At 35.5% G+C, this 144,179-nt stretch overlaps 2 long non-coding RNA genes across 2 annotated transcripts; both read left to right on the forward strand.

Annotated features, from left to right (window-relative positions):
- The first annotated feature begins 37,219 nt into the window (after positions 1–37,219).
- Positions 37,220–47,124, forward strand: LOC138110809 (uncharacterized). The gene is made up of 4 exons (XR_011151077.1): positions 37,220–37,474; positions 39,125–39,223; positions 40,329–40,487; positions 46,779–47,124. It is a non-coding gene; the product is annotated as an uncharacterized lncRNA (long non-coding RNA).
- Positions 47,125–69,307: 22,183 nt separating this feature from the next.
- LOC138110810 (uncharacterized) lies at positions 69,308–85,619 on the forward strand. Its single transcript, XR_011151078.1, has 3 exons — positions 69,308–69,388; positions 83,051–83,108; positions 84,370–85,619. It is a non-coding gene; the product is annotated as an uncharacterized lncRNA (long non-coding RNA).
- Positions 85,620–144,179: the final 58,560 nt, after the last annotated feature.

Consider the following 144,179-nt stretch of genomic DNA (forward strand, 5'->3'; position numbering starts at 1 on the left):
GCTGCTGATGCATAGCTCTGAGCAGCTTTCTCAGTTACCTGTCTCTGCTGAGAAAGGTTTATTGCCAGCACATCACTGAAATCTGCAGTTGAGAGTGCCCCAAATGGGCACCCTTAAATGGGAATTCGGTGCTCAAGCAAGAGCACAAGATTTATTGAAGGGATTAAAGTAAATTAGGCAAGTGGAACACAAAAAAAGCAGACTTCAGATAATGAAAGTTTTAAGGGTCATGAAAATACTTTGGGTCTAGAAACCCACAAAATCAAACATAAGGATGAAAATTTTTTCTGACATTTTAGGAAACATTAAAAATAATTTGGACCTTATAATAAAAGACATAAGGGTCATTGTAATCAATATTTTTGTTTATGTCATCCAGAGATGTTCACAGATAATAAAAAATATCCACAAGGTTTATGCTGAGAGATATGGAATTGTGTACTTCAAGTCTGGAAAACTATGTTGGTGTGCGTCAGCCAACAATAATGATTTTTGTAAGTATTAAAGGGCTGAGTGAACCTGTCAAAAGAGGATTTTACAAGTAGTGACAAACAAAAATTTAGTGTTGTGCTGCTACATGAAAACTTTTACAGATCAGCAATCAGAATATTTGAGAGTGGGTTGGAAGTGACCTTAAAGATCCAATACCCTGTCATAGCCATGATGCATCCCACTAGATCGTGTTGCTCAGGGCTCCATCCAACCCAGCCTTGAACACTTCCAGGGACAGGAGATCCAGCTTTTCTGGGTAACGGTGTTTCAGTGCTTCACCAACCTCACAGTAAAGAATTTCTTCCCAATATCTAATTTAAACCTATCCTCCTTCAGTTTAAAGCCTTTCCCCCTTGTCATATCATTAAATGTTGTGGAAGTCACTCCTTCTCTTTTTTATAAACTTTAAGTACTGGAAGGCTGTAATGAGGTCTCCCCAGAGCCTTTCTTCTCCATGATGAAATACCCCAGTTCTCTCAGCCTGTCTTCACAGAAGAGGTGTTCCAGCCACCAGATCATCTTAATGGCCCTTTGGACTTGGTTCAACAGGTCCACATTTCTTGTACTAAGGACTCCAGACCTGGACACAGCAAACTGGGTGGTGTATCACAAGGACAGGGTAGAGGAGGAGAACCACATTCCTCAGACTATTTGGCCCGGCTTTTTTTGGTGCAGCCCAGGATGCTGTTGGCCTGTTGGGCCGTGAGTGCGGACTGTTGGCTCATGTCTGGTTTTTTATCTCTGAGAACTTCCAACTCCTGCTCCACAGAGCTGCTCTCAATAGGTTCTTGTCCCAGATTCTACATGTCTGGATTGCCCCAACCCTGGTGCAGGACCTTGCACTTTGACTTGTTGAACTTCATGAGGTTCTTATGGGCTCTCAGCCTGTTTGTGGCTGTTTCTCAGACATATTGTTGCACAAGACAGCTTAACGGGGAAGGAAGTGGAAATTTTTACTGTCTCAACACAACTTTAGTGCCCACAGGGACATATTTTGACCACATATAATTTGCAAAATAGAGACATATTCTTATTTGCGTTTGTGTAGCAAGGTTTGGGTAACCAGAGCTGGTGGTGGGTGAACAGATGTGGTTTCTCTGAGAAACTACCAGAAGCTTTCCTTGTGTCTGACAGAGCTAATGCAGCTGGCTCCAAGATGGATCCACCTCTGGTCAAGGCTGAGTCCATCAGCTGCAGCCCATGGTGAGTTGGGCTGTGCCCCTGCAGCCCATGGAGGTCCATGGGGAAGCAGAGATCCACCTGCAGCCTGTGGAGAACCCCATGTCAGAGCAGGTGGATGTGCCCAGAGGAGGCTGTGACTCCATGGAATGTCTGCACTGGAGCAGGGTTCTGAGAGGACCTGTGGACCTGTGAAGAGAGGAGCCTACGCTGGAGCAGGTTTGCTGGCAGGACTTGTGATACCATGAGGAACCCACACAGGAGCAGTGTCCTTTTTTTGAAGGATTGCAGCCTGTGGAAGAGACCAACTCTGTAGAAGTTAATGAAGAACTGTAGCCCATGGGAAGGATTCGCACTGGAGAAGTTAATGGAGGACTGTCTCCTGTTGGAGGGATCCTGGAAAAGCGTAAAGAGTCCTCTCCCTGAGGAGGAAGCAGAGGCAGAAACAATGTGATGAACTGCCAGTAAACCCCCATTCCTTGTCCCTGCTTCACTGCTTGGGAAAGGAGTTAGAGAGTCAAGAATAAAGTTAAGCCCAGTAAGGACTAGCAGGGGGAAGGCATGTTTAACATTTGGTTCTACTTCTCATTATCCTACTGTGATATGATTTGCAAAAAATTCAGTTAATTTCCCCAAGTGGAGTCTGGTTTGCTTGTGATGGTAATCAGTGACTGATCTCTTCATGTCCTTGTCTCAACCCATGGACCATTCATCATATTGTTTTCTATCCCTCTGTCCAGTTGAGGAGGGGAGTGATAGAGTAGCTCTCATTGGTACCTGGCATCCAGCCAGGTCAAACCACCACAATATTATTTAAAAAATAAAGGAATACTTGTAACTGAAGCCAACCAGGATTTAATCTCTAATTTTATAGAGGTCTTAATAAAAGACAGATGAAGAAATTATATTGGTGGACAGGAAAAAATCAGTGAGATCATTATCTTGTCTCATCAAAAGAGTTGAGAGTTATTCAAAAGAAAATTTCTGAAAAAAACCCACTACACCCTTCTTTTGGGAAGAATTACTTAATGACTCTTGAAAGACGATTATGGGGTGATAAATTTGTGTTTTGTTGAAAATAAGGACACAGACACCATACCCTAAATGAACGGTGTTCTCTGACCTAACTATAGACATAAGCAGTCTCCAGTATCAAACAGAATACATAATCTATGAAGGCAATTGCAGAAACACATTCACAAAGTAAAATGCGTCAAAACCAGCTTGACACAGACACATTTTCCCATCTGTCACAGCAAACTCTTATAAATATTGAATAATTAACACACAAAATTGAAGCAATTTTGTTACAGGAAACCCCAGCTTACAAGCTGTATGTAGCTGCTTCTTACTTTGTGCTCATGAGACCTTGCTCATGTCTTACATTTATAGGGTGAGGGAAATTCTCTACCTCATTATATAAATTAACTACTGAAGATACAGAGCCCAGACATACAACTAAATACCAACGTGGTTGGTGTCAGATGTGATTATGTTAGGGATTCATTCCTCTGTGTTTAAATAATAGCTGAAGGAACCCACAGAAGCCTGGAGCTTTATGGAAAACAAACTACTCTTCTAATCCATGAGAATGACCAAGAATGCAGTAAGAAGCTGTCAGGGAATCTACATCTATGGAGAAAGGCAACAAAGAATACAGGCTAAGTCAAAGCACACTTTTGAGTCAAAATGGGTTTTTAACCCATGTTTTTCTTCATAGCTTGTGATAGCACAAGCCATTTAAATCCTGAGTTTGGCTTCAGAAAACAGTTTTATCAATATGTGGCTCATGTGTATTGAGTATAAAATCTGTTACACACAAGGAAATGAAAAGTATCGACTACCTAGAATTCTGTGTGGATGGACTTAGTATCTCCAATACTAATATACTAATAACCAATACTGACTGGTTTAGTGTTTTTATAGTATAAATTGACTTTATTTAAAGCCAGGAAGACATATTATTACTTTTTTTCCATTGCTTTCTTTTCAAACCTAGAAGAAAACAGTAACAATGCCTGATGAGTGAACAAGAAATAATAAAGAAATAGCATGTTCTAAAACTCCTGAGGTTAATATGTGTTCACTTATGTTCTAAAACTGTTGAGTTTATATAAAAACTGTTTTCCTACTATTTACAGGTGTTTGAAGACCATTGACCTTAATCAGATGGTAAATGTCAATGTTGTCAACACCGATTAAACAATTAAAAATATATTGAACATTTCTGCAGTGTACACCTGAGCAGTTTGATCTGATTTTCCTGCTTCTCCTTTTACTGTCCACACAATTCATCTAATTTCCACTGACTATATAGACAGACAATTTCACCTTCCTTAAATCATTTCTATGCACCTGCTTTTCAGATTTTGTAGCATCAAAATTTTTCCTGAGTAGCTATGAAGTTTAAGTCCTTCCTAAGAAGATAATTCTTTCCTCAAAACAAATGCAGCCCCTTTACATGGTTTCTCTACTTTCAGTCTAGGATGTGTTGTTGCAAAGAGAGAAAGTGGGAGGAGGGAAGACTGGTTAAAAAGATGGCAGATTTATTGTTGCTTTCAATTAATTTTCACTCATTTAAATCCAAATTTCATTCACTGTTGGATTACTTACACTTTTAATGCAGTATCAGACCTCCTAACTTCAGATTTATTGGTTCTGTATGATCTGGAATAGCAATTGCTACATGTTGTCATCACCTACAGTAATTTCTAGAACTGTAGCTCTTGAAGTCAGAAGTGACCTTTATGATCTGCCAGTTTAGCATTCTAGATAATAAGGCCCATATGATGTTAAATAACAAGGCATATCTCTACCTCAATAGCTCTTAGTTCAAAGAAAATAACAATGAATCTATTTTAACATGAATTGAATATCATGGGACTATTGAATATCATAGTTTTCTGGGACTCTCTGTGTGGTTCATTATTGGTTACTTTCTCTTTGATTCACCATTCCTACACAAAAAATTCAACATCACAGAATTTGTTGCTCTAACCTGTAAATTGTTGATGCAGACAATTACTGTCTTTTCTTGCAAAATAAATTGGAGATAAAGGAATAATTAAGCATGGAAAAATGAAGCGCTTTTGTGAGCCTTTGCTTTTGGAAGATAAATTCTGACTCTTAGGCAGGACAACTAAGACTAACACCTCAAAAATAGCATTCTTAGAATCCTGTCAACTCTTTTCTCAAGAACTGAGGAGTAGGTAGAGATTTGAAACCCAAATGTGTGAATGAAGCAATGGTGTATATAGGTATGTTAGGAACTGGGGAATTTGTCTGAAGAAGAAAATTGCACAGGCAGCATAGTCTGAAACTTAATCATAACGTAGTCAGGTAATGAAAATGAAAAGTGTTATAGACTAACATTTAGAACTACAAGGGAGAAACTGTGAGAAAGCTAAGATATGCAAAAGTACACTTGGCTCAGAGTGATACAACTGCTTGTGTCCTACCTCTGGGGACAGGAACAGGAAGGATATAAAAAATGCTACTGCAGTAGCACTTACTGCAAGTAAATCCAGCATGTGAATGTTCAAATTCATGAGAGGTAAATATATAAAGAGGACAGGAAGAATATAAAAATAACAGTCCAAAAAGAATGAAATTTACCAACAGATTGAAGACTAAAGTTTTTTTTAAATCAAAGCCCAAGCAAATTTGTTCCACAATTCAAGAAGAAAACAAAATGGTCCAAACACCCTACCCCTAACAAACAAAACACTGAGACAGTTAAAGAAACTATCACATGAAAAATGCTGACTTTTATGAAATTGAATGTTTGCTTGAATGAAAAGAGGGAAAGATAGAGGGGTTGGGAAAGAATTTGAGGTATGAACAAAGAATGCTCAAATTGATTTTAAAAACCTTTCATATCAACTATCACTTTTGATAACTTCATGTCTGCCTATGACCAGTGAAAAAGCTACAGAAATTCCAGTGGCCTATTAAAATTAAATAGGTGATTTTTGAAGAAAATCTCCAACTTTTCTTCAGAGGTTGGAGAAAAGGGCAGCTGATGCTTTTATGAAAATATGCCACCCAGAGTGAAGCACTGTATTTTCAGTAGTCTTTATCACAGAAGCAGTACCAAATCCAGTCATCAATTCCATTGTGCAATAGTCCACTAGGAACCAGAAGTGGTTTGCACAGGACAGCTGAGACACTGTTATATGTGGCTTTTCTCTTTTCCCACCCAGCTGTGTAAATAGATATTTTTCCTTTGCAGTATTTAAGCAGATCAGTGGAAAAGAAACATGAAATAAATCAACCTAATTCTTAAATTTTTTGAGTCAATTGAAGATAGGCATAAGTGTCTTTATGAACACTGGGTGTTAGTGTTTAGTTCCAAATTAAGATTTTACTAAGAAAAAATCTGCTTCAATTGGTTAGATGTTCCTTCCTTAATTTTAGGTAGGGAAGGAGGAGATCAGCAAAACATTTGGAGACATGGGGAATGCTGTACTGTTAAGAGATGAGAGATCTTCCTCTGTGCTATGGCTTACGTACCTCTTTTCTATCAGGCTTTCTGTACCATACCTGCTATGACTTTGCAATAGAATCTAGCTCTTAGTCTTTTGCTAAGGTAAGGTTGCTTCACTAATCCACAGGATCAGTATCTTTCTTTTTCTACGGGAGATAGGACTAGAAACGATCTTGGCTTATCAAGTCCAGGCCCCTGCTATCATAGGGAACAACATCATTTAATCCCTTCCTTTAACTTATCTAGTTCCATCTCAGCTAGTGTTTTGCAGCACTAATACTGCTAGAAATATATTCCAGAACCAGGTCACTGTGCTTTAAACCTTTGGTTATTTGAAATTAAATGTATTTATTAATTATATAAACTCATACCTGCATGTTTTAGAAGGTGGATAAAACTAGCAAATTGAGCTAACTGTAATACCCTCATGGCTTTCTCCATAGTAAAGAATGACATACATACAATATTCAGCATGGTATCTTAAAAGCCCACAACACAATAATAACTTCAGTGAGGTATTACAATTAAGATCACCTTTACAATCTCATTTTGAAAATCCATTTAATCTAGTCTTCTTACAGGATATATTAGTCAGTGATTTCTTTTGTTTATGTTTCATATACAATAGGCAGTGATGTGTTAACTATTGGAGCTTCTTTTCAGGTATAGAAAGAGTTTCAGTAAGAAGGCTCATTTCAAGGTTCATTAGGAATATATTTTTGTTGTTGCAAATTACTTAACACTCTCTTCTTTTTAAACATTAGGTGAGGCTTTGGTTCAGCCAGTAAAATGTAACTTTTTAAGCTAAAAAGGCAAAAGGAAATCTTTAGTATAATCACTAATGCAGAGAAATGTTACCCCTAGTCCTTTCCCTTCTCCACAGGCTTTAGAGCTATTTATTTTTAGCAATATCTAATGCTGAGTTCAGCTTGAAGGCTGGATGAAAAAGAAAGCAGATACTGAGTACATCATGGTAGGGTGAAAAAGCCTATTTTAGTCAAAGGACTAGACTGTGAAAGTCTGAGTTACTCTGCGACTCACTCTGAGGAATGGACAAGGGCTGTGCTGAAGTACTTCAGCAGTCATTTTTCAGTGCTGTGGCATACAATCAGCTTTTAATTACCCAGGTCGAGATTTCCTGAACAGGAAAAGCTGTAACATTCAGAAATTAGTTCCATAAATGCTAACCAAAGCAGGACTCGGTACTTCTCAGTCAAACTGTAATTTCTACCTATTTCAAAAAACACACTTTGAAATGTGTCCACAAGAGGAGAAGAAGGATAGAAAACCTTCAGAAATGCTTTACTTTTATTTTTTATTTCCCTAAAGCTCAAGGAAGACTTTAAAATCACAAATATTTTTTTAAAAACACTCATATATTTCAGAACACAGGGATACAAAAAATCCTGTTGGTGCAATGGCTAATATAATTTGCTGTGGTCATTCACTGAAGGTGTTAAGACTCCAAAAAGCTCAGATATTTAGAAAATCTCAAAAATTATGAAATTTCTACATAAGATATGTCTAATGTTTCTAATTTTTATATTTTCATTCAGGTTTTTTTTTGAAGCTAAACCAGAGTTCTTCCAGCAATATGAATTTTAGGGATACTCCCCCATGCCCATTTTTTCATAAATACCTTGACTTAGGTGTCAGCTGGATATATCGTAATGGGCTTCCACATATAAAAAGAATGGTAAGTTTTTTAACATCTGATTTGACGAAAAAATACCTTCAAAATTACATACCAGCAATTCTAAAAAAATATTTTATGGACTGATACTTGTGAAAAAATAATATTTAGTGAGGGCAGTGTTGTCAAGGAAACATAGTTTTCACTTTCTAAGACATAGCACTGATTCAAGTAATGAAAAGTTTAAAAGGCAATATTAGTGAACATTTTAAAAGATTACTCTGTAGCTGTGCATTTGCTGAACCTGCTCCTTCACCATTAAATGATATGACTAAAATCTGAACTAGTCACTGAAAAATTCTTAGTTTAGAGTAAGCATATTTAAAATTATATCACTGTTTCAACATATTAAGAGAAACAAGCTCTACTGGTAAATTAGTTTATGCAGCAATCATTAAGAGACTTTCCTCTTCTTTCTTACAAAAACTAACCTCTCTATTATCAGTGTTGCTGCATATGGAATCACTGTACTGCTTGATGGACTTATGTTCAGAAATACTATTTATTTAACTGCACTGGTGTGATCACATTGACATTTTTTCATCTTACTCATGAGTGCTATCTCTTTTCATCTGCATTGTATTGTGTTCCTTTGTTATAGAGTTATGTGTTGCAGAAATTTTTTGCCTCAGCCTGGTACAATGGTGATGAAAATCAGAATATGTAACTATAATTAAGGTAGGCCATGTACAAAGTCTTATGATTTCATATTACATTAATGTTTCAGGCAATTAAATACTGTAGGATTTTGTTTATTTTTATAAACATCAATATCTTAATTTTCTATAATTATATGTATCCCCAGCTCTCACATATGCTTGTCTTGAATCTTCTCACGGATCTGATATTTAAAAATGTTTTTTATGCTAACTTTTAAGACTTCAGATATTCCACTAATACTTGATGTTTATAGACAACACCAATTCAACTGTCTTTGAATAACAGGCCATTTAATTAAAACTAAAAATGACATCTTATTCTGAAATTCTTATCAGGATGAATCTCTTTTAGGCAAAAACCATTAATAATTTCATGTTAGGATAATGCTCGTCACAAGGATAGAAGCTTGAATTAACATGCAGTGGTGCGATAAGTATTCAAAGAGAATCTGTTATCACCTGATAACCTACACAAGAAATTTGATGCATGGTAGAAACAAAAGAAATGGAGTAGAGCAGAGAGAAGTGCAAGCAGACAACAAGTAACATGTGAAGACTAACCCAAACCTACTTTCTCTTCTGAAATGTTAATAAATAATTCTAAAATTAATTTCATTCATGAGTTTTACAAATTGCCATTGTGGTCATTTCATTCACATGTGGTGCTTATTCTACATTGCTTACATGGTAATCAAATAACCCACAATCAGTTGTTAGTCACCCTTATTGCACCACTGTGGCCTATTAGAGCTTTGTCACCAAACATTGGACAGTGTTAGGATGTTATTTAGTCACTAAGAAAAAGTTCGTGCTGCTTATTTAATTGACAGCTTAAAGCATAAATTTTGTATAGCTCGCTGCTACATACATATAAAAGGCCAAACTTATATTTCATTTCACAGTATTGCCTTTGAATTTATTGGTTTCCTTTGTTGTCCTTGGGGAACCACTTTGAATGCAAGAAACTACAGTTATAATAGTTAGAAAGAAATCAGTGGTTACAGGGGAGGTGATCAAACAGTAAATAAAATAATAATTTATAGCTGTTTTAGCAGTTTGCCTTTATGTGTGCTTGGAATTGCATCTCAATAAAGCACAAGCAAAGATTTAAAAACACACAATTTCAAAGGTAACATGCAAAACAACTTGACTCTTTTGCCAGATTCCACCCTGAGGGTAATGACATGCTTCACAATATTGCTTGGCTAGGCTTTTATTTCTGGCAAAAAATATCTTCCACAAAATTGTTCTCTTCTGCAGCATAGCAGCACTAATTTATAATCTATGCTTCAGTAGCAAGAGGCTTTCTGTCTTTTCCTCTCACATTTAACATTTATATTTACTTTATTCCCTCCCCACTTTTATTCTAGTCTCTGTAGCAGCTGCATTTTTAAAAAAGCTATAATAAAGATTGTAGCTTAAACAAAGGACTGGAAAAGTAGCACCTGAAGAAAAGTTTTTCTGTGTGTCTGCTGATGACCTATGGGATATAGTAATACAATGCTGAGCTCCTACACTATATTTTCTACTTGGAAATCTCTTGGCAGCTTGCACAGAGAGCAGAAAGTGACTGATTTGATTTCATAGATGGGAGGGAAGGGTGGAAGCAGAAGTGAAAAAATTACATACAAGGTGTATACAAGATCAGCACAAAAAAAAATAAAAGCAAGTCTCTTCCTTTTCATATGCTCTGGACCAAAGTGTCTTTGCACGTTATCTTTGCAGTTCTCCTTAAAACATATCAGTTACATACAGAATCCCCACAGCTAAGCAGAACAGTGGTAATCCACTAGCAAGGATGAAAGATATGGTAAGGATAACCTGTCCACTAGGAATTGGAATTAGAGACATAATTCAGTACATGTAGACTACTAAACATCTTAATTTGGCAATTATTTTTGGTCTTGTCAGCCTTGCTGAATTAAAAGTAGGAATGAAGCAGCTGGTGACTTCTCCACATACAGACAATGAGTCATTCATTTCTTGAGTGTACCTTTGCTCCCTGGCTGCTGCATTGTCACCCATGTTCACTCTTCATTGTCCCATGCAATACCATCATCTATGATTTTTTTTCTGGGTATTGTCATGAAAAATACAGCTCATCCTCAAGACTAAAGAAGTGATTGTGTGTAAAGTGCACATTACCTAATCTGTAGCAAGGAGGAATCTAGAGTCATGTAGACACTTGCCTCTTCAAGGAAGCAGTAGAAGCAATTTATGCTCCTGAGGAGCATTTTCTTTCTTATCAGCATAGCTCTTGCTCTTCCTCCTTTTTTATCACCCTTGTTACAGTTTATTTTACTGCTATTGTATTGCTTGAAAGAGAACTAGTGCACAATTTACACCAAAAAAATTAAAAAACCATAGTAATTTGAGCAGTTTCAGTAGATTGATTACTTTTTCATAACCGACTTTATCTAATTGCAACTCATCACTTATGGATTTTAAAATATTACAAATCCACTTACTCAGAATTATGACCAGATTCAGGTTTTCTCACAGTTCTGTATCTGTTATTCCTGATCTGATATCCGACAGAGAAAAGCAAGACTCCATTATTGATGTAATTATGTTTTCTTACCTGATTTCATTTGCCACCTTTTTCAAATCTAAGATATACCTTCTCCCTTATGTAATTTTATTAGCATTCTGCATAAAACATACTGTCTGTTACTGCAGATAGCAAAGAGTTATCTTCATGTTACATGAGTTGTGACCTGGGAATTTTAGTATGATCTGGTTTAGAGATTAAGGGAAGCAGCTTGCTCAATTCTCATCTTCCCTTGTTTTTGTCATTGGCAGTACATCTGCAAACTGAAAACTGTTTCTGTCCTTTTGTCTTAGATACTTCTGGGCACTAGAATGCTGAAGGCACTTGTTTACAAGGCAGTGAGGATAGGAGCACAAACCCATTTTGATAGATGATCCGGGTTACTCTTCAGACTTCCCTGTTGTTTTATTGATTCACTATACAGAAAGAGTAATTCAAGTTTATGTTCTGTGTATTTTCTCTGGTCTCACCAGAATTCTTCACCCTCCTCCAAGATTAAACAAGATCATTTTGTCTTTCTATCTACCAGCACAGTGACAGTGAAGTAACCATCAACTAATCAATTTTATTGCAAAACTAATTTTTGTTTTAAACAAACATCACCATATTTTGTTGACACAATTAAATGATTTGAGTGTTATGCCATATATCTAGCATACACCCTTGGGAGCAGGTAGAAGCTACAGCAGAAATCATGACATACGTGCCTCTGCATCAAATTAAATATTTTCCCCTTAATCCTAACACCAGCAGCTGTTAGACACTGTGGCTTACTGCATATAGCCTATATAATGAGACAGATGCAGGCAGTTCAAGTTCCTCTTCTGAATGCTGAATAAAGCCCATCTCTCCAAGGCCCCTAAGCCTTATTGCTGTTGAAATAGTCCTTCCTCCTCAAGCAAATACATTTGGCATTCAGATATCATAAAGATGAAAAACAGCACTGTGTTTTTTATTACTAGGGAGACAAAAAATAAAGAGGTTTGGTAAATGAATGCAGGAAACATGTATAGAATTTGGTGCAAAAACAATTTTTTTCTGTTACACTATCCAAAAAGGAGTCAAATTAATCCTTTGCAATAACTACAAAATTTCTTAGTAAGCCCAAAATTAGAGGTGTCTATTCCCAACCATTTATACAATGTCCTGGAAAAAGTAAATTTACTGATTGTGCAAAAGAACAGAACTGTCTGCAGGTGGATGATATATCTAATTGACCCTTCTTATTAAGAGCAGACATAATCTGTTTCAAGCTCCATTTTATTTATCTCTTGTTCCATTGCTTAGCAGGCGGCAAGGTTAAGGGCAATCCTTTCATGCTACCTGACAATGTGAAGACAGATTTTCCATATTTGAACAATAAAATCCTGTTCAAAGGACTACAGGACCACCAATTAAAATTCTCCAGTGAAAGTAATCTGAAAATATGATCTGTAACTGAGAACAGAAAAAGCTGAAGCAGATCACTACTTGAAGCAATTTGCTGAGTACTTCCTACCACAATGCATGTCCTTGGACTGGACTTCATTACAAGCATGGGAACGGGGTTTTGATTGTGGTTGGGTTTCACATATTAAAACAGATCATCCTAAATTGGAAGAATAGTATTTTTTTTTTTTTTTTTTTGAGTTGGATGAAAATTAGTTGGGTCACTATAACTGAAGTTGCTTGTGCTTGGAGGGCCAAATCCTCTTCTTGCTGTGTAGCCAAGGCAAACAAGTCATTCAACAGTTTGAGGATGAATTGAAAATATTTCTATAGGCCATAGTTTACCTGGAAAACCAGAATATAACTGCTGTGTTATATTTTTGGCATCTTAGCTCTGCAGAAGTAGGATGCTTAGTTCATCCTTAGCTGTTTGAAGAAGCACCAGGTTTCCAACACCATTGTGCAAAACTTATTCTTCCTTTAAGAGTCTATTAGTAGACCCTATTGCAATCAGCTCTTACCTTGTAAATGACTATATTTCTGTAAGTAAACATATTAGGCTGTTTGGCTAGCTGCTGTGTATTAATTTAGCTCCATAAAGCAGACTTAATTTGATCTTTAAAGTGTCTATTAATTCTGGAAAGAGAAAGAAAAGTGACAAACAGGAGCTACTGTATACTATGTATAGTTTATTCTTTGCATTTTCTTGGTAATAATTCAGTCCTGGCCAGTTTGAGACTCAGTAATTATTTCTTAGATTGTTACAATAAGCACAAGAACCCCACCACCCACATACACTTAAAATGAATCACTTAAGTTACATCCTTGTGTTTTAAATATTCAATGAGTATCAATGAACATATGATTTTATTGCAACCTTGCTTTGTCTTCCTTTTTATCCAAATTGTAAAAGTGAAGCAACAGCTAATTCAGATAGATACTACTTAATCTGCCTCTAAGACACCATTACTTGAAGAACAGGAAAAAATATTTGTGAGGTATAATTACTACATTAATCTAGTATTGGGTAAATTATCACATACAGGGAGGGAGCTGGTATTGTAAAATGCTGAAGACAGACAAAATCAAACAAAAATCCCAGAAGCTAAATAACTGGACTGAATCATAAAGAGGGGTAAACACCCATCAAATGTTCTTCAATAACCTGAAAGAGTGGGAAGAATGCTTGTAAGGGTCACGTGGGGAATGACTGCATTAGAAAATGTTGGAATGACATTATGAAATGGAAATTTAGGATTAAAGTAGGAAGAATCACCTTCCAATGCAAAAATTTTTGCTGAGTTGTCAGCTCTCACTTTCTGGCACTGAAGCAGGATGGAGCAGATCTGAATGCAAAGGAATGAGAGAGGAAGAACCATAAAACTATAAATCAGAAGCCTGAGAGTTCTAGGTTCTGTCTTGATTTGCATAACATTGAATTAAAAACTATGGGGACACAAAATGCTTGTGGATTAGAGGAAACAGTGATTTTTATTCAGGAACTAATACTTGTTCTGCAAACACAATAAGCCTGTAGCTTTCTGGAGTTCTAGACTGCTTCTTTCTAGAGGTAAAACTCAGGAAAACTTTACAAGTAAGCATAAAATAACTGAAAAAAACCCAAAACAATTCCTTTAAGAGATTGTTTCTATTTGATGGAAACCTGATGAACTTTGAATTTTTACTCCAACGCAGAGCAATAGAGGAACAAATCTCATTTAAATAATTGATTAACTGTTTACATTTCATATGGACTTACTAGCAAGTTTTTTTCCTGTTTGTTCTACAGTTTGTTTACAGTCCATTCATCTCCTGTTTATATCAAATGCTTAGGAATTTAAATAAAACTTTTAAATCTATCAATCTTGCATGTCTAATTCCTTACATTCCTCAAAAAAAACCAAACCAAAGTCAATTTTGAAGAGGCCTAAACCTTAAAGCACTGGTTCTTTCTGTGATGTTAGAAGGATAAAGAACCAAAATTATCACTTTTTTCCTGTATTTAAATTTTTATATATAAAGAACAAATACATTTTCAACCTATGTAATAAATAAATAATTCCCAAATCTGACAGCTGGTACCAACCTTCATTAAAGTTTCTGGATAATTTCTGTGTTCTTCACAGAAGTTCTCTTAATCTCCAAGCTAAATTCTGTTTTTTTCCCAAATTGTTTCATTTTTTCAACTATTAAAGAGCTGCTATTACTACTTTATTATCTTTCTTCTGCCTCTCTGACAATTTCACTAAACATTAGTCAACCTTGTACATTCAGTGATTTTCCACAGATGTTATGACCTGTGTTTTGTGAAGAAATTCACCTGAGCTACATAAGCTGCCACACAGATACACAGGTATTTGAGATACTCACATTCCAGTCAATTAAATTATCCTATTAGTTTTTCAAAAAATCATCCCTCTGATTTTGTTCCCCATTCTGAAGCTAAAGAACGGAAATAACAAAAACCTTAATATCTTTGCTGAGGATGGTTACTTACTGGCAGCAACACCACCCACGTTTGTTCAGCATTTGCCTTGACAGCACATCTTACCTTGCTGTGCTTGGTTCTAAATCCCATACAGAAGCAGAAGGGCCCATTTGAACTCTTCCTTTTCCCAGGGACACATTATTTAGCATTTTCTAAAATCCTGTCTTCAGTATTGCACCAGTTAATATGTTTAATGTTAATCCTTCTTTCAGCAGGACGTTGAACCTGATGATATCCTGAGGCCCATCCTAATCTGCAGTTGTGAAATCAGGATCAGAAAGGCCTCATATTCTCTATTTACAAATATTTAGACTATCGAGGCATGCTAGACATAGTTCCAGTACTGCTTACATTTTAAGTATTTTTAATACATGCTGTGATACTACTTGAATAATTCATGCTTCCAAAAAATTAGAGAGGCACACATTACTGTCAATATGTCCATGTGCTTCACTGCTGTTCAAAACAAAACCATGTAATTCCTGATTCTATATCCTATCCTGATTTTTCCTTTGATTACAAGGGAAAATATTTCATTTATGTTGCTGAAAAAGACATCAGAATCAAACTCACTATTTGTAGAGTATAGTGACATATGAGAAGAGAAATAGTAATCCCTAGCCTTGATATGACTGAAACTCTATTTTGGATTAAGTGAAAATTTCACAGTAACCATTTTATAACCTGTATTTGTCACAAAATACCCATGAATTTTTACTGAGAGTATGAACCAAGGCTACTTCTGAGGATGTTATGGCCAAATCACCCAAGTACAGTAAAAATGTTAATAACAAGGAAGTGAACATTATTACTATCTTACAAAAGCACATTTTTTTGCAAGAATGGGAAGGCAGAACAGTTCATATTCTTAAAGACTAATAACTGGGTCTGACCAGTGTAAGCTTAAATCCTAATGTTGCTCCACGCAAAAAGAAACAAAAAGCAAAACTGGTGTCAGTACAAAGAGGTCAGTTTAGTGGAGGAGTTCAGAGTGGTTTAATTCTGTCTGTTGGTATGGGAAAGAGATGAACTCTTCACTGCCTCTCTCTAAATACCCATCTCAAGTATTTTGTTCTTGATCACATATACAATATCCTCTATAATAAGGACACCATTTCTTGTCCTTCCTTCAGTACATCAAGTCTACAAAGACAAAATAAATACCCTCTCTCAGCATGAGTTGCCCTTTTCAGGATCTCCCAAGGACTGAGCATATGCATGTCATGGAATGGGAGGATTAACAAAAAATTTCTTATAGCAGTCTGATAAAGAGCTTCAGGTTTCCAAAAATGTTCCAGGGGATGATAATCATCTCAGAGAATTTCCTCTCATTAGACACAACCCCTCAGCAAACTGCTCCTGTAGTGAAGACTATTTTTCAAACCTCAGGGTAGGGACAATTTTTTTCATTCCCTCCCTCAGGGAATTTACTGCTCATGAAAGTGCTGGCTCAACAGTCTTGAGGTTGAAGTTGTTATCCACAACATTAATGAATAATGCAACATAGCCTCTAAAACTGTTTCTGTGAAATGAATGGGGTTATTTGGGTCATACCAGAACTGCTAAGCAAATTATATTTTTTATAGAAAATGTTCTTTCTATAGTGAATGCTACTAGGTAGTAGAGTAGCAAAATAAATTAATTTGAATTTTTTGTTACACATATGTATCTCTAAGAACAACTTTGCCTCACTGTGATTTGGAAAATACATGGTGAGACAGTTGGTGAATTTGTGACTGTTTTTGAAAGTCAGATTGTTATTAACAGCTTTGAGATAAGGAACAGCAGCAGGTTGTTTATTGTTGGCTTTTTGGTATGGATGCTATCTAGAGTGGAACAACACAAATGCTTTCTGCTGTAATGCAAACAGATTATGCAGATATAAACTCAAACAAAAAATTGGCACAGTTGCTATACTATAATGTAGCAGTATATATGTATTTCTAGACTAAAAGTTGTCACTCCTGAAAGGTCTTTTAGGTAAGCAACTCAAGAGAATCCAGTTCAGCATTTTTCCTGGTAAGATTATACAAAAGCATATTTACAGGGCTAAAGAAAAAGGAAGAATGGCAACTTTGGTGATGTAGAAAATATTGCATTTTTCTCTGATGGCAATTATGTTGATTGTAAAAATTCATATTCCTTGCTTTCCAAACATTCTGAAACCAAAATTCAAATCTCACCTTAACTAAAATTTACATATCTTTATTGTGTTTTTTGTCTCCAGCACAATTGAAAGCATGTGGCTTACTTTTTACAGTCACACTCCCACTCATTTTGACCAAATGAGAGTGTTCTAATGAACGTGAAAATGGAATGGTATCATTTTGGTAAAAATGCATGCATGACATAATAACATATTTTATCTACAATTATTTCTCTGATTTTGAATAAAAGGATGTCAAAACTCACTAATATTAGTTTATCTTCTGTAGAGAAATCTACATTTACTGAGTTTAAAATTTCACAGACAACAAAACCCTGACGGGGTTAAAGGGAGTGGGTAGGGAGAGAAACAATTCCCTGATTTCAAAGTAAAAAAAGTACTATTACTCTAAAGATAGGTATCACAAAAAATGTAATTAAGAATCAGTATTATGACAAAATAAAGACTTAAAGAATTTGCTGTATGCAATTAATCAGAAAATCTCTTCAGAAAGGTCCTGTCTCCTGCTCTTTTTTCAAGAAGAAAAGCAAGAGAAACCCACATACTACTCTCCTTGTTGACCTCTATATGACGTTTTCTAACCAACAGTCTTCAAGCATCATAGATAACTTTAAGGATAGGAAAAAGGTACCACTTTAGCTAGTAAGAATCAGATAATCATTTCAAACACAGATTGGGGTGACTATCACCCCTTTTTTATACTTATATTCTTTACACAGTAATTAATCTTTGAAACTCATGGATGATATTCATATCTAGTGGACACATGACAACACCTTAGGGCTCCCAGTATTGATTAATATTTTAAGGTATAAAAGACTCTGTCCAGAAAATTAATCTCATCCAACATCAGATATTACAGTTGTGTGATATAAATGCACTTGGGATTTCCATCTTTGTTCCATAGTTCTGTAAACTATTTCATGCTCCCTGACTTAGCTTCATTTTAGCTGTAATGCAGTTCTGTGCCACTCAGCCTCTTGACACTCAGAGGGCACGTCTTAGCAAGCTGGTGCCTCATCTTTAAAGACAATCTACCTTTTCTCTTCACATCACTGAGAAAACTGAAGACTAACACCTCAAATCAGCCTAAGTATATTTTTCCTCTGTTTTGCTACCAAGCCTCACTTAGTCACTTCAACATTTACACTCCCTTTTAACAACACCTCAAATGAACAGCTGGTCTCCATCCATTCTCTTTTCTGTTGTAGATCAAGGTTTACTTAGTAAACAGTACTGCAGTAGAAGCACAGACTAGCCTTATCAAACTGCGGTGTAAATTAAGGCTTCTCTCTATCTAAGAAAGTATGGCTTGTGTCCAGATATTATATTTATCCCAAGTACTATCTCCATCTGAAACCCAGAAACAAACAAAATAATTTATTTCGATCTTTCCAGAGTAAGAGGACTGTTATAATGTCAGCTGAAAAACATAACACTGATGTTTCCATGGACATGAAAAAATATATGCTGGGACTAGAGGACTGCATATGCTAGGATCAGTAAGCATCAATGGGTATATTGTGCCCATTGAATAGAATTGTATTTTAAGGAGGGCAGATTCCAGGGTAAGTGCCCTACCTCTCCTTGTACAGCAGTCACATCACAGTCCCTATTTCACTTCTCTAGTTCCCATTGACAAGCCTCAAATAGGAGAAAATAGACATTCAGGCTCAACCACAAACATCCTCTGATTACATCTCAGGATAGAGCCTGCTTTTATTTGCCCATAGCAGGAGAATGCTCAAGTCCTTTCTAGCAGCTTGCAATATTATAGCTGTAGAAAACAGTTGAGAGATAGTTGATCACTCTTATTTTAGGGCTGTTTATAGAATTCGAAAAATGTAATCCCTGAGAAACTCTGCAACATTAAAAATAAGCTATAAGAGTATTTGAGCTGTTATTGATAGATTTGCATACACTTTCAGATCTTGCACCTTGAATAAAATAGTTTCTAGTATATGAGCACCCCTTACCAAATGAAACTCATAGATCCAGACTTTTTGCTGAAGTCCCTTCCTAGTAACATAAGGGGGACAGGGACAGAATTCTTATGGTGAGGAAGAAATTCTTGTACTTAGAATTTCAAAATGGAGAAGAAAGTTGTTGGGGTCCAGTGTACATTATACCCCTGGGGTTGACAGCCTGGGCGTAGGGGCAACTTAGAATAAGTGTGAGGTTTTGAAAAGACCTCTTTGAGAAAGCTCTTATAATTGAACCCAGTAAAGGCTCACCACAAACAGGTTCATTAATGATGACTCAGTGTGGACCTCCCTCCCCTATATGCATGCACACTCAAACCTTTCCACCAGGAAACTTGCCTCTGCAAATGAAAAAAGTGTTGATCCAAATGGTCAGTGACTTCAGGGAAGACCGGGATATACAGGCTCTCTTCATTTGGGTTAGCTGTTGAAGAATGCTAGTAAAATAACAAAGTGCAACAAAACATGTTCTGCTAGCCAGCCCTGCAGCAAACTGCTTTGCAGTTGTGCCAGGAGATTGTCCTTTGTCATCTGTTTATGATGTCTATTGCCAAGAAAAATTGTGTAAGCTGCCTGTTCTAAGAGTGGCAACTGCCAGCCTTGACTGTAATTATGGGTTTTCCAGACAGCTGTGATAGAATTTAGATGTTGGCATGATGAAATGAGCTGAAATGGGACACACAGAGAGAATAAGCTGGCATACCAATGTCATGCACATGGGAGCATCTTAACTACATAAAAACTTATATGGCTGCTGAATTTGGTGCTTGATAGATTCTAATTTTGACTGAGGCTTGTAGGATGAATTGGATATCAAAACTATGTCTAAGTTCTTCCTGAACATTGAAACATATCTTGTCAATTCTATTTTAAGTTGAAGACATCCTTAATGATGTGTAGAAACCTGAAACTGGAAGCTCACAAAAGATCTGAGCTAACAAGACCCATGCTAAAGGTCACTAAATTTCCCCCCTGGCAAAAGCGATGGTCATATCTAAAACTCTAGAGTCAAAATTTTAACAAGGCCTCATGTATTAAAATTTATATTTAACACTGTATATATCATACACAACATGGATTGAAGCCAAACATTATTCTGTACTCGTATACTCTTGGCTCCTAAAAGGCAAAGAAATGTGTGGCAAAAATTTTGATTGATTGCAGATGACTGGGATATATCTGTCCTTAAAGAAGTATGGAGATCTAGGGAAAGCTAGCTAAATACCCATAATATACTTACAGTAAACGTATCCTTTTCTATATCCCCTGAAATGAAAACTCAAATGAAACAAAGATGCATCACTGACCTCTCTTGCTTTAAGCAGATGACTTTAAAGGAGTATGGTCTAGATAGGACAGGCCAGCATTGTCTATCCAACAAAGAAAGGCAAGTGAAAATGCTCCACAAGAGTTAATGAACTTGTAACCCAGAGTATGCAAAAGTTTATCACATAGCTGATTCTTGTAACAATGCATAATTTGACATCATTTCAATTTATTATCCATCTGACATATCTATTGTGTCCTTCCTTATTAAATTCTGCTCTACTTGGAAAAATAGCTGCCTCTTTGACCTATAATGACATTTCAAAGGCTGAAGAATAATTATTGAAATAAGAGCCTCATAATGACTACCTAATACCTTCCCACACAGAATCTTTTCTTGTGCACAAAATTCTTCCGCTCTTGGTGGTATCCTTTTAAAATTTTTTTGCTTTGTTTTTTTCCCCCCCTTTAAATGCACGAGCACAAAAATGAAATGCACTGCCACAAGTTCTGTAAGTGTATTGCATTATATGAACACTAGTAGATGAAAGTTGCATGAAACTCAGTTACATTTTTGCAGTCAAATAGGTGAACGTTCAAGTCAAAATCCTCCAAAAAAATGAAGAAAGGGTCGAGGAAAACAAGTATTCTTTAATTGCACACACTTGTGTAGGGTGTAAAAAACAAGTCTATTAAATCTGAATTGAATTACACTTACTGTTGAGAGTTCCAGCTAGTAATAATTAAATATCAAGAAAAAGATTTTACTTCAGTCATTTTCACAAGAAATTATGTGAAAGTTTGGAGAAGCTTGTGGAGAACAACCACTGGATATGAACATCTCCCTTTAAAAAATTATGCTAAATACTTTGTAATGTAAACCAATATAATCTGTATTTGAAATTGATAGTCATTAGTAGTATTATGTTTCTTACTCACTGAAACAATCCCTCACTCTCCTTTAAGTCTTGTGATCATATTTCACATATTTGAGTTGTTGATACCATACCTGCTTTTACTCTGATTTTATAGGTAACTTTCCAGGTCAAAGTTGTCCAAAGTCTTCAGTTTCTAACACATAAATCTCTTTTTGCCTTAAAAAGAAGCAAGCTAAAAAGTATATTTATATATAGCTGTCATAACAGAAAAAATAAGAAAATGTAACTCTTTATACACCTCAAAAGTTTAATTATCCCAAGGAATATATGGGTTTAGAAAAATAATTTTTAACAACTTTATTTCTTTGGACATTTGACAACTGCAATTGGCAAGACTGAAAAACCCTTATGCACATAAGCATATGCTTAAATATTCTTGTTCTTCCTGGTCCCCCTGGATTTGAACACATTATAAGGGAGCTTATTAAGGAATAAACTTTTAATCATTAACCAAATATTAACTCAAAAACTTCTTCTTTCATAAAAACAGCACATGAAGGTTAGTATTTTGATTTATTTCAGATATCCCTGATTTTGACATCTGGATGCAAATCTAACCTCTAAATCTAAACAAGAGGGGAAGAATTTCTATATGTCTAAGTCTCTGCACTAAAACAGTAATAACAGTGTGACAGTGAGGAGATTACAAAAAAAATGCAAAGGGAAATAATCTACTAGATGGATTAGTCTATATTGTTTAAAAGTTATGAAGGAAGTCACATGTTCCCCAAATTCAAGTACTACACAGAGAATGAAGATGCAGCATTATTTTCTTTTTAAGAAAAGTTTCCCCAAAAATTTGTCCTGTTAATTCTGGTGAAGTCAAATTTAAGGGTGAAACTAACCATAACCACCTACTCTCTAAGGGGCTCGCCACTGAGAATATAGTACCAGATCCTTTTCTTTTTCTCAGATGTGCATAGGGAAATAAGGAGAAGCATGGTTCTGGCTGGATCTACATAAAATTATTCAAAAAATAGTGCTTATAGACTGATAGATGTTAGCTAGAGTTGCAACACTACCCCCACATTCAAACTTTTCAAAACTCTGTTGAAAAAGACACATCAAAGTTCTACTCTAAATAAATCAAATATTGACCATTTTTGAGATACAAATTTACTACAGTTTTAAATAGTCTAGTAGTTTTTATTGGTTCCCTTCAATTCCCCACAGTTTTCATGGTGGCTAACTTTTTTTTTATACTATGACCTTCATTAAAATATTTCCCTTTTGACAAGTAGAAGCAATTTATCATCTTCAAGCCCACTCACACGCCTTTTAATTCCATATGCAGCTGGGTATTCTGTGAGCTCCATAGAGCACAGCCTCTCTCACTTGCCCAGGAGCATCATAAAGTAATACAACTTGCCACCCACAAAGACACTTCTAATATTAAATAGACTCAAATGCATGCATTATGGAGTCCAAAAACATACTTAAAAATTAAAGTATGCAGGACATGTCAGGAGAAACCTACATATTTCTGTGTAGATTGAAAAATAAAGGAGTGTGCATAGTTCTGTACTGGCTGTAAAATATGAATTGCATAAATACTTGAGGAAATGGTTCTCAAGTGTTCTCTTAAATTCAGGAATGACAATCATGGTTAAAGAGTGGTATTTTGCAGCTCAATGAAAAATGTTGGGAGAAGAATCAAACTTAGTGTGCTTGCATGTTGAGAAACAGGTAGAGTCCCATCCAACAGCTCTGTTCTACAAATACCTCTTTAAAACACTTATAAGTTCATGTTTCCAGGTGAGGAGATATGATGCTACAACCGAAGAGGTACAGGCAGTAGTAAAAACTATAAACTCTGGAAACAAGTAGCTTAAAGTAATAACCTGAGCATTGACCACCTCAATCTCTATAACATAACTTTACAGAAAATTTTGAATTCATCACTATCCCATTGATAATATAAGTTATGTTCTCCTTTCCAAAAACCTCCTGAATGATCATGAAAGGTCAAACTATTTCCAACTCATGAAACCAGCAATAAATACCCATAAAATGTCGTGTCTCTTCAAACATGATGATATATTTACTTTATAACCAAAAGTATTAGGAGAAATTGGAAAGTGGATTTGGAGAACAGGAAATATGTGCTTTAGGTATTTTAAATACATCTACAAATCCAGAAGGGTGACCTATGTCATAACAGTAACAAATGTAATATCTTTATTGGGAAGAGAAGGGAGGATGATTCAACAGACTATAGACCAATTACCTTATCTCAATAACATACAAAATTAAGAATACATTTTAAGGGGCAATAACTAGACACACACAGCAATTTAGAAAACATTGCATGGGTTTACAAATATGCAGTTAAGTTGAAATCCATTTTCAAAATTCACTTTCAACAAAAATGTAACATGATATAGTCCATTTGTGGAACTCAAAGCCTCAATTTTTAATCATGTTTAATGAAGAAGTAAATAAGAAGAATGCTGGTTAAAAATGAAACACTAAATGTTCAATAATGGGAAATAGTGGCAGGAACATTGGCCTGGAGACAGGGTAATAATAATGCTGTTTGAGATAGTTTTGGAAATATTTTCTTACAAATGTAACTGTAATAAACAAGAATATCAAATTGATAAATGTATGCTTTGCTTGGCCAATAAAAACAAGGTAGTATAGATGATGCCTACAAATGAATTATGTGTTCTACCTAGACAGTGGAGAAAAGTAAGAGATTATTAGTGGACAGAGTAACTGGCAGAACAAGTAGGTATAGGTTGGTTAGGAATTAGAAGCCATATATGCAGAAGTTTATAAATATGTATTCATTATATTGACAGTTCCAACATCCATGAAAAAATCTCTATGATGTTTATTGCCACAGAATGAGGTGTTAAACTCTTCAAGCTACTAAAAAGCAATTACTCAAGGAAGCATTATTTGCAGTAGTCTATTACCCAGATCAAAAATAACAGGAGACCATCGCAGCACGGACCACTGAAATACCTGAGCCATTGCCTTCTTGCCATCAAATCCAATTTAAGCATCCAGTACATTTGTATTACAGGGCCATATATCCTTTTTTTTCAGCTGGGTTTAATTCCAATCTACATCCACCTACTGCACATTAGATGTGGAGAAGTTTATTATTATTATTTGATTAGTAAAAAGAGTAAGTGAAAAAAGGAAGTCTCTTTTAGGTAGAATTATCAGTCCAGAACATCTTTTGAAATTCTCCTCAACACTTTATGGGGTCATCATGATCATAGCTTCTGACCATCAACTCATCAGCAAATTGGAATGAGTTTCTGGCTTTAATGAAATAAAACTTGGAGATTAAGTTCATTTTGCAAATCAGAATTGTTGCTTTTTCTGAAGAGAATGTTAGGGGTCTGGATAACTTTTGCATAATAGGTATTGATGTGGTAGCTGAGCCCTAAAGAAATGTCTACTTATAGAATCATTTGCAAAAAGGCTGGGTGCAATACCAGTGCAAAGAGACTTCTCACAATTAACTTTGTTCTGAAATAAGTTTCATAACTGATGAGTATCATAGAGACAGCTGAAAATCTTAACAAAAACCTTTTTTACTTGAATGGGGAAAAACACCTTTAACCATATCTGTTACATGAATGCAGCAACACTTTGTATTCTTTGGCTGTACTGATACTTTTTCATTCTTCATCTCTTTGACATCAGTACCCAATGTGGCAAGTTTTTGAAGGTTTGCCAGATGGGAAATTGCTCAGAGGGCAATGGAAAAACAGAATCATAGTCCGTATCATGGTCTATTCCAGTGCCTGACCTTAGGAAGGTAAGCTCATGCATTGAAAAAACATATATTAAAACCTGCAACACTGAAGCAACATGCCATATATTTTCAAGTCTAGTTAGATGAGGTGAAGAAGACAACACAAAGAATGAGTTTATTACAAAGAGAAGCAGCAAAATATACACCAGATAAAGAGGTTCTCCTGTTTTAAGTTAGCAGAGTTTTGAAGAGGAGCCAATTTTGAACATAAATTTACAAGCACACATAAACCATTTTTCAATACCCTATGGTAAGGATAATACAAAGTAACCATTTATACACAGTATCACTTCAATATCTTCAGGAAATTGAAAGCACACATATGCACGATCTTGATAGACATACAAATTGAATATTTGCTTTAAGAAGTTAAAGGATCACACATCCATACATCTAAGCACAGCCTTTTTCACTCAAAAATTGAAATATATCTGCCAGTGCAATGCTTTTGTTAACTGTGTGAAGATAGATGTGTAAAGATGAAAAAAGAAAGCCATGTAAAGTTGAAAGGAAGAGTCAACAGTAAATTTATTATCTTAAAGGAATGAGACTAACACAAAAAGTTTGTATCTAGATAGGCAAGATGCAAATCCATACGAAGAATTGAGATGCAAAAATTGGATCAACAAAAAAAATTTACACTACACTAAGGCTTGGAATATTCCAGTATTAATCTAATTTGGAAAGTTGAGCAATTACTTTCCCAATTCTCCATACCTGAAGTATTATTGCACTTTATCTTCACCTTTAGAAATGTTTATTGAAATGTCTTGAAACAGAATAGTTGTCTGCCACCCCTTCCATAAACCTACCTATTTTCCTTTATCATTGGTCAGTGGAAATTCACATTGCTAGGGAGGGTTACATTAGAGAAGAAACATTGTTATTAAGATGTATACTTTTTTTGCTTCTTAAGAACTTGGTACAAACTCTATATATAGGCAAAAAGAGTTGCAAAGGATTTACAATTATCACCTCAGTCTCAGAGTCAGGTAGGTCTGTCACACATGATGCTCAGCAATTTGCAGGAACATAAGAAGTGGGCGAAACACCTATTAAGCTGACATTTACTTCAAACGACCTATTTTCTTTTTCAGCAAACCTGGACTAAAATTCACCGTTTTCCACAGAGGTTAAGGCCAAAGGAGATTTTAGGCATCTGCAAATGAAGATCACATATTTTACAGCTATTGAGATCTAATGACTACACAAGATTACATAAAGATGAAAAGATAAACAAAAAGGCAAACAAATGTCATATTTAGGTGTTCAATAGATTAGTTTATTCTACATTATCTGTTATTATGCAGTACAATATTTTAGACATTAATGTATTAATTTTTTAATGTTCCTTTGTTTAGTACAAAAATGTTAATAGCAACACTACACATATTGAAGTAGAATAAAGTTTACTCTAAAGCCTGTAATTTTCATAAATACCAAAGGGTAATTTCTCTCTTCAGCTAATTTAAATGCAGGTTGAATACCATTTGGCAGATAGGAATCTCTAACAGGTGCTTATTTCTGATAGCGCACAATTAGAGTAAATATAGAGGAAGTGTAACCAAGAACCCAGTCACCAGAATATTTCTTACATTCAACTGGATCCCCACAATATCAGAAGGTGAGAAAATATTCCTAAGCCATGTTAATATACTTCTGACAGGTAGTACAGTATCACCTTCTTGACTAATACTGCTTCAAAACAACGTGCCAGGAAGGCTGTTAGCAACAAGGATTACACTGAGTGCAAAAAAGCTTGTATGTCTTTTCCAAATCCATTTTCTTTAACATCCAGTCATGTCTCTGAACTTTTGTGCTAAAGCTAAGAAAATAACGTAAGGAGGCATTACTTTTCCTATTACACTTTCTACAGCACTATTATGGTCCTTCCAATTGTCTTCCTTTTGCTGTGGAAAAACAATTTTTTGACCCACCTTAAAAAGTTTTTCTTTTCTTTCCTGAAGAGTGCTATGTAAGACCAAGATATTATTAATAATTTTTTGTTTATCTTGGGTTCCTGTCTTTAATTGGCAACGAGTCTCAAAGCCATAGAAGTGTGAATTTCAATGCAGTGTATTACCCCAAACCCATCAGTTTTTATTAATTTATATCTATGCAATACATCTGCAGTTTGGCCAAAGTCACTGCATTTCAATGTTATCCTCTTTTGGAACATGTTTGGGGAAAGATAGGGTGGGGGGGGGTTAAGCTTCTTTTTCTCAAGTGTGGCACTAGCAAACAATACACAATGGGTACTGAAAGACATTTTCCTTTTCATCTGTTGATTTAATCTCTTTCCTCAGCTACAACTAAATTGTAAAATGGTAGAATAAGCCAAAACTGACTTTTTGCTCACTTTGGACTTTGTTTCTATGTCATAAAATGCTAAAAACCTCCTGGTTTGCCCCAGAGTGAAAATACTGGTTTTCAAGAAAGTAGTCATCTGTTCAGGATTTGGTTGGAGCATTTTGTTCTCTGGTGGTTGCTTCCAGATCCATAAGTTTAACCAACAGGATCACTTCGTCTTTGTCTTGGGGTGACTTTATGATGTTGTATCCCATGTCACCTGTCCTATGCCCAGACATGGATCTTGTGCCTTTCTGTGTCTTTAAACTGAGCCCAAGAGGGGGGAGAGAAAAAAACTGAGCGAACTTTTCAAAGCAGTTGTTCAAGGACACAGATACACACTCCTCTGCATTCTGCTGCTGCAGAGAGAAGAGCAGAGGAAACACCCTTCTTGCTTTTCCCTTTTTCTCCTTTCCTCTGGAGGGAGACGGAGGGTTGAACTTTGTTTTCCTGGGACTTCGGTTTTTTCCCTTCTGGACTGTTTCAACACCAGAACACATTGGGAGAATTTTCCACCAAGGCACTGGAGGTGGGCCCACACCAACCCAGCTCCAAGAAGGAGGAGAGAGACCACACCTCAGAAGTACTCTGAATCTTCCCAGGCTTCTCTCCACAGTGAGAGGTTTCCTTATTCAGAATTATTATTCTTTCCCTGTGTGTTTGTTAAATAATTTTTTTTTTAATCTCTTTCACTTTCCTCTGAAGAAAATTTTTTTCCCCCCAAACCTGGTAGGGGGCGGATTGTTGTAAACTGCCTTCTATCAGAGGATATTTTCCTCCAAATTTGTCCAAACTGGCACAGACTCCCATCACCAGGTTGCCTCTTCTGAGAGGTGCTTCTTAGCCCAGAATGATCATCAGTTCATTTATTGTTATTGACAAACACTACTATCATTTAAAGTTACTTTCTTTTGTGCAGCACATTAAACATCCAATCTTCTGTACTGTATACTGACAAGCACTGAAATGAGCTGAATATATTCAAGGAACTTTAGCAGGCTTCCACAGGCACAGACTTAACTGGAGATCAATCATGGCTTAAGCCACCATTTCCCAAAACCCATTAGCCCTACCAGGACCCATATGTACTTCCAGAACATGACATTCCAGGCTGACAAGACCTCTCAGCAAAATCAGTACATTCACCCATACTTTAATACAGCAGTACCATACTGTAATTGATTTCTTCTTCCCTAAAGACTGCCAAAGCCTGCCTCATCTGTTAGAACTATGATATTTTCTGAAAGGTCACTCTCCCTTAAGCAATATGATAAATTATTTTTATTTCATTATTTGCCTTCTGTTCTCCCCCTCCTTGGAAAACTATCCAAACCCATAATTCAGCATGGAGAAATACAGCTATTTCCTCAAACCACTGACTGAGATAGGCATAGAATTGAAGCTCAAACATGGGTGCCCCAGCGTGTTTCATAGAATTATTTTTCTTTACCCTCATAAGTTTTCCATAGGAGAAGTGTGCCAAGATCAATTAAGCCTTTATCAAAGAGAACTGCCAAGAATGTAGTCAAGATTAGTTAGCATAAATGAGATATAGCAAACGTTACCCTTCCAACACCATACAGTGAAAAGCTAATCATCAAGCCTGTGCAGCCAATTCCCCTACCCTGTAGAAAAGGTTTGCAGAGCCTGTTATTAGATGACTCACCTGTCTAAATCCTTGTCATACATACATTTGATACGAAAAACACAATCAATTGTTAAAGACTTCCTTTGGGAGCTAGTGACTGTAACACTGATTTATACATCCATGTATGTAGCTATTACATGTATATGTATATCAAGAAAAATTAGAGAGGGACAGAAAATGAAACTCCACAGGATTTTTAAACTCTTGGCCCTCTTCTAAACAAACACAGAGAGAACAATATCCATCTTTCCTAACATTAAGATGCAGGACTGTTGAGAAATCAAGCCTTCCTTACTACTTTAAAATAAGATAGAAATAGATGGCACAGATCTCCCTGGTTTTCTAAACTTCTCCTTTTTCCATCTTCTTCCTATCTTTCAAAATTAGCTTTTTTTCTGAAAAAAGTTGTGAAGGGAAGAAGCTACATATTAGAAGTAATAAGAAATATTTAATATGATTTTTTTTCCAACCATATATAAAACCAGAAAAACCTACAAGGAAGCAAGTATAATATCTAATTAAAGTTACTCCACATTAAATCATAAGAAGGAAATGAACAAATGTCTCATGTGATAATTTGTGTTTAACACCAGCATATAGAACTCAGTAAAGATACAAACTCTTTTTTTTAATAATAAGACATTATTACATTTTTTTCCCATCACAGCCAACTTTATATGGAACTTGTAAGAGACTATAAACGAAATACTACCAGGGTGGATTTGTTCAGTAAAAAAAGTTAAAAAATAGCATTAAAATTCAAAGCAATTGAGAACACTTTAAAACAGACTGCACGTTTTCACTGGGTTTTTTTTACATACTTGCTTATAAAAAAAAAATCATTCAGAGAAGAAGGGGAAAAGAGGTTAATCAAACTGACATTTCAGCACTCAGTTAGCAATTTGCAACACATAATACCTATAAGTAAAACATAGTTTTGTCAGCAACGATACATATGAGCTAGAGGGTTGTAACAGCAGCCCAGAAGTAGGAGAGAAGTGGGTCAGAGAAACAAGTAAGGGTGACAGAGAAATACGATTCCCGGTGCACATTTCTAACTTTCTGTAGCAGAGAAATAATTGCGTGTCCTCTTGCTAGTGTGAGGGTTTGGAAGAGGAAAATAACTGGTATACAGTAGCTCCTACTTACCAACAGGATCTAGGCACCATACTGCCCTGCATGATCACACTGTCAAAGGCAAAGTGCAACTTAAATTGTAGCACAGGAAACACTCTAAAACTAGTCATTGCTCGTACACTATGATAAACAGCTATCCTTCTTTCTGCCTTATCGTGCTTTCCAAAGAGAGCTTTGTAGGTTACCGAGATTTTAGTATGGGTACCACAGAATTTTACCAACACTTTGTAATGTGTTAACATTAACAAGGCCCATTACAGAACAACAAATGAACAAAGGCAGGCAAGAGCAAATTCAGATTTCTTTTAATACTTATTTTAAGAAAAAGGATCCTTAAGACTGACCAGGAAAGCTCACAAAACAAAACCATGACATTACAAAGCAAAAAAAAAAAAAAAAAAGAGGCCTCCCATGTTATGACTTTGTACCAGCCATTTCCAGTACATGTGAAATGATACCCTAATTGTGTTCTCTCCAGGAACCAGCACTTCTTACTATTTTCACATTAGATGCTAAAGCAAACAGGCTTGAAAGTTAGGTTTTTATCTTGAACAGAATCAAGCATGGCCTCATGATCGCCTGATATCTGACTCTTGATTAGCTACGCATTGGTTTTAATTATCCACCTGCTTTCAATTAAGCACCAGGAAATCCATCCTATTAACAGTACAAACTAATCACCCTGGCACATAAACAGGAGTCCTTTTTCTCTCAGGATGCATCCGAAGAATACAAATAGTTAAAATAATTTTTAAGTTTGTAAATTTCTTGTTAAATATAATAACAAACTACCTGTTTTAAAACCTACAGATAAATTAGTATGATGCACTAAAAAATGTACCACATTTTATTGTGACAGTATCTTGAAAGAGATTTGGGTTAGGAACGAAGATTCCATTTTGAAAACAATATGCAGTTAGTATGTCATCATATCCTAAAAATCAAAATCCTGACCCTGCCCTTCCCCAAGGTATGGATGTCTTTGTTCCACAAGCTGCTTTGAAAACATGTTCTGTATGACCACCAGATCAGCTTCTATAGCCAGCTGTGTGAGTAGCCCTGATGTTTCTGCAAATGGGTAAAATGATGCTGCGCATCTTTATGCAACATTTTAGAATCTAGAAATAAAATACTAGAAAATGGTTTAAACTATTATATAGAAGCATAAAATCCACTTTTCCATGGTTCACAGTTTAGTATTGTCACTAAAATCTGTAACATGGATGGATTTAATTTCATTGTTATTTCATTTAAATATCTTGAATATTATGCAGAAAGTAAAATAATAATAACAATAATAATAAATAAAATCCAGCCTGTTTAAAACAACCAAAAAAAAATTTTAATTGGCATTATATAGATGTATGTATCTTTATACAAATAAAGATATTTAATGTATGTATCTTTATATTAATAAAAATAAACTATATGTAAAGAATAGCTGTGCATTAGAACCATATTCATATAAAATGAATTAAAATTTAAATAATAAATGAATTAAATTTTTAAAAATGCATTATACATTTGTATTTAAATAGTATAGCTTTATGTTTTCAATAAAAATAAAAGTGGAATAAAAAATCCAGCACCAGTAAATGAAGCAACACACAATACAAGGACACTGAACTGTGGAAAAGATGTCAGGGATTTACTGTAATGCTGGTCAAAATGCAAATTGCTATCAGACCGTGTGTAATATAGTCCTAGTCACTGAGACTCCTGTGAAACCATGTTTAGAATTTTATTTCTTCTGGAAAATAACTTCAGAAAAAAAAAAAAAGACATGTTATTCATTTTCTACATCCTAAGAATATTTACAGGACAGAGGAGAGAATGACGTATAGTGGGAAGGTATTATACCTGATGGTTCTTATATACCAGATGTAAGAAAGCCTGCCATAAGATCTAATTATCAAGAATTGCTTTTTCTGCCCCAAAGCAATCATTTTGATGACAGCCTTCTATGTACTGTAAAACAAAATGGGAAGCCTGTGCTATATAAACTGGCTCAGCGCTTCCTTTTACTTCTGATATCAGTCTCCCCACCTCATTTATTTTCCACACATTAATGGTAGCAGTCACCTTGAGCTGTTGATGCAGAGTAATTTTCACGGAAACCTTGATCAGAAACCATAAATCAGCCTGATGTGCTTTTATGGTCTAATAACATTCTGCCTGCTCCTACAGGCCCTTATGTAAAACTGCATTGCGGAGAATTCCTTGGACTGTTTTTTTCACATGCACTCCTGTATCTGAAAGGCATAAAATACCTACAACATAATAAGATTAATACACTTTGCTTAAAGCTGCGGTCATGAAAACATTCAGGTATCAGCCTGTAAACATGAAAACATTCAAATAATAAACCTGAATTTTTCTCTGTAATTTTTTCTGTGTTTGGTTGTTGCTTCCTATATTCGGTTAGAGAAACTAAGTAATCTTCCCCTTCTCTCCCAGATGCAGTGCATCAACAGGCAGAGCACACTGAAGCTGAATGCTTTGTCTAGATTAGAAAACGCTAACCTGTATAGCTGTATCAGCAAATCCACACAGCGTGGGAGACTTCTGAAGGTGAATCTTGTCTGTAAGATTCCATTCTCATTTGTAGATAAGTTAAAGATTTTAAGTGAAGAACTTAGAAAAGAGGGATTGGTTTCAATGTTAAAATCATAATTTTCTCCCCATGAAAAAGACAATTATTACTTACCTTTAACAATGCTTTCCCATTTAACATAAACATATTATGTAAACCTTAGGGGGTTTACCACATACGCCAAAGTTTTTTTTTTCAGGACCTGGTTTGAGAAGATGTAACCTGTTTTAAAGAAATCCTTAGCATTCCTGATATTTCAAACTGGAATTTCAACATTTCTCCCCCTGTCTTTTTCTGATTAATCTCTCTGTACATCTGTTCCTACCTCTAAGAGAGAATAATTCCTCTCCCTGACCTTGCAAAGATGATGTGGGAACATGAACACACACACACAGCTATTGTAATATTAATTATATCTCAGTAACACAGGTTTGCGTAAATAATAAACATAAAAGCTCTGGCATGCACAGTTTAGGCTGCATATGTATAATTTTTTACTAAGTGGATTGTTCACAATTTTTGCTTTTTCATCACAAATGTTTTTAACAGAGTGGAGGTTTTTTTTCTATTACAGATAATAGTGTAGTTTTTTGCTTTTATGACTAACTTTTTGCAGATTTTATGATGTCCCCCTGTCCAGAAGCACATGCAGCTGATAGCAGCAATCAGGGCACCAACAAATAACCATGATTTGCAGCATCTTTCATGTTAGGACTCAGAGATAAATTCCCAGCACTTTGTAGAAAATGCTTGTAAAAGGCAACTTCATCATTTCAGGACCAGGTATCTTAGTATCTGAAGAGAAAACAGGGCATGAGATGAGTAACCGCTCATCTTTCTCTGATACCTCTCAAGGTATGAACATAAGTCAAATTGGTTTTTTGTTTGCAGAAGGTTTTTGCAAACTCTCTGATTTGTGAAAAGGGTATACAGGGTAGCAAGGAAAAAGCAATGGAAGAAAATGGAGTAAAGAAATATTCCTTTCAGGTTTGCTGAATCATAGCTGTGGATAATGCAGTGATAGCACCACAAAAGCGTCATTCAGCTTTAGAATGGCATCACCGAGAATGTTCTTTTCCTATCAAAAATAGCTGCATTTACCTGCCATACCAGTTCTACAAAGTTAAAATTGAGGAGAGGAGTAGGAATGGTTACAATATATGGTTATTTTTTATTATAAGCTTCCATAATTTCAAAAAAAATGTAATACTTTGAAATGTTTGATACTACCCATCTTATCTTAAAGAAACATCCTTCTTACCTTGGTACGTGGTGCAGCAGCATGAAAAACAGGAGTTATCCAAGAAGAGGGGCCTTCCTACTCTGTGTATATACCTTTTTTGTTTTACTGATGATTTTATAAAAAATTATTATGGGGTATTTTCATATTTATATGGTAATTTATGGGGTATTACCATATTTATATGGTAATTTCTATAATTGCATAGGTTAAATCTAGCTTTTCATATAGCCGCCCATTTTTTTGACCATTATGTTGGCTTATGTTGGCTTTATTGCTGAAGTCAAAGGGTATTGGGGTACTCTCTGACAGACAAAAATTGAAATGAGACCAGGAATAATTAGTCTTTCACATTTAAGAAGGCATTTTTTGTTGATTGGATACTAAGGCAATCAAAATCTAGAACCTACTAATTTATTGGATTGAAATCTGCTTAGACTGGCTACTAAGGATTTTTTGATAAAATGTCTGTGACACTGGGCTGTTTTGGCACTAAGGAGTCTATTACTGTGAGGTGTTTGTGACCTTTGTGTTGATACAGAGACACAAATGGTGTAGGTACAATTTGATGGATAGATAAGGTACACCCAAATGTATTATGGGCTATAATTGGATCTGCAAAAGATGTGATTTGAGGTAAAAATATTTTTCAAAACTTTTATCTCAAGGAAATATATATCATTATTATATCCATTGGGCATACCTGTTTTGTGTAAGCCAGGAAAATTGTGACTGTGAATACCACAAGAAATACTTAAGAGTTTGGGGTTTCTTTAATTTTAGTAATTTTTTTGATAACTCTTGAATTCAGCTGAAAGAAACATATATCTATTTTATATAACTACCACAAGACTGCCCAAACTGGAACTTACCAAAACCAAAAGGATTAATAGGGGTTATATAATTTAAATTTTATCTAATGTTTGGCTGTGATTTTCTTTTATTTTTCTTTTCAACATCATTACAACAGAAGGAATTTTATGCCCTCAACTGTGTGTGTACATGCATTTTATATACATTCTAGAAATACTTTTCTATTGCATATATCATTGAAGAAACAATTGAAAATGCCAAATATTTTGTTTTATTTTGTGTTATAATCCACATGGAGTGTCTGGTAGTCTGCTTCCTCCACAAAATGTAATCTTCCTTGTGATTGCTCTATCAGTCATCACAGCTGTTGCTTTTGGTTTTACGTTTAAGTTCCTATAATTTGCAATGCTCAGTGTTCTGAAGCTGAGAAAATTCTTTCCTTGGTGATGGTCAGTGCTTCATAGGAACTTAACTTGTCAGGATTCCACACATAGAAAGAAGTGAGTTCTGAACAGCAATACTTGCCAAAGTTCTGTCTATTAAATTTTTTGGACTAAACATTGTCTTTTTTTCTTTGCTTAGTACACACCAAAGATTGCCTTTACAGAGGATGGTGGTTTACCATACTGATATTTCCTGTTGTTCATGACTGAAAACAACTATTCAGATCATCACGTATGTATTCCAAGAAACTGAGCAGTTATTTCTAACACCACATGTATTCTAATGACTACATATTCAGCAACCACTGCTGAAAATGAAGGCTGTGTCATGCTTCTCATTGCAGAGACATACATCAAGCTGCCCCTGTACCTGACCTACTGAAAATATGTTTTTACTAGCTTTACTGAAGTGTTCCCCTTTTTTTTATGTTAATTAAAAATGCTGCTGTTCTCCTTGACAAATTTCTTGTCAAGAGTTCAGTCCATTTTTTCCTTATAGCTCAAGGACTGGTTGGCAATTAGTTCTCAAGAATACCTTCGCCGTCTCTTCACAGAGATGGTCCCATGTAAATTCCCTCTTTTGTTTTTCTATTAGTAAAACAAGAATCACTCATTTTAGTGAGATACAGTAATATACAACACTGAGATCTTAAACATATGTGGGTGGCTAAAACAGATTTTTGAACTCCTGTGGATGGCACCAGAAGCACATGTGTTGAAAAGGTCTATTAAGACTGCAAACAAGTTATATAATGCATACTTTAGAGATTTTTTGAGAGTAATGTGAATAAAAGCCATTTTTAGAAAAAAGTGTCAGTCTATCTAGTAAGCAGAAGCTTGGCTGTCTTGCTGATGACAAGACATTTGAGATTTGTTTTCTGGTTTCCGTTAATTTGTACTGAAGTAGCAGAAAATCTAGGTGTATCTCAAATACAGTTCTTTGGTCCTAATTCCTCCAGGATAAAAATCAGACTGTTTGTTAGGCTTCGCATCTTGGAGGTAGCTTTCCAGGGAGCTTATACTTGTTGTTTTGCTTCCAAGTCTTGCTTTCTGTCTGGGCTTCACTTTCTATCTAAATGTAACTTCCACTTTCTGTACATTTTGAGTTTATTTTATTCCAGTTGTTATCCCTAATCTAGCTAAAATTTTCCTTACTTCCTTAACAGAAGGAAAGGAAAATATTCAAAGGAAATAGTCAGTGATTCATTGTTGCCGACTTCAAAACTCCAAGAAAATTTTTCTCTGTAACTATTTTACCTCCAGTAATCAGTGAACTTCCATTCAGTCACTGATCGGCATATAAGCCTGACAAGGAAAGTAGGGAATTCTAGAAGCAGGCATAAAGAACTGATGTGCTTCATTTTAGGTGAAAAAATTTTCATAATATCCAATCTAAACCTTCCCTGGCCTTATTTGAGGCCATTTCTTTTCATTGTGTCACTTGTTATGTGGGAGAAGAGGCTAACCCCCCCTTCCTACCATCTCCTTTCAGGCAGTTTTAGAGAGCGATAAGGTCCCCTCTGAGCCTCCTTTTCTCCAGGCTGAGAAACCCCAGCTCCCTCAGCTGCTCCTCATCAGACTTGTGCTCCAGACCCTTCACCAGCTCTGTTGCCCTTCCTTGGACATGCTCCAGGACCTCAATGTCCTTCTTGTAGTGAGAGGCCCAGAACACAGAACTCGAGATGTGGCCTCACCAATGCAGAGTACAGGGGACGGTCACTGCCCTGGTCCTCCTGGCCACACTACTGCTGATACAGGCCAGGATGTCTCTGGCTACCTTGGCCACCTGGGCACACACCGGATCATGTTCAGCTGGGTGTCAACTAACACCCCCAGGTCCTTTTCTGCCAGGCAGCTTTCCAGACACTCTACCCCAAGACTGTAGTGCTGCATGGGGCTCTTGTGACCAAAATGCAGGACTTGGCACTTTGCTTTATTTTTGTTTTTTAATTTATTTTTTTTAAATTTAAAATTCCTTCAGGCACAATCCACCTGTGCAGCCTGATTTCACCTGTGGGTCAGAGAGGCCACCCCATGTGTATCTCTCTCTGTTTTGCTGGGATAGGTTCTGTTGACGTATTTATATTCTTTTGGGACTGGGAAATCTTTGACACGATGGAAGGAGTACTTGGATTCATGTCATCCAGGTATGCTCAGAATGTCATATTGCAAGGCATGGGTTTCAGTATATGCTAATTTCGAAAGCACTGTTCAGTCTTGGAAGGAATTTCCAGACTTGTGCTACAGATCATAAGGGTTTTCCTCATTGTTTCATTTCCAAATATTTTAGACTCCAGTAGAAAGTTGTCAGTTCAGAATATCGGCCTCAAAAGCATGAAGGACAAAAGAGGTGCAGTAGCTATTCAATAACAAAGAAAGAAAGTAGTTTTCTACACCACTACATGAATAAATAGGAAGAAAAAAAGAGATATTGGAAGAGCTTTTAAGAGAATTTCTGAGACAGCGAGAAGGAAACCAGAGGAAAATTAGACTGCAAGTTCAAAAGGCTGCAATGCCACCTGCATGGATATTTCTTACTGAAGAACCAAAATTAATCTGAACTCTGAACCTTTTGAAGTTCTCGCACCACTCATGCAAATACCACTCTATTATAGGTGGATAGCAGTTTGGTTTCAGCTAATGCATTCAAAAGTGTTCAACAAAACTGAGACATATTCAAGCATTCTATGTATCTATAATAGCTTGAACTAAATTCGAATGCCTTGGGGCCCCCCCTGTGTATGGTGAAGCTCACAGAATTCTATATCAAATAACCTCTTTTATTTCTTTGAAGTGTCATAATTTATTGGCAAAATTTTATCTCTTCCCTATTGTGCAGGTCATGCTGTAATTAATCCAAGCACTTTAAAGGTAGGGAACAGACACATTTCAGAAACCTTATTTAGTAGTTTGTCTGGGAAAATAATATTGTTTTTAATAATAAGAACAGCAAATGAATTATAAGAATAGTACTGCTGCCTTAAATGCCTTTCTTCTTTCATACAAAACAGAATTTTAGTCATAAAAAGAATAAGTATGCTTCTTCTCTTTTTGAACTGCAACAAAGCATGTCATCTGAGGTTTTTTTTAATTTGGTTTTATTTATTTATTTATTTTTATTTTTAAATCTGGACTCTCTTTGTTATGTCTTTATGAAACTGTAGAAGGAAGGTTTAAAAAAGACTTTGAAATTTTCCACATCTTTCACATCACACTGTTTGAATCAATGGATTAAGGCACATAAAGTCCCAAAACCTTAAGTGATATGTAGATCATATTTCACTCCTGTTGCTAGCAAAAGGGCTTTCATTTTGCTTATTCAGACTTCCTTCTTCTTTGAAGCAAAATCTACATCCTTTCTAAATGGGCTAAAACAGGAAAAAATATAGGAAGGGCTTTTGTTTAAGAAGCAACTCTTAGATGCTATATTTGAAGATCTTTCTATATTTAAAAAACAGTTTTCAAAGAGATTTTATGTGATTTTCAGGTGCATTTAAGGGCCTAGATAATTTCACACTTAAAATTCCTGCCTTAATAATCATCTTATTTAATAACTGAAAAGGGTAGGAAGAATATCTTTTCAGCTAATAGAAATGAGGAAAACTTGGTCAGTGCAGAGGAAAAGAAATGTCGTGCTCCTCAAATAGATATACACAGAAAATAATATCCATTATGATTCTTATGTTCCTGCAGAGATATACTGCAAGTAGAAATCCATCTACTTAGCATTCAAAATTTTGATACGTTACTCCTCTTCTGCAAAGATTATTTTAGCACCCTCTTCTTTCCATGGGCAGGATGAAGTATTGCTATTTGAGGTGAGGACCAACACAAGGCGCTGTGGAAGAGTGGACCAATGGGAATAAGGCATATTCCTTGTACATCTGGAATTCCAGGTGTGCTCTTAAATAAATTTCCAGAGGCTGGAATTCCCTCAGACCTTATAACTGGATCATGCTGTAATGTTTCTTGAAGTAACCAGGCCAGGAAAATCTTTGATAGAGGTATTATTAATGGAGCAAATGACTGACAAGTCAGTAAAGGATACAGTACTTATGCTTGTCTATGTAGCAATTTTCTTCTAAAGTTCTCACGTTTCCTTACTGTACTCCTTAGGTGAATATGCAATCACTAGTTATAGAATGTCTCTAGTTAAAGAACAACTTTTACAATAACAAAATTAGATATAACGATTTAATAGTACTACTTGTGAAAGAAGGATTAATAGTACTTCTGCTAAATATGACTTTCTCTATAATTTGATTCTGCCACTGTGCAGGATTTTGTTAAAATACTGCTAAATTAATGTAATTTAAATTAAGAAAGAAGCATAAAGACTTGGAATTAAGTTCAGAGGTATAACTAAAGTAACTTGACAAAAAATAATGTGAACCATATTTGGATGTATCTTGAATCTTATTCATGGGCTGTCCAAACATGTATGCTACCAGATATTAGTGTATGTGGTCTTCAGACTTTATGCAGTGCATTTTTTCCTACTTGCCAGTACATAGTATGATTAATTGCCTCTATACATTATCACTTATTTAAGGTGTAAAATTAATTATTTTGTATATTATTAAAGAAATAAAAATTAGTGTGTAAATTCTAAGAATCTAGATTTGTAAAACACCATTAACTGGAAATTGGATTGTAGTTACCATAAAAATTTAAATTCTGGTAATTAATTTTTGCTTCAGAAAAAAGAATTTTCAAGTTGACTACCTTACTTGTCACTTCACTGTTGAATTCATATAGACACCAAATAAAAAAAATGACTCATTCTTTCTTCCAACTTTTTAACTGACTGTAGAATTGCTGCACTGTATAAAACACCAAGACTTGTATAAAACTTGCACTCTTTGCCTAAGGGGCATCTGTTTGCTACTGCAGTAAAAAATACAGTATTACTAATAAAATATCAGTAAATAAATAATTAGTATATTATATAGTTATATATTTGTTTATATGATTAATAGTCTTAATTCTGTTTCTGATCAGAAATTGAGCAGCTGATCAAGTCCTGATTCATATAGGCTCTTACTCTGGGAGTTAGACATTGGATGTTTTGGATGTCTACTGATTGGTGTGCCATTATGAAGGCAAATGTGAAGATGAGGTAATGTCAGTTTCCCACTGAATTCTGCTTGGGTTTTTGAGGTAAATATTACATCAGTTCCTAATTTCACTCCTTTCTAACTATTTAACTTTCACAATAATTATAATAGGATCATAGGATCATAGGATCATAGAATGGTTTAGGTTGGAAGGGACATTAAGGATCATCTAGTTTCAACTCCCTCTCACTATGAGCACAGACACTTTTCACTAGACCAGGTTTCTCAAAGTCCATCCAGCCTGGTCTTAAACAGTTTCAGGGATGAGGCATCCACAGCTTCCCTGGGCAACCTGTTCCAGTGTCTCACCATCATCACAGGAAATAATTTCTTCCTAATATTGAATATAAGATACTCTTTTGCCATTTAAGGCTATTCCCCCTTGTCCTATCACTAAATGCTCTTGTAAAAAGTCCCTCTCCATCTTTCCTTTAGCCCCCTTTAGGTAGTGAAAGCCTGCAGTAAGGCCTTTCTGGAGCCTTCTCTTCTCCAGGCTGAACAAACCCAAATCTTATTCCGATATAGGCTTTGATTTGCATGCATGTTATTCCAACAGACGATAAAAAAAAACCCCAAAATGTCTATATTCAAGTATGAGTATGTTTGTCTTGATTTATTGTTTCTTGAAAGTCTGTAAACAGAGTTGATCTAGCACAAAGTATCCACATGCTCACCATAATACATTGTGTTATCCCAGTTTTACTGCTATGAAATACTCTCTTGAGTGTCATCCCTCACACCTCTATCATTTCCAAATATAATGTCATGACTTACATAAGACCTGTATAAGAAACTTTGACTGTTGAATTCTGCTGCTTGTTTCAGTATATTTATCATTCTCACAGTCAATATTTGTGGTAGCTGGTGTGGGGTCTGCAGCTCAGACACAGGAAACCGTAACCAGTTGTCGCGGGTTGGGTTTGTAACCGGGCAGAAACACCAATTTAGTGTAGTGGTTTGGTCTAAAATACTCATTGCTGTTTATCTTCTGTGAGATAAGAATTAGGAGAAATGCAAAGCAGGCACCAACTTGAATGAATATAAAGAAGTTTATTAACAGACCTAAAAGAAGAAAAAAAAATTATACCACCTTTAGAACTCTCCTCCTCCCCCCACCTTCCTCCCGTCTCCCACTGACAATGTAAAGACAACCCTTAAGATGTTCAGTCTGTTTACCACTTCCATAATAACCTTGTTCAGTCCATTTAGAAAGAGAAGTCTCTTTTTGCTCATGCTATGAAAACAGTATCACACCGAGACAGCCACCCACTTCCAAATATTGTTCAGTCCATTCAGGAAGAGGAGTCTCTTTGCTTGCGATGTGAGTCCCTTCCCCCGACTTGCAGCTTTTCCCGCAACTGCTTTCGAGGGTCCACTCTTGAAAGTTTTCTGGGGTACAATTTTAAGGTTGAGCTGTTCAGAAAAAAAACAGAGGCCCTTCTCCTTCCCTGGGAGCAAAGGGTCATCTTCATCTTTAAAACTATCTCTGGAAGCATCTCTAGGAATTGAGGTTTTTCTCCTTTCCTCTTTGGAGCAAAAAGTCCTCATCTGGTTCATCTGGTTCATCTCTCTCTGTCCAAACTTCTCATGAAATTACAGCTGCGTCAGCATCTGCCTATCTCAGTGCAGGTGCTTCTGCTTATGAGTTGAACACTCCACCCCCCATATCTTCATGAAATTACAACAAGATACTCTGATATATCATAGCTTCACAACAGACTTTCAGCTTTAAGCATCTCCTCTCTCTCTTCCCTCAGGTTTTCAGCTCTTCACAGCAATAAAAGGGTTAATCTCACCTCGGCCTTGCAGCTGGAATGTGGCTTATCGCAGTTGGTCACTGACCTCTGCCGGACAGAGGTGCCGCTTTGCTGAATCTCGGCCGCAGTGGAGGGGGGGGTTCCGAGCCGCTCCGGCTGCCCACGGCAAGGCAGTGGGGGGGGTTCCATGGCTGGAACAGGCCCATGGCTCCAGGCTGGCTGTGGCCCGGCCCGGCCTGGCCCATGCAGGGCCTGGCCGGGCCTGCTGGCCCCTGCACGGGACCTGCAGCCACCTGTCCCAGCGCCGGAAATGAGAGAGAGCTGAGGTGGGAGTTTGTCTATTCTAAAGTGTGGATCACAGAGGCGGTCACAACTTTAAGTGGCTTAAAGAATTGTCCATATTCAAACTGGCCAGCTGATAGGTTCTATCAGGTCCCAGAGGAAGCTGTAAGCACCCCTTAGCAAGGATATCCCTTCCGGGACTATGCTTGCTAACCTATGACACCAGTCCGGAGAGATGGTCCTGTGACGAGCCGTCTTCCCAGGGTCCATGTAGTTTTTCCTCAGCCACCAGAGTGCCTGTGCAGAGAGGCTAACAGCTCTTTAATGATTCTCAGCTAGTGATTTCAGCTCTTGCTCTGCAAGGCAATCTCCAGGCCAGACCAGGAGGAGAGAGACGGGAGGCTCGTACAGCAGTTCCGCATGGGGCAGCTTTATTAGCCCGCACTGAAGGGAGACTAGGCATGAGCAGAGAGCTAGATCTTATAGGGTTACAGGGGTCGGTGTGAGAGGGTAAAAGCCAAAGGGTTACAAAGGATCTGCATAGGATCTCCAAGCGGATCATGGGTCTCTGTCCTTTCTCACCGTAACTGAAAGGTGGCTGCCTTTTCCAGGGGGATTCTGCTGGGAGGTTGTGCAATCTCCCTATCTCAGCAGGCCTCGCTCCAGGGCAGAGGCTGGGCATACCCCACAAATATTCGATATGTTTTAGGCAGAAATTCAGTAGGAACTGGAGGATTCGATGGTGTATAATCAGTAAGGGGAAAATGACCACTCATCAATAAATCAGAAAAGTGACCAAAAATTAAAAAAAACCCAAACCACAAACAAGCATATTTTGGAAGAATCACCAAGCCACTGAACCACGTGTAATGAAGTTCACATCTGCCACCCACACACAGTTTTGGGTGTACACAGCTAGCACTCACACAAAGTCTGGTCCCTTCCAGAATGGGAAAGACTTCTTCAACATCCCTGAGGTAGGGGTGTTGTTCAAAAGTAGCAAACCACTCTTTTCTGACAGGAATACTTCTGATACAGATGAAAAAGTCAGAAATCATAGTAAGGAAAGCAAGTGCTTGCTTGCTTAGAGGTCTTCCTAAGATGAATGTCAGGGAATTTTGATCAGGGTGGTAAGGTTTCTGCCTGTTGCTATGACAACACAAAAAGAATCTAACCGATAGAAACAGGATTGTGTGAGAGAAAGTAAGAGTCTGTAGGCCATAATTTCCACTGAAATACATGTCAGGCATATTTCAGCACAGCTCTTTGCTTTGCAGACAAGTCCACTGAGGATACAAAAGTGTTTCACACACATTGGGCTGTTTGAACATTTTGTCTGTTTTTTTCTGGCAGACTTTCCATATGAAACAGGTTTATTTGGGCACAGCTATTAAATAGTTACCCTTTGTACTCACATCAGGAAGCATGGACTCATTTGATGTCCTGCATTGGCTATGGTTCCTAGCTGCAAACAAAAAAGCTTATATTCCTGAAAATACAGATAGATATTCTTATGCCATAACTCTCTGTTATCATGTGGTAAGAACAGGATCTACAGCTTTGTAAAAAGCCATGATAATTATGCTAAATATACTGTTATGAGCTTCTCTGGCATAGAATGAAAAAAACTTGTGTTACCAGCTCCCCTTTGCAAAGTCTTCACCATGGTGGATGCTCGTATGTCCAAAAGTACATGCAATCACTTCTATCTCCTCCCCTTGCCGCTGCCTTCCTCTGCAATCCCATACTCTGCAAGTAGATTCAGATTCCTCTGCATCAGCTCCAGAGCTTTCTGTAGTGGTGTTGATGAGATAACTAGGCTCTTGGGACTGAGATAATTGTGGCAGGCCTTTCCTATTGCCAGTAGTTCACTTATCATCTGTCCACTGAAGGAACAGCCACACAAACTTCCTCTCTTGCTAAAGGGTGAGCATGCATTCAAAATGCCAGAGGATCAGATGAGTAATTTTCAACTAGAACAAGGACAGTGCACGTGAAGCTGCGAAAAACAGTAGCAGTAATTTTCATGCCATGTGGCAAAAGAAATATATCTGAAATTTCAATGAAATGGTGGGGTCTTGTAACTTCATCAATATGGCCCAATATATGCAGGGAAGTCTGGTTAATGGGACACTGTGTGATTGCTTTTGAAAGTAACAAAGTCAGGGAGGTTTAATTGTTACTGTTGGTATTTACAGGTAGCAGTAGGCAGCATTTTGCAGTTATCCATGTCAGCATTTTTGATCAGTCTATTGTGCTCACATTGTGACTTTTCAACACATAAAAGAAAACACTTTAGCCATTGGCAGAAACATTTGTGATCTGTGACTATAAGCAGATTATATAGGACATTGGCATACTTGTGTGATGATAAAGATATTGGGGAATTAAATGACAGAGACAAGTTTTTAGACTTCCATTTATAAAATTCAAAACATGATAACATTGTTCTTCTGCATAATTACAAGAGATAAAAATTGATGAACAATGTTGTCATTGATGTGATTGACCAGAGACAACTCAAAACTTAATATTAAATTCTCACTAAACTTGAAAAAACTACAAAGACTCTTATCATGAGAACCATTTTAATTTCTTTGTACATTCTTTAGTGACATTGGGAACAGAAAGGAAGGGTGTTAAAGTTAACCCTTTCCTTAACAGTTTTCTTTTAGTCTTTATGAGTCACTCCTTCATTACTAGTTTGTATACCAAAAATGATGTTTGATTTTGTTTCGACATGAGTGAGTATTGACTTAATTATGCATGGAAGAAGAAATACTTTCTCAGGCAATTTACCTTCTTATGTAAGATTAACTATATGGCTTTAAAAAAATTAATCAAAACTCTGTAGGAGTCTTGATCTGAACTAATGAAGCAGCTCATGAGTTTCTAGCAATAGGACTTCATGGCACTTTGATATTTCTGCTGCTCTGTTAGCTTATTTCACATGTTAATTACAAATGTCTAAAACGATTTCAGAATAAACAGCAATGCATTATGCAGAAATGTTGCCCTTCTCAATATTCTGCAGAAACCCAGATACCACGGCTATTCTTAAATGCTTGTTTATTTGGAAGGGAAGACAAAATATGTGCAATATGACTTTTGTGGATACATGTTTATAGGTATCTCATGCCTTTCAAGCGTTCGTTATTCCCCAGATCACCTCCTCTCTTTGTCTCCACTGTTCATTTTCGTTCAGTACAGACTTGCAGGGCCAGGGACAGTTCCCCAGCTACAGTGATATTTTTTTGTTTGTTGGTTTGGGTTTTGTAATATACCTCTGTGGGTCATTAACCCCAAAAAACCACATGGGGTTAAGCTTTTAGGATGAGAATTTTTTAACATGTTAATAAGACTAAGGTCAGTACCAGAGTTATGCTTTTTGATATTAAGTCCTATATTTAATACCCTTTAGAAAGCTGTGTATAGTTTTTTTTGCTAAACTGCAATCAAGTGCTTCAGGCGTAATCTGTGTGGGAATGAATGTATTGTTCATAAGTTAAAGAGAGTTTTACCAAGCAGAAAATATTGTAGATGCATCTGAGAAAGCCCAGGGACCAGTTCTAATTAATTATTGATAATTTTGAGGTATGTCTGGGTTCAGAGATATCATTGTAACCACTGTCACATAAACAAATTCTTTGCACACCTGAGGGAATACCGTGTCTGGGATAAACAAAACAAAGGTTTTTAATAGCAGGTCGTTTATTCTGTGTAAACAAAACTAAAAAAATCCAGAAAAAAGAGTTACAAACCTCTCATATGTTAGCATTAATATAATTATATATATTAATATATTAATATAATTATATATATTATAATATGTAATTTCTTTCATGACTGTTTATGAATTCTACCTCCTATGCATCGGTAGCTAAACCTTTTCAGGTCATACGCAGTCTTTCGCATGTTTGTGTACTCAGAGCCTGATATAGCCTCACTTCCTACTTTCCTTTTCTTCATTACTCGTCCCCTCTGGACTGTTTTTATCTTTGTTTTCCTTCTGCTGTTATTACTTTACCCACAGACTATCTGTATTATGACATTGTCTCTGATCCTGCCCATGTCATGTGAATAGTATAGCTATATAATATTCCCAGAATTTGTGCAATTTGTTTACCATTTTTTGATATTGAACCAGTGGAAATTTTAGCACTGACTTCAAAACCAAAATCCTTGAGGTTGCTCTTTTAAACACATCAAAACAGAGATATTATAGGCAGATATTAATATGTAGATCCTAGAACCTAGAGCATCAGTCAATTGAGTTGCTGTTTAATCATTTTCAGAATTGAAAAGGAAGATTCAGCTGCTTTGACATCTTGGCAGAGATCTTCGGGGTCAAAACCTATCTTTTTAAATTCAGTCTTGATTTGATTCAGACCTCTGCAATTTTTCATCAGGAGCCAGAATCTATATCTGGCACAGCTGAAATATTCTACAACGCTGGCCTCTGCAGGTGAATTATTCAGTATTATTATTTCTTTCTAAAAAATTTGGAGTTCATACTCTCTTTCTCCATGGCAGTATAGTAGTAGTATGCCAGGAAGTTTCTCGTGAGAGGTTGAAACAGTAGTAATGGCAAGGCAAGTAGAACATTCTTTTCATTAGCAGTAATTTTCTCTGCCTACTATATTCCAAATTTGTTCCAAACATCTTAAACTTTTTTATTTTCTGCATATGTGGGCCAAAATTAAAGTTATATACACTTTTTCTCCAAGGCCTATGAGCTCTACACACTTTAGTAAGACTGCACATTTCCCACATAAAGTCAAACTTTATTTGCCTGCCCACACTTATTCAACTAGATTTTATAGCAACATTTCCAATTTATTATCTGTCCTGTTTGACATTCTTGATTTTTGCTTTCTTTGGTTACTGATTATAAGCAGACCCTGTTTCTACACGTAATTTCTATACTTATTGTGGAACATTCACTTCCTAAAAAGACAAAAATATCCATAATTTGGAATAAAAGGGTCACACAATAGTTTGATTTCAGTTTCCTTGGATTTTGATTAGGGATTTGTGTAAACTGCCTATGCCTTGGTATGTGAAAGCATTCATTGGTATTCATTTGCATAGCCCACTCTTTCCAGACATCTTTTGTCATGTAATAACCAAAAAAATTGTCTTGGGCTAATTTTTTAATGTGGAAATGACAGTTTCAGAAATCATTACAAAAATTTCTTCATATTTTGTATTTTATTAAGTCCTGAATATTTTACATGTAAAAAACCAAGGGGTGATAAAAATTTTGTTAATATTTATTACACTTTGTAATTCACTAGCAAAACTGAATATGAGATGACATTTTCTCTCCTTATGAAGTATAATTTTGTATGTATTATATTTGTCTGTAATACATAAAAGTAATGCAGCAACTAGCAAGCTTAGTCTGAAGGTATTGAAGACAATCTGACTTAGAACATTGTTTCAATCTCTTATGCAACTTACACACGTGCAACCTTTCTATTTCTCATACTCATTTACGAAGCCAGCATTAACTATGTATTCACTGACTGAATCCCTATGTGCAGTTCCCAGTCAGTCACGTTGATGGAGTAAAGGCAGTCTTGCATGCTACCTAGTAGAATACACAGAAAGTACTTTAGAAATTATATCTGCCATGGCTAAAATACCTGTTCGTTTACTTCCTAAGGTGACTGTTCTTCATTCTCTTAGATTTCTCACATTTTAGAAAACAATTGGGTTTTTGAATGTAGATCTTTTTCAGATTTACAAATTGCCAGAAAATTCTTTGTTTAAGGTTATGTTTCTATAATATTATACTCATTTAAGACTTTTTTTGAACTGTAGGAGGTGTAGTTTTTGTTGAGAGGGAAAGACTGAGTTCAATCTATCGTTACTATTGTATTTCTCTGTTTTTCTTAATCCCACAGGCATTCTCAAAATATGCTGCTTTTACTGTAATTTTCATAACTCATTTGGAAGTACTATTAGTAATATCCTAAAAAATAGAAAGGTCACAGTGTCACTTCACAGTAAGTGAACTGATTCTTAGTCCTACTGCCTGTCCTTACTGTACAGAATGGGTATGCATTTGGAGTATTGCACTGGTTTGAACAACCCTCTATTCAGTTTCTCTGTACTAAGAGTTACTAAATAATTTTCTTAGTCTAGTGGGAATAAAGAAATGTATTTGCTGATGGCTGTGAATTCTCCTCAAAATTATTTTGGTTGTATCCCATATTTTCTCAGGTCTGCACTGGTTTCCCATTACTGTTGACTCTTTGAAGTGAACTCAGGGAATTCCTTCATTGTTCTGATGGACTGTTCCTTAGGTTTGCTTCATTACTGGAGTGCCAGTAGCCATCCTTATTGACAATGTTTCCAATCAGCTATGCTTAAGGTGCAACTTTGCTGTAAAGTGCATTTTACCTGAAGGCTGAGGCACATTTGGAAGGGGGATTGAAAACAAGTTTATTCTATAATAGACCTAGAGTATTAACAGAACTGAGGAAAAGAAATTCTGGGAACGAATCTGTCTTCCAAGCAGTCATAAAGCCATTTTTATATGAATGACCCTGTTGAATTCCATTTCTAATGTTGTCACAGACCAGAGTTGCTAGAACCCGTATGAGGAGTCAAGCATCTGTGTAAGTTATAGGAAATTTTATTCCACCTGTCTATGCAGCAGTTAGTTTCACTGCTGAGTTGAATGAAATAAAAAAATTCTGGGCAGACTGGGACCAATGCAGAAACGTGGGATGCAGATATATTAGGGTATAATTTTTTGTGCGAGTAAAGGTTAAAGAGTCAATCTCCTTTTTTAATTGTTTTTATTTCTGAGCCAGGGCTGGCCTTCCTATTGATTATGAGCAGCACTGTCACTTATTCCAAAATAAATCATTGGAATAAAGGCAAGGAAGGAAAGAAAAAATCATGAGTGTGTTAAATTCAGTTAAGCAGGTGTCAAGTGGCAAGGGTTGTGTGCACTTTTGCTATGTTTTTATGTCATGATTTGCCTGTTCACGGAAAGTTTTACAGCTTGTGCTTGAAAGAGAACTCAGCTATCATCTAGTCTCTTGGCTAGTATCGGAGCAGGAACTCCAAGAGCAGAGGCTCTTGTGAAAAATCAAACTAGCTATTTTGGTTCTTGTGAACATTCTCCACTTTGCCACTGTAGTGGTGAAACAAGATGGTAGCAGCAGTTCCTCTGTGTTCAGAATCACAGGTACACAGACTCCACAGCCCAGCTTGAGGGCATAATGGAGCGTGTTCTTTGGGAAGTGTCCTAGTGTACATCTGGGTCTAGACTGCCTGAAACTACATCAGAGGATGTTGACTAGACTTGACATTCTCTCCAGATGAGCACTCCCATGATGTCCAATTATAGTCTCAGACTCTGAGCCAGAGGGGGTGATAAGGGAATTTGGCCTTGAGAATGCCTTTAAGGGTGAATATAAACTACCAGAGTCAATGAGTATGAAACTGGTTTCATTCTTTTTTGGTTTTTAAATTTCTGTCAAGGAAAACATGATGAGTGACATTAAATATTGTAGAATACAGTTTACCTGGAACACCTAAAATCAATCCTTCACCAAATTGCTTTTAAAATACCTGTTTCTGCTCATTAATGGGTAAAAGATTACTTCAGTCAGATGCATTTTTAAATGCATTTTAAATTTGATGTCTCTGAAAGATATGTCTGTGTGCAATTCTGAGGATTAAATGTTTATTTTGTAGTCAACAGTTTTTCAAATTTCTCAAATTATGTTTATTTGAATGTGAAAAGTCATTTCCCATTCAGTTTTACTCTTGAATTTCCTGTCATATAGTATTAGTAAAAGCCATTCATTAGCTTTGAATATTATGTAGAAATGGAAAGATAAAGAAAACAGAGACTGTTCTATTCTGCTGAACTGTTAATCTTTTACTTCAAAACATGTAAACTCTCATAGAACAAAACAAACCCTTGGTCACTCAGACCTTAAATATATTATTCCATTATTGCTGCCTTTATATTGCCCCCTTTTGCTTTTAATGAGAATTCATCTCTTCAAATAAGCTGAACTGGGAATACTCTGGGAATAAAACTGGGTTAAATGTGAGATATTTTGGTATTATGCATGTGCTTTAAGAAACTTCATTAAGAAAAAATGAGGATTTTGTAATTTAATATACATAACCTTCAGTAATTCAGGTTTCTGAATTAATAAGCTTCACTTTACATCCTTGTTGATCAATCATAACGTATTGAAGAGGAGGCCCATATTTATGCTCAGTTTTTAAACACCCCCTTAAAGTACTTCAGTTTAGTTTCTCAGGAGGATATATAACTTATACTTAGTATCTTTATTCTGTTTTGCACACACATCAGTGGAATTTAGTCAAATCTATGTGTGGGTGTTATCGGTAACAAATGCTTTTCTGCTGTAAAGAAACAAAACTGGAGCTTTCACAGATTTAAAATTATGTATTAAAATTAATTGCACTTTAGAGAGTTATGACACCAAGAGGAAGTAAAAATGGTTATCAGACAGGGTTAAATTTAACCGAAAAAAATAACAAAATAGGCAAAATTCAATGTTGCACAATTTAGCAGAATCATACCCCAAGGTGAATTGACAGGACACTATTCTGTGGAGTTTCTCTGTCTAAAAGACCTGAAATGTAACGAGAGTGATGTTAAGAACAGAATTTAAATCTGTGGTTCTATGTTAGCATGAGTTAAGTCACTGACACTATGGAAGATAATTGATTAAAGTGTGATTCCTTTAGAGAAAGGCCTTTATTTTAAATTCTTAATTGGTGAGGTAGGATTAGAGGAAAGTGAGCTTTCTTCTGCCTGTATACTAATCTTCTAGAGAGACAATTGTTTCTATATATTAAATGGGTGTTTTTTAAGATTTAGGTAGAGAAACAAGATAGTTTTGGATGGGGAGAGAGAAAGTGCAGAAATATAGACCACTGAATCTCTTATTAGACCCAGGAAATACTTTAATTACATTGGATGGGTGTAAATGAACACTACAAAGATTTTGAATGCTATGAAACTGTAAATATAATTTGTGGAAGTACAATAAAGATATACAGGGTACAGATGAAATTACAAACTGGAAAAAATATGTCAGATCACTTGATATTTTTACAAAATATCTGCAAATACAATCTGTATAAATGGATGATAAAAGACTGTAACTCAGAATTTTGAAAATACAGAGTTATTTTTTGAAATAATTCTGCACATCAGGATTTCTATAACTGGCTTTTTCTGGAATGAGTAACCAATTTACCTTTATGCAACCATTACACTGTTTTTCTCATTTATTTTGATGCAACAGAACTAAAAGTTTCTTAGTGAAAAGTAGTGTAGCCCATAATTATTCATGGAGGAAGAAAATGCGGAATAGTATGTGTTTTTTAAAAGATCCCACACATTAACTATGATCCCTATTATTGATTCAAAAGCTCAGAACTTTCCAGGTTCTTTCTTTGCAAGAGTAATGTTTTCTGTTTTTATATAGACTTGTCTAAATCTAGTACAAAAACTTAGCATCACACCTAAATTAACACTTTCATCATTGTCACACTTTTTCTAAGTTATAATACTACATTATAATACTACTCTACTACAATATATTTGTAGTACTGTATATTACATAAATTTTCCATATTACTCAACCCAGCTTTTACCTATGGTCTGAATGAACTGCACTGTAAGCCTTGAGTTGTTTTGTTTCATGTTCGTGTCCCAAGGGAAAGGCAACTGTGGGTAGTGTGTAAAATCAAACAAAGTGATACCTACTGTTGTTTCTCTTTCAAGTATTTGCCAGGTATATTGTTGTTTTTGTCACTTTAGAGTGCTTTAAAATTTATTATAATTGCTCAGCTATTGAAAATACTTTGAATTCCTTCATTTTAATCATAATCCAAAATGTGCGAAGATTGATTTTTATACATATACACACAAACACAAAGACATATTTCTCCCTTTACTGAGCAGGAAAATCAAGAAAATACAGAAAAAAAAATAAAGTTCTTAAAAAAAAGGTTAAGAATAATGAGGAATACATATGACTTGTAGTCATTTTCTCTCTCTCTCACTGGCTGTACACTAGGGAATAGTTGCAAAGAGTAAGAGCCTGAATGTTAAAATACTCAGCTAAGCTCCCCAACAAGCACAAAATTGTAAATCCATGCAAAAGCTGTCTGATGACAAAGATATTGAACTTTAAAAGTCCAAGACCACATCCAATACCTATGAAAATTGCCCATTTACAGGAAATGCTTTTAAATTGGCTTTGTCCATGCCGAATACAGGGAAATGATAGCTGAAGGAGCATAATTATGTTAAAATGATTCAAGAAGGGTGACAGTCTGTCATGAAGCCTAATCAGTACCTTGGCTATATCTACGGGCACAGAATGGTCAGGAACAATCTACTGAACTGCTAGTCCTCAATTATCATCATCTTTGACTTGTTGCCTAAGTACCTGTGGTATTCCAGGGTCAGTGCTTATGCAATCTGGGTTCCTGTGTGACTAACCATCCTTGAGAACATTGAAATACAATTTTTATTGTCTTTTCACTTCCTCTCTTACAATTTTAGTAGTCAAGCAATACAAAAAAATCTGCCCCAGGATGATCTGATCCATCCTCCTTCACTACTGTTTTAGGTTGTTAGATTTTTCATTTCACACTTTTATTTCATTTATGATTTGCAGCAGTACATCAAAATAAATACTTCATTTTTTAGCTGTCTTGGAGGCATGTGAGTATGTATTCTTGGGGCAAGCTTAATTTAAAAAAACCTTTATTCTAATAAGTGTTGTAAAAATACAGACCTGACTTGTATTATTAGGCTTTGTAGATGTGTACTATACATTACACAGTATTTATTTAATGGCTCTAATAAATCTTTTTCTACCACTTCAATAGTTTGCTTCTTCCAACATATTTTTAAAATAACTTCTTGTCCAGTTTCCCTGATAACTTGTTTTTATTTCCATAGGATGCAATTTCAATATGGTCATATGATATCTTTTAAAAGAAAAATTGATAATCAAGTGGATATTCTACCTATGTTATCCTTTATTTTCTTAGACTCTTATGTACAGGTAAAATAATAATATTCTGCTACACTTTTTTGGGTTTTTTTGCCCCCAGTATCATGTGTTTTACTTACGTGAACTATTTAAACTGCCAATCTCTCTTATTTTCATATTTCCATTCATAGTATTTGGTTTCACATCCTACACTATGAATTCTCATTTCATCAGCCAAACTGACATTTTAGGGCACAAATATTTATGATGTTTCTTTTAGAACATAATACGTCTTATAATAACAATAGGCACAGTCAGAACCTCCTGATTACTCTTTTGGTCAATATGAGTACTATTTCTGTTCTTAGCATCCTTCCTTCTTATATATTGGTGTGGGATTGACTTTTGTTGTAGTTTTGTTTACCTCCCTCTACGTATTAAAATTGCATAGGATTCATATCAGTCACTTTCTCAGTCTTCTCCTCAGTTCTTTTTCTCTACAGTTCCTCTTAACATCAGCACCAGCCTCAAACCCCAAAGAGATACAACATCAACTGCTCTCAGAGAGTACATCCATTAGTTCTGTGTCTCAACAGATATGCATGTAATTTAAATAACACCTGTCTGGGATTTATCTTTTGATTTCATTATCTTGTTCCCTTTACTCTCTTCCTTGAAGGATCAAGTGAATGCAACTGAAAACCATCTGAGCCATCATTTTGCTGAGGTGTTCTGTTGTGCTTCATCTGCTGCATCTGGGAATCCTAAAGTGTCATTTGTTGTGGTTTGAAGAGATTAATAGATTTGGAGGGGTTTTTTTCTCTTCTCAGAACCTTTTCCCACCTAACTTCTGTAGTTCATATCTTTGCCTGTGGCTTGCAGCACAGACTTGTAGTCTCTAGATCCTCTGTAATAACAGGTGGTTTGTTCTTCTGAGCAAAGAGCACTGAGTCACACAGTATCCTCTTGGTGTTGGTATGCTTCCTGAGTCATCTACCGCTCTTCAGTCTTCAAAACTCTTGTCAAATGTCTAAATAAGCTAATGAGATTGTCAAGAGAAACGTTTTTCAGAAACCTAATATTACCTAATAAGTTGCAATTAACCAACTGTGAGATCTAATTAAGTGTAAAAAAGATCATAAATACTTAATACATTCCACCAGGTAAACCATTAAACTGTTACAAGATTGCAGTAAAGCAAAATATTTTTGCAGTGGAAAAAATGATGGTTCTTTTTTCCCCCCCCCCAGCATTCTTAATTGTGAAAAAACCAAAATTGTATCTCTGGAATGTTGCTTAGGTGACAGCAGGACATGGTCTATCACAACAGCAAGCCTAAATACAGAAGACCTTTATGCTTAATGACTGCATGTCTCACATTTTTAATTCAGGTCCAGGTAGAAAAATTGTAAGGAGGAAGCACTATGGCACTGCTGTCAAGGAGAGTGTACGCTTATTTGAGCACATGCTAAATCTGTTACAGTGAAGAATCATTTCAGAAAGAGCAATTTGTCCTATATTTTTTACAAAGGTACTCCAATCATTGCTTGTCCTTTGCCCATTGAAATGCTATTCATTGTGAAACACATTCCTAAGCAAATTCGGATCTGTATAACAGATGATCATATTTCCCTGTGGAATATGTAGCTATATATTGAAGAGAGAAATTTCTCACAAGTCAGGTCCTGTATCTCTAACAGTAGAAGATTCTTTGGCATGCTAGTCAACTGAATGCTCTGTTATATGACACACATTTAATACTTGTTTTTTTTTCCCTTGTAAGAGGTTACAGTTTGCTGTCTGCGTACAGAAATCTAGTACTTATTAATGTACAAAGTATACCAAATCAATACTGACAGGGGAAGGAAAGCTTCCATGTAAATTAGACCTTCGTGTGACCTGGTTGAACTATGAGTTGAAATTCTCACTCAGCATGTCTTAGGTTTTCTTTTTCTCTCTTTTCTCCCTTTCATGTTCTAGCTACACCTTGGAAATTCTACTCTAGCTACCCCCAGTTGTACAGTGGGACTCAAGATCTACGGCAGACAGGGGTTCATTTCAATACTGCATTCATCTGGGTGATGACATAGGACTTAGATAGAAGGTTATAAATTATGTAAGCAATGGAATGATTTGTTTTAATCTTATTCAGCTTTGTATGTTTTTCTTAAAATATGCTATGAATTAAAAATAGATTTTTTTTTTAAGAGCATCAGGTAGAAAAAGAGATTTCTGCCTTACTGTGCAAAAAACCTGCATTCAGTGTTAGGGAATCCAAAATTCTTTATCTGAAAAGTCAGAGAGAACTCTCATATGTTCTCTGGACAGCAGGGAAGGCAGACTGTGTGAGGGGTATAAGAGCCTTTGTATCTCTGTGTCTGCAGAAGAGTCACTGAAAAACTGTTTATGTACAACGCCCACACAGTGCCTGTGAATATGAGGGTTTGGCCAACAGAGGAATTAAGGTCTGATATTTTTCACAGCAATGTGTGGGATGTCTAGAAAAATGAACTCCAGTAAACTGAAATAACAATTCAATAGAATTTTCCATCTCTTCCCCTTATTTTTTCTCGATGTAAAAATAATTAGTTGCAGTAAGGAAAATAAAAAAAAATTGCTGTTGTTTTGCAATTTGTCCTTATGGATGAGTTTACAAATATAATTAATGCACAGAAATTATTTTTAGGAGGCATACAGTCCATCTTCCTGTAGCTTACCACTGCATCATAGCAATATAGTTTTATATTACATATACATTTTTCATCAGTAGCATAGCAGCTTTTCAAGTTAGTATATTTAATATGTAAAGAGAACACAATTTTTTAAATTTAAAGAGAACACAACAGTTTAAATAATATTTAAGGTAATAAACTATTTAACAAAAAACTTGTAGTTAAAAATCTCAGCTAACTTTTCTTGTATTTAAATTATTTATGTACATAAAAATAATTCTCTTTCACATGCTGCAGCTTGAGGGTCTATCTTTGGGCCAAAGAGGGATATGAAGCCTATAGAGAAAGAAATGGATGACTAAAAAAGACTGTGAAATATAGTTTTTAGACTGTTGAAAGTTTCCAAGATTTGGGGCCACAGGAGATCAAATAAACCAGGTAAAAGAAGTGTGGCAAATAGACTAGGTCCCTTTCTGGCTTTGTTTTGGTTGCTGTGCTTTATTGATTTTTTTGATCTCAAAACTTTCTGAATGTGAGGGTTTCGAGATATTGAATGCACTTGAGACAGGACAATAAGGGCCTGGCTTGAAACTATTCATCATTCTGATCTTTTATTGTGGTACTCTCTCTTCTGTACTCAAAACCTTAGCGTACAAAGTGTGATAGAAATAGTAAGACATGGGAAAATTAATAGGCTGTTCAAATCCATCAGGTTCTATGGGTCTTATGTAGCAGGCGAAGGAAGAGAAATATGGATAATACTTTGTTCTATTCTTGCAAGGAACACCGAGAATCTATCTTTAGGCTGACAGCAAACATCATCATATAACAGGCCAGAGAAAAAGAATTATTTCTAACAGTGTTTACTTATTTATTTTCATAAATAAGAAACAAAACCAATAAAAGTAATTTTTATTTCACCTATAGACATATATTAATAAAGACAGAATATTTGTTGTATCATTATGAAGGAGCTGATTCTTCACACAAGAGATCAGACTGTGTTATTTATGGAATAGCTAGGGGATTACCAAAATACAATTAAATTTTGAAAACTGGTATAAAACCAGTTGCTGATGGACTATGGTGCTATAACATCTCTGCTCTTATGAAGACAATTTCGGTGTAAAGAGAGATGGCTGGAAAACCTTTTAAATGTGTTCAAAATTTTTACACCTCCCACAGTCTATACTGCACAATACAACAATCTCCCTGCAAAGTAACTCTGTAATAGGGCACTACTACAAGGAAATTCTACATGTGTATAAAATATTTTCTCTTTTAAATGTAAATGTTATGAATTTTACTACCAGCACAGGGATTTACTGCAATCTATGTCTGACCTTTCATTGGTACTATAAATGACGTATTAATCATCCTAATGATATACATCTTCTTCAGTTAATGCACATATGAACAGCTGTGCCAAGCAACTCCTAATGGCTATTGAACTGTCAGACTTTATCCAACCTAATGCACGTCTAAGGAAATTGGAATGGAGGCAATGTTTGTAAGCACTTCAGCATATTAGAGCATTAACTTTACCTTAAAACATTACAGCTTTGAAACATCTGATGAGAACATGAGATTGTCAAGATTAGGTATTTCACCTAATTTTTTTCCTATTGAAAATTTAACTTCTTTATTAAAGGTCTTTAAGGCACGTGATGAGCTGCATCCCAGAGTTCCAAGGTAATTGGCTTGACAGAGTTGAGAAGAAACTCTTCACGTGTGAGAGACTGGAGAGAATGATTACTGTCTCAAAACAACCAAAGTGTGTGGTGGCCAGTGAACATACATTACAAGGGACAGAAAGTTCTCAGTAAGACAAGTCCCCAGTACCACAAGAACCACTTTACGTATGTTAGGGTGACCAAAAAGGCTTCTCCCAGGATGCGTGTTCTGTTATGTTAACCTATCCCAGTTTGGATTCCCCGGTTGGCTGTCAGCCTCTACCCCTTGTCACTCCCCCAGAGCTTCCCCATTGGTCCCCGTTCCCTGGTCCTGCCTTTTCCCCACCCCCAGATAAAAACAGTTTGCCTCAGTTTGCTGTTGTTCTCGCCTTTGCCTCTGTAACCTTCAGCAGTGTAGAAGCAATAAATGCTCCTGTTGGAACACACACAAAGACCCTTCCTGCCTCTTTGTCACTGACAATATTACTGAAGCTAGCCTTGAATTAGTGCCTGCACACGTGTGACCCCATAGAGATGGACAGAGATAGTAATAAAAGTGTGGGTGGGGGCAGGGCATGTTCTGTGAAAAGTGGATGTGCCCTGCTCCGCATGCCACCCCCCTGGAACCTCTATTCCGACCCAGAGTGTCTGTCAGTCACTGGCACACCTGAAACTCCACCTGGGTGAGAGGGCCCCAGCATGCTAGAATGCAACTAGTGATTATTATTATAAAGCTTGTTGTTTAACTTCCTGAGAGCATCATGTTTCTCCTGTGAGCCTGCCTCAGAGTATAAAAAAATTCTAAGCTCCTTTAGGAAACTTGTCGAGTGAGTCTGGGGCTTTACACCAAGACATCTGACAAGTCATGGCAATAGGTGAAGTCCCAGGTGACTGGAAAAAGGGAAAACTTGCACCCGTTTTTAAAAAGGATAGAAAGAAGGACCCTTGGAACTACTGACCTGTCAGCCTCACCTCTGTACATGGGAAGGTCATGGAACAGATCCTTCTAGAACCTGTGCTAAGTCACATGGAGGACACGGACATGATTTGAGACAGCCAGCACAGCTTCAGCAAGGGCAAGTTCTGCTTTACCAATGTAGTGGCCTTCTAAGAAAGAGGGGGACAGACATATTAGTAAGGCCTTAAGTGATAGAAAAAGGGATAATGGTTTTAAACTAAAATTCAGACTAGATACAAGGAAGAAGTTTTTTACAATGAGGGTGGTGAAATACTGGAAAAGGTTGCCCAGAGAAGTGGTAGATGTCCCATCCTTTGAAACATTCAAGGTCAGGCTGGATGTGACTCTGAGCGACCTGGTCTAGTTGAACATGACCCGGCTCATTGCAGAAGGGTTGCATGAGACAGGTTTTAAAGGTCACTTCCAACTCTAATTACTGGTGAGTTTTTAATGCCATGATTCCATGATTACTTTCATCACAACTCATATACCCCAGTTGTGGGTTGCAATTAGACCACAGACACACTGGCTCTCTCATGGCATGTCTTAGACCTACCAACCAACTTTTGGCCAGATACTGTCTTCGTCGTTTTTGAATACCTTTTACTCTGTAGATTTTCAATTTCTCACTGATTTAATAAGTTTATCATCATAATTAATACCTTTGTGCATTTTTTCGTATCAATCACGGGGTTAAAAATGAGGCAGCTGGTAGGGCAAACAAAATAGATTTTTACACCTCTATAATAATAACACCATCAGTTATTATTATAGGCTGAAGAGATAAGCACAGACTTCCTCCTTCTGACAGTTTATTACAGTCAGTTTTATGACAACTTCATCCAAAGTGTCAATTTGGTTACGGAGTACTGTTGTAGAATTTTTTAATTAAAAAAAAGGTGAATTTCTCTTTTAAACTAGATGTATTATATAAAAAAGGAGACAATCCCATTCTTTATATAAAGATAATGCATGACAGAAATAGAAATTTGCTTGTCTTCAGAAAAAGCAATTAAACAGAGTCACAGAATCAATCACAGTATAGTGGAGGCTGGAAAGGACCTCTCCAAATCACATGATTCCACCCACTGCTCAAGCAGGTACAGCTAGAACAGGTTGCCCAGAATCACAAGCAGTGAGATTTTTAGTTTATGCAGAGATGTAGACTACACAGCCTCTCTGAGCAACCTATTTCAATGTTTGATGACACTCAGATAGGCTAATAACACTAAGATAACTGCATTTAGTTATGGAGTTGGAAGGACCTTAATGATCGTCTAGTTCCAACTCCCTTGCAATGGACAACATTTCTAAAAGAAAATCATGCCAACCTTAAAATCAAGCTAGTTGATTCAAAAATTCAAATATTGTGGTTTTTGTAAGATACTAAGTGAAAAACCTTCTTAAGATCACAGCACAAAAATATTAATAAAGCATTTTGTATTTGCAAAATACAGAGGAGAAAAGGCAAGCCTCTATTTATATAGCACAGGTTTTTAATTTAGAGGATTTATTGAGCGTGGACTTTGTATCAACTTAGGATGAAATGAGATATTGTACTAAATAAATTTAACTTAGTGCTGAATGTACACTTATATATCATGTTTCTTGCTAAGTATTGGAAGCTATAAGCCCAAAGATAGATGTGTAATGAGCCCATTCAATTTTGACTGTATGAATTTGTAGGCCTGGACTTGTTTTTTTTCTAGCATAAGTAGCTGTGCCTTACCCTCTAAAACTGATGTTGAGATGCTTACAGAAAAAACTCACATGTGGTAAATACAAAAATAATAATGGTGATTTTGTTTGTTTGCATAAGAAATAGGAGATAAAATCAGTGTCTTTACTGAATTAGATCTTGATTTATACAAAATAAAATAGCTAATTAGCCAACAATGAGAGACATCAGTGGTTAATACAGATCAATGCAGGTGTTCTGATTTGCAATTTGAGCTAGAGTCAAAAGGTACAAGCTAATACATTTGGATTTGTCTTAATCAAAAAAATTCAAGTAAGAACAAAGATGTGAAAAAGATATCCTGAGATTTCTAGAGAACTAGGTATAAACAAGACTTTTGATCATATAAACTTCTGATTAATAACATTATTGTTTGGATATTCAAGATATTGTTTTCCTGGGTATGTTCTATCAAACAAACTCCTTTCTTCAATAATTTGATTTAGAATCATAGGATCATAGAAAAATTTGGGTTGAAATGAACATTTAAAACTCATCCAGTCCACCCTACCTGCAATGAGCAGGGTCATCTTCATCTAGATCAGATAGCTCAGAGCCTCATACAATCTGTTTCCGAGGATGTGGAATCTGCAATATCTCTGGGCCACCTGTACCAGTGTTTCAACACCCTCATCATAAAAAATTTCTTCCTTATATTAGTCTGAGTCAACACCTCTTTAGTTTAAAACCACTGCCCTTTGTCCTATCATTATTAACAAGTCTGTCCCCATCTTTCTTATACAACCCTCCGATGCATTGAAGGGCTCCTATAAGATCTCCCCAGAACCTTCTCTTCTCCAGACTGAACAAGCCCAACTCTCTCAGGGTTTTTTCACCGGAGAGATGTTTCAGTCCCCTGGCCTGTTTTGTGTCCCTCCTCTAAACACACTCCAACACGTCTATGTCTTTTTTTTTATTGAGTTCAGAAGCAATATAAAGACTTAGATGTGGAGTTTATTTGTCTCAGAATATTTTTCCAGTAAAAGTTGCTGTATTGTAATTCAAAGCTGAGACAAGATTGACACAGCAGTCTATTGATAAGATTACAAAATAAGAGCTGTAAGTAAGGACAATTAAAGAAAATTGTACATGGGTATTCATGAACAGGAACAGAACACTGAGCTTATTGCAAAATATTGTATTTTGTAGCAGTTGAAAAGTTTCAGTATTGCTTATTAAGAAGTAAGCTTATTTAAGCAAGATGTTTTGTTCATAATTCAGATAAAGTAAGTCTTCATACTGTGATAGCTCATTAACTATTGCTATCAAATGAAGCAGAACACTCAGAAATATACTTGCTGACTACACAGTTTGTATGACAATGCTTAGCATGTTTTCATCCAGGATGTTTGTTCCAAAAAGATCTTGTTGCCTGTTTGCACATCTATTTCCTCTTAAAATATTTATTCTGCAATAATGCAAATTTACTTGACAACTCAGCTGAATTACAATATTCTGATACCTTTTTCAAGTGACAAAAAAATATCTTTTCTAGTCTAGGAACTGGCTGAATGAGCTGCAGGTTTGTATCCCAGTGATTCTTAACAACACAGTTGAGACGAGTCATATATTCAAGGGCTTACATTTTTCTTCCTGACATCTTGCAGTAACACCGACTGAAAAAGAATTGCATTATATGGTTCATCTTGTGAAAGCTAAACATTTTATTTCATAAGAAACATGAATACAAAAAGGTATAACAGAAAACAAAATTCATCATGACTCTTTACAGCTAACTGTAAAAAGTTTTACCCAAGGCCTCTGCCTTTCTTTTGGGAATCTTATCATATTCTTCTTGAATATGGATTATCACAGCTGATAAAATATTCAAAATTACTGTATATATTGGTGTTGTGTTGTTCAGTAAAAAGTAATTAATACATTGTGGAAAAATGTATAAATAATTACGTGATAAAAGAGAGGACATCAGTTTGAAAGATACCATGGCACATTGTCGAGTACTCAACTTATAACATTGCCTTGGTTAGAATGCTTTTACTTCATCCTGTTTTGTAGAATCAGTTTATGTGCTGCACATGCAGAAAGACAGAAAAATGCAGCTGGAACTAAGGGATATGGAATTTTCTTAAAGTCTTCTTGCATTTCACACATGCTTGTAGTTTTTAACTGTGAAAGGAAGCTGGGTATATCTTGAGTACTTAAAGTAGCTAATTTTATGATTGACAAGGCTACTTCTATAATTTGAAACACATAACACTACAGTAGATATGAATGCTGGGTTTCAATTTACTTTGAAATACTTCAAAATATAAAAATGCACAATAATCGAAGTTAGAAAACATAACAGGTGTATATCTAGAGGACAGTTTTATCCATTTGGGAAGACACTCTAAAAATGCTGAGGGATTAAAAAGCTGTGGAAATATTTTATTTCATATAAAGATAAATTATAGTTTATTAATTATTTAATATTAAGTAGGGTAAATATAATTTTGCCTGCTGATTTTATTATTTTTTTCTTAGATTTTTCCCATACTATAGCATCCAGAAACCTGATTAGTTTCATGACACGGTTTGTTTCTTCAATGATTTAGGCATCTAGGTGATCACAATTTTCATTACAGAAGTGGTCTGTTGGGATACATGAAAAAGTCAGTACAATGAATAAGTTGAACATGCCCTCAGTATGTACAAATAAACTGCACATAAAATTTCTGCATTTTTTTACTGAGCTCAGAGCCATCCCATAAGTAAAGCAAAGGTTCAAAGGCATAACAATCATCTACTTGCTACCCTCACATCTAATAAAATCACTCTCTTCCAAAAATCACATCAGACCAAACTATAATCACCTCCTCTCTAACACCAGCTCTTCATAACTCACACAGTATTAATCTCCTAAAGGATAAAACATACTTTACTATGCCTTTTTTTCTGATTAAGATGGTAAGTTTTCAGCTACCTTCAGGGCTTCTATAAAGTCTACATTACAATTTAGAAGAAAAGATTGGAAAGGAGTAGCAAATATATATTCTTTCTCTAAAGAGAGGAAATTAGCCCTCCTTCCAAAAAAATGTACTTAGAAACAGCTAAGTAAAAAGAGGAAATCTGCATTTGATACTTAAATGTGCATCTCTTGGTGACAGCCCAACTTTCTTGCAGTTTTCAAGTGCAGCTAGCATCAATGTTAATATGAACATTTTCTACTACTTGCTTTCTTTTGACAATATGGGACTACTTGAAGATTCTTTTCTTTTTTTAATAGCTAAATATTTCTTTCTATGATTTCTGTTATTTCTCTTGTGAGTGTTAAAATCTTCTGCTGTCTCAATAGACTTTGCATGCCTATCATCAATCACTAAAGGTAAAAGAAAAACAAAACAACATAAGAATGGTTTCTAAATCCCATAGTCCTGCCATCTTTTCACTATTTCCACCATAATCAATTCCATACATACTACTGCTTTGAAGTAGTTGTGTCTTACTAAATGTGAGATAACGTTCATCATATGAGTAAAGGAACTACATGATTATCTGGGTATTTTATAGGGGAAGATTTTTTTTGATGGGAAAAAGGACTTATGAACTTAAAGTAACAATATCTGGCTCACTGATTCTTTCAAAGTAAAGATACCTTGGCAGTCTGAATGCCAGTGATATTTCTACCATTAGAGTAAAAAACCAAAACTAAAAGCAACTTTTGGTAGAATCTGGATGATTCATGTTCCCATAGATAACAGAATTTATGTGAATACATGGTTGTGTCTTTTGAAAACAAAATACTCTAAACTCATCTGCTTTTCTAAAAATTTTGAGTAAAATATGTTAGGAAATAAATGGTTCTATGTTTGCATCACAAAATCACTTTGTTGCTTATATAGTTTTAAAAATCTTTCACAAAATTTAACATTCTTTCATCGCTTAAAAAAAATTGGGTTTTATCCTAATATATTTATTTTGTCAAAATAACATTTTGAAAACTTGTCCAAATTCATTCTTGCTTGAATATTAGTTTCAAACCTTTAAAAATCATCCAGATAGTACTTACAATGGCTTCTTTGAGTGGTCACACGGCTTCTTCTACCATGAGCATGTATTTATCTTCATAATGTAGATGTCAGAGAAGAAATCCAAACATTTCATTTAAGTAATGGAAGACTGGCACACAGAGAAGCTATTTAAAGAGAACTGAACCTTTCTATCATACAGCAGTGTCATAACCCAGGAAACATTCTTCACATTCTAATTAAAAACTACCATATAACAGCTTGCTGTGCAATGACTGGATAATTGATACTGGTATTGTGGTTTAGTAACCTCATTTTTGATCAGAAGTGATTTTACTCTAAACTGCACATATATAGCTGTATACTAAAGTCTTCAATGTTGACCTTCAAGGATGGTCCTTTATTGTCATCACATACACATGTGTGCAGTATATAAGAATATTGGGGGGTTGTATGCAGGTATTTTTCCAGGTAATGCAGTTCATGGTTTTTTTTTCTGTTGTCAATCAATATACATGTAGATATTTTAATACAACTTTCATTGTGTATGCAGGTGGACTGTGCTTTCATCTTAAATGAAAAGTTTGTTTATATACGTCATGCTGCAATATATTTTATTGGGTGTAAATGGCAAGGCTGTGGTAGTGAGAGGATTCATTCTGTGGGAGTAAGTCAGGAACTGCTCTGTGCCAGATACAGTTCAGCCTAAGAGTCGAGTGTATAGTGCCTGTGAAAACATTTGTGAGAGGTCAAAGGAGTAGGAAGGATGGAATGAGGGAATGAAGGAACACCAAAGTCATAAGTGTATGAGATGCTCCATGGAGGACAAGGTATATCCCCAAGGGGACTGTAGCCTATGGATAAGTCCTTGTCAGAGGAGGTAAACCCCTGAAGACACATGGGACAGCCTGTGAAGGATGTATGCCAGAGCATAAAAAATGAGCAAGAAGCAAAGTGAGGAAGAGAGAAACTGTTCCATCCCGAGCCTGACCACCCGCACCAGCCATTGTGTCCTTGAGGGGACTGAATGTAACCTGTGGTGATAACAAGTCAGTGACTGAGCTAAAGCTGAGCCCAGCAACCAGGGAGAAGAGGTGTCTGGCCCTAAGTGATTAAATGTTTGTCTTGTTTCCCAGTAACCTGAATCAGTAAGCAAAATTTTGTTGCAAATAATTCAACTTAAATTCCTCAAGTCAAGTCTGGTTTTGCTGCAACAGTATCTGGTGAGGGGTTTCCCTGAGTTTATTTCAAACAACAAGTTTTCTTACCCTTCTTCCTCCTATTTTTTTCCCCATCCGTCCTGCTGGGAGGGGGTGACAAGGAGTAAGCAAGGAACTGTGTAGATGTTCAGCTGCTAGATGGGGTCAACCATCACATATGTAGAATCAAAGAAAAATCATAGGCAACCACAAATAATGACCTTTTCTCTCTTTTTTTTTTTTTTTTTTCCTCCAGAAATGGCTAAAGAAGGCAGTCCTTGATTGATACTTTTTCTGTGTGAGTGGAGCATGCTTATAAGTGTACTTTTCAGAAACAAAGAAAGCAGTTTAATTTTCTGCATGTTACTGCATAGCATAAGACACTTGCAGTGGCCTTAATAGAATATTAAACTTAAAAATGTAATGAAACATATAATGTTTGCTAAATGTAAAAATATTTTAAGGTAAGATCATCCAGAATTATTCACTCCACTCACCATGGTTTTCAACATCTCCTTCTTCATGTCTAATATGCTGCATCACACCTGAAATCAATTTGCCATTCAGCACATCTTTTATTCTTTTCCATAAACTTCCTACTTGTTGAGGATGGACAGCAGAGTAAATATATAACAGGTGAGTGAAGATAATAAAATCATTCTTTCTTCCAATGGTCTGTACATCATCATTTTTGCTGATAACTTGCAATGTCTGACCTTTTAAACTGACAGGATGTTCACCAATGAAGCTTTATAAAGATGGCTATCTCATCTCAGAAAAATGGAAGCCAGGCATTCAAGACTGACTTGTATTTGTCTCTGAATCAAACTGTCATTTTTGCTCTGTTAGCATTTGTTACCGAGTCAGGACAAGCAGTTATTCTGTAGGCTGGTTCATGTAACCTTGAATTTTTCAGAAAGTCCTTGAGAGTTAATTCAGTGGGCTTAGGCAACTGCAGTTCATGTATATAAGTGAGTTATGCAGAATCTTGGCAGCTAGCAGTTGTAATAAACATTTAATTTACAATCCATACAACCGTTTTAACTTTGCAAAGTGCTTCATGTATCCATCTACTTTCACTGATTTATTATAATCCCCATTTAGCTCAACTTACATTTAGGGGGAATCCTTCATGGCTTAAAAACCAAGACAAAGATATGAACAGTTCATCATTCAGTAGGAATCCTGTTAAGATTTCCAACTGGATTTTAGTCCAGAAATTTAATAAATGGACAACCCTCCTCCCCTCCAAATCAAATAAAAACAAAAAAATTTTGCATCAATATCCCTTTACAAGTGAAATAAATTATATGGCAGAGACCAAGGAACTCACTATATTATTGCAAAAAAGAAGAAATTATATCCCTGATTCTGATATGAGGTGCCAAAAACATTTCTAAGTAACAAAAGTATCACATACTGTTTTATATATTTGCATAAGTCACTACAAAGTGAACAACTAAATAAATAGTCAAAATCAATCTAGAATTCAGAATTTGTAGGGAAATAACCTACATTAGAGATGAAGAACCAGTCTCTGAAGAGTCTTTTAATTTTAATAGCAAAAATATTGTACTTTGTTTTAAATGTTTATTTTTCTTTAGATTTTATCTTTTTTTAAAATTTTTTTTCAATGTCGGCCTGTAATTTCAGCACTAATCTTCCATTCCTGTTATGGTAGGCAAAGTTTTCCTAAAAGTTCTTGCAGATGGTGGTAGGGTTTTGAAGCCCTCTTGTGAAAGTGTGCAAACAGCTGAAACGGAATTTCAAAATATGCATAGGATACTTCAATTTCCAAAGCACATTACCTTCAAGGATTTGAGTTTAGCAAAATTTTTCTTCCCAAAATATTGTGATTCACAAATAAGTAAAACCACAGCAAGAGTCTAGATAGCTTAAATTTAATTGTCTTTCCCGTGCTCAGAGATTGCAGAAAAATAGAGATTACCCACAGCATTAAGAAAAAGAATAAATTTGTGTGTCTATTCCCTATCTATGTGTTAAAAAAATTACATCTTGGGTATGATAATCAATGGCATGGTGCAAACACTAAAGTCAGCTTTGCTGCTACTTTTTATACACCTTACACAACAGTACACAAAAATGCAGCTGGCTTTGAGATATTCACATTGACATTCATCTTGATATTTACTTTGTGTCAAACTTCTCTCCTATAAGCTTTTAAATATTTCAAGACATTGATGATCCAAAAGAAAAACGGGGATAATGGGGCTGGGGGCTCAGGGATTTCATGAGAAGGACAACAGTGATTTAGTGCAGATGACCTTTTCAGCAAATGGTGGGCTATTTCTTCATGAAGAGAAATTCTGGTAAGGGAGGACTTGAAGTAAAGAAAGTTAATACATTACTGGGAATATTGAAAAGTTTGGAAATATATTCATCTTGCTGATTTCTGAGTTTCCTGGATAAAACATGAAAAAGATATGATTTATAAGACTTCAGTATCCTTTTTGAGGAAAGTTAGATACAGTCAGATATTTTTCCTTTACTGTTTGTGAAGTGTAAAGGGAAATTTCTGATATATTATACAGTATTTACAATGGAGAAAGCTTTGAAGCACTTTGGTTTATGAAACAGTAAGAACTGGGCAAAAACTTAATCAATTCAAGTAAGAATTCAAGAAATTTTCCTCGTTCCTTTTTTTAAGAAAGAAGATTTTCTAGGAATGGATTTCATACTGTTTGAACTTATTTAATACATAGATGTATTCTTATGTTGTTTTGATGAACTGCCCAGTTCTTGCAGGCAAATTGAAAATGGAAATACATGAATGTTTTTATTTACTTGTTATGATTGGCTTGAACAATTAATGATGTTCACAAGTTTTAAGTCAAGATTTTTCTTTGTTCTTGGTTTTACTTTTAACAAACGCTTGTCTTTGTCTTGGATTACTTTTAACAAACACTAAATTTCTACTGTTCTATTCATCACTGTTTAGAAAGATGAATTCAGATTCTGGTTTCTTTGTTGAATAGAATGCACCTGCAATAAACAGGGTGTCTACACAACCAGAAGAATGGAGATCTCATTTAACTATAACCTAACTATATGTTTAGAATGAGAAACTTCCTTCAATACAGAAAGTTGTGCTGGTTCTCCCATAGCATGTAGTCTAGTTTGGGATAATAAAATGAAGAAAGTATGATTTTCCTGAAGCTGACACTCTGGAATCTCCTGTCTATGGTACTCTCAGAAGGAGAAATTAGGATAAGTACATTTTTTTATAATACAGCATTTTTCAAATGTCTCAGCTGTTTCTTTCCAGAACAATAGATTGTTACACTTCTCAGTCATGGCACATATTCAAGAATTTTAGAGACTGAGATCCCTGAGTCTCATTTCCAGGCATGATTAATAGTTGGAGCTTAAAGAATTATATTATTATTTTATCTAAAGATGCAGGTACAAGGCTGAGATACTTAGGGATTGTAAGTAGAACCATTAGCGAAGGACTACACGTTCTGTTGACTACACCTGAGGGGCTTTTGGTGAGTGACTAAGTCAGTAAATGAGTTCTCATTAAGCATAACAAGCAGCAAGTGCTGGGAATGAATCAGGTAAAAATAGGTTGGCTATTCTATTTCAGCTAATTGCTCTCCTGACAAACTGTTTATTTGGGCAAGGTCTTGAAAATTATTGCTGTAGCTCCAGCAAAAAGGTATCAAAGGAATGTTCAGTCCTTGAGTGCTGTACATCAATCCCATTGTGAATTTTAGCATATAAAATGTCCTTCTTTGCAACATATATAGATTGTACCTCTCATTTCTTTTAAAAACACTTTTGAGACTAATGGGATGAAGAGTCACTTTTACCATTATGCACTTGCTGTATAAGTGGAGATGTACCCTATTGGGGTTTCTTGTGTTCTGGGACTTCTCCATCTAATCAAAATATTTTAATTAATAATGTATCTCAATTGTGCTCTTTTTCTTAGAATGCTTTCAGTCTATTAAATTATTCTCTTTCCTATGGTTTTTTTTTCCTCTGCAGTAGAAAGGTTAGGCACAGAAATAAATAACCCGGTTTAATGTTTTTTTTCCACTATCTCTGCAAGTGAAGCAGCTTACAATAACACTGTTGTATTTGTTTATGTTTTATCAGTTTCTCAGTGGTAATTACTTACTGCAATCTGAACAACTGTAGGCTTTTCTTACTACGTCTCATTTACAATTGTAGTTATTTACATGTTTACCAGTCAGTTACTAATAGACTATTTAAATATTTATATTTATTCCATGGTGGTGTAATGCATACAGAGGATTCACAAATCATTTTTATCTTCTGATTATACTTCTAAAAAAAAAAAAGAAAAAAAATATGTTCAGTCAATCTGACTTATGCAAGTTCAAAATAATTTAGCTTAGTTTGAAGTAGGTAAATATGGCAAATGAAAAGAGTGTTGGAACACATGGCTATGTTTTAGCACCAGATTATGATGAATAAAGTCAGAAAAGTAATTGTCAGTCACTGTGGTGAATTGCTTGCATCCATGGACATGATGTCCTACTTTGAAGTCAGATCTCTAAGTGGTTTTGATTTGTTTCTGTTTCTCAGAAGTAAATGATATATACAAGTGCCAGCTTGTTAAAGAAAAAGGTATTCTGATTTCTTGACCGTTGTTGTATAATCAACATTTAAACCAATTACCTTATCATTTATATATCTTTAGCATATTTCTCAAACAGAATTTTCCTCTTTAAAATAAGCAAGGGAAGGAAAAATGAATTGCTTTACTCTGGCAAACATTTTAACTCTTAATTGTACTTATTTTTACAACTGTTGTTCCCTTCTACTTCCACATGTCATTAGATGATCTCTATTATTGTTTTTGATGATTTAGCATCCTCTAGCTGTGCCAACTCAAAGTTATATAGCCAATGATATTTTTTTCCTAAAGTGCACAAGTGTAAAAAAGGTTCAAATTTCTTGATTTGAAATCTTTCTAGCTACATAATGCCTTATGCATCAATTAGCCGGCAACAGTAGCCAAAAGTTCTTTTTATTTAGTATGGTATTCTGATTCTTCTTTTATCCTTTTTGCTCTTTGTCTTTTATGTTTAATAGTCTTCTTTCCATTATAATTATTAATTTTCATAAAGCTAGAGTAACTAGTATAAATGTTTTGTGGTTTTTATGAAATTACAGATTATAAAGTCTGATGGGACATTCCTGATCATTTTGTCCCATCTTTTGTACTAACTTGATCACAGACCTCCCCCAGGTTAATTCATGTTTGAAAGAAAGCATGCACACATACACACACACATATATACTCATAATATGAATGTAATTTTTTTTGTTGTAAGAACTACCTTATCCTTCTGAGATTTGTTATAATGTCCAAATTATTTATATGATTTATTTGTAATTTGAATTTATCTAGTCTCAACTTCCAGTTTCTTTATTTTTTACAGATTTTTCAGACATCTTGAAAAGCCTTCTATTATCTAGTAGATATTATTTAGTGCTCTAAACTCAGGTAAAGTGAAAAAAATAAACTAAAATAATAAAAGAGGAAGTCATTCACAGAAATGTAAAATATATATCATACATTCTTTAATAATTCTCTAAATGAAGTTACTATGGAATGACAAACTTCACAAACAAAGAAAAGACTGGAGGACAGTTATAAGTTGAGTATCTCAAGTCAACCAATTGCTTTTATTTAATAATATAAAATATGACCTTGGCATGAAAACACAGTGCTGTCATCATGTAAGTTTCTGATGACTGAGAGATGGGAATAATTGTATCTACAAAGTATTAGCAAAGTATTATAAACAAGAAAACAATGACAGATATATAGAGGAAATTAGGTTTTACAGAATGAAATGTTGAGTCATGTAGTTAGAGATTAAAAATATAGAGGTCTTTTTAGAAAGAGAAAGTTCATAATCTGAAATAACGGAGGAGATTAAATTCCCATGTGGAATCTCTTTCTCTGCTAATGGTAATGTGGCCATGAAATAAAGAAATGAAATCTAACAATCCAGATAGTTCCACCTGACATAGGAAATATTTGTATTACTATACAAACCCTTATAAGACTTCATTAAGAATACCATTTATAATTCTAAATTTCAGTGGTAGAGAAAAGTGGGCACAAATGAATAGAGTTTCAAAGAAAATTTGTAGGATGAAATGCATATTAAAGAACCTGTGAAATAAAATATTTAAATGGCTTTGAATTATTTATGTTAGCAAAGTGAACTCAATTGAAGTAATTATTTTGTCCATAAACATACAACTAATAGGATTAAAAGCAATGAAGATCTAAAAGTAGGAATGAGTAAGCCCATGAACACATATAGACTGAAAAACAGAAGTGACTTTCCTAGCATTGAGGTGATGTTTTTGAATGGCACCAAATTAAAAAAACATGCCCAACTAGTTCTGTGACAGAACCTGATAAATTTATGCAAGTTAACAGAATCGACTATAATAAGGTTATATGTATGATAACCCAGCATTTAATTGTAATCATAATATTTGCTTTAAATATTGTGAAATTTCTTCTTGATAAACTTCTCTAAGGATTGGGTAGCTACTCTTTGCAGAAACAGTATTTTGTTTGTGTGGGAGCACACTGATGTGGGAGCACAATGTTTTTGTGATTCAGTAGTAAAAAGTTACTGTTTGTCATTCATATTTCATTTTTCTTCCAATTGACATGACCCTTTAAAATGCTGAAATGCCTAGTATGTCCTGTCTTCTGATACAATATGGGCACCAAAAGCCAATACTGCTTCACTTTATACTTGATTCCCTTGAATTTGTTGTCAGAGACACTTGAAGTCAGTGACTTATAAAGGACTAATTAAGATTGCCTAATGTAGACAGCCAGGGGAAATACTTGAGTTAGTCTGTGTATCTCTTTAGGCCTACTGGCCATAGAAATTGTCTTTGAATAGTGAGACTTTCCCTCTGCACATAATCTCTTTTGCCCTCAAAATCTCTCCTAACTAGGTTATAATCAGAGATTTGAACATCAGCCAAACCAGCTCATCAGATTCCAGCAATACTGGACAGATGAAATGTATACTCATGAATTAGTAATTTATAATTGCTATAATTTATTACTCAGGCTCCTGGAAATGAGCTCTTATTTGAATATGGTTCTTCCAACTGGTATCTTGTACTTTTAAAAATAAAATTGCAATTTTTAACTCTTCTATACTTTCATGGAGAAATTCATTACTGATAAACTTCAAGCTCCTGAGTGATCTAAGGCCCAAGATGTCTATGCATACATCTATACAAATTAAATTGAATTACAAAAAAGAAAGGTCATAGTGTGATTTTTATTAACCACTTTTAGGTTTCCCTCTCAGTTCTTCTAGAGCTCAGCTTTAGGAAGATTTCAGCACATAGTCTGGGGGCTCAGGGAACCTGGTCACACTTTCCATCAAGAGAATAGTATTGATATTGTTGGAGACACAAATGAATTAGAAAGATCAGGAAATACTTTTACACACATCCACTGAAGAGAAAAATGCTGTCAAAATAGTCTTTTTTATCAAATTCCATAAAATTTCTTTCATACATTGACAAATTTTCCTTTTATTTAAGATATCTTTACAACTGGACAGTGAAATACCACTAATGTTTGAACTTTTTGGTTATGCTTTACTTTCTCAATAGTGATACATGTGAACACCTTTCTAAACTCAAAGCATATGCACAGTCCCTGTTGTGCTTTTTCAGACTAACTTTCCATACATTTAAAATTCTCATGCCATACTTAATTTTCATATCTGAATTTAGAACTAATCTGAGGTTCTGGACCTTAGGTTTTAAAATTATTTTGCATTAGAAAACTTTGTCAAAAATGATTTCTGGATATTGCTTTTCCATTAGAAAAGCTGCAATTGTATTCAGCATGATGCCTTCATTCAATCTTCGAGGTTACAGTACCTTCAGAATTAATCAATAGGCACCTGATTCCTAGATGAAGGTTAAAATGATTTTCTGGCAACCCTGGCAGAAAATGTTTGGCAATTCAGTTACTTAAAATTGGTCTGGATTTTTAGAAGTAATTAGTCAACAGCTAGATCTGTAGGAGTGGATCATTCTTTAGGAAGGGAGATGGGAAATTTCCATGTCTCTATTTGAACATGGATATTAGGGGATTCAGATTTTCTGTGAACATTTCCTTTGAATCTAAAATTATGTACCTAGATCACCTTTGTGGAAATAAAAAAGCAATGGCCCAATTTCTCATGACATTAGGAGTTGCATCACCTGAAAGTCTGTCTCGCTTCAGTAAGTGATAATATGCTAGTTGAGATTTGAGACCAACTAGACAGGAATAAAAATGAAATCTTTGAAAAAATGTTTATTATTTCATATTGTATTATTTTAATAAAAATTGGTAGGAATAGAGGACAAATTTCAGTATCTTCTTGCTACTATGAAGGAAAAACAGGAAGGTATGTCTCAATAAAAATTATTGATATGTGTTGGGAATAATCTGTTAAATGGTGGGAACATAAGATACCTTAAGGTGTAAAAATTGTACATATCCCCAGTCATCCAATATCTTAATGTAAATTATGTGAAGCTGTCAAAGACTGCTGTTTCTTGCAAACTATCAAACTTTTTGACACAAGAGGATTGAGATGGGATTTGTATTCTCAGCATTAAACCGAGTTGCCAAGAGGAATATGTAAAGAGGATATTTTATATTCTAAAAGTAAAACTTTGAAAACTTGCTAGGGCTTAAAAGTTAGGTGAAAATATTACCATTCTCACCTCTTTGAACATAGGAAATGGAAATTTTAATATGACTCACACATCATAAAAAGTAAAGTTGAATATTTGTGATAGACAATCAACTGCATTTTAGCATTCCAGTTTGTGTTTTACAGGTACTGCAAAAACCCTGACCTTTTAAAGACATGTGGAATGTAACTACAAGTGCTCCTTTAAGATACAGGAAGTAGGGGATGAATATTATAAATCAAAATGTAGCAAAATCTTACTAAGTAACAATTAGTAACCAGCAAAGAAATTTGTTTAGCTAAATCATCTGAGAGGCTCTGTGGTGATTTAGAAAAAACATCAGGTTCAGAAATTATAGTTTGGAGGTACTGGGGCAGAAATTCAATAATGAACTTGAAGATTTCAATCCCATCAGTTTAAGGAAAGTATTTCTGATAATCCCCAAATGACATTTCATTAGGGAAATTGTTCATTATGGAAATCTGCTAGAAAATCCAGGAACTGTAAGAGTTTGTATGCCAGGTGACTCATAACTGGCATTTCATCAAGTTCATCCATAGATTTTATAAAAAGACAAAAGGGATGTGTTACTTGCCTTGAGGTCAGGGTGCAAAAGTTGTATAATTTAAAGTCTGTGTGTGCTATTTGTTGAAGAGTGATCTGTGTGAGCAGAGTGTTGAAAATCCATATGTTTTGCTGCCTGTCTACCCAACTGTCAATCACTGCATGGAACATGAGACCTTTTTAGATGGCAGTACAAATAAGAATTGTTTGCAATATTTCAGTGTCATGACTTCAGTTAAAAAATGTATAAAACAGAATTCTGAACACTAAAAATGAACATTCATGATCCTACCAATCTCTGAGCATGAATCTCTCCATTTGGATAAGCATCCAAAGATCTATATCTGTAAAAATATATATACATCTATATTATGTAATATGGTTGTGATATGCTGAACAAATACCTTCACAAAAGTATCCATGAGTTTGAGTTGTCATGTAGTTCTACAATGACAAATGTGTGTAATATATTTTTCTTTCTAGTTTGTATTTTCTTTTCTATACGAGGTATTGAGTTTCATCTACTATTTGGCATGCACAGATCTTGCATTCCCTGTTCAATTGTCATTATCTCCATCCACAAGTATTCTCACTTTCTTCTTGTTTTCACCCTGCAAAGGAGGGGTGTGGCAAGCAGCTGGGTCAGTGTTTGACTGTCAGCCAAGGTCAATTCACCAACCCTAAAACCACATTATATGTATGTATGCATGCATGCGTGTATGTATGTATGTATGTATGTATGTATGTATGTTTCTTTCTTTCTTTCTTTCTTTTTTTCTTTTCATCATTCTAGTAAATAAAGATAAAAGAAACAAAAAAAATCAGTGTTCTTACATGGAATTAAAAGGCAATATTCTCTTTAAAGTCAGATTACTTGCAACAGAAATAAAGCAAATTATTTCATTAACTTCCCCTTAAGCATATGACAGTGATTCTATATTTAATATGTCTGCTTTACATTTAAGGAATTCACCAAAATTATCTGATTTCTATATGCTGACACATTCTACCAGAAGTATTGAAATCTCATGAGATATTTGAGGAAAGTTGCCTGCATAAACTGGTATGGATAAAGAAGAAACATTATTAACTTTTCATGAACCTAATGAGATTTTTATATATTTTTTTTCAGTTTGGTTCGTTCTTTTCCTTTTTTCCTTGGTGAATGTACGCTCATCCCTTGGTGAATGTACTCTCATCCCTTCACAAAAAGTAGAATTAAGACAGATAAATGATAATGAGTCTTAATAAGAGTAGTTGTTTATCTTTCAACCCAATGAGTTAAAGAGATTAAAAAGTGTGTGGAACATTGCATGGTGGATGGTACATGCAGAGATAAAGTGAAGGACACAGTGGTTTGTTTCAGCAAATTTTGTATGATGGGGCAGTACCACTAGACAATAGAAAGAGAGCTGGCACAGGTTGCTAGTGCAGAAGATTAAGAAGTTTAAAGATTAATGTATTCTGTGCTGAATAACATTCATTTAAACACTCTTGCAAAAGTAAAGGACAGATAGTATGGTTTTTGATTTAAAACTTCTCAGAGTATTTGAACAGATGTTTTTTATTCCTTTTGGGAGATTCCAAAAAGACTAAGGTAGAAATTAAGTCTGCCAGAAAAGATGATGTATAATAAGACTATAGATGGATAGAAAAAGAGTTTAAACATTTTAACAGATGGAACAGTTCCATGAATATAAATATAAAATAATTAAGATTTGGATGGGTCTTTATCACAGAAGGCCATGTTCATCATAAATTATAAGCTATAAAAAGGATTTTTACAGTGAAAAGACAAGCCTGTTTGTATCATTAATGAATGATGAGCAACAGAGACACAACCCCCAAATCTCAGTGTGAAGAATAATGACAGCTTTGATAAGTCCATTACACAGGCTTTCCTATACTTTGTAAAATATGTAGAATTAAAAATACAAAGATTTTTCTTTTAAATCCCACAAGAAAAGCCTTTATGTGATTAAAATTTAGTGGTTTGCTGTAATAATTTTGAAATGAAAGAATGAAACTACTTAAAACTGAGAAACAAGTAGATCACAGGCTTAATTAAAACAAATCAGAGTGAAAAGGAATTCAACATTAATTTATTTGAGAGTGCACTTATCGACTCTTCATGAATAATGTATTATTATTTCAGTGAATAGTATCATATATTACACATCGTATACACAGTATATCCTCTCATTATATGGTAATACAGGAATCCTCCAAAATTTTCTGCCTCAGTATCCATTTCTACAGACATAAAGAACCATTAGGGGCAACTATCAAAAGATTGCTTTACATTTGCTAAAAAGTCTCTCCCTAATAAGAATTTTTTTTAATCAAATATTAGCAAGTAACAAAATTTACAAGGGACAGCATATACTGTGAGAGCAGTCCATGTTGCATCCAAGTGACTCACAAAAGAGCAGAATATCCATCAACAGTTTGTTGGAAAGAAACATAGAAACATCTTCTAAAGAGGTAAAGTTGAACTTTGTTTTTAATCTGGACATGACAGAGTAATAGTAAGGGATAATATCAAATTAAGAGGAATGATATCTGTAATTTACAGATGATAATCTAATTTACATAGTGTCTGCTTAAAATGCGAGAAGAAAGTGAGGCTCACACGCATGTGGACTCTGCAGACTCACCCTTCCAGTCTGCCCTTGCCTTAAATCGTGTTTGCCTGTACGCCCACAGCAGCCCAACTGCCAGAACAGATTTTGCCAATCCTGACTGTTTCGGTGCAGTGTCACTGGACTGCTTATTTTGTAAGAGGTCCTTTTCAAACTGCAAGGGAGTAAAATGGCATGATGTCTTATTCTAGTAAAAAACGTGGCTGGATTACATGGCACCAAATGTAGAACCATTGCTCTTTTATGAAACTGCAGTGATTGAAGAGTTATGTACAGTAAAGATGGTGCTCACCAGCACAGACCTTTATACCCAAATATTTGCTAAGTCTGAATAAGTCAACCTATGCTCTGTCTGTAGTTAAAGGAGAGAAATATGGGTGGTTCCTCTCACTTTGAAACACTTTATTACTCTCCAGGAACCATAGGTGTTGCAGTATGTGTGTTGGACCACACGTAACACTAATTAAAACTTCTGTTTAATCCAAACCACCTGCTTCATTTGGGAGACATCAGAATTTTCAGTGAGATAGCATTTTAATAACAATATCATATTAGTGTGTGAAAAAAATCCAATTTTGTCTTGGTTAAAAAAATGAAAAATTTTAAAATTCAAATGTGCCATATGCTTTCCAGATGTATAAATTGTGGTGTCATGTAAAACAGGCTCCAACAAGTTTCAGATCCCTGGGGAATTGTCCTAGTTTCACCTACAAAGGTAGTTTTAGATTAATTTTGATTATGGATTTTAGATTTTAAATATAAGATTAGTGAGCTAGTATATTATGGATTTTAATTAAAGCATATTCTGTCTAAAGAATTTTTCATTCATTTGTACTGCCCAGCAAAATCCAAAACAATTGCATGAAGTTACTCTGGGACTGGGGTTGGATAAGTAAAGGAGGCAATGAGTTGTCCTTCTCTCTTGATAACTTTAGGAAGCTGCTGTCAACAGTTTGTGTGCCTTCTGGCCCCATGAGCTGGAGAGCAGCCACATCTCTACAATCCTTAACTCCTAAGATGGATTCTGTTGTGCTGTGCTCCAAAGTATACATTTATAAATAAGAGCCACTGAAGCTGGTACAAGTTTGGAAGTTCTGAAAAGGTCTTGGTAAATACTCAGGGAAACAATGGTGCCCAATTAATCTTTGGAGGCCAAGAAGTTCTTAGGTGTTTCCATTGCCTACTCAGTCCCAAAGGCTTCTGTTTTCTGTGATGTCCTGCCTGCCGTGTAACTACTATCAGTCTTTCTTTGAGTGAATTCACAGATTGCTTGAACCCCAGTTTGGCTGAAAGAGGATATATCTCAAGTAATAAAACCCACGAATATTACCATTCTTTTTGTGTGGGTGATAAAATCAGACATGATATCAGACTTTCTAAAAGTTTTAATTATAGGAACATAGTTTTAAAAAATATATATTTTTGCAGGGTTTTAATTTTTGAAGATATTTTATTCTTTGATATGGAATAAAAAATTCTTGATTGTTTAATTTTTATGAAACCAGAAAGCTGTAGCTGAGAAAGTATAATTAACTCAGTAAAACATAGAAGATATTAGAAAATATAAAATGCATTAACCAGTGCACATTATAACCACAATATGTTTTAAAATACTATGTAAACTTTTAGAATATACTTTCTAGTTGCATGCATAATAAAAAAAAAACATAATGCTTCCCATTTTCTAATCTTTCCCCCAAGAGCTCATTTGTAACAGTTAAAGAGAAAAGTGAGATTATAAAAAATAAAAAGGCTTACGCAAATCTAATTGAAACTTTTCATTAGCCTAATGTTATTTTTAGATTGTCTCAGGGCTTCATAATTGAGCCTTTACAGTTGTACAAACAAATAGAAGACCGGTAAGAACCTGAAATTCATTACATTTACTAATGAAGTCAGCCTGGAAACCTCTTCATTGAATATTGCAGTTTGATTGCCATCATATTCTGATTGGACCCTTGATTTACATTTTAATGAGCATATATTATTTCAAATGCAAACCACGGTGTTATCAGGGGTATTTCACTAGAACTGACAAGATTAAATGAAAAACATCTAATGTTCTGTTTTATAAAAATATGGAAAGTGTAAGTGCAAGGCAGAAACATCTAATACATTGGAAGAAGCTAATAATAACTGACATTAATTAATTAATTTTAGATTCCTGTGGAAAAACATACTTTAAGCTCCTTTTTGAGAAATTAATTTTTCAAGATTATTGTTTTTACAGTGGACACCCAAATAGGTATCTAGACTTCTCATTGGCCTTGAGATATTTATTGCTTATGAAAAAGAAGAAATATTATAGAAAGAGAAACAAATTTTTAAAATAATTCTGTCTCTAAGTACCTGCAGACTGTTTACTCCAGATTAATTTTCTATTTATTGCATTATTTATTTTCTTATTTATTTATTACTTATTTTCTGTGTATTTTACTTAGCATCTTATTAATTTTATTAATGGATTTTTAAAAGAATATTTCGATCTTTGCTACAGTTTTATTCAGTGGTAGCAAATTTTAAAGAAAAAAATAATATGTCTTCTTACTTATAACTTCATTCATCAACAAATTGGAACATGGAAGTAAATAATTTTTGTGCCCTTGCCTATTCTTAATTCTATCACTGAATAGAGTAGCTGTGAGGAAAGACTGGTAGATAAATATGCTGTTGGAGTAAATGCAGAAAACTGTTGAATTCATTGGGGCTTTCCTATACTGGAATAAAATTGAAAACCCCCTAACAACCAACGAGACAAAACCCCAAATACACACAAACAAACACAAAGCCAGCAGAAGTCAGAGCCCTTTTCAGCAAAACTGTAGGAAGCTGTTATGGGCTAGGGCCATTAAGCCAAACACTCCTGAAAATGAGCAAGTTGGCTGCTCTTATTAAATGGCTGAAATGCCACTGCAGTTAGCGAAGCTGCACTGCACTGGACTATTTCCAGTTTGTAACAATTATAAAAATTGGCTTTAAAGTGCTCATGTATTTTCCAGTGCTCCTGAAAACGAGAGAGAAGAGGTACACATGACAGGAGGAAAGGTTATTTGCATGCAAAAAGTTATTACTCTTGTATTTTGCTATTTTGTTTCTCTTTCAGGTTTTTATACAGTTTGTTTTAAACACAAAGCCAGGACGTGAATGCATAACTTTCCAAGCAGTAGTGGAAACATCTGTTTGGACTTACCTGTTACAGTTTTCTTTTTTCTGTTTACATAATATACATGGGTTTAACTTATTACTTACTGGACTATATCTGTTTTTCTGCATAAACTACTTCATGTAAATCTGCCCAGATTCTTGATCCAGCTGATAAGATAACCATGATAAAAGAATGACTGTACTAATCAGCATTTTATGGAATATGCTTCACATTTCAGGTCCGTAAATTTATTATTGTAGTCAATCATTCTTCTTTACTGAAAAGCTTTTTCCTTCAGCAATCACATTTTTACTCTTTTCATCATGCATATTTTATAGATATTTAGATAATACTACTTAAGACATGACTCACTTTGGTTAAGAAGGGTCCTATGCTTATTTCTTGAATTGTTTGTACGTAATTAATTTGAGATATTTCCCTTCCCTTCCCTTCCCTTCCCTTCCCTTCCCTTCCCTTCCCTTCCCTTCCCTTCCCTTCCCTTCCCTTCCCTTCCCTTCCCTTCCCTTCCCTTCCCTTCCCTTCCCTTCCCTTCCCTTCCCTATATGCCTATGAGAAACAAAATGGAATGAAAACAAAACAACCAACCAAACAAACAACAAAAAAAGAAGATAGACAAAAAGATTAAGCAATGCTGCATTGTTGGCAAGGACTTGAAACTTGACCTGTTCAAAGAGAAAAGTGCCTCCTCATGAATGGAGTAATATTTAGGTGATAAATGTCTCTTTTTTCTTTTTCTTTTTTTCTTTTCCCCCTTAAATGTGACCTTGTTCATTGATAAAGTCTGAACAGAAGACTGTGATAGAATGATTAGGGAAGGGTAAAGATATCATCTAGAGAGCATTACTGAATATCTTCTTTTCTTTTTTTACAATTATGCAAGAGTTTGAAACACCTTGGTGGGGGAGAAGGATATTTTTAGGAACACAGGGTGTTGCCACTGACAATAATCAGGATTTAACAGTGAAGAGAACAAATTTAAAAGGCTTTTGGTTTTACTTATGTCAAATTGTCTTTCAGGGGAAACTAACTACCCAAGTAACTTACCGCAGAATTCATTTCCCTCAATTCACGCACCTGAAACATAGGTTCATGGCATAAAAAGGGCCTCTCAGTCTTTGTCACAATCAACTGAGACAACTAAACCCCAGTAAAGAGGCTGTGTCACCCCTTATATCTGTGCATAAATTACCCTGCGTAGATTCTCATTTCTTGCAATTGGTCATAAAGAGTTCAAACAAAATTTCAATACCTAGCTACTATTTAGATGGCTAAAGCTAGCTGAAACCTAAGAGAAGCACACATGGCGCAGCAGGAAGGAGCTCATTCCAGGGCCAACAGAGGTAAAGGTTTGGTTAGCATCTGGACAAAATTTCCCATAGTGGCAGACTGTGGGAAAGGAAGCAAGTGTTAACGGATATGCCATCTCAGTTTATGGGAATGGCTACCATATTCCATGAATATCCAGGAGTTAAACTATATAAAGTAGTACCTGAGAAGAACAACTCTAGGACCCCCACCACCAAAGACCAGGGTGAAGAAGGACCAGCAGGATGCCAAAGGAATCCACGTGGTGGTATCCTTCTACTTAGTCCGTCTTGTCTCTCTGTCTCTCCCCCCACCACCCACCCTGCCCCATCCTATTTCTTTCTATCTCTCTACACTTACGTTAAATAAAATGTGTTTTATTGACTTCAGCCTGTGAGCTTGTTTGCACCTTTATTCGGACAGAAGCATCTCTTTATAAACAGATCATAACAACATCCTCCTGCACGAGATTTTGGGAAGCATTAATGCAGCTGGATTTTGGTTTCAGGATTTTGGTTTTGGGAAGGTGAAGGATAGCCAATCTTCGAGTAGATACACCAGCAACTAATAACCCACAACATGTTTGAATGTAGAGCTCAGTTTTGCTGAAAAATTAGCAGCAAAAAAATCTTTTGCAGTGGAACAAATTTGGCATGTTATAAGTATCTTATTTGTCTGCTGTTTCCTTGCACAGGGGACTTTTTTATGTCCAGCACTATTCCAGCAATCTATCACTTTCTTTGCTGCAATAGTCTGGCAGAGCCCCTTCTAAATACCAGGAAAATGAAAAATATCTTAGTCTTTTCCCACTATTGAAAGGAAAATATTTTTTAAATTTGTCCTGAATTACTCTTAGATCTATTTTAAATTTAAAAGTTCCTGATACATGACAAGATAATCAATGTTTTAAATGCATTTCTAGAATGCTGGCTTTTTATCCCTGGAAAAAACACAGCTTCTGTGTATCTTCACTAGTTCAGGTAAGAGGTACATCTTGTTCTCAATTTATTTTGGTGTTTCTGAGAAATACTGCAATCCAACAGGTAGAAAATTGAAAATTTGTGAGAAGCTGTTCCATTAAATTGTGGATTTAGTTTTACTCAAAACATGGATCAAAACTTAAACAATTTTTATTGTTTCACTTTTCAGTACCAAAGCCTTGCAGCTGAGCAAAAATATACTGAAAAATAGGGAGCTGCAAACATCTGATTATTGAGGTTCTATACAACCAAGATCAGGAGTGCTTCTGAAACAAAGACGGACTATTTAAAGATTTTCTGTGCAGTGTCTAAAATATTCCTTGTAAGGTCACCCCTGATTATTCTGTATCATTTGTCTATAGTTTTTCGGTTAGATTTGACTTTAGGCAAATCAGCTCCTTGATTAAGGGCAATTTTTTTTTTTTTTTTTTTTGCCTAAACCTATACCTTAACTTTTATGCTTTTTGGAGCCATTACCTCCTTCATTACATATTTGTTGATTAGACTTTTATAAAACATTACGATATGCCAGTCAGAAACCATGACACTACTCACAAGTAATTTTATAAAAAATATAACACAATTTGTCATATTATTATAGCAGACATTTCATACATGCAACTTTAAATATTTAAGGATGATCATTTATTCATGCATTCAGCACTGTCCAAGAGACAACAATTTTTGAAAATTTATTACCTTTTCTTTGGTTACAGAATTTTCCATGAAAATTACCATGTATTTTGCCATTTTTTCTGTTATTTGCAAATAATTTTCAAGTATTTACTAAAAGCTGTTGGTTAAATCAAAGAAGAACAATGGTTCTATTCAATTTTCTGCTTTTAATACATAAATATTCATGGCTTTAATTTAGAACTTAAGTTGTATGAGATTTTTTCTAATCCTTTACAGGGTGATGTAAATGGTTAATATTTATCTATTGTGGAAAAGGAATGCCAGGAGACAAAGAAAATTCTTGGATGAATAACAACATATGTTTCAATTGTGATTTTATTTTATTGGTATTCATAAAAAGTTTCATAAGTAGCCAGCTGTTGTTTCAGTTCTCACAATTAACTCAACCTTAGTAACATAAGCCAATTATTTTCACTGAAAAAGGTAATTTTTCAATAGGTGTGGTACTATCATTGCATAATCAGTTTTAAAAAATGTGTGTATACCAAGCCCTGGCAAAAATGAAAATCTTGCAAAAGAGGTAATTTTTAGTGCTATGTTTATTGCTTGTCTATCCCAATTACAGCCTAACTTCTATGCCCAGGGGAGACATCTTCACTTATGACTTGGCACAGTGTGAACTCAACAGATGGACAGAAGTAGCCAAAAGCCAGTGCTCTATGTACATTTAGGGTGTTTGCCAATGGCAGGATTCTCAAACAGGAATTTTTAAACATCTGTCAATCCTAAAGCTATAACCCTATATTTAAACTGATACAACACTACTAATTCAGTTTTGAGATATTTCTGCTTCAAAAAATAATAACTGACAAACTGTGCAAGGAAAACTTTCATTTTGGTTTCATTTGTGCTTTCATTTGTGCTTTTATTCTGTGGGGCATATGAGCTGCAACATGGAAACATACATAAGACTTGAGTCTTTGGGCAGCGCTTCCCGGACATCATCTTCTGTTTGATCCTGTGAAAATATCCCTTACTAAACACAGCTGAAAGCTGAAGCTGCTGGGACATGTTTGGAAACCAGGCCAAGACAAATGGTGTCACAAATAGACATATTCATGCAGCAGACAAAGACAGTTTAAATTTCACTGTCCGCTGAGGATGTCAACCTTTCTGAACTGTCACATTCAACAGGATCAAGAAGCTAAAATGCATGGATTATTTCAAATTTCCTGAAGATACTACAAAAAATCTAGCTATTCCTCCCAAATCCTTTTTGTCTTTAGAGTCAAAGGATTGTGTACTGAACCTGACTGGTTCTGTCAAGAAGAGCAGGAATTTTGTATTATCTTTCAACATCTGTGATAAATATTTGATCTGTGACATTCTGGTTCTGGGGAATATCAGCAACAGGGATGCTAACGAAAAAGTATTTTGATTGTAAGCAGAGTGCTGCTAAGCATTTTTGGAAGCTGTAGAAGATGCTTTTCAGAGAAGCACACACTCTCCACAGGAGGCTATAAAATAGTGTAATCAGAAAATGCTGTAACTTTTGTGTCCTATATTCTCATCTTGTTCTTGCTTCCAGTGGTTAGTTACACTTGTCCAGTCATCTATTCTCTTTCTACTGTGATATAATCACTTATGAAATACTGCAATAATTTTAATTAGCATTTAAAGGAATTTGTTGAAAATTAACCCTCATTTGTACATACTTTGAGGTTCTAGCTGCAAAATGCTAATATAATAGTGTACAGCATTTAATAAGAATGAATTCATATTTCTGCTTCCATGGAATGCTTGTCATAACATTCTTTATCCATGAGCTATACTGAGAAATATATATAGACCACCTATAAAATAAAATCTATAAAATAAAATCATCTATAAAATAAAAGCTATAAAATAAAATCATGACTGCTTGATGCTAAGCTTTCAACACAGAATATTTTAATAAAAAATTAAAAACATTTGATAATATGGAAGTTATTAATGCTGAATGTACATTTTATTATTTGTTTTTATTTCTGAGCAACTACTACTCTTCTACAAGTGCTTTTTTACATTGCTTTAAATTTCTTTGAAAATCTTTGTGAAATGTCTGGTCTCGGTGACATAGCTAAAAGTAAGAAAGTTATTGGAGACAAAAATTGAAATGCTAATTCTTTTGGGGTACTGGGAGTGGTGGTGGTGTTATTTGCTTGGGTTTTGTTTGGTTGTTTTTTTCCACAGTAGCTTCTTTTTGCTTCACAATATTTACTATATAGTGGCCACCTGCAAACACAGTCAGCCACAGGATTTAGCTGATTGTACAAGAACCAGTATGAGAGAGCTTTAGTATATTTTGGGGTCCCTAAACACTTCCAAATTTGCTTTCATACAGTCTAGATAAATAGGAGACAAGCAGTGCTGAAAATGAGCAAACTAGTTCACCAATATGCTCTGCTGCTGCTTTGCATTCTGCTTTGCTGTGTGCTACCAGCTGGGATCTGCTATTCTAAATTTACTACAAATGCTTTGAGCTTGAGCTATGGCTTGTCTATTAGACAAGAATATGGTTGAGAGAAAGCTGATCATGGGACCTGGCAAGCATAAGTCTTCTCACAAACGTGTCTTTATCTCTGTTGCATGGATCTACATTGAAGAAAAGGGTAAAATCAGAAAAATGTGCATCTGGCTTTGGAATCTGGCCTTGAGCATAGGCTTTCTTGAGAAAGCTTAATAAGATGGAAATAACCCTAATTCTTACTATCTATAGAAAATAGAGTCTGATAAAAAAAGGGGCAGCAAAACTACTAATTGTGAATGCATGTGATAAAGAATATCTTAACACAGTTTTAAAAAGAGAAATATAATATTGCTAAAAATTTCATTAGGATAAATAATGCCTTGTCTCACTAGAGATCATTTTGAGCACATTATATGAAAAAGTACTTATTTTTCACTCACTTAAAGGTGTTAGTTTTAAACATAATGATGTAAAGCAGCTTCCTTTCCAGGACTCTCCTGAGCATGGAAAAAAATAGTACAGGATGTTCTATCTTACATTTTTGGCAAGCTATTTAACTGCTTTTGCTGAATTACATTTTAAAACCTTGACAGTGACTTAAATGGCCATGGATTTCAGCTTTGCTCCTAACATACCATAATGTCATAACTCTCTTCAGCAAGGCAGTGATGAGCAATTTTAAGCAGTGAAATGTACTCTCTGTGTGCATGTAGTCCCTCATCCCTCCTTAATAAGCATGCAGAGACATATATTTTACAAGACACAACAAGCCAGGGGAAAAGCACCCCATTAATCTCCAGCAACTGGAGCAGTTTATTTTGTAATGAAATTTTGTTCTGTCCTTCTAATACAAACTGGTGCCTGTTTACTGTTACTTTTTAGGTTCAAAAGAAGAGATCTTTGACAGAACATTTCTCTGTGCAGGTCATGCATTTTCTACATATGCATAACACCGAAATACTTTTCCTGCAGAAATATACTCAAGAAGGAAACAGCATGCTCTAAATTCATACATTGTTGCCTGCTGTACTTCTCTTGATCAATAAAGGGCAGAAAATTTATTTGTGCAATACATGTATGAAACCTCTTGGTTTATTAACCCTTTTCCATGTCCACATTGATAGAGGCAGAATACCTTAAGGCAGCTATTCTGGATTTCTATTATTTCCTTCCAACCACACTAGTATTACTGATTGATAAGGCCCCCATTAACAACAATAACTGAAATTATGGATCTGCTTTGATTTTCAGTGTTTAGAGAAGTAAATTTTGTGCACACCTTAGGCCCACGAATCTTCTTGATCTGTTAATAAATCAAAATCATGCCCTACTATCATGAACAATTGTTAAATAAAAGTATTTTAAAAATGGTAATACTGGCCTGAATTGGACATGTCATCCAGTTGGTTCTGCAGGTGTTTCTACATAAAGAAAACCTCCCTTAGTTCATAAATTCGTTACCTCACACCTCTCCTGGGGAAGCAGTTGTCTGAAGAAGATTTTGTAGTGGAAGACAGTTCCATATGTACAACTCTACCAGGCCAAGCTCTGCATCTATTTGTAAACATTTTTTTCCCCTTTTCTGTGGACCCCACAAAGACTGTATATAGGTCTTTACCAGCCAGGCAAATAATTTACCAGTCAATTTAATAATTGTATAATAATTAGTGTATAATAACTGTTCAAGGAGCTGCTATTGTACATGTTGAAAGAACAGTTTCTGAGGGAATAGGTGGAACAGAGAGGTGAAAGCTGCAGCTGATACAGTGTTTGGATGGCCTTGTGGTAGAGATATATAATATTTAAAGGAAAAACAAAAGCAAAAGTACCACAATACAACCACTCTTGTTAAAGAACTAAAAGCAGCAGAATGCTCAAGGTTTGTACAGGCTCATTAAAATGTCAGGCCTTTATTACAGGACAGCAAAACTCAGTAAATAATAGAATTAATTCTTAAATACCAGAGAATTTGTTTTGATTACAATCCTGAACCAGAGTATTTAGGGTTTGAGAGAACACTGATGCTATGGAGAACTTTTTCAGAGTGTCACAACTTCAGAAACTTCATAAAAATTAGTATAAATGTTTGTTTGTATATTTCCTGACAAAGGGCATGCCCTTTTGTTGTTTATTTTTCTCCACTCTGAAATGATTCATATGCTCAAGGTATATGAACACTGTGGCATAATTCAGCTCATGAACTGAACGACATAAATAATACATTCTGAGCAATTTTCAAATAATCCACATTCAAAAAAATTTTCTTCTAAACAATTCAGCTGTTGAACTTCAAAAAATTCAAAGGAAATCAGGATCCATTGCATGCCGTTGGCTGGTCAAAACCACAAACATGATTGCAATTATTATTGTTCTTTTAGATAATTAAGCATGTAAAAAATGATAAAGACTGCAAGATTAATATACCTCTCAACACATCAGAAGTAACTAAAATCAGCATATTAATCATTAATAAAATTCTGCATAATTTACAGTATTTTTTTCTGTGAAGGTAAAATATGGCTTTTTTCATCCTTAGAAAGATTGATTTTAAAATTATACTTCAATTTTTAAAGTCTTGCATATGCAGGCTTTTGGCATGAAATGTAATAGAATTACATTTATTCCATAGTGATAATTCTGGATTAATGTTTTCATTTTTGCAGTGTATAAATGCGCCTAAATTCAAGCTAACTGAAGCTTTGCAGATGATTTACAATGGAACATTAAGAAAGAGGACTCAACTGTCATTCTGGATTAATTAAACCCTAATATAAAGTGAATTAATTTTGTGATATCTACAATCCTCATTTTGCTTAGAACCAAAACTGAGGAAAAACCTTCATAAATATGAGACTAGTTTTTTCTCTCAAATATTCTCTTCTAATCCTGTTTATTTGCTTTAGAATCCCATTAATTCCATCAGAGGCACAGAATTCTGCAGCTGTGTAGGCGTTTGCAGAAAAAATAGTGGTCAAACTACGTTTTGATATGTTAAAAACAGAATCCATACATCTTCAGAAGTTTGAACTAATGAGATTAAATTTTACTGTTTCTAAAGTATTTCTGTCACTTCCCAGCAGGTTTTTGAAATTCAAAATATTTTGTTTCATGAAGAGTGTAAGACAGTGCTCCTTAAAATATGAAAATCATTCTTTAACCCAGAACATTTTATCCAAATTCTGTACAAGATGCTGCCCTTTTATCTACATTGCAATAATGTTTACAGATTTTGTGGAAGTAATTGGTGTGACAGAAATTGTTTATTTAGTTCTTACAGTTATTGTACTGCAAGGTAAGGGAATACCCTCACTCCTGAGAAAAACTTCGTAGCAAATTGTTAGAATGATCAAAAGAAATAGCAGAAGTTTATAAAAATCTGTAAAAGGAATTTAGAAACAAAGTTACCATAATGAAAAGAAACTTTTGTATTTCCTGAACTCAGTGCTGCCTACGCTCTCGGACCACCTTGACAGCTGGGTGTTTGAATCATTGAATGGTTTGGGTTGGAAGGGACCTTAAAGATCACCCAGTTCCAAGTCCCTGGATTCCCTGCCACCTGCCACCTTCCACCAGACCAGGTTGCTCAGAGCCCCATCCAACCTGGCCTTGAACACTTCCAGGGCTGGGACACCCACAACTACTCTGGAAAAACTTCCAGCTCCTCACAGTAAAAAATTTTTCCTAACATCTAATCTAAATCTACCCTCCTTCAGTTTAAGGCCTTTCCCCCTTGTTTTACACTAGCCTTGTGAAAAGTCCCTCTCCGTCTCTCTTGTAGCCCCCTTTCGGTAGGGAAAGGCTGCTACAATATCTCTCTGAAGCTTTCTGTTCTCCAGGCTGAACAACCCCAACTCTCTAAGCCTAGCTCCACAGGACAGGTACTCCAGCTCTCTGATCATCTCTGTGACCCTTTGGACTCGCTCCAGCAGGTCCATGTCCTTTTGCTGGGGACTCCAGCGATGGAGGCAGTGGAGTGTCATGAGAGTAGAGCAGAAGGGCAGAATCCCCTTCCTCACCCTGCTGGCCGTGCTGCTTTGGATGCAGCCCAGGATATGGTTGGCTTTCCGAGCTGCAAGTGCAGATTGCCAGCTCATGTGCAGCTTTTCATCCATCAGTACCTCCACGTCTTTCTCTTCAGACATGCTCTATAAATGTATCTATGCACACTGGGAACTAATTTGTGAAGCTCAAACATATTTAGATATGAAAGATTGTCAAGAGTTCAGCTGAAAGATTTTTTCATACATCCAGTTAACTGTATTTAAACTGTCTAAATTAATTTTCTGCTCAAAATGTACAAAAGTTAAAAGGTACAAAACTGCACTCTCTCCTAAGCAGTTAAAAACTCCTGATACCTGGGTATCCTTTCACATAGGGTGCACCAGTTTTTCTGATCCTAGATGATGATGCAGCATTGCTCACAGTGGGATAATTTTGGGTTTATGGCTAAATTTTCCAGATTAAATAGGAAGTGTTTACTGCTACTTGGGAGTACAGAAGATCCTAAACAAGGTTATTTTTGACAATATTATAGGCATATGTGCCTGAAGCTTGAGTTCAGGCAAGTTCACCTTTCTCTTGGCTCTGAGTAACTCAAGCAATTAAATAAAGCCTGATTTTATCAAATGTCTTGCACTGGGTGCCAGTAAACCAGAGATTATACCTGGAGGCACTACAGTTAGGACTGATGATTGCACTTGTGTAAAGACATTGGCACTACATGATTATTCAAGTTTTCATACAGTCATCTGAGAAATACTGCTTTAGTATTTGATTTTGTTACGTAGACTACATGGAAAAAACCCAAACTGGGTTACATTTAAAATGTTAGTACCAGGTAAATCAAAGAAGAAGAATAATGCAAAATTTAGTTTTCTTTTACAAAGAACTCCCATTGAGATTATTTGAGAATTCTATTCAGCCTAGCTGACAAATCAGTACAGAATCCTTGAGTTTAGTTTATGTCACCACCCTGGCAAGATGCTGGGTCTAGCTGAGAACTTACTGACTTGAATTAACAGAAGAAACTAAGTCAGCCTAAACATATTACAGATTTGTAAAACACTAACTCTGCCAAACACTTACAATGCTGTCATAGTATATGCATATTCTTTCATACAACTAGATGATTAAAAAGAAAATATTTGTTCACACTTCATTTACATTTATTAAAGTGCTTGTGTAGTTACCCATTCAAGGAAACAATATATTCAGGACAAATAAGTTAAATTTCAGAAATTAATAGGTAAAAGTAATTATTCTTGAAACTAATGAACTTCAAGGAAATCTGCACCAAAAGTCTATATTAATTTATCTCTAGAAATAATTATTTGAAGAGTATTAATAAATCATGACCTTGAGGCAGTAGGGAAAATTCAAATGGATTTACCTTGAATAAAAAGAAAATTAAATTTAGATGACATGGAGCTTATTTGTTAGCTACTGCCTTTCCAGAAAGGTGTTCAAGATAATATTCAATGTAGTGAAGCATCACCTGGAATGTCATGTAGAAACATGGTTCCTCACATTTAAGAAATAAATTTGCAACAAATGACAATTTAATGATCAAAGAAACTATCTTAGAGCTGTTTTATACCAAAGGAGGCTAAAATAATTTTGTCTGTTTGCCCCGTAGTAGCTATGGCTGCTTTTTATAAAAAATATGTTTGTTGTGTAATCACCATTAGAGAGAAGAAATGCTTAAGGGGGGGAGAAGAAATGCTTAAGTGAAAGGAAAAAAAAAACAGGGACAAAACCAAAAGCATATAGATTATATATAAAGAAAAAAATGGGTTGTGGTGATCTACTCCTATGCAAGATATCCTGTGTTTCCTGCAAAATGGGATTTAAGTTCACTGATTCCTTTGACTTTCATGTATTCCCCCTCTGTGCTGTTGGTTGCTGGTTTGACAGAGTAGAAAGCTCACGACCCCTTGTGCTAAACTAAACTCTACCTATGCCCAGTTTGTATAAATCCCATGTCAGAGAATGTAGACACATGACCGAGGTCTCGTCTGAGTTTTCTCTGGAGCTTATGAGAGTCATCACTTCTGTAAATAAACAATATTATGGCAGATATGATCCCAGGAATGACAACATTTATATCTCCAGAGGAAGATGCAGAAGGACTATCTTACAAGGAAGGTACCTAATGTACTGCTGTCAAACAGTAAAAAACCGGTGTATTTTTTTCCAGAAATAAAAAGTCACTTCCCTATGCACCACTTCAGTATAATACAGTACTGATCCTACAGTCATATTACAGACAGTGGAATCTCAGAACTGTTACTAACATCAGCAAATTCCTTTATACTTTTCCATATTATTCTTTGCTACTTATATAATTCTCAAAATGTAAGACTCCATTGTTCTGTCAGATAGAACAGAATACCTAAAATAGCAAGTGGTTTGTATACTGATAACAGAAGTGCTTTAAATCCTAAATTTTTCTGTGATTCTGTGGAGGTGGTGGAGTCACCATCCCTAGAGGCATTCAACAAGCAACTGCACTTTGAAGTTTGTGCCATGGTGGTAATCAGTCAAAGGTTGGACTCATTGATCTTAGAGGTCTTTTCAACCTAAGGGATTCTGTGATTCTATGATATTCTTTACTATTACATAAACTGGCCTCGACAAAAAGATAAAGCCTTGTATATTAATCATTGTATATTTTGATATCTCATACAGGTCAGGTCATCAGCCTACAACTCACTGCTCTTCCATCAGCTGGATCTCCTGGCCTTTAGCAAGGTACAGATACATTTATCTGCCGAAGAGTGCTCAGCTGCTGCATGGCACAGCTATGCAAGACAGCAGGTGGTGGTGCTGAGTTTTAGTAATCACAGTAGAAGCCTAGAGTTGAAGTTCTGAGGAAGTATTGCTTTACTTAGGATTGAAATAGTTTAGTTTAGGCTACTGAAGATGAAAGAAGAGTTAGAGGTGGTTTAGACCAAGGGTCTCATCACTGTATTATGTCTCCGAGAGTGACCTCTCACTATTCTTATCGGGTGTCCACAGAAGGGACTGAGCAGCAGCTGCTGCTGCAGAAGCTGTTCATCTGCCCTGTAAACAGTTCCTGAGACACCTCTGTAAAAGTCAAGCCAGATGATTGGTCTCTCCAGACTGCAAATTTCAGCCAAAAGCCCTGATCCCGGCTGCAATATAAACATCATTAACATTATCAACGCCATCTGCAGGTGTTAATAATGTGTTAGTAATATGCTTGAGCCCTTTCTACATTTGTAGAAGAATATTTTGAAAAAATTTCTTACTAAATGAAAACACAATTCTTTAGGAGAATTCAGAACCATGTTTTCAATCTGACAGTTTTAGTTATACAGTGAACATATCAAATGAAAATAAGACTGTCCCAGAATGAAATTTATGTAATCTAACTTATGGTGTAACAAGCAAAGTATACCAGATCACATAAAACCTGCAGCAGTTGGTGCTGATGAAGACACATGATCAATATCATATGTTTAAAATAACTTCTTTCTTAAGGGCAGGATAGCAATTTGTCTTAAAGCTTGGATCAAAACCCACAGCTCTAAGTGGGAAATTATGTCTCATCACTTCTTCAGTCCAGAAACTTTCCTTTATTAATAGAAAAGGATTGTGTGAAGAGACAGTGAGGCTTTCTGAGATGTGGGGAAGGAAGGAAGGAATTCAGAAGGAAGGAAGGAAGGAATTCGGAAGGAAGGAATTCGGAAGGAAGGAATAAGGAAGGAAGGAAGGAAGGAAGGAAGGAAGGAAGGAAGGAAGGAAGGAAGGAAGGAAGGAAGGAAGGAAGGAAGGAAGGAAGGAAGGAAGGAAGGAAGGAAGGAAGGAAGGAAGGAAGGGAGGAAGGGAGGGAGGAAGGGAGGAAGGGAGGAAGGGAGGAAGGGAGGGAGGGAGGGAGGGAGGAAGGGAGGAAGGGAGGGAGGAAGGGAGGGAGGGAGGGAGGGAGGGAGGTGGTTAGTTTCTCCAAAACAGCATAATCATTGTCTGAGAGGTGACAAAGGAAGTCCTGCTACATATCTTATCTGATAATTCAAATTCCAAGCCTAACTGAGCCTTTTTCATTAGGTTACATTTGGATTATCATTTGTGGGTTTTTAAAATTTTCTAAATTTCTACATGATATTTGTAGTGTTCATTAAAAATAATCAACTACCATAAAAGCAAGGGCCTAATTTCCAGCAAGCACCTATATGTGTATATGTACATATACATACATGCACCTATATGTTACATGCTATAATACCTTGGGATTACATTTTTCTGGAATTAGAACAGATGCACACATTTCATTTTATGTTCTAGTTCACACATTTTATCTATTTTAGAAAAATATCTCAAAATATAGAATCCCTGGAGGCTCTTTAAAGCCTAATTTCTTGGAGTAAAAGGCAGAAATGTAACTTTCTAACTAGCTTATTTTGGCTCAGGGTTTTTTGAAGCAGATGTTACAAATGACTAGACGTGTCTGTTCTGGGCCTCAGTGAAGAAATTATTCACCACAGCAGACGTAGTCCTTTCAATTTTACTGCCAGTTATGAGCTTGTGAGTAACACAACACAGTGCCCTGATTAGTTTTTGTTTTCACTCCCTAATGATTATTGGTAGGACTGGAACAGAATGATAAGGATATTCTTCCTGATAAATCTGATTTTGAAAGACAGCTCACTTTCTATTTCTTTGTTCACTTGGTTTTGTTAAATTAATCTAGCTATTAGCTCTATCAGACCTTATAAGAACTCATCTGCCTCACCCTTTATTTTCTTCAGAATGCTTTGTTTCTCACAGATCTTTTGTAACACTATTTTGACTGAGGTCTGAAATACATGAGGAAAACTCAGTGTTATGGAGGGAGCAATTAATACGTATAAATAGATTTTTTCCCTTTCTGTGCATCTTGTGTACCTTTAAAATCTGAATAGAGGCTATGTTCTGAAGATTTTTTCCTTCATTTTAATTGGGAGCCGAAAATCTAAGAACCAGTTGTTTGAATTTTTAATTTTTGTGAGACTTGTTTTTAAGTATACTGAAGTCTGTGTCCTGTTTCTACTGAAATGTATAGAATATACTGCATGTAAACAAGTCAGTTTCCTCTGAGACCCTCCTAGTTCTTTGTAGCCTCTATTTGTAATTTCATATAAAATACCCAATAAACAACAAATTATTAACAAGTATGACCTTGAAGATGTCCCTTTGAGTCTGAGCAAAGAGGTGAGTGAGTGCAGAGGAGTAATTATTTAATGGATAGAGATTTTAATTTGCCCAAGATCATGTGACAGAGCCAATGGCTGAGCTTGTGGGTACAGTTCTGGTCTTATCTAAGGTGATAAAATTTGATTTATCCAATCTACTCCCGTGCAACCAGGGCTTCAGCCCTGACTGATGACAATGTAGATTAATTACAAGGCAGCCCAGTGAACTAGTGTATGATGGTGTTTCAATAATTTTCTTCAATCATAAAATTTTTATATCATGCCCTAATACTGTTTGAAAAAAGATGTAACAACCACCATGGTGCTCATTATAATAGTGATTGCCAGGTTGGTGTTCTACCACCTTCACAAACAAGATGCTCCACACAGAGTTTTGTATGAAATTTGTGCCCTTATATAACTGAAAATAAAGTGTCTTTAAAAATTATTTCGTCTATCAATGTCAATATCTACATGATTTAGACTACAAAATTCTTTAGACTATTGCAGAACCCTTTTTGCTTTACAGTTACATATTATTAAATATACTTTAATAAATAATAAATTAAAATGCTCTATGCTTCAGGATAAATATTTTTATTCATTTTCAGATTGAGTTTTCAGGCCTGAACAGACTTAAATTTGAGAAACCAGTTACATAAATAAATATGTAAATATCTAATTCCTAGGAAAATTAAAAATTGTTCTGTTTAATCATCTCTATGTCTCTGTTTTCATTCTGAATGGCAAAGTGAATGAAATTGTGTTATAAGCACTCCTGAAATCCCTGCTTGTATTGTAAAACACCCATTTTCTTGTACTTTTGATGCAATGAAAGGGAACATGCCAGCAGTGACTCCAGAATATTTTGAAGAGGAATTATCACGATTAAGTACCTTCTGACATGATCTTTTGAATCACGGTTTGTTTATGGTCTCGGAAACTGTGGGTATAAAAGAAAGGTTGTGTGCAAAAGCACAAAATTTTAAAATATTCTGACATAATTTTATTCTCCTCTTCTCCCTATAGAATAAAAAAACGCTTTATGAGTGATAATTTTTTAGCTGTTTTCCAAACTGAGCTAATCTGTGGTACATTCTGGGAAAATGAGTTTTGTACTGGTTACAGGCCTTCATCATGGTGCACTATTAAGAAAGTTAATATTGTGTAATGGTCTTGGTTCCTTTAACTGGATCATTACATTCTGCTAAAAAGACTTTGTTATGAGACCTTTATTTTGGGACCATCAGAGTTTCCTGAAGAACAGCAATAGAATGGACACTTTTAGTGTCTAGTAAAACTGAATCCCCAGAGAAGGCTTTTTCACTTCAGAAAATATCCATATTTTTTGTAGCAGCAACTCTACCTTTAAAGCTTAGAAAGGCACATAGAAATTATTTTGTTGTTATATCTCGCAGAAAAGACAGAATTTCTTCATTTTTCTTTAAATTTTCTTAGGTAGCTGAGGATAAATTTGTAAGTATTAAAATATGTCTTTCTCAATGTGTCTTTACTTGGATTGCTGTGCTGCAATTTGCTTTATTTTAACCATGGAGAAAACTGCAATGTTTGCCAGCTCACTGTGTGTTTGTTTCCATTCTTGTTTGCTAAATAGTCATTAAGAACAAAAATTAGTTCTGAAAGCCCAAATGTTTATAAAACTGGTGGGCAAAAAGCTAAACAAAATGGTGCCTTATTTTCCCTAGCAACAGTCATGTATGATAATAAATGTCACAATGGTTTTAAAAAAAAGATGGTTCATGTTTAGGTTTAGTTATCAAAATCCACAGCATATAGGCTGACAGCTTTTGAAATACATAAACTATTTCTGTCTTTTTTGTTTCCATAGCAACTGAGTGCTCAAAGCTTTAGTTTTGCACTTGAGGAAGAAAAAAAACACCCTCTCAGAGTAGGATCTGGAATAGTCTGGAACAAAAGAATAATGGGGGAAATGGAAAATTAAGCAACTACACTGACATCACCACCCTCTCCCTCAAAATAACCCAAAAACCAACCAATCCCAAACAAGCCTAGCACAAAGCTTTTCTCCTCCACTTTGGTGTTATGGTGTTTTTTTAGTTGATGGGTGCTTTGCCTTGGACATTTATGTAATCAAAGGCTCGCCCATTTCATTGTGTAGTGCTTCAGGAGAGTAAAATGTTCACAGTGACACTTATTTAGGTGATCACTTTGTTCACCTTGAAATGGAATTTCATTATAAACACAAGCTTAATAGATACTCTATATCTTCCTGCATAAAGAATATTGCTATTCAGAAATGTGTCATTGAGAGTCTGTCACTGTTTCAGGTTTTGCTTTGTTTTGCTTAAAAACCTGCTTTAAGGAGAAATGCTGTTTGTTTCAAAATATTTTGGTAAGATTTTCCACATGAGGGAGACTATTTTACCAAATTGGAAGGCATATTTATGCATACATAGAAGTGTATATTTTTAAGTTGCAAAACATTCATCGGGGACAGAATTGAAAGAGAAACAAGGTAATGGGAGTTATATTTTGTGGATAGTATATGACTAGGAAGATGCTACAGTTTAAAGGGTTTCCAAGCATACCAATTTTGCTGTTTATTTTCTGAAAAAAAAAAAAAGACTAAAGAGAATGTGCCTGGACTATTCATCCCCAGCAAGAACTAGAAATGCACGTTCAACAAATGAGGAAACTTGATTGCTTTCAAGCATTCATGGAAATGGATTTAATGTTTTCCATCTATACAAATATGCTGATCTCACCTTAGTCTTACTCTCTAATTTGTTGAGTACGTATAATATTAATGAGAGAAGGTATTACTGCTACAGAAAATATACAAACAGATTTTAAGTCCAGTGAAATTTGCTTGATCACACTATTCTGTACCATTTCTCTTATAAAATTAATTTGCATGTAATAATCCTTCCTTCTGTGACAAGAGGTGTAACTGGAATAGATCTATTGTCAAAAGACATCATACTGATTTCAAACTGAGCTGTTCTTGAGTTATATTAGGAAAATTGAAGGCATTAAAGATATGTATAACATGATTTTAAGTTCCAAAGATTTCACTTGTCAAAAACATAGCCTCTAGAGCTAGAATTAAATTTGAACTACCTTCATACAACACTGTGTACAGTACATAAAAAGCCAATTTTAAATGGGCTACAGCGGCAGTACATTCCCTTTAGAATATTAACACAGAGTTTTATCAAGGAGGCATTATCTTTAATGCATAAGGTCCTGATTAGCCAAAACAGCTTCTAAAGAGCCATTCCAGTCTACTGGTTAAAGGCCATATAAAATGGCATATGCATGAATACAGTCTGGAATGGTTTCCTGGAGTCTGTTTTGCTTTGTCGAATAAATACATAAAATATTCCTTTTAATATCTGAAATACATACTGGTTCAGTAGACCATGAAGACATCCTATAGCACACGTAATATGTGCCCTTAGAGGAGAGTAAGCCTTCTGAAGTACTCACTACTCTGGTTTGAATGAGGCACTCATGCTTTTTATGTATATAACAGCCATTTGTAGATATGTCTTTGTGATAAATTTCAACCTTCCATCCTATATATTCTACTGTTATGATCAGTAAACCTTAGCTTTGGTTTAGCTCAGTGTGAAAGCTGCAACTACTTCTATTGTCTTATTTTTAGCTGCTCTACATTTGCAGCTGAGAAGGGAATGGCATCAATCAAGAATTGCCAGATACTATAAGAAGGAAAATGAGAATTTCATGCACAATATGAAAAATTTGAAAAAAGAATACAGTTAAACTGGTTAATATATCATTAAAAGCTACTTCATCTGCAGCAAAAGTTGAATATTTTGTGAGATTTCTAAATTTTTAATGTTATCCACACAGAAATATGTCCTGAAAAATCCATATTTACTATATGTTTGAAAAATAAAACTGTTATTTGAGTCCTAGAATCATAAAATAGTTTGAGTTCAAAGGGCCCTTGAAAATCATCTAGTTACAACATCTAGTTGTGTGCAAGGATACCTTCAACCAGACCAGGTTGCTCAAATCCCCATCCAACCTGGCCTTGAGCACCTCCATGGATTGGTCATCCACAACCTTACTGGGCAACCTGTGCAAGTGCTTCGCCACCCTCACAGGAGAGAATTGTCTTCTCATATCCAACTAGATACACTCTCTTTCAATTTGAACCAACTCTCCCTTCCCACTTATGAGGAAATTTACAGAATCTTAAGCTCTAAATTACAAAAACTGCTTCTGAATTAATTAGGTACCAAAGCTGCTGATTTTCAGAAGTACCTAAACAAGATAGCCATGTTCTGAAAATCTCTGTGGCAGCTGATCAGTGTAACTAGTTGCCTAATAATTGTAAAATCTGACCTTAGATATGTGGGTACTAAAAAAATCCATTACCCTTTACAAGATTGATGTCAAGGTCTTCCAAAATATTTCTGCACAGAACTCCAGAAAAATTGTTTACTTAGAGCTTAAATATTGTCTAAGAGATGATTTTCAGCCATTTTGGAAGGATTTTTTCATAAACTTAACATAGTATGTGCATCCAAACTTTCTGTTAAGTGGAATATGCAATACATATTGTTCTGAGTCAGTTTTGTAGAGTGAGTTTTAAATTAACTAATAGACAGATTTAGTGAGAAAGGACAACAGTACGTAGGGACTGATTAAGGTTTAAAAGTCCTGTCTTCTTTCTATCTCCTGTATTGTTGTAAGAAACTTTAGAAAAAACAAAAAGTTTTGGCAAGAGATCGCTGATTTTGAATTTTTATCCTGCCCAGATGCATGGCTCTGGGAATCTGTGGGCACAGTTCTGACCTTGTTAAATAATGAATAGATTTTACATAAATGCACTCTTTTCAAATCTTTCTCTGTTGTACTCTCAGGTACTCTTATCTCAGTGCTTCATGGCATCACTGTTTCCTACAGCATGTCAAGAAATGAGGTTGATCCAAAATAATATTTCTTCCATAACACAAAACCCAAGCAATGATACTTGAGATAACTTCATATCACATCATATCATATCATAGCTTTTCACAATAAGGAGTCTTTGGTACAGAAAGAAGTTGCTGTTATTCCCCTCAGTGCACTTCAGCGCAGAGTATTATCAGAAGGTTTTATTTCTGTGTACTTTATGTTTCTGTCTTTTGCATCAGAGTAGGCAAACCAAAAGTCTTAAGTACCGTTAGCTTGTATAACTCAAGAGGAAATTATGAAGAAATCCTTTGTCACCAAAACCATCTCTTGAAGTAATAGGGTGGATTTATGGCGCTCTGTAATCCTGGTCAAATTTAGGTTTTGGACCTGAACCTGTCATTGTAAAAATTTTTTCTTGTGTTATTGTCATGTATTATTTCAATATGTTAATGTACTGAACTACAATCTCCAGATGGAAATATATTCTCTCTCAAGTCTTCTGTAAAGCAAATTTCCTTCTATTTTATTTTCCAGTTTTCCAATTCTCGTCTATATTTTTTTTTCAAGAGGAGCAGATATTTAAATCTATTTTGTGTTTTAGTCCTTAGATTTCTCTAGAACCTTGCAATGATGCTTAAGTGAAATGTTCTGGAATAATTCAAGAAGTTCTTCCACACATTTTCTTGAGTACAGATAAGCCTGTGGCTGCTGTATACAGAGAATAAGATGAATAAGAATAAGAATAAGAATAAGAATAAGAATAAGAATAAGAATAAGAATAAGATACCTTAAGGTATCTTAGTTTTGAAGAAGCAAACAGGTCAAATCTTCTCTTCTCTTCTAACTCTTCTTGCTCCCATGCACGTGGATTGTTATAAAACATGATGATGTCTGGCTCAGTGTCAGAAATTGCTTCTGTTTTAGCACATGGAATATTTGCTATTTCAATAAAATACAAATAACAATAATATATTTAAAATATATGTTGTATTGATATTGTCTTCCATTTTCTTTAAGATTTTAGCACTTTTCAAAACCTACAGAGGAAGTTATGATATGCAATGGAGGAGAAATAGTGCACCTTTATTAATAATATAATTAGTGCTCCACAGGATCAAATTATGACAGGATGTAAATATAATGTAAAGAATGTAAATATAATGTATAGAATATAATTGCAACAAGTAGAATACACAACATCTAAATTGAAATATAATTGTTTCAGCATCAATAATCCAGATAGAAAATGCCAGATCATTCAGTTTTACTTTGGCTGAGAAACAGATAAATCACTGAATCTTTATTCCTGCCTGTCTTTTACTGAAACATACTATTAAATTGCAGCTAGGAATGAATTTGAATATACTCTATGGTTTTATTATATTTTAAATCATACCATCTTTTTGCCTTTTGTTAGTGGCAAACATTCAGGGAAGTATCTCAGGTTTTTCTCTTTTCTTATTATCATCTTTAAGCACTTAACAAACATGAAGCAATTTCTTTTGTTAATTTTCAGACTATGTTTTCCACTGTTAAATGTTTCAAACAAAACTTTAGGTGTAATGGAAGAATTCAAAGCATGAAATGGCTCTGCTCTTGTTAAATCCAATGACTGACCACAAGATGTCTTGAAACAGCAAGCTAAATAAATTCTAATAAATGACCACTGCATAGATGTAGTACCTAAATGGACCATAGATGTCAACAAAAATAAGGAAACAAGCTCCATGCCCCTCCTTTTCCCTCTCTCAGTAAAACATTTCTTTCTTCATAGAATCTATCTACAAAGCACAAACACACAACAGAAATAACTTTAAGCCTTTTACACCAGCTTGAAATGGCACTAAACTCTTATTTTACTCTCTTCTTTAGTCATTCTTGTGACATTTTCTCATTGTAATTTCTCGAGTCACCAGTAGCTGTTCTGCAGTCTTCATTAGATATTCAGACTTTAAAGCAATCAGAGATTATAGGGCACAAACATGTCAATGTTTGCATGGTTATAAAGTATTGGGACATTTTTAAGGACCTATATGCATATAAGAACCTTAAGATTAAAAATGTTCATGCTGGTCCATTTCTTTAGCAAAGAATAAATGTCTGTGTACACCATCATCATTTTTACATTCCTGCGGAGTGTGGGACCTCTGACCCCACAGAAGAGAACTAAAAAATAATGACAGCAAGAAGCAAAGGAACAGCTGCAGGGTGCATTTTCATTCTTAGTCTTAGGGACAATGGAATATCCTTTTACAGTTTAAAACAGAAGGTGTGAAATAGGTGACAGAAATGAGGGTACAAGGAAATGGAGGACCACTGAAGAGTGAAAATAATATAGAAATTGTACTATGTATGTCATATAAAAATATATAAATTATGTATACCACCAAGGCTAAGAGAATCTCCAAATCAGAAGAAATATGTAGGTAAATTTACATTTGCCCATTTTATCCTCTTGCCTCTGTGCTCATTCTGAAATATGCGAATATCTCCCTCTAAATGCTAATACAGATTAAGGATCTGAAATGATCCTGTATTAGAGTATATAGAATGGTGGTGTTATTTCAAGTACTACAATTCAGAAGGTTTCACTTATGCTATTGTATGGAATCCTTGAGTTTGTCAGTATTGCAAAACAAGCATACTAAATTACCTCTCACACGGATTTTTGCCAAGATGCGAAGGTGTATCTTTTATTGTAAACGAAACTATCAGGAATGGTAGTTTGATAGCAGTGTCAGTCATAGTATAAAATTCCAAAGCAAAATGTCATTGAAACTTTGGGTGTAAAATAGAAACTGAGTTACACAACTGGAACACTGCTTTTGAGTGCTACAAGGTTTTCAGAAGAGAGGATGGCAAGAACGGGCAGAGACGCTGTTTAGGTCTAGTGGAAGATGTCCATGCCCACAGCAGCAGGGCTGGAACTGGATGATCTTTAAGGTCCCTTCCAACCTAAGTCTCTATGATTCTATGAGCTTAGGCAATATTTGAGCTGGTTTCTCATATATTTCAGAAAGATGACAATTAAAAGTGTGTAAAAATACTGGTCATTAGTCTTTGGTACAATCTTTTCCACTTGGCACTCAAATTTTCTCTATGTACCTGTTTGACATTAACAGTTGAATATTACTAGAGAAGAAAAAAATGTGGAAATCACTCAGCAATAAAAGGTAAAGATAGCAAATGTCATTGAGTTAGATTTGTACAGCAAATCATCTTGTTTCTTTGTTTGTTTGTTTGTTTTTTGTCACAGAATCACAGAATGCATGAAGCGTGAAAGGACCAGTGGAGGTCATCTGGTCCAACATCTCTGCTCAAGAAGGGTTACCTAAAGTAGAATGCCCAGGACCGTATCCAGATGACTTTTAAAATATCCGAGGATGGAGATTCCCCAACAACTCTTGGCAACCTGTTCCAGTGATTAAAACTAGTGAGCTGTTGAGCCTTGTAAATTGTGTTTGAAAGTGCTGGATGCACCCAAAGATCTAAGTCTTTATGAAAAAAGCCTCCTATACTTATTTTACTGTAATGTTCTATTGTATTTTATGTGTATGGAGAGCTCTCACGAATTCAGATCCGCTCAGCGTCTGATCATATAAACAAAGTTTTTTGTGTGTTTCTGTTTTACTAATGAAGCTTTTCAAACATCCTTCTTCTGCTATGTGACATTAGTGTATAGAAGGAAAGCTGGAAGACATATTGAAGAATTGCTTCTCATGTCTCACTGAAAGATGTCACAGTGTGTTGACTGTGCATGAATGTTAAACACAGCATTCTCAAACTTGGTAACTCATAAGCACTGCTGAGAAAAAGAGTGCTGCTTCTAACAATGTGCAACAGCACTGGTCTTAGTCAGGTATGGATGACACAATTTTGTGACATGAATGTGATTCATCTCTTGAATTGATTATTTTTAATTACTTCTAGGAGAATTCTGAATTTTCTCCAATTTTTTCTTTTTTTAATTTTTTTTTTAATTTTTATATTTCATTGACTTAAGCACTTAAGAAAATCAAAGCAAAAGAACTTTTTGGGCCATAGATAGATTTCAGAAGCATTGACAATGACTAAATTCAGATTTATTCTGAAAGAGATATGCTGCAATCAGGACTGTTTGCTACCCCACTTAGGTTTAAACAAGTGGATTTTCAAATGGCTTTTCATTTTCAGTAGACACAGGAGAGCAGGGAAAATGTGAGAAGGGACAGATGGTTAGTTTATTCTTGTAAAAGATAGAGAAGTTATATTTATTGAGAGAGTACACTGTTCAGATTCACAGAGAGAGTATGCCCTCAATTTCACTGCACTATACCAGTGTTCATTCAACTGATGAAGTTCTCAACTCAAAGGGCAGTGTACACTTTGTTCTAAGTTCCTGCTGGAATAGAAAAGCTGACAGGGGGAAACTTGCACAAAGGATATTGTGCTGTTAAAGTTTGTTCAAAGCGACAGTTGTCAGATCTCTTTGAAATGAAATTGAAAAGGAAAAACCAATTTTCTTTGAGGACAAAGTTCAGCTCATTTGTTGTTCCTTACCTGTCTAATTTCCTTCCCCGTAAAAGAAATTTTGACTAGGTCTATTTGAAAATGTAGTTTATCCTAGCACAGGCATAGCTCAGGAAGTTTATTTTCAGTTAACATTATATTGGTAGACAGTAAGTAAAAATTAATTTCTTTCTGTTTAGAATAATATAAATGCCAAATTTTGCTGAAAGAATTGGATTTTTAAGATAGGCAACATGGTTTTTAATGGATTTTTCATTCACTTCTTTACTAGTGAATAAACAGTCAGATTTAAGATATTTCAGGAGTAAGTTGAGCTCCTAGAAAACATAAGCTATTTTGGAAAATATTAACTACCAAAACCAGATAACCAGTAAATTCAAATCCACTGAATATTTTTAAAGATATTCAATATATTTTCTCTCTATATATTAATTTGACTTCAGCTAAGGTTACAATAAAAATATAATAAAAATATAATGTTTATTAATTATAATCTACTGTATATATGATTATAATTATGAAAATATAAGTTAATAAAAACACCACCTGCTTTATGAAAGGATTGAATATTTGGATATACCAGATATTTGGATACATTGAAAATAATTCAAAATGTACAGTGTTTATGTTTCAGAGTGTGTTGGAGGATTTGGCTAGCTACACTCTGCAGAATATTTCTATTTGTCCTTGTTTTTCATGGAAGGGGTTTATCTGCTGTGGTACTTGAAAACACATAACATAGAAATATAAAAATGGTATATTTGATGTCAGGACCAGATTATTGAAATTTATTTATTACCTACTTCAACATGTCTCTGTCACTGTATACTTATCACAGACCCTTATCCCACTTCTAGGTAAATAGGATGCCTATACTCAAGAAAGACTAACTCAATCCATATATCCATTGACAAAATTTTTTGAAAGGGCAGTGACTAAATTAGTTTGGAAAAGTCCTTCTTTAGGTGATGATTATGCAAGTCAGTATTCCTTCTCCATTATGGTCAAGTCAACCACCTATTTTATGACAGATGTATATTACCCTGTATCAGACTTCCAGTTTTAACATTATCATTCAACCCTGTCCTGAGTCAATCTGCTCTGAGCTGTTTCAGTCAATACCTGATCAGCATGATCACCTAGTGGATCGAGGGAGTTGTCTACACTACAGCTTAAAATGTAATTAATAATGCTATAATAAATGAAATCTAATTATCTAACTGAAATGAAATTTGTTGTTGTGGGACTAATTCAGTAAGGTTTGAGCTGTGGAGAGATGATACTCAAAAGGATCATGGAATGATGTCTATGAGTGGATAAGCTTGCTTTTCTGTCTCAACATAGTTTGTATGCAGACAATTGTTTTACAGTATCTGAAGGTAGGAACTTGATTCAGATATATTTTGACCCAGCTTTTACGATAAATGCCTTTACACTGGTATTTTTTCTATAGAGACTAATCCCTAAATTCTGTAATGCAGCTCATCTCCCACAACTGAAGTGTGATGCAATTGCAAGTTTACAGCTAGACATCTGAAGCACAGAAGTAAATGCTGCTTTGCCTGAAATCAAACACAAGCGTTACTCAGTGTAACACTAGGGAGCACACACGAAATTGGACTTCCCCCTTTCTTTTTCTTTTTTTTTTTAAATACATAACAGATAATGAGAGCAAGCAATCTTTAAAGATTTACTCTTTGCAGCCTAAAAAGATAAGCTGACTAACCGTAAGTACAGATAAAAGAAACCGAACGTATATGTTGGAATGTTCACAATATGCGTAACACACATATTGATAACGTAGGCACAGGGACAACAAAACAATATTATCATCTGTGTGAAATAGTTGAACTTGCTTGAGTCAAGAGCTGCATTCAGAAACTGTGGTTATTCAGGAGTAGGAATATGCAACATTGGCTTCCCATCAGTTTTCAAAACAAGTGCCTTTTCCTTCAGCCCTGGAAAACTATCTCCAGAATCATTGCCTAGAGGAATTCTTTTGTTCGGTTTTCTGATAATGATAATGGTCTGGCATCATTAGGAGAGAAAACTGTTCCCTTTAAAAGGTGTTAACACATCCTGGAGGGAAAACAGAATGCACATATTCATCCCAAAATCTTAGGATGTTGGTTCCACCTGCTCCTGGGAGAGACATGTGTTGAGTCATGTGCATTGAGGGAAAAACACAGTTTAATTTTTATTAAAGGTACATTTTATTTTGGTTACATGCTGCTGAGACCTGAGATTTTTTTATATTTTTTCTTTTTTTTTCTAGCCTGTCCTGCAGCTAAGTGTATTAAAAGCCTGCTTTGCTGCCAGAAGCAGAAAGCGACGTTTGGCTCAACCTCTTTCCAATGGGTGAATCACAGCCAGTTCACATCATGGTTTGCATTGCTGGAAAAACATCAACAGACTGGCATAACAGAAGTAGGTTAAGCTTCTGTTTAGTTTGCAGATTGGCAAACAGATGAGGATCACTGGTATTTTCAATTATCGGTGAGTTGATGGCCTCTTCTAGGTACAAAAGAAACTGAAATATGTTCAGTCCTGGAAAACCTCAATGGTAGTGTAACATTTGCTCTCAATTACTCCTTGTATGATAGGACTTCTGATGGAAATGGAGTTCAGAAAATATCAACGTACTATGATTATGCTGCTGTAATCTGTTAGGTAGTCATAAGGCTGGAAAAAGTCGCTCTATTTCAACCACAGAACAATTTTCTACTTGTTAGAAACAATGTGTACTTTTAGAGAGAAGAGACTTATAACATATGCACATTTATAATGGGCACTTTGAAGAGATGCATTTTTGTGGCTAAATCTGTGCAATTAAATTTGGCAAGGATGTGGTTTGAACCTGAGTTTGCCAGAATGAATCTGTTACCCTGACAGTAAAGGAAAACAAAAGTAAGCCAGAAAAACCCCTTGCTTGATCTACAAATCTTACTTGGCGGGGGGGGGGAGGGGGGAGGGGGAAGGTCGACCAAAGGTTACAGGAAAAACATTATTTGTTATGATAGGCTTACATGGTTATGCCTACCTGGTTTCCACTGACAGAAAGAGCTGGTGCATTTCTCCACTCGTGTTTAATATTTTAAACATGAATTTGTTTCAGCTGTAAGTCAGCTAATAGGTAGGCTTCTTGTCAAGGAATGGATGACACAGGGCTGTGATGTGATAAAGCTGAAGATGGCTTGTCTCAGAAGAAAGGAGGGGAGTAGCCTAGGAAGGTAAAGACTGAGTGTGAGCATACCTGTGGGACTCCAGGATGCTGCTGATTTGATGACAGGCTGAAAAAGAGCAGCTATGTTTGCGTTTACAGGTGATTATGTCAACAAGATTCAAAAGAACGTGGGGGGATGAAATTAAACTGGTTGTTGACATATATGTCCTGGATAAAACAAAATAAATAACTTGTATTTCCATTAAATCTTGAATTTCAGTGAAGTACCAATGGAACAGGTTTATTTGGGCTTCTTTTGCAAGGGGGGATTCTATTTCTCAGCCTACATAAAATAGTAATTTATAAAAGAGTCTTTTATCACCTTTAACACTAAATTATATCACCTAATGACATAAGTTAAGATTTCTGTATGTTAAGCACATCAATATTTTAAATTCAAGCTTAAGCATGCCTTTTTCTTTTTCATTTTCCACTCAAGATTAACAACCTGCCAGAATTTGTTTTATTGCATGGTATTTCAGTTTTGTCTAAAATGCTTTCCTAGGTTTAAATCTAAGATCTTTTGTGAAATATTTTCTTAACTAGCAGAATTTCCATTGGAAACTTTCTCTTTATTCATGAGATCAGCGATTCAGCATGACATGTTTCAAAGAATTACAAGTATTAGTAATGAATTTGCTGAACTATATAAATAATAGTTTGTCCAGAAGACTTCAGAATAACTAAGAAACTATTAAAAGGGCCAGGGGAAGCAAAGACTCCACTCCTTTCACAAGAAATATTGCATGATGATCTTTTTGGTAAACCCTTCTTTTACTGTTGAAACAATAGAAAAAATACTAAACCATGAAGAGCTAATAAAAAACCTGGAAATTTTTCGTTGATATTTATTGAGCTTACAGGTAGCCTGTCAATACCAGTACTAGTACTGGGAAGGAGAATCTAAAAAAGCAAGTAAAGTAGTCTCACAAAAAGATCTTGTCAGTCACCCAGCATTTTAAATTAAATAAAAGAGCTGTTACATGACAGAAAACAGTTCCAGGTAGTTAAGTGGAGATTTAGACATACGTCTGGATTTCAGATACCAATTTTCTCTGAATTTTTAATGTGAAAATATTACAGAGAACACTATAAGGGATGAAAAGTTGAAGAAGCCTCAGTATTAAATTGCAAGGAGGTATTTATTGAGACACAGAAGATGGTTAAATTAGACATTCTTTAATGGACTAATGATGTGGAATAGGAAATTCATGAACTAATTACATCATAACTTAATGATAAATTGAGGAGAGAGAGATAGCAAAATGTGAGTCAAAGACAGTCTAATAGGTAAAGAAAAAGCTGTGCTTACAAGCAAAGAAAACTCCAAGGAATTCATTCACTAATTCAGGCTCCATCATGTGTAATGATTGCTTAGGAATATAAACACCATAATTCTGAGAATGCCTCCTTTCTTCTTCTTTCCTGCAGCTGTTATTGCTGAGCACAATTTCATGATCTGGGATATCCCTTTGGACAGTTGGAGTCTGCTTTCCTGTCTGTGTCCCCTTTCATCTTCTCATGCACTCCCAGCCTACTCACTGGTGGGTCCATATGAGAAGCTGAAAAAGCCTTGACCTTGTGCAAGTCATGTTCAGCAACCAATAACACACCACTGTCTTATCAACACAATTTTCATCAGAAATCCAAACCACAGCAACCATAAACAACTGTTGGTATGATACAGAACAGAAGTTTATCTGTATCCCAGCCCAAACCAGCACATCAAGCTAGCATTTTGAGAACCTGATTTAAAACAAATGAAATTTAAAAAAAATTAAACCAGCTACTATTATTACAAATAATAACTAAAAAACCCTAATGATTGTTTTTCCTAAGGGTTGTTTTTAAATTGGTGCTGTAAACATCTCATGAAGTACCTCACCTTCCTCTTACAATAACTACAACTGGACATAAAAAAAGGTGGATAAGAGGTAGTGGCTTCAGCTGGAACCTTTAAAAAGATAAATATCACTGTGGTCTTCTCTGTGGTAGAGTTAATTTCCTTCACAGTGACTAGTAAAAGTCCATGTTTTCAACTTGTGCTGAACACAGTGACAATAATATAGAGGTGTTTTAGTTATTGCTGGGCAGGGCTTACACAGAGCCAAGGCTTTCTCTGCTTTTCACACTGCCACGCTGGCATGGAAGTTGGGGGTACATGGCAGATTGGGAGGAGACACAGCCAGGACAGCTGATCTCGACTGACCAAAGGGATATTCCAGACCACAAGAAATCATGCTCAGTATTTATAGTGGGGGACAAAAGGGGAGGAATGTTGGAGTGATGACATCTGTCTTCCCAAATCACCATTACATGTAATAGAGTTCTGCTCTTCTGGAGATGGCTGAACACCTGCCTGCCCATAGGAAGCACTGAATTAATTCCTTGTTTTGTTTTGCTTACATGGGCAACTTTTTCTTTATCTATTAAACTGTCTTCATCTCAACCCATAAATTTTCTAGATTTCACATTTCCTTTCTCTCTAATCCCACTGGTGGGGGGAGTGAGTGAGCAGCTGCACAGTGCTTGGTTGCTGGCTGGGGTTAAACGAACACATCAAACACCAGAGTTTCTAACACAATACATTTTTGTGGCACCAAAGTAGACAATCAATTACTGGAAAACAGAAGAAATCCCTATGAGGAAATAAAACCCGAAATGTTTGTTTTCCCACATCTGTAAGACAGACTATTCCTGTCACTTACTCAGGCACCAAAAAAAATATTTAGAAAACCCCTCATATATTAAAGTAAACTTATATTGTGTTTTAATGAGTGATGAAGAATGAAATGTTACCATTCTTTACCCCTCTATCAAGTCTATACTTAAAAACTTTTCCCATTGCTTTCACTTTTAATCATTTGCATTGAGGAAGTTGGCAAGAACTATCAAAACCCAAGTAGTGTAACTTGAAAGCCAACTGCACAAAACAATCAGGGTCTAGCGGGATGTATAATAAAATATGCCAGATTGTGTCATTATAATGCAATTTTGGAAAAATTATACATATTCATTCTTCTCATTTAGCAGCTGAATGACAACAAGCAGGTGAGAACATCTTTATGATATATCAAGCAAGACAGTTGCCATTATGAACAAAACATAAATGAGTGTGAGGGAGTTGAAAAATGGAAGGAATGCTCTGTTCATACCTTGCAGGCATTGTTATTCTTTGATAGTGAAATGAAGCTTGCTGTGGAGAGGGGTATGTCTTGTTGTCATTGTAGGTAACATTTCTGTGACAAATTGCAAGAAGTATATATTTCCTAATAAAATTCTCAATAAGTTATTTAAAGGTATTCTTAGTTTAAGGCAACTGCCAGTTTCTTCTCATTTCTTTTGGTACGTACACAATTTTTTTCTTTCTGTAAAATGAAGGCTAGATTCACTAATGAACTCCAAAAACATGACTTTCTCTTGTAATAGTGAAAAATAAAATTATACCATGACATTACTGAATGACAAAATAATCAACTCCTTTCCCTATTTCTAAAATGTGTTTTTGGATTTCAAAATGCTTCTTTGTGTCCGTAAAACAAATAACTAAAAGGTCCTTTCTGAACTCTGATTTTTCCCTTCCTCTCCAAAGTTTTACAGTGCAATACTGACAAGTTGCTGTCTCTTGTCCTTCAAGCCACAGTCATTCTCTGACAAATTATATCAAAACAGATCTGTCTCTAAAGAATTAAGAATTGTTGCTTTGTACAAGATTATATCAAAAATCATAAATTTACAAAGGCGTGTCAAATATTCTAGAAAAAGCAAAAATATGTTTGATGTTTTGGTCTGGGACATATTTTCAATAACAGATATTCTGGAAAAAAGAAGTGCTTACACAGTTGAAATAACAGGGACAGCATCCAGACCACTGTTTGCTTTTTCTTCTGCAGTAAAACATTAAATTGTAAAATTTTGTTTGGAATTATTCACATTTCTTCAGGAGAAAAACATTAGATGTTAATGGCCGCTTGTCCATGACACCTGAAAAACTGCAAGACATCCTCTCTCATAGCAGAAAGATTAATTCTGATGTGTGGTAGATTTGAAATATTATGGATAAATCTTGAACAATCCACAAAATCTGACTGGACATGAAAGTACGTATTATTATCATTTAGATGATAAATTATAATCAGTGATCACTGAAACTTAGTCTAATCTTTTTTCTTCCAATATTAAAAATAATTTGGCATGTGTTTATACATAAACCTATTTATTAGATTTTTAATACCATTACCAAACTAGTCATTTTAGTGACTGTGAAAGACTGTGAGAGAAAGATTTTCATGGACATTTAGTGGAAGAGGCATAAAAAGTAAAATGCCTTTTTATTTGGCATCAAACACCATTAACTGCATCTTTTCAAAACAGAGGAGTGTGGTGGGATCCATCCTTCAGTAGCCTTTAAAACCAATAGAAGCAGGATTTGAAGAATTTTTTAATTGCAATAATGTCTGAGAATAAATATGACTTTAAGATCTTACTCTCTGTTCTTGACATTATCACCTAAGATTTCTCCCTTCAGTAAAAGATAGTTTTCTCTCTTGTTCTACAATTAATTTTCTTTGGGTGGAAACATTTGCTTTTCTTCTCATCTTGTTTCTTATCTTCCTGAATCATAAGTGCAGATAAGTACAACTTCCCCTTCATATTTGTTGTGCCTTTAAGTTTTCATTCTTTATCTTATTGACAGACAATCTTAAGCATCAAATCTGATTGCATACTGACTGTATTTGATCTTTGCCTAAGTGGCAATTATAAGATCTGCAAACAGCAGATGGGTAGAAGGATTTGGATTGTTTTGCCATACCAGAGATGTGCTGAGAATTTTGGCAAGCATATGAACTTTTTGAATGGGTAATGAAAACACTGGGCATGGGACAAATTAAACAAAATACTGTGAGATAAAACAAGCTACTCAGTCTACTCAGTATGTGTATCTGTGGCAAAGGAAAACAAAAGCAGTACTGAGAGCAACTGCATAGAATATAGGGTCCTGATAGGAATCAGGATATGTATTTCAGGACAATGTTTGTGGTGGAATTTCCAGACAGCAAGGCAAATGATTATAAAACTTATCATAGGTTTATAGAATCATTTAGGTGAAAAAGATCCTTAATATTAAGTCCAACAACAAACTTAACACTGCCAAGTCCACCACTAATACCTGCATAGAAAATGATTGACGTATATCATGTCCCGCCTAACCATTCATATGTAATGGTGCACATCAATACATAATGGAAGCCTGCGGGTAACAAAAATCCGTTTCAAAACTTGATAGCTCAAGTTCAGAAACTGCCTTTGAAAGAAAAGAAATGTGCTTCTGTGTTCTACATGATGGGCACAAAAAAAAAATCACCTTGATTTTCTGAAATATTCAAGAATATACAGGCTACTGCTGTATTCATTTCTATATTTCATTTATATGCTTGCAGCATTTAGTAGATAGAAATATTTTTAATTTATTTTATTCCTTTTAATTGCCACTGATTTTTCATTGTGCTCTCAGTTGACCTCCAGTGTCTATAAAATATTTTGTCTTTACATAGCAGATATATAATTTTTTAGATCAATATTAGTTTGTCTCAACATTTTTCATTCTTTTTACATCAAATTTTCTTCTTTATTTCTGCAGTTTTCAGCTAAAAATATATAAGGTTACTGAAAAGAATAATTCCTAATATCCAGGATTGTATCATAAGGATAAACAAATGTTAATTAGGACACAGTAACTTACAGAATCACAGAATCACGAGGTTGGAAGAGACCTCCAAGATCTTTGAGTCCAACCCATGTCCTAACACCTCAACTAGACTATGGCACCAAGTGCCATGTCCAGTCTCTTTTTAAACACATCCATAGATGGTGACTCTGCCACCTCTCTGGGTAGACCATTCCAGTACTTTATTATTCTTTCTGTGAAAAGCTTTTTCCTAATATCCAGCCTATACCTTCCTTGACGCGGCTTGAGACAGTGTCCTCTTGTTCTGTCAGTGGCTGCCTGGTCGAAGAAACCAACCCCTGTCTACAACCTCCTTTCAGGAAGTTGTAGAGAGTGATAAGGTCACCTCTAAGTCTCCTAGGGCTTGCGTTCCAAGCCCCTCACCAGCCTTGTTGTGCTCCTCTGGACACTCTCAAGCATCTCAACATCCTCCCTAAACTGAGGGGCCCAGAACTGGACACAGTACTCAAGGTGTGGCCTTACCAGTGCCGAGTATAGAGGAAGAATGACCTCCCTGCTCCTGCTGGCCACACAATTCCTAGTACAGGCCAGAATGCCATTGGCCTTCTTGGCCACCAAGGCACACTGCTGGCTCATGTTCAGTCGGCTATCGACCAGCACCCCCAGGTCCCTTTCTGCCTGGACACTGTCCAGCCACACTGCCCCCAGCTTGTAATGTTGTTGGGGATTTTTGTGGCCAAAATGCAGAACTCAGCACTTAGACTTATTAAACCTCATCCTGTTGGACTCTGCCCATCCATCCAATTGATCCAAGTCTCTCTGCACAGGCATCTTTCCTTCCAATAGATCAACACAAGCTCCCAGCTTAGTGTCATCAGCAAATTTACTAATGAAAAACTCAATATCCTCATCCATGTAATCAATAAAAATATTGAATAGAACTGGTCCCAGTACAGATCCCTGAGGGACACCACTGGTGACTGGCCGCCAGCTGGATGCAGCACCATTCACCAGCACTCTCTGGGCCGGACCATCCAGCCAGTTCCTGACCCAGCAAAGAGTGCTCCTGTCCAAGCCATGGGCTGTCAGCTTTTCCAGGAGTATGCTATGGGAGACAGTGTCAAAGAAGATCCTTTTATCACTCTCAGCAAGAACAGTAATGAATTAATTACAAACATTAAAATTATAAAATAACAGCTGATATGTTAATGGAATTTATCAATTCTTTGTTTTACATGCATGAGTTACACATTCATTTTAATTGTGTTTGTGTTTTCTATGGGTCTTTGATTTGGTAGATGGATTTAATTTGTAAATAAAACCTAAAGTTTTAGTGTTATTTTGGAATTATGGCAGTTCTGTCAACTGGGTACTTCATCAGTCACAGACTAGGGATCTTCAGAATATATTCTAATCTCTACCTGCCCCTTTGACATTTTGGATGGATTAATATAAGGTCAATATATCTCAACATAGAAACTATCTGATATTTTACTCAAATCTGTAATCTATCACATATACTCTACCTATTCAGATTAAGTACACTTATTATATTACTTTTTGTATGCATTGGCAATTGTTGGAATATTTCTGTGAATGCATTACTGGGAACGCTGTACACACATCAGCCAAGTGCTACACTCCTCAAATCAGACTCTGGATAGTGTGGAGATAATAGAACTAATGACTTTACAGTTAAAGCTTATTAATTCTGCACTTCAAGATGGCCACTGGTATGTATCTTCTGCCAGTGAATATCAGGTGTGCAGACTTAAAGGAGAAAAGGTAGCTACATATTGTAACATTTGGATCTACAACCTGCAATCATATTTTCTATTACAGTAAGATTTTCAGGATTAACTTGAAGAACTGGAATGATTTAGGGCAGTATGACATTTTAGTCCTTGATGTAAAAGCAGGCAAAAATAACTGACTCCAAAAGTTCCTATTTGGCAGGAAGCATGCAAGCAAATATTCTGGATATATTTTTCCAACAGTTCAATGATTTATTATAATAATTTATTTCCTCACATGATTTCTGTATTCCACATCCCCTTGGACTTGTTTTACAGCTGGAGAAGACATGAAGGCCAATGGCTCTGTTGAAAGGAAATGAATGGCTCTGAAGAAATTGAAACCTGATCTATATTTTCCTTATCGCCTGCTAGAATATATGGCCCCCGCAGCTGAACTGGTCGTCTTGGAAACTTCCAAACTAATTAGAGACTTATGAACTAAATGTCCTTATACCTAAAGCCTTTAAGGACTTTTATCACTAGATGTGTTTGGAGCATGTTATTATGGGCAAGGAACGGACTACCATCCACAATCATTTTCATGCAAAGACATGCAGACCTCCATTAAAGAACTCTGGCTGCTGGCAAATATATTCCAAAGGCAATTTCTGGCTATAAACTTAATGCAAGAAAGACAAAGGGTAAAAAACCCCAAAGTTATGAAATAAAATAAAACTGAAATTAGTTTCAGACCATGATTGAAGATGTGTACATGAACAAGGTAAATTAAACAGTTGTTATGGACTTATGCATGCTATATACCGAGTAAATAGGTATTCTGAATGGCTCTTGCACCTCTAAACACTTTTCTGAACAGATTATCTAGTGCTGTTGCAAAAATAATAGATTTGTTTCTCTTTTCTTGGACCTATCTTTTCTGGACTTTCTATAATTGTACATGTTGAACACTAGTGGAGAATTTAGAGTACCTTCTGGAGCCAAAGATTACACTTAGAAAAAAAGGAAAATATACTTATATTAGAAAAGAACCAATTTTCTTCAAGAAAGTTTAAAGAAAAGAATATATCAGTCAATGTCCTGAATAATTGGAAATTTTTTTCACTTTCTTAGCAGAGTGCTTGATCAGAAACCTATTGGAAATATCTATGATAATTTATTTCTGTTCATCATACTAGTCATAATCTCATTAGTGCAGAAAACAGTGATTTATGGTATTGAATTGAAAACAATAGTGTAGCATCTATCTGTAAGTTGTTGTCAGGGCATTAAAGAAGCCAGGAACAACAACAAAAAATTTTAACTTATGTGAAGTCTATTTTTGGTTACTTTGCTGAGAAGCAGCTCACATCTTCCCAGCATATAATATAAAATTTGACTAGCATTTCTTTTCTTTTCATCATTGAACTTTTATTTTTTTTTTAAGGGAACAAAGTATCTTACACCAGTCGTGACTTATCAACAAGATATACCATATTTTGAAACGGAAAATAAAATAATGTGAAGATGTGAATCACCTTGGAGATGAATTAAATTGCTGTAAAACAAATAATTTACATTTAAATAACTTATCTCCTTTTCACCTAATTTAAAAGTAATCTTTACTCTTTCTCAACTAATCCCTAAATTTATGAGCCAGTTTGATCATATTTGTGCAATAAAATTGAAAATTTTAGATATGGTAGGTAATCACTTTTAGTCTCCTCATCTGTGTTTCCAATCTCATTACAGATTGCAATTTTCAGTGTAGATTACATGATGACCCATCAGAGGCTTTGTTGTTCCTGAATTACTGATTCCTCTACTATTGCCAGATAAGAACAAAGACTATGCATCAGTCTGACAGCTTGCAAACAGAAAATGGGCTTGTAGGATTGGATTTAAATCCCAGGTGTAGGGGATAATTACCACATCAGTCATGCAGTAACTGAAAAATGGTATTTCAACAAGAAAAATTGCATTCCTTTTATAGTGCCAACAGAAATCATTTTTTGAGGCTTCATACTGATTCAGTGCATCATTACATGTGCACTGTACTCATTAAATGTAATGTTTGTTACAACCTTAAAAACTTATTGTTTCAGATACTTTTGTGGCTGAGTTAGCTCAAATCAAGATTTGTGAAAGCTTGACAGTGCTGAGGTCATTCAAAGGTATAATATACATTATACAAGTGAAACAGCAGCAGAGCCCAAAACAGCCAAAACCTTTTCTGCTTCAGGGAGAAAAAAGGAGACTAAAGTAGAAAAGCATAAATCCTACTTTAGAAAATCCTCTGGGGTTAGACCCTTTGATGCAGGCCTTTCATTTGACTAAATAGAATGGTAATAAGAGGCTATCATCATTTGTGTGGGCTTCTTTATACTTTTCAGTAAACAAGATACTGTTATCAATTAATTATTTTCTAGGCCAAAAAATCAAAAGCATGATAAAAATAAGCCATAAGCAAACTAAATCTTTAATGTCACACTATCGAAGCAGAGATTTACTATATCGTTTATTTAGGCTGACTATGGTCAATTTTAATTTATTATTAAACAGACAGTAAAGCAATAAGTAGGTTTAACAGAGTACTCTTCGGGTCCAGAAAATTATCAGCTGGCAATTTGAAGGAAGAAGAGGGAAGATAGACTTGTTTGTTATCTCAAATGGAAATATTTTTCCTTGTGTCAATATTGAATGTCTGAATTTTACCAGCTGGGCCATCAGTGCTCTGGATTTCCCATACATAACTTTGGCAAGCAGGAATACTCGGATAATTTAAGGAAACATACAAGGAAGACTCAGTCAGTTCCAGGCTAGGTAAAAGGGTCATCTCTGAGACGAAACATGAATGTGCCATCCCCAGAGCTTTTCATATAGCTTTCCATGCCTATCTTCTCATGTTGTTTTCCTGGTTTATCTTTGGCACTCTTAACAATTATATGTTACACATTAACTACAGGAGAAGCTGTGAGCAAAGGCAACAGTTTACAAACCACTAGCAGTATTCAGACACCATTATTAGATTTGTAGAAAGTCAGCCTGGGTCCGACTTCTCGTTATCTCTACTACAGAAAGAAACCACTTCCTTTCATCTGCCTAAAATTCATCTTCCTCATTGATTTGGGCTTTTCAAACACATGGGGAATAAACTCTTGGCCTACAGAAGATTTCAGGACTATATACTTTACCTCAAATGAGTTTCATGCAAAAGGTCCCCAAGGTACTTTTTGTATTCAGCACTGATATTATCACAGAGGACCTCTGCTAAATTGTCTCCAAAACTGGCTTCTACATAGGTTCGGGAAAAATACAGAATGCTGGAAAAAGCAATTGTGAAATTTGCAAAACACTGGCAAGACTTTTAAGTCTAGGGAAAATTTTCGATGCTTTTTTCCAGTGTGTTACTTTCTTTAAGAGATAGGTCCATAACATTTTGCTCAAGAGTCTGTTCTTGTAGAAATTGAGCAAATTAAAACTTTCTTTTATGTTTTGGTACTGTTAACTGAGCACTGCTCATGATGCCACTTATATCAGTTTTGTGGGGAAGGGGAACAGCTGCATCAGATATTTTGCATCTGAACCCTTAGAAAGGATATAAAAGACCCCTTGACATAAATCTTTGTTGGTATTTTCAGCGGGAGTACTTAAAGAGACTTTAAGAGAAGTAAAAAAGGGACTGTCTCAGCTTTAATTAATTCAGTGCCCTGAATGTATAGAATGAAGATTTGCAGGTAATAATACTGCCATGTACTTCAAGAGGAAGAACACAAGACGAGCACTATTGATTTCCAACTTATTATTTAGCTTTGTAGCTTGCATTAATTTGCACTGTCTTCTGAGGAATACTCTAACATTTGCACAAAAAGAAAATTAATTACACAGCAATAGTTTCAAAGGATACTAAGGGAAACTTGAAATGGTAGTGTCTGATCCTCAGAATAGTAATGTATAGTTACTTGCAGATCGGGTGGTAGCATTACTGCATTGCTATCTCACCAAAAATGAAACTAGAAATTAGTATTTTGTTCTGGTCTGGAAATGCCAGCTCCTGTAATGCTGTGGAGAATGGAATTTAACTGCATGATTGCTATAAGTGACTTAGATGTCATAGATGAATTGTGGGGTCAATACAAAGCAGATTTAGGGATTATAAAATATTTTGCAATTGTACAGCATTTTGAAGACAAATATGTTTTGTATCTAACTTTTTCTTTAGTTTTCATGGAGTTTTTTTATCTCAAACGTCTTAAGTATTTTGAGTTGTCTTTATTCTAAATGAAATATATTTTAAAAATTTAGCATTAAAATGACAGTCATGCCCTTGCAATTTTTACTTATTTTAACTGTGCAACAAACTGCATCAATCTTCATGCATATGTTCTGAAGCATTGGCTGTTCTGGAGGATAGCACTAACACCATATGATTTTAATATATCCTACAAATATGTCTTGCAGATATTCAATGACATGAATATTACCTCCCTAGTATAGGAATGAAAAATATTTTCATTTTTATTTCTTCTCAAGATTAATATTGTTTTTTTTCCTTTCATTCTTTTGTTTGTACCCTAAGACACAAATTATCAGACAGCCAGTTAACTTGAACACAACAAATATAAGGACAGCAAACAGGTAAATGGGCATGCAAAACACTAATTTACACTTGCAAAACAGGTAATTTCACGCACTGGTGGTAGCCTGCACATGCAATTATTCATCTTGTTCATGCATATGCATGGCTTCAGCACAATTGCCTTTTTACATATGTGCATATATCTCACTGGCATAGTTTAGTCACCGATATTTAGTCATTATGATTTGTGTGCATGTTTAAACCCTGCTGTGTTCATTCAGAATAGAATATAGGTTCATGATCCTTTTGCATCAGGTAGCTATATCATATCAATAAATACTGGTCTGTCTAGAAAGACAGCTTCAACAAACCTCAAGGTTCAGTGCATTCCATACTACTCAATCTCTTTTTTTTCAGTCACAAATATCACTTTCACAAATCATGCACCTCTGTCTTTACACATTAGACTCTCAGTACTTTCAAGGAAATTATATGAAACAAAAGCACAGGATGCGGTGGGGTAACAAATAAAATATTTAAAATATGTTATACTGCCATTTCACTATATAACATTATTAAAAAGAAGAGCTACAGTCTAGTTGTAATAATTGCAGATTCTTAAAATTTCAAGTGTTGCCATTTTATATTGCGAGATGAGAAATGCCAAAGAAGTATTAGCAGACCCATTTCAAAAAAAAAGGTCATATATAACTTCTCTTATAATGGAAATTACAATATTATTCTGACTCCTTCCACATAATAGATGTGGAAAAGCCAGAGGTCTCCCTCTGAAATACAGTTCAAACTATGTCACAGTCATGCACCATGTTGATCTGGACCCTGAACTTGATGCAGATAATGAATTCCCCAGCTTGAACTTGGATGTGCCTATAGACTTGCCCAGAAATTGTGGTGTTGTGTCTGACCCTCATTATGGTCTCCAGGACTGGTCTAACCTGGACCCAGTGACTTAATTTCCCAGCTATTCCTCAGACAGATTTCTTCACTATGGATTTTTCTTAACAATCTGTCTGTCCCCACCTACCCTGCTCGTGGCTGGGACAATGGGACAAGCCCTGGCTACAAGACACACATGGGGAGTCCATATGGTTTGCAACGCCCAGACTGCAGGGAGACACTGGCTTGCACAGCCCCCGAGTGTGCATAATTCAGCATTCATGGGCTAGTAGCATTCTCTGTGCCTGTCTCAAACACCGGCTAGTGGAAAAACAAAGGTCTAGGAAATGTAATAGGTGTTAAACTCAACAAGCATGACAGCACTCTTGTCAGCTAGAGATATTGTTTTTAGATCAGAAAGAGGCCTACCTTGTACACAAAGAATCTGTTGTATATTTTACTATTACTACATTCAGACATGAGAAGAATACACTGAATAGGACTTAATGACTGCAGAGGAGATCAGTCCATCCACAGACTGTGAACCTGTAAAGTTTGAATGACATACCTATTCCTTTAAACATGGATCTAGTTATGAAAACAGCAGTACATTTCTTATTTTAAAATGGGAAACTGGGGTTAAGCCCTCTCCCTATTCCTCTCTGTTCCCACCAAATTATATTCTTTAACAGCTAGCCACATATCTCAGTGTTTCCAAAATTCAAACAATTACTTCTGGGCCATTACAGGAATGGAAGCTTTCAGCCTGAGAAATAACTGCTTTGGAAAAAAAATGAAAAATGTGAAAAGCTGATTGAATGGTTCAAATAATTTTTCATCAGTTTTCAGAGGAAGAAAATGGCAAATCTATTGCCATATTTTGGTTAAACAGCTTTGGATATGAAAAAGTGGGAAAAAAAATAAAGTTATTCTATATTTATGATATTGGGTGGGATTTTGAAGGTCAACAAATATTTCCACCATCCAAGAATTATTGTATGTCAATAGAACTTGGGCACTTCATTCCTTTCTGTGAATGAAAACTGACTAATTGTATTTGAGCTAAAGTAACGTAAATTGAGTGGCCTTGCAGTGTTTTAAGAGGGCCTACAAGACCACTGGAGAGGGATTATTTATCAGGGAGCGTAGCAATAAGACAAGGGGTACTGGTTGTAAACTAATGGAGGATAGATTCTGGTTAGATATTAGGAAGATATTTTTTACTCTGAGGGTGGTGGGAGAGAGGAACTGGTTTCCCAGAGAAGTTGTGGATGCCGCATCTGCGCAGATACACAAGGCCAGGTTGGATGGGGCTCTGAGGAATCTCATCTAGTAGAATATGTCCCTGACCATGGCAGGGCATTGAAACAAAAAGTTTTTTAAGGTCCTTTCCGACTCAAACCATTCTATGATGAAAACTATATTCTACTAAAACTCATATTCAAAATAATCACTGTATTTTTAAAATAAGGCCAAATCTGTTTATACCCAAATAAGTTTTATAAGAAAAGAACCCAGGTAAAGGCCCTCTAATTCTTTCTTATTTTATGAGTCCATGAAAAACTGATTTTAAAAATTTGTGTTCCCGAGACTTCTTTTTTTTTCCCCAGACGGAACTATGCCCAGAAGACCAATTGAAAGAAGAGGAAGAAGAAAAGAAATCCTTGACTTTAAGCAGTACACACATTCTTGTCTGTTTGCCCTTGTCTTAACTTTAGCTATAAGTAGAAGAAATATTGCACCATTAAAAATTGTAACAGAAGTTGTTGGTGTCAATCAATACCTGATCTCTTCCTGTATTTGGGTGTTTGTAGCATAAAGCAATAAACTAGGCAGATATATATATATATATATATTTTCCAAACACTAATCTCAAACCCTAACCTTGTTTTATAGTTAGAAAACTCATCAGTAGAACAATAGAGAATATAAGTCCTTGGCTTCAGTTGACTCCAGAATTCTTTTCTTATAAGCCAATATCTTCTGTCATTTATTCTGTGTAGATGGGGCTTTTAATTTTATCTGTATGTTAGGATTAGGCTGGATGTTACAGTTATGGATTGAAAATCCAGCACTTCAAATGACCAGTTTATTCTGGATACTGCCATGACTTCAAAGGTATGGCAAAAAAAAAATCTTTTGAAATGGAAATGGAAAGTGTTGCAAGAGTAGCTTACTCAGAGCCCACAGCCCTCAGAAAAAGCTGATAACAATGAAGACAACTTTGTTTTCCTTTTTTCTAATTGGAGTAGGTTTCTTCTGTTGGGTTAATGTTAGGGTTTATTCGGAGGTTAACTTTCAGTTTTAGAAACTAAAGCATCAAGATCTTTATTTTCTTTCAGTGTTCCCAAAAACTGAACAATTATAAAGAGGTCTGGAAAACTAAGACATCAATGACCTAAGCCCTTTTTTACTAACTTAATAATATGAAGACTTTGCAACAGCCTGTTAGTTTGGTGTTATTATACCAGAACCTCAAGAGTATATGTTACATTCTTTTGAGATGTAGTATGAAAATATAAGGGAGTTTCAAAGGATAAAACTCTACAGATCCAAGAGAACCAAAACAAATATCAATATTCTGAAAAAAATAAGGCTAGCTGTTGAATACAATTAAACTAGATAGCCTGAGCATTAAAGGTGGCCTTGAAATTCATAGTTTATGATTTTATGAAACAAACTGGGAATACATTTGAGGTTAGGGTTTATATTTGCTGCATCCAAACACAATGTTTCCTTCTCCTTCAGATTAAATGACAATCATAAGACATTAAGTTATGGAGGAGTGACATCTGGCTTCTCGGCAGACACCTCAGGCAACTGTAGTAATAGCTTTGGAGATGGCTGTGTATCTGTAATAGAGTTAAGTTTGTTGTCTGGATTGTATTACCCTCTTACTCCCTTAGACATTTTGTCCTATAGCTCATATTGGAATTACTGAACCACTCATAACCCTGATTTATAAGCCTTTTCTTGTGTTTCCATCTGCTACTGTTGTGTTGGTTTTGTTGTTTGGGTTTTTTGCCCCTCAGGAATCGGTGAGCCTACTTTGAGAAAACTTCTAAAGGAAGGTTTTTTCAATTGGAAAAAAATGAATAATTCTAATAATAAAAGTTAAAAAGCAAACAGAAATAAATATTTCTTACAAGATGAGTCTGTATGAAAGTATAAGGGCAAGCATAGCAGGCAGTATTTCTAACTTGGAGCTGAAATATTTGTGAATGCTATCAGGTCAAAATAGTTGCCAACTTGATGGGGAAAATAAACTTTGTTCCTTTTTTTTTTTTGAGGCATATAATAAAATCTGTGTGATCTTTTAAAATGCCAGTTAGAAATCCTGCATTTTGAAACAAAATCACTTTTTAGCTTTCTATCTTATATTGTAGCTGATTGATCTATGTTACATATAAAACCTAGAAACCCGGATTGGATCCATTCATTTCCTGCAGAAGAATTGTTTGTACCTCAGGCAGATCTCCTCAGTGTATGAGAATCATCTATATGGCATAAAAGACTACTATTTTCATATTTTCAGCCATTAGATCTGGAGCACTTAAAGCTTTCCTTGCTGGTATACAACTTATGCTTCAAATGTTGTCAGCTGGTAAAAATTAATTTAACCCTTAGGCAACATCTTCTGTGCTGATTATGAGGTAATTTGCCTTCAGAAGGCACCTGAGCTCAGTGGAAAGAGGCACAGCACAGCACCTGTACAGTCAGATAGCAACAGATCCAGTGCGATTCCTGATCTCCTCTGGGACAAAAGACCATGAGGAGATACTTTCATGTTTTTCTTTTGATCTTAAAAGCACTATGAAATTAGAAACCTATCTGCCCTGGGATTCTGTCTTCTATAAATTGTATGACAGCACTATGCTTCATCCACTTTTGTGTCTGAACATGAACATGGACTATGTTCTGTGGTGGCAGAAATGACATATTATACAACTGGTAGTGTGTCTTTCATGTCATCTTAGGACTTATACCATCTAGAATATCACTTTCACCAAGAAAATAGCTATCAGTGATAGTCAATCCAGTAATTCAGATGCATTAATGAGACAAGTATAAACAATTCTAAGTTCCGACCCTTAGACAGAAAGATTACACATCTTGTCTGAAATGTATTAAAGTACACAGAACCTACTTGTAGTCTGTACTACAGTTGTGCTGCATGTCCATCATTTTGCCTCCTCTGGAACTATTTAAATAATAAAATAAATTTTAAAAAGCAAAGTATTTATTTTTCTAACCACCGGGAACTTACAAGTAAATTTCTAAGTTAGAAGAAACTTGTTACAAAATTCAAGATACCTAATGTTGAAGATACACATTATCATTTGCCAGAGTCTCAACAATTTGTACACTGATCTCAAAACATAATAAAAATGTCTAATTGAATTTTTCAAAGTTTTCATAACACTGGAAAATTGTTTTCTTATTTTTCAAGTCAAAAGAAGCACCATATAGATATTATTGCCAACATTAAATGCCTTTCAGTTATGAGTTATTCTCAGAAACAGTGAAATCTTCAAAAGCTGTCAGTTTCTTGTGTCTTCCTCAACACAAACTTCAACCTTATTAAAGAATCAGGGCTGCTAGTAAAGGTGTGAACAGATGTTTTATCTGCACATTTTGTACATAAATGCAAGTACTTGGACGTAAATTGATCAAACTGTTGAATCATTTAAGATTTGTGCAGTGATTAATAATAGATGCCAGTAATCAAATCTCCCTGCCACCAGCACATCTGTTACAGAGAGTTTCTGGTTCGTCCTATTATGCAAATGTGCAATAAAACAAATAAATTACTTGATTTAACAGCTGGTTGAAAAACATTATTTTTAGGTGATTTTTTTAATGTATTGTTTTTACCATTGATAAGCCACTTGATGTCGACTAATTCAATTATGCTATATAGAGTGCCACAGAATGGGGCTGGGGGGGAAACTTACCAACACTACTCAGAAACTGCTGCGGAATTTTAAAGGTATTTAGAATTTCTCATATCTTCTAAAAGAACAAAGTACACAGGAGGTTTTTCCTTGAATTTAACACTTAAAAAATACCTTCATACAATTTGCTTCTTCAGTACCAGAAGTGTCACTTACATAGGTAAACCTTTGTGGGACCTTGAAAAGACCAGCACTTGATTTGATTCACACAAAAATGAATATGATCTCCAAAAATTGTTTCTGGACATTTTGGTTTATAGGCTAGTGAACTGAAGAGGGAAATATCAGCACAGAATTATCCTTGATTTAAGATACACTTAGACCACATTGTTTGGTCATGGATACTGCAGATTTCAGGAACCTTCAGCACCTGGATCACAGAATCATAGAAGTGTAGAGGTTGGAAAAGACCTTTAAGACCACCGATCTCACCATTAACCTAACATTGCCAACTCCACCACTAAACTCTGTCTCTAGGTGCCCCATCTATATGTCTTTTCAATACTTACAGGGATGGATGAACTGCATCCCTGGGCAGCCTCCTCCAAAGTTTGACAGCCCTTTTAGGGAAGACATTTTTCCTAATACACACTCTAAATCCCTCCTGGTGCAACTTGAGGACATTTCCTACTGTTCTATCACTTGTTACTGAAAGAACTTCCAATTTTTTAAAGTAAGCAACATAATTTTCTCCCTTCTCTGTCTCAGGGGTGTATGACACATTGTGTGAAATTGTCTTGTTTTTTCTCCTGTTCCCCAAGTGTATATTGGAAAAACTAAGATTACTTTTACTTCTGTAGGATGGAAGGAAAATCAAAGACAGGGAAAATAGAAATAGTAAAATGTCTACCTAAGAGAGAACTTAGCTCTGAGAATGTTTGTTCCTTTTTTTGTTATGCAACCAAACGTGTTGCTTCCAAAATTTTATATACTGAATTACACATTTTATGGAGTAGTGCTATAAAACCAGACAAACATTAGTTTCAAACAAACGTCATCTTTCAGCTCCCTGGGTTACCAAACAACCAGCTGTGTCAGCAACATATATTGGTCTAGAGGGACACATTTTAATATAATCAGCTCAGAGCAGAATATGTTGCTTTATAAACCAGATTCAAAAATAGCTATACAGATAGACAGAAGTACATAAAACTCACCCATTAAAGGGAGATGATGTATAAATATTTTTGCCATTCTCAATGACTACCCAGAAAAGTTGTGAAAAAATATTCATGTCCTTTTATTCTGTATGACAAAGATATAGGTATACAGGAAGCATATAAGAATATGACACACAGTTCTTATTCCATTTTGCTAGAACTAGACATTCAACTTGTGTAGTACAATGTGTCTTTCTCTCTTGAAAAAGTGATTATCAGAACAGGTTAATAAACATTTTGATTCAAATGTCAAAGTCTGTCAGGGTTTGTTTTCTTCTCTACTCATTTTATTTCCGTCTTTTTATATGTGTAGCAGAAAAGAGAACTGATTCAAAATAGATCTTTGAGAGAAGACATTACAATTAGCATAAATAAAGAAATTTAGAATATTGTCAATTATACTAAGAAAAAACCCTGTAAAATATGTGGACTTGTGTGAATTCCAATAGATCTCCTCAGCTGAGGAACCAAGTTTCAGAAATAAGAGAAATTGAATTCCTCTAAGTCCTTGTCTTAACTGTCCTGATTTTGGGAAGTAAAATCTTCCCACCAATATACTTTGTACAGTCCTAAATGAAAGTTGAGAGTATAAAAAGGGTTAAACATTTTTAAGTATCACTAAGTATGTGTATCGGTATGTTTCCATTTTGTATTTTCAGCATGATGTGTAAAGCAATGATATTTCTTTTTAAGAAAAGAAGTTGGCAAAGCAAGGAAATAAAATTTCTTCTTGAAAAGCACAGAATTGATCATGGTCTCTGTAGAGCTATTTAGTGTCAAAAAGTAGGTATCTAGTAGTATTTCAGATGCCTTAATGTATTCAATCACATTGGATTGTGAAGATATGGCACTGACACAAATCAGTCTTGCTCCCTTCTGGAAAAGCAGACATTAGGTCTTCTAAAAAATATTTGATGCTTGTGTTACCGGATTTGTTCCCTAGTAATCTTATGCTTGATACATCATAGAAAACTTCAAATGATTATGTAGTTCCTTTTCTGCATTCTTTCTCCTAGGGCCTCATTTTCCAGATTACTGAACTGATTCCATCTTTCAGACAGTCTTCGCAGTGAAAAGAATGCTGAGAAAATACCACACAAGCATATAGAGTTTTACATTGTTTATGTAAAACACAATGGATTATGTAGGGGAAAAGTACATTGCCCAGACCTCCTCAACCAACTTCATGTATCACTCCTGCCAGCAAATAAGATGATAGAATTTAAGTTGAAAAGATTAGTATTTAAAATTGCAAATGTAACAAATTACATTAGCTTGTAATTATTCAGTGAATTTTAAGTCACACAAAGTCATGTGACTTTGAGAGTTTAACAGTACTTTCCATCTCTCAGTTTGTAGCTGTGTGAACAAAAAATTACTTATAATAGCAAACCTTTGGTGTAAAAGCTGTTTTTAGGAGAATTTATCAGCATCAAGATTCAGAGTACAAATGCATTTGATCTGCTTTAAAGAGGACATTGTTGTTGTATTCTAGGACAAGAACGTGGAGAGGAAGACATGTGACCTGAGCATGCTTATGTCCTTACAGTTTTGCATCTGTACAGTGGTGTAGAGACGTCATTTACATCAGTTTTGGAAGCTTGGACAGTCTTCAAGGAAATCTTATGTGAACTAGAGAGTGACCCAACTTAACACAAAAAACAGAGTTGCAATTCCCACATTCCTGAACAGATGGGGTTTGAAAAACTCACCACTTCCCTTGATAAGTAACTAATAAATATTTATCAAGCAACATAAGTAACCAGCAGGTTGACAATAATCCTTCATGCCAACACATGAGATCTGCTAAAAAAAAAAAAAAAAAAACAGCATTTGTAATTCAGTAAGTTAGCAGGAATTGAATAACAGGAAATATAAAATAAAATCAATACCTTTGTGGAGTTGCACCAAAACAGAATGAAAAAGAATGTGCATTTGTAGTGACAAAGTACAGCAAAAACAATGATATAGGAAGGGGAATGGAAATAAATCACTTGACCAGAGAACAGAATTACTTTGATGGGATCAGTGGAATTACAGGAAACGAATGAAATAAAGTTACAGATAAAACAAAAATTTTGTATGTATGTAAAAGATACCTACTGTGTAACTGGGGAGTGCACTGGTATCATAAAAATGGCCACAGAAGGCCGTGGTGATAGAAATTGTAAAGAAATAAAATAAAAATGAAACAGTTTTTTTAAAAAAATATGATGAAATCTGTGAATCAGACACAGTTGAATACTGTTCAATTGTCCTCACCCAACCATCCCCCTCCTCCCTGGCCTCAGCTGTTCACAGATGTCAGTCAGCTGCTCTACATACCCTCCATAAAATACATTAAAAACCCCATATGGATTTGATTTTTTTTCTCTGTTAGCAAAGGTCTTGCTCAGCTAAAACTCTCATGAACTGATTGTATCTTGTTCACTTTAAGTAGCTCTTGATTTAAACACTGTATCTTGTCTTGCTTATTGTTCTTCAGACTACTTTCCTTCACTGATTTCTGCAGGTTTACAAGGGAAAAAGTAGTTACCATGTCCTCAGAAGCTGTACATTAAAAACCGCAAGGTCAGTTTTACCCTCCTACCTAAGTGCAGGTCAGTATATGAAATGTAATCAGCTGTTTGATACTATTTTCCCATGGAAGAAATGATCAGGCTCTCATTTTTTCTGTTCTCTATATAAATTTTAGAGACAATTTAAGCCACCTATCACCACAAAACACCCTATTGCAAAACAAGCTGAATTTGGATAGAGGAGCTGTGTATTGATCTGATGCTAACCATCACACAGCTTCTTGATGGTGGAGAGGATATCATCTTTGCAGATCCTCCCCGGCATTTGGCATAATAAGGCACTAGTGGCTGCTAGCTATAACACATAGCAAGATCAAATACCACTCTGTGGTAAGACTGACACAGCCTCTGTGAGAATAATCAATATTTTTTTAGTGAAATCTACAATCCAACTGGTGGCAGAGACAGTGAAATAGACTGCCATAAAGAGAGCACCTGTGTATATATTTTGTAACATCATTGCAAGAAGCCAAATAATCCTCTTTGGCACAAGTAATATTATCTATGCAGCTGACATGCTCCGCTGCCCAAAACAAAACCTACACTTAAGCTGAATCAGATTATCACTATTTTCCCTGTGCTCTGAGATGTATATAATTGAAATAAAAATAGCTTTTCTCCAGTTCCATAATGTAAGAGATTTTCTTTCAGCAAAAAAAATAATGAGGCCAGTAAGCTTCTTAGAACAAGTTCAAAACTTTCAACACAGTGCACTTCTTAGAAAATTCAGTTTAATATTGCTTTGGATAGCTTCCTTTAAAGCAAAATACCAAAAATACCAAGTGTAAAGAGTGTGCAAAACATACTTCAAAATGTAAGCATTGTTCTGCAGAATGCCATTGATTCCAAAATGAGGCATTTGAAACAGTATTTAAAAATGTTCATTTCCTGCTGAGTTTTGGCATCATTGCTCTTGTTTGGGAGTGAATAGTTCACATGGAGAAGTTGCACATTATATTGAATGAAAGTTACCAGTGAATTACAGAATGCCCTTGACCATGTAATGGAAACAATCACTGTTCTATTAGGGACAATCCTAGAAGACATCAAGAAGGCAGTCACTGCTAAGGCAGAAAGCACACAACAGATTGAAGAAGCAAGATGGTCTTTTATGGACACGACTGACTTAGCTGACTGAAACAATAAAAAAAATCTCTCATTACAACAGAATACTTTAGAAAACATCAACCATACAATTGCAAAAGTTAAACTTGTTGCTTAGGTAATGATTCAAAGGAATGGGCACTTCTGATATTACTGAAAACTTTCTGTAGTAGGCTATAGTGACAATAGAAGTGTTTAACCATCTGTCAATAAAAAATGACAGTCCACAATACAATATGTGGCTATGGACTGCTCCAAGAATAGATTTAGGACAACCTTGAGAATGGTAGAAGTATGATATACTAATAAAAAAGAAAGATGGTGCCAGTGATCTACTTAGGAGTATAGAGCAGCCTAAAACATTAACTCACTTATAGAAAATATATCTATTGGAGGGACAACACAGCAGGGCATAAACAACACAGGAGGTTCCTGGACTGTGTTGATGATAACATCCTTCTCCAAGTGATAGGGGAGACAAGGAGAGGTGTAATGCCAGACCTCATTCTTATCAACACGGAGGGACTGGGTGGGGAATTTGAAACACAAAGACAGCTTTAGGTGCAGTGACCTTGAAATGTTGAAGTTCAAGATCTTTAGCGCAGCAAGGAGGAGGCACAGCAAATGAATCCCAGAGTTCAGGAGAGCAGGATTTTTCCTCTTCTGGGATCTGCTTGATTCACAGGAAAAGCCTGGGAGAATAGAGGAGTCCAAGAAAACTGGTCACCTCATTCAAGGGTCATCTCATCCAAGCTCAGGAGTGATGCCTCTCAACAAAGGGGAAGTCAGCAAAAATGCCATGAGGCCTGCATGGATGAGCAAGGATCTCCTGAAAAACTCAAGCAGAAGAAGGAAGCCTACAGAGGGTGGAAGCAGGGACAAGCAGCCTGGGAGGAGCACAAAGAAATTGTCTGAGCAGCCAGGGATCAGGAAGGTAAAGCTAAAGCCCTGATAGAATTAAACCTGGCCAGGGATGTCAGATTCCATAAGAAAAGCTCCTCTAGGTACATTGGTTATAAAACAAAGACTAAGAAAAACGTGGACCAGCCCCAGAAGGAAATGGAAGATCTGGGTAATTGGGATATGGAGAAGGCTGAGGTACTTAAGATTTTTTTGCCTCGGTCTTCAAAGACAAGTGCTCCAGACACACTAGTCAAATCACAGAAGGCAAAGGCAGGGACTGGGCACAGCCTCAGCAAGTTTGCCGACACCAAGCTGTGTGCTGAGGTTGGCATGCTGGAGGGAGGGGATGCCATCCAAAGAGATCTTGACAAGTTTGAGAGATGGCCCATGAGACCCTCATAATATTCAACAAGGTCCAGTGCAAGGTCCTGCAGACAGGTCAGGGCAATCCCAAAAATGGACAGAGGCTTTGCAAAAAATAGGTTGAAAGAAGCCTTGCGGAGAACGACTTGGGGAGTGTTGGTTGATGTGAAGCTCAACACAATGCAACTGCGTGCACATGCAGCCCAGCAAGCCAACCCTATCCTGGGCTGTATCAAAAGCAGTGTGGCCAGTAGGTCATGAGAGGTTATTCTTGCCCTCTACTCTGCTCTTGTAGCACCCCACCTTGAGTACTGCATCCAGCTCTGTTGCCCCCAGCATAAGAAGATCTGTAGCACCTTTCCTATGAAGACAGGCTGAGAGTTCTGTTCAGCCTGGAGAAAAGAAGGCTCCAGGAAGACTTTAAAATGCCATTCCATTAACTAAAGTGGGCCTTCAAGAAAAACGGAGAGGTATTTTTTACACGGGCGTCAAATACAAGGGGGAATGGCTTTAAACCAAAAGAGCACAGTTTTAGATCAGTTATTAGGAAGAAATTGTTTACTGTGAGGGTGGTGAGGCACTGCAACAGGTTGCCCAAAGAAATGAAGGATGTCCCATCTCTGGGAGTGTTCATGACCTCATTGGATGGGGTTCTGTTTTTAATGGAAGAATTATTTCATATATATATTTTAATTTTTTGACAAGTGACTTTTTTTGTTGACTTGTGCTAATATCACAGGTAATTCTACTATCCAACAATATGTCATGACTAATCTAAAAAAACTGAACAAATAAATATAAATCAAATTACAACAACATTATTATCTTTAAACTAATATGTGAATTAAAAATTAAAAATTAATGATGACAGAGGAGATTTAGGGCATGATTTTTATGAAAAGATGATGAGAGGAAAAACCTGTGATTATTTTAAAACTTTGAATGACAAAAAGTAATAGGATTGTTTTTCTGTTCTCCCAGACAAAGCTATAGTACAAGTGTTCCTCTTCATCTTTACAGGATGAATTTACATATTTAAATACTAGAGCAGCTTCACTTGCTCATTTATGAAGGAGAAAGTCTGAAGAATTAAAAGCCTCATCACTTTGCATTGGAACCTACCACCTGTTCGAACATTACCCATTTTATCTCAAAAATTTAAATTCAGAGCCGTAGTAAGAAGTGAGAAATCAAAACCAGAATAAATTGTGAAAAATTTACCCTGTTCTGTCCTCCTTTCTTAAGTGCCTTCTCATGGCACTAATTCATAAACACAGATGTTTTGGCTTGAAAAATGCAAGACACTTTGTACTTTGTGTATAGGGCAGGAAGAAAGAAACACATAAAGCACCACATATTTTATACAGCACAATAAAATTCTACCTATTGTCATTTCAGTTCTATGTATAGCGATCAATTTGTGGACTACAGATTCAGGTTTAGTATACCAGGTAAGTTGCCTCTGGTGAACTTTAACCCTCCAAGTTCTGTTCTTAGAAGCACGTTTGCATCTTTCCAAAGAAAACTACAAAACATTTTCTAAAGGAGGCCTTTCCCTGTTGTTTGAGGACTTACAGATTTATTTCTCAAAGGCATTTTGCGCTATTTTTGAGTGCTGAATATATTATTTCATAGTGCTCTAATTCCATAAGCTTGGCCTCTAAAGAACATGCAATGTCTCTCACCTGTAAAAGGTCCTGTGACTCATTGTGGTTTAGAAATAAAAGAATATTGATCATTCATTAAGCAAATTTAGTGCATGCAATACCATCCTCAAGGTGGAGATAAGGAGATATGCAATGCAGGGACAATAAGACTACTTAATATTCTAATCTTAATCACTTATCTACTCCCTGTATTTGGAACATTGCTCTCAGTGGACATGTTCTTTTGTCCTGAACTATCACTCAGGGGAGTTTTATTGTAATTCCCTGGAGACTATTTGGTTGCTTTAGACTCCTACTTGAATTTGGTACAGATTAATAGTTTTACAACTGAGATTACAGAAAGCATTGTTACTGTTTCATACAAGTCTGAAATTGAAGTTTAACTGACAAAATGACCTTGGTCTCATACACTGTGATTTGGTGAAAAGATAAGTGCAACTGTATTTCGTCTCAGCAACAACTCTTTCAATGTTGCACTATTCCATTGGTGCATCTGTGGTTTAGTCTTTATCTGTTCATTCTGAATTAGATCCTGTGAATGGAGTTAAGAGTCCCACTTCTGGTATTAGAAATCTGGGATAAAGGAATTAATTTCTTATTTTTCCTTCCTTGGGGGTAGAAATTGGTTTGTAGGTTGCTATTCACTGGAACACCCCACAGTCTTGACAATAAACAAAGCAGTTATAGTTGCACTCCACTGGGCAGCAGAAAATCAGATTCACAGAAAAGCACTTGTCCATAAAAAGCACAAGACATTTATGAGCAGAAAAAATATTTACAGAAATTTTCAATGATTGAGCATTGCCTCGCATTAGTGCTCAGTTAAATTGAGATCTATAATCTATATGCTATATATTCTGGCATTTTCATTTTACTTTCACCATAACAGTTATTTTCAATTAACTTTTACATTAAAAGCACTAAAATTTACAGGACTTTGGTATTATTTCCTTATTTCTGGATAATTTTTTTTCCACAGTTTATTTTCAAATATTCTAACACATGTAAATGTCATCAGATGTGACTTACAGTGAATTAAGTCTCTTGCTCATAAAACCCATACGTGAATAAAGCATGGCTTAACAGTCATTATGGAGTTCAGTGAGTACAAAAAGAGATGAGATGCTTAATTCAAGAATCCATATGGTATGAGAATATGGAAGACTGTGTAGACATCACTAGAGGGAGTCACGACCACACAAACCAGATGGGTGTATATCATAAACACTATTGAGCAGAAATCTGGGCTCAGAGTATGAAATCTGTGCCATATTATACAACAGTAACCTGTAGAAACTTCTTTTTTCTTTTTTTTTTCTTTTTTTTCTTTTTTTTTTTTTTTTTTTTTTTTTTTTTTTTTGAGAAAGTGACAAAGACAACTTTTTGAAACAAACATTAAAGGGTTTAGCAGAATTTACCAATTTCATAAATAAGTCAAAGAGATTTTTGGGGATGACTCAGTGTCTTTCGAGGATGGAGACTCCATAACCTATGTGGACAACCTGTGCCAGTGCTCAATCAACCTTTCAGTGAAATGTGCTTGTTATGTTTAAACAGAATCTCGTCTCTTTCAGTTTTCAGCCCTTTGCCTTTTGTCCTTTCACTGGACAGACACCACTGAAAAGAGCCTATCTCAGTCTTGTTTACATACTTCCTCCAGGTATGTACATCAACAAGGCCACTTGAGCCTTCTTGTCTCCAGGCTAAACAGTCCCATCTCTCTCTGCCTTTCCTCATAGGAGAGACGCTCCAGTCCCTTAATCATCTTCTTGGTGGAGTCTCTGGAGTCTCTCCAGTATATTGCTGTATCTCCTGTACTGGAGAGCCCAGAACTGGACACAGCACTACAGGTGTGGCCTCACCAGTGTCACCCATAAAGTTTCAGAGACAGTATAATAAAGATGTGTATTTTTAAGGAAACCAAAATCAGAAACCTGATATATGGCAACAGATGCAAAGACCTTGGTGAAATGAGAAAACTTTGCCGCCAAAAGCCAACTTTTTTTTGTATTTTGAAGTAGACAGCAGTTCCTCCTAAATTCTAGAAACAACTCGAAGTAAAATCATAGCTTTCAGTCACTAACATGTAATATTAATTTTATAAGGAAACTTCCTGTTTGAGAGCTTCATTGAAACTAAGATGTGTTCTTACCAGAGCTAGGCTCTTTCCCATTTTCTGGCTTCAGTAACTTTTGTACTGGTTAGGGCTGACAGCTGCAAGATATCCTCTTGTCTTTGACTTGGAATGGCTATACTGACTATACTTCTTCTGTCCTTGTCTGGTCCTATGCAGGTGCCTATGGGGATGCCTAAAGAATTTGAGGTGATGCCCTGCCTTTAAAATAGCTTTAAGGATAAACTAGGAGGGAAGGACCTTAAAAGAAAACCAAGTAGAGTTATTGTATATGTAACTAATAAAATTTGACCTGTATATTGGTAATAGGTATTCACTCAAAGTGAATGTTGTGTTTCTCCTAAACCTGCTTCAATAACACATTTTCCAGTAAAATGCCAACCAAAAAGTTCTGAAAGGAAGACAAATAAGTGAAGCAGTTAAAATGAGGAGCATTTTAGAATGCACTTACAATTCCTTATGATATGGCCATGTGCCACTCTTCCCAAATTAACGAAAAGTACAGTGACCTAACACTTTACCAGTTACCAATATTCATGCAGTAAACAAACAACATAATTTGAGGTCTCCGACCAGTAATTCAAATGATAATGGAAACTAAACACAGGCAGAGGTATCAAACAAAAGACTACATGCAATTCACAAGTTAAAATTTATTCAAAAAAATCTAAATTTCTCAAAAGTTAAAGTAATCTCAGAAACAGACTATGAAGAGGGAGACAGAGTGCAAATTAAATTAATAACATAATTCAGCCATTTGTCTACATAGTATTTCTGCATCTATCTGACCTCTTCAAACCGCCTTTATTGGACTCCACTGGAGACTACAAAGAAAGTAGCTCTGTGTCCTCATAAAGATTTTTTAATTGAGGACTTAAAAAAAATTTTTTTTTTTAGCATACATTTCCTGTATGTATCTTCCCTTGCACTTTTAAATTCCCTCATACAGCAATAAAAATCAGTGTTTCTCTCCTCTTTCAACCGCATTTCTTTCCCTCCCTACTATTCCAAAGTTTAACAGGATAGTTTTAAAGTGCCCTTACAGAGGATCCTCAACCAGCATCTCTGCAGAACTGTGTTTGAATAATGCATCAGACTCAATCTTACAGAGTAACTAATGTGCTAATTATACAGAAGAGTCATTTATAAGGTTGGGTCAGGTGCTCAATGCTAAACATCATTATAAAATATTCATGTGGTATTTGGGAATTTTCTGAAAAATGCAGATACAATAGACATCCATAAAGAGGGATAATTTCCTCAGCATTATGGTCCTGCTACACAGAAATGATTTATCAGGAATCCAGCATCAAGTCCTGCTTCTTGAAGAGGTAAAACCTATTATGACTGTGTGTTAGAAATATTTTACCTATGCATACTACAAAAGGTATTTAAAAATAGCTTATCAAGATAAACTACTCCTGTAGTTACAATGCATCTCTTAATTTACTGTAAAATCTGAATCTCGTATGTGGACTGTCTTTCAGGAGGTCTTGTTAAAACTGCTGATGAAATTTCCATGCAAAGCATGAAATTTGGCTGTAAGCTTTGGCCACAGTAGTTTACCGAGAACTGTACCTTTAAGTTATGTTTTAAAGGGAAGAAATAGGAAACTTTTTAATTATTAGAGTAAATGGACCTTAGTGAAAAATATGGAGTGGTATTTCTTAATAGAATAGGTAAATTTCTTATTTCAGCAACATATTTTGTAACATGGAAAACAATAATGACCAAAAAGCCTACACCAGCAGTAGAAAAGCCAGGAAGTGTACAGATCCAGAGGTTGGATCACAGCATTTCTGTAGCTAAATGAAATATGGTCCCATCTAAAGTATATACTCCATCTTATTAGGAATATTTTGCTGCCAAGGTAGTATGCCAAACTTCTTTTCATAGGCGATGGAAAAAACTATTTTCTTGCTTCATTTTAAAATCTGCAGTTGGGAAAACTCATTAGCTGTAATTTTGTAGACTAAAGCATAGTGCCTCCAGTTGAGAAACAGCATAATTTCACACACGTTAGGCAAAGCAACTGGCTCATACTGGCCATTGTTTTGGCCAGCTCAAACCAACAAAAATATCTTAGAATAAAAGACCCAGAAGGACCTTTGGGTTCTGAGCCAGCCATGGCCAGTACATTCACAATGTGAAAGCAGACTGCTGGAAACAAAAAAAATACTCCTTTTAAATGTTTCTTGCAGGATCAGACCATGTAAAAGGGAACTTGTCTTGGGGTGACAATCTTGGGGGAACACCTTATCTTTTCTTCACAAAAGCTGCTAAATTTTTGTCACTCCATGCTTCTTTCTGCTTAGGACAAATATTTTTGCATACTTAGTATCATGGTTCTTTGTTTTGCTCACAGTCCTCTTCCACAGGTCAGTGCTTCTTCAACAATATGAAAATATCTGTGGCTAGTCTGCAGATTGAACAAAGACCTTGACTTCTGGTGCCTTTAGGCTGCAACTCCACACCCAGCAGGATCTCCTCTGTCAGACTGGATTCTTCAAAACCCTTATGAGACTTTGTACATCCTGCTGCTCACAATTTTTTTGAGCTCTGATGTTATCATGCCATCTTTCTTAGTCATGGCTTAAAACTTCAAATAACTCATCTAGAGTGCCTTGTTTTCGATATACCTCTCTGTCATACCATGTCTCATTTTTCTTACTCTTGGCTGTTTTAGAGATTTGAAAGGTTATGTGAATTGCAAATGGGCTTAGGTAGAAAATATCTGCCAGTAGTAAAAACAGCATAAGTTTCTCATGGACATATATGGACACCAAAACAGTGAATGTTCACAAGAAACAGTTTTAGGAGATGAGGTAGTGAGCTGGTGATGATGAGTGGTGCAATGATTTTATGTTTGGAAGCATAAGGTTATCTGACAAAAGCTAAGCTCAGTGAAGACAGTCCTAAACCTAATTGGAAAACAAAGAAAAACAGCTGTAAAACCCAGGGCAAGGATGATCTTTCAGTGATGAGTTTCACCTATGATTTTTAACAGATTCTCTTGCAAGGAGCCAAGGAAAATCTAGCTATTATAAACAAATGTCCATGAAAAATCTTAATCTACTTTTACTGACTTTGAGAAGGAAAAAAGGTAGCAGGCAGTAAACAATCATTTAAAATACCACAGAAGTAAAAGGCACTTTGTTTAATACATTTTCTCAAAAAATGAAGCTAAAAGCCACCTAGGTTAATCGTATAGTTTGAGAATGCATATGAGGAGGAAATATTAATGGTTAATTGGCAAACTCTGACTGTATAAGCAAAGAGTATGTGTATATTAATTTCAGAGATAAAGTGTCCTCATCTCTTGTTTACTTGTGTAGAAGAGAAACAGAACTGTATGTTTGCTGTGGGAAAGAGACTCCCATGTGCTGAGAAATATATTACATAAGTATCCACCCTGAAGAGCTCGCAAGGGAAGCTGAATCTTAACTTCCTCCTTGGAAGAGCCTGTAGTGTCCTTACAACTTAGAGTTCATGAATTTAAACTCAAATACCTCTGTTTAGATTGTTTTGAATACTGATAGCAACTCACACACTGAACATCTTTGGCTAGCATGGATTAGTTTGCTGGGTTTGTTTACACAATACATCTATTAAATACATGTTTTACATGACTACTTGCTTGCCAGTGAATTGCAAATCTTCATTCTGTTAATGCAGTGCAGCCATCCCTTGAAAGTGGGCGCATGAATGAATGATCATGCAGTGTTCATTAGAAAATCAGACATTATGGAATGTATTTAAAAACTCAATGTTTTTTCATTGTCTGGTTTAACTAAATCTTTGATTATGCAGATGACTGTATGTGAATATACAATTGACTTCAGCTGAAGCCCTTTCCATACATGACTATGTAAATGAGATAAATTTAGATTCCAGTATAATTAACAGTCTGTTTACTGGAATTATTCTCTATATTCTGTCTTCATGAGCCATAAAGATTTTTCACTATAATGAGCATTTATATAAACATAGAGTCACAGAATGTGATACACCAGATGGTTGCACTGCTATTCAGAGAGACCTTGACAGACTAGAGAAAGAGGCAGACGGGAACCTCTTGAAGCTCAACAAAGGGAAAGGCAAAGTCCTGCCTCTCAGAAAGAATAACCTCAGGAACTTCTAAACAACTGGGGACAATGAGCTGGGAAGCAGCTTTGCAGAAAAGGGTCTTGCGGTACTGGTAGACAACTATCTTACCATGAGCCAGCAATACACCTCCACAGCAAAAAAGGCCAACAACAACATCCTACTTGTGTGAGCAAGAGTGCTGCCAGCAGACCAAGAGAAGTGATCCTTCCCCATTCCTCAGCACTGATGAGGCCTGATCTGGAGTTCCAAGACCATCCTAACAATCACACCTCTGCACTGAAAGCACTGTATCACAGGTACACAGAATAGCTGAGGTTCGAAGACACCTCTAGAGATCTCCTATTCCAACCCCACTGCTCCAAGCAGGGTCACCTAAAGCAGCTTTCTCAGACTATAAATTCAGTTACTACTTCAAATTTGCTTTTACATTCCTTAATAGAAAGACTTTATGAGGAAGAGGTAAATTTCATTATTTCCCTTTAACTGGCCTGGCATATACATGTTTATACTGCATTTAAGTGACTGAAGCTGTCAGGTATAACCTTTTTTTTTCCATCTAGAAGAACTAAACAAATTTGAATTGTTATTGAGCAAGGATAGATAGAAAACCATTTACAATTTTGTGTTGACTGAGGTTCTATAAGAAATTATATGCATGAACATACACACACATGCAAAAATGCTCAGAAACTTCATATATTAAAGCAGGAATTGCAATCCCTTAAAGCATTAAAAGACATAAAAGAGGGGGTTTTTTCCATTAATGATTATAGGAAAAGATGGAAAATTAATTTGATTGCTTGCATACTTTCACACAGTATTGATAAAAAGAACCTACATTTGTTGGAAGGTGTTACCATGCAGGTACATTCCTGTATTCCACTTTTGATTAATTGATTAAAAAATTCAGAAAAAACCCCAGTGGATGTAACAAGATAAACAAAACAAAAACAAAGAGCCAAATCAAACCCCCAAGAGATTAATTCCCAAATATTCAGGGCTCAGAAAAATGCAAGATAATTTAGTAGTTCTGGAAATTTTTCAAACTGCAATATCAGTTTCTCAAGAGATGTGAATTTAAAATGTATTTTACTTAATTAACAACTATAAAACTTACATAGCTAAAAGGTAACACTTGAATAATTGGAAGAATACTTTTTCTTCTTGTGACTGGCTGCACAGCACATGAAACTGATTAACCTAGAAGACTTGACTTTTTGTTTAAAGTAGTGATGCAAGGATAGTAAAAGTAGCAATTCTACTATGTTTGTTTCTCTTCCAGTGATGTTTATTTGTTGCAACAGCCCATTTTGCAGCAGGTATCTACGACAGAGTAGTCACCATCTGTGAATGCATCTAGTGAATGGCCCCAGCAAATGTCCTGCTGTGACAGTTTCGTGCCCTCAACTGAACACCCAGCCCCATTTTTGTATGCATTTTACACCAGGGAGAATTTTGGAAGAATCTAAAATTTTGGTAAATGACTTGTTCATTTCTGAGAATTCAGAGGGATCTGCAAGGAGAGGGCAAATCTTCAACGTGGGATTGTTCTGCATTTTGTTGCTTTCAGGGTCTTTGTATGGGAACTTTTTATGCAATCTCACCACATAGCACTGGCCAATGCATCTTGGAAAACAATTTATTCATCTATTCCAGCAGTGAAAATGAGTGAGAAGAAAGTTTTATGTCAGTGAAGAATCTGAAGATGAGTGGTAAATCCTGAGGAAAGCTTTAAAACAAAAGGTGATTATGTACTTAGCAAATATACCTCTACCCTTTGCTAGCTCTGCTCAATGCCACCATCCAATTTCCTCTGAGGGAATCAATGTGCTATTTTTTTTGATACACTGTGTGTAGCTTCTCTGTGCTCTAAACCCTGCATTTGGGAGATTATGCAATCCTGCAGACTCGTGTAGCTTGTGTCTGTGGGGTAAGGTCAGCAGAGTTCTCTGAACACTTTTTCTCTTATGTGTAGAGTGCATGAAGTCCAGCGGTATTCATAAACATGCTGCGCTTCTGGAGGTATAACGTTAACTGGCTGTAAATAAAGCCAAATAATATATCCTGAAATGCTAATGTCTGTAACTGCTGTGTTTAGTGCTTGTTTCTTGCACTATTTCTTCATTGTCTTTTCCCACCTTTCTAGCTGCTGCCTCCATTTGCAACACCTGTGGAGGCTTCATTAAGAGCTTACTATATAATTGTATTTGCCATGGCTAGGAGTTCCTTGGGACCCAAGACATTGTCTAATGTCTTTTAAATCACAAAACCTTCTCTACAAGGAAACAAATGAGAAGAAATAAAGTGAATTAGTTGAAGAATGGAAAAAGTGAACCCAAATGGAATAGAATTATTAATCCCATATGAATTTTCCTTATTCAAATTATTCCCATATTAATAAAAATTTTAATTCATATTGTAAGTAATGTCTGGAGAAGTCTTTTCAGATGTTATTCAATGATTTGTTCTGTTTCTGGAGCAAATGAGATAAAATTATATAATTTATCTAAGAAGGTGAATACAAAAGATTAAAAAATTGGTCAATTCTGGGTGAAGTGTACTGAAATTTGAAAATATTGTTTTCAAAATTACTTACCCCCATCACTATAATTTGGTTGCCTGTCATCTGGCTTTTGTGAAGTAAATATATATTCTTTTAATTACATTAGTTACCACACATTCTAGGCAAATTAAGTGTTCTCCACATTTATAGTTGAAAATTTTTGGCTTTGGAAAAAGAATCATGAATTTGAGGCTATAAACAGAAGGTCCATACACTAAAAATAAAATTCTTTCAAAATTTCTAATTTTTAATGATCCTAATTAAAAAGTGTCCTGCCTCCTTCCCTTTGTGTTACTTTAACATGAGTGATTCTTCTGAATTGTTGCAGTTAACTACTAAGTCTCAATGTCTGCGTGCAGCAAAGACAGGACCATCAGATGTTCTCTAACCAGAAAGGGTTATTAATTTCTTTGATTCATTTTAGAGTCATTCTTTCCTACCTACTTTAATTTTTCTTACAGTAAGAAAATAATATTTTTCTAAAGAAAACTAATACAAAAACTCTCACTACAGAGCTTTTTTATTTTCTTTTTTTGTTTGTTTTTAATATCATGTCACTCATGGAAGAAAAATATTACTTGACATCCGATTTGTAACTGAAGACTCTTCCTAGTTATGATCAGGGCAGACAAAAGCTGTTGGATTAAAACCGTTTTTCATTGCTTCTCAATTTATGCTTTCTAGCAGATGCATTACCTTGCTTGTCTGATGACAGATACACACTTTTCCTGTTACAAACTCATATTATATTTATTTCCTACTCTTGTTGTATTTGGTTTTAACTGTTCAGCAGTGTACAAAGCTGGCGTATGTCTCTCCATATTATAAATTCTACAAATCTGTTAGCATTTTGTGTAGTATCATAATGTACTCTTGACTGATCTTTTATTACCAAAGGCCTCAGTCAGCCATTGAAGACTGAAACTGGCAGGCAATTCAGCGTGCCCTAAGTGTAACTTTGAGACAGCAGGAGCTAGAGCTCTCTGTAATTATACTCCCTGATTGTGGAATCTGCTCCCTATTGAGACTGGAAGAGCAGCATCTGTTGAGATATTTGGGTTAAATTTAAAGAGGTACACAAGGTTGTTGATGTGTTTAACTGTGGGGAATCCTCTTAAATATTATTTTTAAACGGTTTTGGTTAAAAAAACAAACAAACAAAAAAGCATAAAAATGAAGCTCTGGAAAGGACTTCATGTTATTATGCTAAAAGAGTGCTTCAAATTGTTAGCTAATATTTGTCCACAAATGAAAGGAAAAGAAGAGGTAATCAACACCATGAACACAGTATAAAACACCCAATCTGGATTCTGAGAAAATAGTTATTACTCTCTTATTAGTTCATTTATGCATCCTCCCCACCTCCATCCTACTTGTCTATACTTTATATTTGTAGAGGGTGGCATTAGCCCCAAGATACATAAGATATGAAACCATATTTCTCATTAGTTCTGTCTTTAAAACTAGTGTAAAATCACAGAAAAAAAATCTCACTTCATTAGAAGGTAATTGCTTTTCTGGGTTGCCTTGGTCATTTGGTTTGTGTGCCATCAATTCATAATATTATCCAATTTTTAAAATATTCTTGTTTTTAAACATTGTTTTATACCTGTTAATCATAACTTTAGCAAGTAATTTTCTGCTACAGTGTTTCTTTTA

Source organism: Aphelocoma coerulescens, chromosome 5 (genome assembly GCF_041296385.1).
Source record: "Aphelocoma coerulescens isolate FSJ_1873_10779 chromosome 5, UR_Acoe_1.0, whole genome shotgun sequence".
NCBI lineage: Eukaryota > Metazoa > Chordata > Aves > Passeriformes > Corvidae > Aphelocoma > Aphelocoma coerulescens.